This window comes from Populus alba, chromosome 5, assembly GCF_005239225.2.
Source record: "Populus alba chromosome 5, ASM523922v2, whole genome shotgun sequence".
Classification (NCBI taxonomy): domain Eukaryota; kingdom Viridiplantae; phylum Streptophyta; class Magnoliopsida; order Malpighiales; family Salicaceae; genus Populus; species Populus alba.
Genome location: NC_133288.1, coordinates 4,634,437 through 4,765,646, shown reverse-complemented (window position 1 = coordinate 4,765,646; position 131,210 = coordinate 4,634,437). Strand labels below are relative to the sequence as shown.

General features: G+C 33.5%; 14 protein-coding genes, 1 long non-coding RNA gene and 2 pseudogenes across 29 annotated transcripts; 5 read left to right on the top strand and 12 right to left on the bottom strand.

Annotated features, from left to right (window-relative positions):
• The first annotated feature begins 9,044 nt into the window (after positions 1–9,044).
• LOC118030476 (NAC domain-containing protein 104) lies at positions 9,045–10,339 on the top strand. The gene is made up of 3 exons (XM_035034600.2): positions 9,045–9,401; positions 9,632–9,891; positions 9,991–10,339. Exons 1-3 carry the CDS (start codon positions 9,233–9,235, stop codon positions 10,147–10,149), a joined length of 588 nt encoding a protein of 195 aa, XP_034890491.1. The 5' UTR covers positions 9,045–9,232; the 3' UTR covers positions 10,150–10,339.
• Positions 10,340–18,018: 7,679 nt separating this feature from the next.
• On the top strand, positions 18,019–22,090 carry LOC118030449 (2-oxoisovalerate dehydrogenase subunit alpha 2, mitochondrial). Its single transcript, XM_035034576.2, has 9 exons — positions 18,019–18,425; positions 19,214–19,350; positions 19,490–19,667; positions 19,972–20,129; positions 20,204–20,303; positions 20,466–20,577; positions 20,667–20,806; positions 20,906–21,091; positions 21,622–22,090. Exons 1-9 carry the CDS (start codon positions 18,159–18,161, stop codon positions 21,787–21,789), a joined length of 1,446 nt encoding a protein of 481 aa, XP_034890467.1. The 5' UTR covers positions 18,019–18,158; the 3' UTR covers positions 21,790–22,090.
• A 390-nt stretch (positions 22,091–22,480) lies between these two features.
• On the bottom strand, positions 22,481–27,047 carry LOC118030467 (3'(2'),5'-bisphosphate nucleotidase 1). The gene is made up of 8 exons (XM_035034587.2): positions 26,704–27,047; positions 25,054–25,129; positions 24,341–24,414; positions 24,030–24,235; positions 23,568–23,778; positions 23,380–23,478; positions 23,117–23,270; positions 22,481–22,881 (listed from the first exon to the last, which is right to left on the bottom strand). Exons 1-8 carry the CDS (start codon positions 26,905–26,907, stop codon positions 22,718–22,720), a joined length of 1,188 nt encoding a protein of 395 aa, XP_034890478.1. The 5' UTR covers positions 26,908–27,047; the 3' UTR covers positions 22,481–22,717.
• Positions 27,048–28,159: 1,112 nt separating this feature from the next.
• Positions 28,160–29,627, top strand: LOC118031875 (cation/H(+) antiporter 15-like; annotated as a pseudogene).
• On the bottom strand, positions 29,259–35,519 carry LOC118030413 (nuclear intron maturase 4, mitochondrial). 8 transcript variants are annotated; one of them, XM_035034535.2, is made up of 6 exons: positions 35,487–35,518; positions 35,158–35,315; positions 32,161–34,714; positions 31,805–31,904; positions 30,870–30,932; positions 29,259–29,390 (listed from the first exon to the last, which is right to left on the bottom strand). In XM_035034535.2, exons 2-3 carry the CDS (start codon positions 35,264–35,266, stop codon positions 32,412–32,414), a joined length of 2,412 nt encoding a protein of 803 aa, XP_034890426.1. In that variant the 5' UTR covers positions 35,267–35,315; positions 35,487–35,518; the 3' UTR covers positions 29,259–29,390; positions 30,870–30,932; positions 31,805–31,904; positions 32,161–32,411. The 8 variants fall into 8 exon arrangements, with proteins under 8 accessions (XP_034890426.1, XP_034890440.1, XP_073265280.1 ...); XM_073409179.1 differs by having other exon boundaries at positions 29,312–29,450; positions 35,158–35,274; positions 35,487–35,519; XM_035034512.2 differs by having other exon boundaries at positions 29,312–29,450.
• An 8,536-nt stretch (positions 35,520–44,055) lies between these two features.
• LOC118030399 (U-box domain-containing protein 26) lies at positions 44,056–46,094 on the top strand. 3 transcript variants are annotated; one of them, XM_035034504.2, is made up of 2 exons: positions 44,056–44,410; positions 44,798–46,094. In XM_035034504.2, exon 2 carries the CDS (start codon positions 44,816–44,818, stop codon positions 45,806–45,808), a length of 993 nt encoding a protein of 330 aa, XP_034890395.1. In that variant the 5' UTR covers positions 44,056–44,410; positions 44,798–44,815; the 3' UTR covers positions 45,809–46,094. The 3 variants fall into 3 exon arrangements, with proteins under 3 accessions (XP_034890395.1, XP_034890386.1, XP_034890377.1); XM_035034495.2 differs by having other exon boundaries at positions 44,056–44,426; XM_035034486.2 differs by having other exon boundaries at positions 44,056–46,093.
• Positions 46,095–50,019: 3,925 nt separating this feature from the next.
• On the bottom strand, positions 50,020–53,039 carry LOC118030389 (uncharacterized). Its single transcript, XM_035034474.2, has 3 exons — positions 52,643–53,039; positions 50,569–50,707; positions 50,020–50,407 (listed from the first exon to the last, which is right to left on the bottom strand). Exons 1-3 carry the CDS (start codon positions 53,009–53,011, stop codon positions 50,223–50,225), a joined length of 693 nt encoding a protein of 230 aa, XP_034890365.1. The 5' UTR covers positions 53,012–53,039; the 3' UTR covers positions 50,020–50,222.
• A 2,031-nt stretch (positions 53,040–55,070) lies between these two features.
• On the bottom strand, positions 55,071–58,902 carry LOC118030374 (ras-related protein RABC1). The gene is made up of 7 exons (XM_035034464.2): positions 58,746–58,902; positions 58,141–58,356; positions 57,464–57,532; positions 56,937–57,002; positions 56,635–56,756; positions 55,633–55,761; positions 55,071–55,416 (listed from the first exon to the last, which is right to left on the bottom strand). Exons 2-7 carry the CDS (start codon positions 58,274–58,276, stop codon positions 55,309–55,311), a joined length of 630 nt encoding a protein of 209 aa, XP_034890355.1. The 5' UTR covers positions 58,277–58,356; positions 58,746–58,902; the 3' UTR covers positions 55,071–55,308.
• A 5,853-nt stretch (positions 58,903–64,755) lies between these two features.
• LOC118030356 (probable polygalacturonase) lies at positions 64,756–68,937 on the top strand. 2 transcript variants are annotated; one of them, XR_004684311.2, is made up of 6 exons: positions 64,756–65,584; positions 66,285–66,405; positions 66,999–67,173; positions 67,485–67,555; positions 67,679–68,514; positions 68,615–68,937. XR_004684311.2 is itself a non-coding variant. In XM_035034429.2 (5 exons), exons 1-5 carry the CDS (start codon positions 65,126–65,128, stop codon positions 68,311–68,313), a joined length of 1,461 nt encoding a protein of 486 aa, XP_034890320.1. In that variant the 5' UTR covers positions 64,756–65,125; the 3' UTR covers positions 68,314–68,937. The 2 variants fall into 2 exon arrangements, 1 of the variants encoding a protein (XP_034890320.1); XM_035034429.2 differs by having other exon boundaries at positions 67,679–68,937.
• A 571-nt stretch (positions 68,938–69,508) lies between these two features.
• Positions 69,509–70,528, bottom strand: LOC118030366 (photosystem I reaction center subunit N, chloroplastic). Its single transcript, XM_035034445.2, has 3 exons — positions 70,123–70,528; positions 69,895–70,020; positions 69,509–69,803 (listed from the first exon to the last, which is right to left on the bottom strand). The coding sequence occupies exons 1-3, from the start codon at positions 70,423–70,425 to the stop codon at positions 69,714–69,716; spliced, it is 519 nt and encodes a 172-aa protein (XP_034890336.1). The 5' UTR covers positions 70,426–70,528; the 3' UTR covers positions 69,509–69,713.
• A 141-nt stretch (positions 70,529–70,669) lies between these two features.
• On the bottom strand, positions 70,670–73,405 carry LOC118031872 (uncharacterized; annotated as a pseudogene).
• A 4,442-nt stretch (positions 73,406–77,847) lies between these two features.
• Positions 77,848–79,522, bottom strand: LOC118030348 (uncharacterized). Its single transcript, XM_035034417.2, has 2 exons — positions 79,202–79,522; positions 77,848–79,091 (listed from the first exon to the last, which is right to left on the bottom strand). The coding sequence occupies exons 1-2, from the start codon at positions 79,359–79,361 to the stop codon at positions 78,211–78,213; spliced, it is 1,041 nt and encodes a 346-aa protein (XP_034890308.1). The 5' UTR covers positions 79,362–79,522; the 3' UTR covers positions 77,848–78,210.
• Positions 79,523–88,248: 8,726 nt separating this feature from the next.
• Positions 88,249–91,353, bottom strand: LOC118030339 (probable gamma-secretase subunit PEN-2). The gene is made up of 2 exons (XM_035034404.2): positions 91,003–91,353; positions 88,249–89,825 (listed from the first exon to the last, which is right to left on the bottom strand). Exons 1-2 carry the CDS (start codon positions 91,262–91,264, stop codon positions 89,665–89,667), a joined length of 423 nt encoding a protein of 140 aa, XP_034890295.1. The 5' UTR covers positions 91,265–91,353; the 3' UTR covers positions 88,249–89,664.
• Positions 91,354–95,401: 4,048 nt separating this feature from the next.
• LOC118030322 (protein ASPARTIC PROTEASE IN GUARD CELL 2) lies at positions 95,402–97,248 on the bottom strand. The gene has a single exon (XM_035034383.2). It carries the CDS (start codon positions 97,119–97,121, stop codon positions 95,619–95,621), a length of 1,503 nt encoding a protein of 500 aa, XP_034890274.1. The 5' UTR covers positions 97,122–97,248; the 3' UTR covers positions 95,402–95,618.
• Positions 97,249–108,575: 11,327 nt separating this feature from the next.
• On the bottom strand, positions 108,576–116,042 carry LOC118030331 (GDP-mannose transporter GONST1). Of its 2 annotated transcripts, none has more exons than XM_073409612.1 (10): positions 116,023–116,042; positions 114,435–114,593; positions 113,081–113,318; positions 112,781–112,920; positions 110,978–111,107; positions 110,325–110,423; positions 109,888–110,042; positions 109,298–109,414; positions 109,119–109,216; positions 108,576–108,977 (listed from the first exon to the last, which is right to left on the bottom strand). In XM_073409612.1, exons 3-10 carry the CDS (start codon positions 113,297–113,299, stop codon positions 108,925–108,927), a joined length of 1,011 nt encoding a protein of 336 aa, XP_073265713.1. In that variant the 5' UTR covers positions 113,300–113,318; positions 114,435–114,593; positions 116,023–116,042; the 3' UTR covers positions 108,576–108,924. The 2 variants fall into 2 exon arrangements, with proteins under 2 accessions (XP_073265713.1, XP_034890285.1); XM_035034394.2 differs by lacking the exon at positions 116,023–116,042 and adding an exon at positions 115,499–115,961.
• A 1,336-nt stretch (positions 116,043–117,378) lies between these two features.
• LOC118032581 (ABC transporter I family member 10) lies at positions 117,379–121,675 on the bottom strand. 3 transcript variants are annotated; one of them, XR_004684676.2, is made up of 7 exons: positions 121,582–121,675; positions 121,278–121,461; positions 121,086–121,172; positions 119,378–119,503; positions 119,173–119,295; positions 118,742–118,951; positions 117,543–117,681 (listed from the first exon to the last, which is right to left on the bottom strand). XR_004684676.2 is itself a non-coding variant. In XM_035037313.2 (6 exons), the coding sequence occupies exons 1-6, from the start codon at positions 121,653–121,655 to the stop codon at positions 117,472–117,474; spliced, it is 804 nt and encodes a 267-aa protein (XP_034893204.1). In that variant the 5' UTR covers positions 121,656–121,674; the 3' UTR covers positions 117,379–117,471. The 3 variants fall into 3 exon arrangements, 1 of the variants encoding a protein (XP_034893204.1); XR_004684675.2 differs by having other exon boundaries at positions 118,758–118,951; XM_035037313.2 differs by lacking the exon at positions 118,742–118,951 and having other exon boundaries at positions 117,379–117,681; positions 121,582–121,674.
• A 1,242-nt stretch (positions 121,676–122,917) lies between these two features.
• LOC118032548 (uncharacterized) lies at positions 122,918–130,683 on the bottom strand. 2 transcript variants are annotated; one of them, XR_012169795.1, is made up of 4 exons: positions 130,488–130,683; positions 130,278–130,359; positions 129,610–130,148; positions 122,918–123,144 (listed from the first exon to the last, which is right to left on the bottom strand). It is a non-coding gene; the product is annotated as an uncharacterized lncRNA (long non-coding RNA). The 2 variants fall into 2 exon arrangements; XR_012169794.1 differs by lacking the exon at positions 130,278–130,359 and having other exon boundaries at positions 130,488–130,681.
• Between the last annotated feature and the right edge of the window lie 527 nt (positions 130,684–131,210).

Below are 131,210 nucleotides of genomic sequence, written 5' to 3'. Positions count from 1 at the left end.
CTGGATAGACTTTTTTCTCGCTTTGCTGTTTAACTGAATTTTTAAATATTTTTTTAATTTTTATTTTATTTTTTTACTATTTTAATGTTTTTAAATTATATGCGGATATCAAGAATGAATTTTTTAAAAATAAAAAATATTTTTAAAAATAATTTCTACTACACTTCTAAACAAGTTTTTAATAAATCAACACGGCAGAAAAAACATATGTACCCTTAGTTATTATTATTTTTTTGTAATAACATATTGATTAGTTCATGAAAAATGATTATTTTCAACTAAACAGATAGTTACCAATGTTTCAAGTTTAGGTTAGATGGAAAATATATTCGTTTGTTTCAAATGTTGGTGCCTGTCTTGGATTCAAATTAATTTAAAAGGCCTAAAAGAAAGAGAAATGAGAATTATGATGAATACTCTATTAAGAAAAGTTCAATTTAATCCCTTAATTATCTTTTTTATTGCAATTGGTTCTCCATCTAGGAGACAACATGGAATGGTGCACATGCTGTTCTCCTGCTTTTTACTAACTCAGTCTTCCACATGTTTCTATAGTAGTCCGATATGCTTTTCAAAAGTAGTTTTTTGTTTAAAAATATATTATTAATTTTTTAAATTTATTTTTTATTTTTTTATATCAGCATATCAATATCATTAAAAAATACTAAAAAAACATTAATTTGATATTTTTTAAGTAAAATTTATTCATAAAACACACTCAAAAACAGAATTTACTACACTCCGGACACTAGAAGAAAAATACCTAATGTTTCCACTCATTCAGCATGAGAGCACGAACTACTGTAGCAATAGAATATTCCTATGGCTCGGGAGGGCTAGAATTGGTTAGAAAAAGCTTGAATATATAGCAAGTTCACTATTTAACACAATCTCTAATTACAGTAGGAGAAGGACCTAATTAAGGAACGATAGATAGATGGGGGACTCAATCGAGAAACGATACATAAATGAGGACGAATATGAGGTATGCCCAAATAAGAAAAAAAAAGAAAAAAAGTATATATCACCTCAGGAGACCTCTTCAAATGGGTTAAAAAAACTCAGCAAAGTTACCATTTCAGTTGCTCGGAAAGGCCCGCTTTTCAAATCATTCTTGCAAGAACAGGGATAGAAAAACATGAAGAGGCGGGAAAAAAGGGCATCGATTTCACTTGTCAAAGCTTGACACGATAAAAAGAAAACTTGAACAAATGTCACGTTAAAGAACTTTCAGACCTCTAACAAGCGGCTAAATTGCCACTACTTTTCTATCTCCTTGAGAATTCATGGCTGAGAGATGAGCTTCAAGCTCCATCATCGTTAAGCTATGTAGCATATGCCTAACTAGCAACTTCTTGTGCTACTTAATTAGAAGTGACATGCCAACCTTTAGTAAGTTGCAATCATGGGTTTGTGGTAAAGATTTTAAAGCCATTAAATGATGCTCAATTTGTTGAGTGGACAGTAATGTGATTGGAATATATCTTGTCTTTCATTTACATTTGTCTCCATCCATGTTCGGTAAAGATCATAGTCATCAAGCAAGCATGGTTATGAATTTTGAATTCAATTTCCTCACTTTGGGTGTTTGTTTTCGTGAAAAACGTTTTAAAATCTATTTTGATTAACAAGATATTAAATTGATTTTCATATGTTTCTTGATAGTTTTAACATACTGATATTAAAATTAAAAATATATATTATTTTGTTATATTTTCAATCGAAAATCACTGTATTTTTCACCGCGCCGCCAAACATGCTTTATAAATTTATATTAGTACGAAAATGGGCTTCAATGTGCGAGGAATAATTTATGGAAGTAAAAAAATTCGATGGTGGACTTGCTAGCTAATTCGGTTGGTGAACTTTGTTTGGTGTTCAGTTCGAGAAAGAAACATGATAAAGTCATCTTTATACCTAAGACGGGATGGATTAGGAGAGATCGAGAGAAGAATTCTCCATCATCATGCCATCTAAAATCACCTAATATTCTCATGAAAAAGAAGAAAAAAAGCATCCTCCAACACAATCATTAATTAATCTGCCATGAAAATATCTTGAGAAATCAGGAACGGTTGCCCTTTCTTGCCTCGAGGCGACCAGTTAGCCTGAATCTGGGCTTGGATTCCCCTGGTCGTCTAACTCCATTGACTAAACCTAACTTCAGCTGTAAAACATCTAAACAGGCAACCAACCTACCTCATTGTTGCGTTGGAAATACGTTTTCTCAGGAAAGTTATAAAGAAATGCTTTGACCAGCAGTACCTCAATGATTTATTTTCCAAGCCTGATCTACAATTTCTCCAAGTTGCTCAAGGCAATGAAAACCTAGCTAGCTAGGAAGTGAGCCCGTCGTCAAATACCCACCTCAAGAATAAAAAGTTGGCATAGCTGTCGTTTGTTTTCTTGTTGGAGCCATCCCTTCGAAGTCCGTCCCCTTTTTTTAAAAAAAAAAATTAATGTGAAAAAATATATTGAATTGATTATTTTTAAATGTTTATTTACAGTTTAAGAAAATATATAAAAAATATTCACATCTATCATGTTACTGAACACACGCTTACTTTAAGAAATTTATTAAGTGTCTCATATAGATATAAAAACTTTATTCCCTAACACTTTATGAAGATTAAAAATTCTTGCAAGAGAAAATACTTAGATTTATCCGATCGAGGAGATTTTGCTTGGTGGTCTCCGAGTAGGACTCATTAAGAGTGAGACAAACTCACCAGATCTCAACCTTTCTCAATAAATTTGAGAATGCTAGACAAGATAAACTACACTTACCTAAACGCCCATACATCAAACACCTGTCGCAATTTCGAAACTTAAGTCTCATAACTCACACTTCTAAATAGACAACTCGTTATAACAAAAGCTAAATCTTGAATAAAAATGTTATAGATTAAGAAATATTTTATTCTGGATTATAATAGTAATTTTATATATTTTTTATTTTTTTGTAAATAGATAAATATTTCTTTAGCTTTTTCCACAATAATATACATGCTTTTCTAATTTTCAAGTATAAGTAAATAACACTTTTAGCCTTAAAAAAGCAAAAAAAAAAAAAAGCATTAAAATATTAATTTAAAAAAACTCGATGCTTTGGAATCTCAAACATCTTTTCGCTCTCTCTAGTATCTGTTTTTTTTTTATCTTAATATTGTTAATAGACAGCATGTATATATTCACTCCTATACACCCTCGAAGAACCCTCCTATCGTCATTTTGGAACTTTCTAAAATTTGAAGATTGATGTTAAGAAATTAAGACTGTAAGGAGCAAAAGGAAATATATTTAAATTATAATAATTGAAACATTAAATTTTCCATTGAATGATGGTAAGCTAATCAAATGGAGTTGATACTTGGGGCGCCTACTTCACTATTGCTGAGGTCTCTCCTTCTTGCGTAGTAATGATTCTGCGATAGAAAATGATACAAATTAGGAAAAATGATACAAATCTTAAAAACATAGTAGGTTATATATATATATATATATATATTATCTTATGTTGAATCCAAGATTAATTATAAAAACTATTTTAATTTAAAAACTTAAAGAATAAAGGAAATCTCAAGAATCGTTCTATATTAACTTTATAACATGCATTGATCTATGGTAAAAAGTTAATTGATTTGAAACATGTACACAGTTATTTTATGTTGAATTCGATATCAATCATTTTAATTTTAAATTTTCAAGATATTAAATATCTCCAGCACTAAAACATTATTTACAAGTACATTTAATTTGACACTTCAAACTTATTATTTTAATAATCAAGGACACATTATTTCATTCAACAAAATCAAGATAGTTTTGTTGAGATGTGGAGTCACATATGAGTCGCACATCAACACAAACTAGCTTCTCAATGTACAAAAACACTAGTCAGGCCGCATTTTAGCGGGTGGAAAAAAAATTAATGGAAAAAATAAAGGAATAAGTGTTTTTACCGTGTGTTTTGCCATAAAAAATAAATAAATGTATATCTAATTCAATAAAGTGGAAAATCATATGTGAGAATAAATAAAAAATAATTATTAACAACAATTAAAGACTAAGTTAAAAAATTAAAAGATATATTCATATAAAACAGTTAAAAAACATCATTAGACTCTTAAAAAAGCTATCTATCAACTTGAAAAACCTAAATTCCAGTTAAAAAAAAAACCTAAAACAACTTTCTTCTCAACTTTGATCTATTTTTTTTTAGCAGTATAAAAGGGTAAAAAAAATACTTTAATTGAGCTTATTTTATTTTAATTCTCACCAATCATGAGCTTTATAGTTCACCCCACAGGCATGGATTATTGCAAGCATTTTGGATCAACTGGTTGTCCAAATTTTGTATCCAATGCATGTCATCTCACTAAGAGTTCAGTTAACTATAGCAATGCAACTTAACCCCTAACATAAATAGTCCCTCGAGGAAAAAACAAATCGAGCTCTTTCTAAGGGCATAAATTGGCCGCTGAAATCTTAAACTTGCACGAGTTTTGTTAATATATTAATATTAAAAATAAATTATAAAATAAAAAAAAATTAAATAAAAAATACTTTAAAAAACTACTATTACGATAATAAAAGGCATTGTGATATCAATTAGAATTTTGGCTGAGCAGATAAAATCAGCATTTTGTATGAAAACATGATATGTGTGTGTATGGCGATGGGCACTGCTACCATGGTGTGAGGTCATGTCATTCTTGTAAATGGTCATTTTGACAGCTACAATTCTCCACTTCTTTTCGGTGGTGAAAGCTACGCAAGCAGTAGCCATCATGACCATGGCGCAACACTAGCGGTCATCCTCATCCCTAGCTTTTATACGACAGAGATACTGCACTAATCAAACCTAGACTGCTTACCTTAACCATACTCTTCGTCTCTACTAGAACAAGCTTTAGGATGTTTTAAGATGTTTTTGAAAATATAGTGTAAATCGTGTTTTTTTTTTTTTTAATTTTAAAAATTTTTTTTATTTAAAATATATTTTTTTATATTTTTATATTGTTTTGATATGTTAATGTTAAAAATAATTTTAAATAAATAAATTATTTTGATAAATTTCTAAATGAAAAATATTTTGAACCGGCAGTGCTATCACGATATCAAATACAATAGCTTTGTTTAAAAAACTAATATCAAGTAAAAAACAATGGAGTTTTGAAATTAAAATTTGTTATTTAGTAGCCAGTAATTGTAGAGTACTACTATCTTTTGTAAACGTAGTAGATTTCTTATAATCTTGCATTGTCTTCCATTAATGAAAAGAGTGTACATATAGGTTACAGAGAAACTAATTTACACCTAGACTTAAGGAGCCTGTTACTAAATACAAGGACATTTGAATTTGAAATATGAAATGGTGATCTTAATCCTGATATGCCCCCTTAAGATAGGCCACGAGTAGAGAGGCCAATCTTGTTGTGCAAATGCTAGAATTGGGAATGAGATAGAGGCTTTGTAAGAAGGTTTGCAAGTTGGTCTGCATGAGCCACACATAGTTTACCAGTTTGAACTTTTTTACGTAAAAAATGATAGTCAATAGCCACATGTTTCATCCTGGAATGAAAAACTGGATTTAAGCTTAACTGTGTGGCTCCAACATTATCACAGTAGATGACTGGTGTTTGGATCTGATCAATGTAAAGTTCAGACAACAAAGAACGAATCTAGCATAGTTCAGCAGCTGTAGCAGTAACAACTTAATATTCGGCTTTAGTTGAAGAATTAGTGACAATCTTATGTTTCTTAGAACTCCAGGAAATGAGATTATTGTCAAGATAAACAAGGTTGGCACTGGTGGAGGAGTAATCATCTTTGCTCCCTACCTAGTCAGCATCGGAAAAGGCATGAAGTGATATTGGTGAGTTGCTATGAAGAAGAAGACCATTATTGAGGGTGCCACAGAGGTAACACAAGATGCGTTTAACAATTAGCCAATGTTCATCTGTTGGTGCATGCATGAACTGAGACATTTTGTAAACAGTAAAGGACACATCTGAACGTGTGAGAGATAAGTACTGGAGGCTGCCAACGACTGTTCTATATTCAGTAGGATTGGAGAAAGGTGAACTAGAAGACAATGTAAAGGATGAGGAGTTGGTTGACAATGGAGTAAGGACAGGTTTAGCTTGTTCCATATGTGTTCTGGCAAGTAGTTCCTGAATGTATCGCTGTTGGGAAAGAAGGATACCATTGGGATGGGAAACAGCTTCAACACTAAGGAAGTATGAGAGATTGCCCAGATCTTTAAGAGAAAACCTTTGAGCTAGACGAGTAACAAATTGAGACACAAGATCAGCATTGTTTCCAGTTAGTATAATGTCATCAATGTAAACCAAAAGGTAAAGCAATTTGGTGCCAGTTGCCAGAGTAAATAAAGAAGTATCAGAATGAGAGTTTGTGAAACCAACAGCCAATAGAAATGAGCGTAATTTATTTGAGGCCATAGATAGCTATGTGAAGTTTGCATACATGACTAGGATGATTAGAGTCAATGAAGCCAGGTGGTTGAGCCATGAATACCATAGATAGCTATGTGAAGTTTGCATACATGACTAGGATGATTAGAGTCAATGAAGCCAGGTGGTTGAGCCATGAATACTGTCTCTGAAAGACTGCCTTGAAGGAATGCATTATTGATATCTAGCTGGCGAAGGAACCAATGGTTGGCGACAACAAGACTAAGCACCAAGCGAATTGTTGTTGGCTTAATGACTGGACTAAAAGTTTTAAGATAATCTACACCTGGCCATTGATGAAAACCTTTAGCCACAAGGCATGTCTTATACCTGTCAATAGAGCCATTGTAAGGGGAGTGTAGTGATAAATTGTTGAGATCTGCTGTCACGTGGTGAGATGCACCACTTTCAAGGAGCAATGTTGGATCAGTAGAGGCAGTGTTAGTGAAAAAATTAGCTTGTGGCTGCCAAGAAGATGTGGAATGTTGTGATTGGGAATGCTCAGTAACTGAAGACTGAATTGGGATCAATTGGAAGGAGGGATAACGTTTGGCTGTGTGACCTTGAAATTTAACAAAAATCTTGATATGGTTTCGATGGAGGTTGATTTTAGTGATAGGGAGAGTTGTTAATTGATGAATAGGAAGGTCTGAAATTAGGAGAATGCCACTGGTGAGTAGTGGCAGGGGAGGAATAAGAGGGACGGGGATTGTTGAAACGAGGGGCACGCCATGCATGAGTTGTCTTTTGCATGAGGTTGGTTGTAATGGGAAAGGACGTAGCTAAGGTGTCTATTGTTGCATGGGCTTCAAAAGAGATAAGTTTTTTATGAAGCTCATCAAATGAGATGGGTGTGTCACGAGCTTGGATTGCTTGAACTAGTTCCTTGTACTCATCTCCTAGGCCATCAAGAATTTTGTCAGTGAGATCTTCCGGATCGACTGGTGCATCTAGGATAACCAGTTTATCAGCACGTGCTTTAATGGAGTGAAGAAACTCAGTGATGTTCAGAGTTCCTTTGGTTGGGTTTTTAACTCTGTTCTTGACTTGTTGGATGTGACAACGAGAAGGTTTTGCATATGTGTTGGCAAGGATGTTCAATGCTTCCTTAGCAGTACATGCACAGGCAATGGAAGGAATGATGGTAGGCAAGAGAGAGTTGATTATAGCATTAAGCAGTAGTTGATCCTGTTGAATCCAGAGCTTGTAAGAGGGATTTGTGATCGTGTTGTTGTCTGTAGTGATAGTGTTTGGAGGGCAGGGTGTTGAACCATCAATATATCCAATGAGATCATACCCAATGAATAACGTTTCAAATTGAAGTTTCCATGAGATGTAATTTGCAGAAGTTAGTTTAAGAGGTGTTTGAGCAATGGTATTGATGGTAATGAGAGGAACCTCACAGTGAGTATCTAAGGAGTTGGTTGGGGTGGTTATGGTTTCCTTTGGGAAGTAAAAAAAATTTAGTATTGTTGAGACCGTGAATTAGCAGAAGAGAAGAGAGACTAATGAAGGAGAACCTTGGATTGCTCTGATACCATGTAAACGCAACAGATTTTCTTATAATCTTACATTGTCTTTTATTAATGAAAAAAGTGTACATGTAGGTTACAAAGAAACTAATTTACACCTAGACTTAAGGAGTCTGTTACTAAATACAGTGTAATTTGAATTTGAATTTGAAATATGAAATGGTGATCTTAATCCTGATATCTTTAAAAAATAGTCTTAATGTATCTCCCCTAAATTCTCTTACAGTTTTGTTATAAGGAGGGATTTTTATAACATCATAGATGTATTTATAAGAAATCTTAGGTAGTTTTTTTGTTTTTGTTGTAGTAGATTAATTAATTTATTTTTATTTTTTTCTAAGTCTATTCCTTTTTTCTTTTTTCTTTTTTTTGTCATGTCCCTGTATTTTGTTTTGATTATTGATTTTATGGTCTTTTAAATATATTCTCTATGATTATAAAATAAAATGGTTAAACATTAAAAAAAAAAAAACTCTTGATAATGGATTTATTATTGGATCCCACATTTTAATAAATGATCCAATAACTTATGAGCGTTTTTATTGTTATTTTTTAATTTTTCCTGTTATAATTTTTTTTTTTTTTTTTGTAATAGTTTTAGAATGATACGCCTTCAATTTAATAGTTGTATATAGAATTTATACGACCTGTGTTGACTCCAAGTCGTAGAATAGCACATTGATATCTATCGGATAGTGTTGAAATCGTCACTCCACTTCCAAGCTACATGCCTGATCTCTTCAAAAAATAATAAAAATCCAAGCTATTGTAATGGGATGACATCACGTTGTCATCACATCTTGCTAATATTTTTGAATGGCGATAACATATTTTTGGGAGAACAATTAATTAATAAATATCACCGCGAAGGGATCATGTCCAACGTGCAGTGCCTAATCCATTAATCTCATCACTTAATTGCCTGTTTATGATAATGAAAATTACCTGACATACCGAATTGCTTTAATTAATTATCCTAATCAATTTATTTAATGCAAAGGGCTATATTTATCACGCATGATCCATTTGCAGCCGCCTTTTCTCCCTTGACCCATATCTAATTCTTGAGTCATAGTGCAGCAATCAGTACTGTCTTCTCTTCTCACTCATCACCTCTATATATGTCAAGGCCATAGGATAGCCACAAGCAAGCACCATCCCGAGTAACTTAGCAAGAAAACCAAGGTTGCCTCGAGTGTTTTTCTCTGCTTCTGTTGATCAGACATGGGCGATCATGGCTGCAGCGGCAACCTTCCTCCTGGATTTATTTTCAGCCCATCTGATGAAGAGCTCATCCTTCACTTTCTCGATCGCAAGGCCTCTCTCTTACCTTGCCACCCTGACATCATTCCCGATCTTGGTCTTTATCCTCAGGATCCTTGGCAGCTTGAAGGTAATTATTAATTTATCCCTGTACATCTTGATTGTTCTTCTTTTTTTCTCAACCTTTTCCTTCTTTCTCCTTTGATTTTTCTCCCCGTAAGTTATGTATTGCATTCTAGATCAAGCGAGGGTTTGTTTTCATCTTCTTAGACATAAAGAGGAAACAAAAAACAAGAGAGTTGCATATATTGGTTCAAAGAAATAGCTAAGTACTAGTTGCTATCCTTTTGAGTTGGACAGGCAGGGCTCTGTCGAGTGAAAACCAGTGGTACTACTTTAGTCGAGTGATGGAGAACCAAGCAACAGGAAATGGGTTTTGGAAGCCATTAGATACCGAAGAACCTATATTTAGTTCGAGTGCTGGTAAGAAGGTTGGATTAAAGAAATACCTTGTGTACTGCATTGGTCCCGAAGGTGTAGAAACAAATTGGATGATGCAGGAATATCATCTTTGCAGTGGTAAATCGAATGGCAAATCCTACAAGAGAAAGCAAAAATTAGTAAGTAAAATCTTTAAGTTTCTTTTTTATATTCACATACGTACACCATCAGTTATAAATATTCAATCTAATATTATGATTTTTAATTGTCTGGTGCAGGATTGCAGTAAATGGATCCTATGTCGAGTGTATCAGAGGGAAGGAAGCTGTTCCAGGAGTTTAAACCACAGTAGTGATGATGATGGCACCGAGCTTTCATGCCTCGATGAGATGTTCTTATCAATGGATGATCTCGATGATATAAGTTTTCCAAATTAGTTTCTGAGTATTGTTTCGGCTTATATGTTAATGAATCATGTGCAAACACGCACATCTTAATTTATATGTTTAATTTAGATAAAATTAACAGTGTTCTTAGACGTTTTGCTTGTGGGAGACTTGTTCTGCTGTGATGATGTATCGAAATTCATCATTTTTGAGTTTTAAAAATATAATATCAGTTTTCACATACAGAGATTGAGATTCAGTCCTTTGTTGTAAGATCTTCAACGCACTATCTGCAAATCTAACTAGCACACAATATTTTATTTTTTAACACGTTGCCTAGTGCCCTGCTCCCACTATATCTGTGGTCTTGCATGGCTTCCTTTGCCCCCACCATTTTCTGCTTCTAGTTTTGGAAAAACAATTTCTCTTTTAAAAACAATAAAAAGAGTATAATGAGACGTATCCTTCATATTTCTTTATCTCATTTATTTCAAGATAATAATTAAATACTATTTTATTATGTATATTAGACTTTTTTATGTGTATTTTTTAACGTCTTTCGACCCCCATATAAACATACGGTATTATGTCTACTAGAGCTCGACATTGTTGAAGGAAATGGAATGAGTGGTAAATCAAAAGGAAGCTTGCTTACACGCACCAGAACACCACTATATTGGGTAACTTTAAATATGGGCCCAATCCCAGACATAATAAAAAGAAATGGTAAAGCTGATAGATGAAAAAAGAGAGATTTTTTTTTGGTTTTGTTTATTTATGATAGATTTTTTATTTTTTTTTAATAAATATAAAATTAAAAAAAAACACATTTATTAATTGAAAATAAAATATTCTTTATTGGAAATATTTGTTTTTTAGTTCCTTGGTTTTCTAGAACCGAAGAACATCGAATCAAATAAAAATGATAATTTTGTTTGCTTCCTCAAGTATTTTATGGTCAATTCTTTTTATTATTTTTTATTTAAATCAAACAAGAACTTTGTCTTTTGTTTTGAAAAGATATTTTTTAATAAACATGTTTCTAAGTTTTTCTTAAAAAAATATTTTTAAAATTAATAGAAAAATGAAAATAAAAACAAAAAAAACGATTTTTTAAAAGTAAACACGATTATTCACACACCATTTCAAAAGCCTAGATCGCACAAAAGCCTATTGAATTTGAAGCAATATTCATTTAAATTGTGCGACCATTCCACGGCCTTATGCAGAAATTAATAATTTAACAATAAATAGAATAAAAATTTTATGTTTTGAATTTAATTTTGTATTAAATTAGATGATATTTTAATATATAATTTATATTATTCTATAACACATCCCCTTAAATGAAAGTTTTTTGAGTTTAAAACTTTTATATACCCATATTACCTTGTGTTTAATTTTAATCAAATAAATAAGAATAATAAAATTTAAAATAATGAATGCTTGATAATCAAAAGTCTGATATTATTAAATAATTAATTTAACCCAATAGTTTAAATTTTTATATGAAATTCTAAAATATTATTTATATTATTCTTTAAAACACACTATATCAAAAATAATAACAAAATTTTAACAAACAATATCCAACTTACACACTCCTTGAATAATAGGTAGCCAATGAAAAAATAAAATTATAATTTATTAATTTATAATTTATTTTTAAACCAGAGGACTTATGCTCAATTTATAGAGAATTACAATTAAAACAAAATTGAAAGAAATATTTATGGCATATTTTGAAACAAAATAGAAATAAATTCCAATTGGCTATCATTATTGGTACTGGCCAGCCACTTACTTTGAATCCAGGAAAGAGCTAAATTTAAATGTCCAACCACCAAGTCGCCAACCACGTTAATTCTTACATATGTTAATGATTGAACAAATTATAAAGTGTTTGGTTGCTCTGATTATTGATTGGAAATTTATGAAAATTGGGTCTACCACAATAAAAAAATCTTGTTTCTATATGTTTGGATTCAGATAATTATAATTAGGGATGCGTATTTTGCCTGCTTCAAAAGGGGTGAAGACAATGAACATGTTGAAATAAAGTAGAAACAAACAAAAATAATATTCGAAGAAGTTTATGACCAGAGACAAGATGTTTAATGTCCTCATGATATTGCCGGATGAAAATCATCAAGAGAAGAAACAAAGTACTAAATAATTATATAATTTATATTTTAAAATTGATGTGATAATTTAAGATTTTATATAGGACATTTATATTATATGCTATTAGAATTTTGATAATTAAACAATTATAATTTTAAATCTTATAATTTCTATTTTATTTGATAAAAGTTAAAACATAAAAATATATAAGTCTATGTAAGTTTTAAATTTAAAAAGTTTTCACTTAAAGAAATGTATTAGAGAATTATATAAATTATAATATGATATCTTAACTAATAACTTAAACTTTTTAGATTAAGATGTTTATATAAAAATATTTTATTTCAATTACACTACTTACCAAATTAAGATTAAAACCCACAAACAAACAAGTTATAGTTATTAAATACGGTTCAGTTTAACGAGTTTACCTAAAAAATTAGGATCTAGAGGCTTGATTTGTTATGATTTTTAATTGAATTGAATTAGGTATAATCTAAATAACTCGGTCAATCTGGTTAACCTTATCAAACCTAATTAATTCATACATAGCCGGGTTAGTATTAAAGATTTTTTTCTAAAAAGAATATAACAATGTTTTAATAAAAATAATTGATTTAGATTAAGTTGATGATCAGCATGTTAATACAATAATTGAATAACCCATGTCATTTTCCAGGTTAGTCTAGAGATTAGGTTTGATAACCATAAGAAGAACAGGCAGAGCAACATAGTTAATTAGAATATGTGCAACAATGGTAAAGGACCTCATGAATCATGATGAACTAGCTAGCAAGCATATACATTTGTTCTAATTAATAGCCGACGTATCCTTTCTCCGATGCAATCAGGGTTTTTTTCATCTTAAAATCTGACATGTTTAGACCAAAGTATATGTTTATAGACTGGATAAATAAAATGAAACTATGAGAAAAACTAACGTGTCAAACAAATTTTTTAATAAAAACAATCATAATTTTTAATTTAATTGTCAAATTAGACTGGAATTTTATCAAAATGTTCTACGAGTCCTGTTTTCCAAGAGGGTTAGCCCGCTAGCAATAGCTAAGATTGGAAACATGCCCCAAGTTTCAGGCAAAAAATGCTTTTTAAAATTATTAATTTTTGTTTTCCTAGTTATTTTTTAATTTCTTTATTTATTTTTCTAGTTGTTCTTGGATTGTTTTTCCTCTTAACCTAATTCGGTTTAACTTCTATTTAAGCAACTTTCTAAGTTATTTCAGATTTTCATATTATTTATAAAACATAATTTTCTCAAAAACTATTTTCTATTTGAAGTGTAAGCCGGGTCAAAATTCCAGACTTGGAACCGAGGACCACACAGGCATGCTCCCTTCAGGTATGCATGCACTGATATCGATACTGCACTTCTTTAACCCGTTCATTATTGTCTTTAGTTTTTTCTCATCCATATCTATAATTCTGGGACATCTCGATTCTGATAAAAAAAAGAAGCATAAGCGCCCCCTTCAACTCGGCCAAGAACATTATTTCTTCAATTTCTAAAGACTGTTTTCCGGAATCCATAAGGTACTGATTGTTCGGTTTCAACATCAAGCTCGAGAATCACTTTTTTTTTCCGAAACAAACAAGGGCCCTATCCAGTGAAATACACTGTTCTGTAAAACCTTCCAGGATCCGGAATCGTAAGGATCCACCTTCAGGTATAGCGAGAAGTTCACATCGGAAATCATAAATTGAAATTTCAGAATCGAAAAGGTGAGGTAGTTTGCACTCTGTGATTGTTTTCCTGATGTAATAACAGCTTCTCGGTGCTTTTTAATGATCGGTTTCGGAGCAAGTTCACACAACATGATGAGAAGGAGATTTTGCTGTAGATTGCCAGCCATTCTTTGCCTAGCAGAAAATATGATGTTCTGTAGACAATTTCTCTATCTCTCTTGGTTATCGCTTTTTTTTTTTTCCTGCACATGGTGTTCTTCTCTGTTCAGATTCGGCTTTTCGATTCCTCTTTGCCGTTCGGATTTTTAGAGTTCTGATTTCACCTTTTAGTTTTCAATATTGACTTAATCTCTGTGCTTCGAACTAATTTAGAAATCATCATGGATCTCTTTCTCCTCTACATTTAGAGATCCTGCCTGATTAGGCCAGTTTATTAGTCAAAATCGATTGGATGAATTGATATTTTCGATGAGCTTTTTCAGGTTTCCTCAGCTATATATATTCTAATGTTTCAGACTGGCTTCTATAGTTCTTGCATTGAAAATCATAGCTTTCCTTTCCCTTCTCCTTGCATGTTCAATGATATGTTTGATCACAGAGAAAACCAGAGAAAAGCAATGTCATTGAACGTGTCGAAGCCTTTAAACAGGCATCCTTGAACATGGTTTGATTAGTTTTAAGAATTTCCAGACAACATTGTCTTGTTAATTGCTTGATTCTTGGTTTTAGTCACAACATACGTATGTATTCATTCTTTCGAGACCAAAACTGAAATGGTGATTGTGTCATCGGGTTTAACTTGGGGTGGGATGGGTAGTGCAGTGATCAAGTTTAGTGACCGCACCTTTTAATTTACGCACAGGTTTTTTTTCTTGAAATATATATTGTTTATTTTTATTCATTTCTTGAGCTCAGAGTATATGCTTGAACATGTACTTTATTCCTTGTTATTGCTTTTCAGATTACTAACTAAAATCAAGCCTCTTGAAATGAGATTAAAATTCGGCACTGGTTTCGCAGAAGGATTCTGATAATGGAGGTGAATTTTCTGAACAATTTGATTCCAAAACGGTTAAGTAGGCTTATATCAATAACTTCAACGTGCATCTTGTTATCACTGTTTTTTTTTTTTTTTAAAAGATTTTTTTATTTTATTTTTCTATTCACTATTATTAGGCTTTTTTTAGTTTTTTTATTTGAAGAAAATAATTTTTAGATCATTGGTCAGTGCTATGGTGTGGGTTACATTAAATTTTTTTAATGTTAAAAAAAATATTCATGCATTTTTGCTTATGTGTTTTCTAGCACAAAATTTTTTTAAATCGTGTGAAGACTAATTCAATGTGACTCGGTTAACTTTGTGGATCCAAAGACAACCTAGATGACATGCAAAAACATAGTTTGATTTAAAATAAATATTAAATATGAGATTTTTTTCATATAAATATTGAGACCCCAATATATTGAACTAATTTGGTTCATCCAGTGTTAACTTGTCAATCTGCTTGCCAACTCACGAGATCATAATAAACTCATGAAAAACAAATCAAAATAAATTATAAAGCTCAAATTTTAATAAATCAAATATTGAACGATTAAATTTTAAAAAATCAATTAAAAATGGAACAAAAAATGACTTGATTCAACCAGGGTTAACCCGTGACTTGGATTATGAGACCGAAATAACCTATAGTAAGAAAATTAAAATAAATTATGAAGAAAAATTTGTAATCAATTCAATGTTGAAAGATAAAATTAAAAAAAAATCAATTAAAAAAAGAACATAAAAACGACTCAAGTTACCTGCTAAATCATGACTCGAATCATAAGACAAGAATAATCTCATAAAAAGCAAATTGAAACAAATAATAAAGCTTAATTCTCAATCAACCTCAATATTGAAGGATGAAATTAAAAAAAAATATATTATAAAAAATAAAAAAATCGAGTCAATTAAGTTAACTTATCAAATTTGTGATCTAACTCATGAAATTAAGACTACTTCATAAAAAATAAATTGAAAACAGTCGTGATGTCTAATCTCCAATAAATTTAATGTTGAAGGAAGAAATTAAAATTGAAAAAATCAATTAAAAAAGACATAAAAAACAACAACTCAATTTAATCTAAATTAACTAGTCGAACTCGTGAATCGAGTCATAAGATAAGGATAACCTAATAAAAAGCAAATTAAAACAAATTATGAAACTTGATTCCCAGTCAACTCAATGTTGAAGAATAAATTAAAAAAAAACTAATTAGAAAAAAAAAAACTTGAATCAATCAAATTAGATTGTCAGACTTGTAGTCCAGGTCATAAAATTAAGAAAACTTTATAAAAAATAATTTAAAAATAATTATGAAACTTAATCTCTAATAAATTTAATGTTGAATGATGAAATTAAAAAAAAAATTATTTAAGTGAATAATATTTTGTGAGGAGGGGTATGGTAAAATCTATTCTCTTTTTATTTTTTGTTAATATGATTTTTTACTTTTTACTTACATTTACATAAAGGATTGTAATATATTTTAGTAAGGGAGACTTGGAGACTTAAATGAATAAGCACCAAGTATTTAAAGATTCTCCTCGTGATCATGATGCTTTTGTATCTTTTGTTCTCTCCTACTTCAATCGGTATCAAAACATAACGATTTTTTTCCAGTGATGGACACACAAAAATATCATTGATTTTTTGACTGGAAAGCCTGATGCGAAATTTTTTTGAAAAAATAAATAAATATTTTTAATTATTTCTAAAAACTCTTATAGATTTTTTTGTTAAAGAAAATAGTTTTTTTGTCTAAAGAAAATAGTTTTTTTTCATTTTTAATTTTATATCCATTGTTAATAATAGGGTATTCGTAGTAACCTTTTCGGCATATGAAGCTTTAATAAATAAACAACAAATATTTTAATAATCTTCCTATAATTATAACATTCCTGGTGCTCATGTTTAGCACCATGAAGAAAAGTAACCAAAGCATGCCGTGAAGCCTTCTCCTTCAAAGAAGTTTCTTTTCTTTTCTCCGAGCAAACGAGGGGGAATATGCCGGCACAGAGTCATGATTCCGATGCCGGCACCGATGTTTACCCTTGTGAGAGTAGTCTGAATTGAACACGGATTTTCCCTCATGGGCTTCATGTTTAGCGCAGACCTGAACCTGCATATTTTGAGTTATTACAGCTAGTTTTTACAGGATATTTGGGATGAGTTTTTATACAAGCTCAGCTTCAAGGCATAGCAAAGAAAGAAAAAACCATCAAGAAAAATATAACTTGAATTGAATTTTTATGAAAAATTTATTATTAATATTATTATTTTCGTATTAGTTATGGAATAATTAAAAAAAAAATTAAATTTAAATAAAAATTTATAATATTATTTAATAACTATATTAAAAATGAAAATTGAATACAGTTTAAAAATAAAGAAAAAGACAGAAAAATACCAAGTTGAGAGTGGCCTTGCTAGGGGTGAGCAAAAAATCCTAAAAACCGATTAAACCGACAAGATCAAAAAACAAATAGTTGAAAAAACCAAACCATAAAACAAAATCGATTAAAATTTTGAAAAAACCGATTAGTTCGATTCGGTTTTGTTTTTATAAATCTGAAATAAAATAAAAAAACCGAACCGAACCCAAACCGAAAAAACCTAGAAAAAATTGAGTCAAACCAAAAAAAACCGAGCCAAATCAATTTTTGTCCTAAAAACCAAACCAAAACTGGTCGGTTTGAACCGATTTTGGTTTTTTTTAAAATAAATTTTAATTTGATTATTTTTTTAATAAAAACCGAATCAAACAAAAAATAATCAATCTTGTCTTTTTTTTAAAAAAAAAAAAAAACAAGTAAAATTGAGACTATATGTATACTTAGAGGGTGTTTTTGAGGTTTTCTCCCTTTTTTTTTAAAAAAAAAAAGGAAAGAAAATTAAAACCATTAAAGTAAGGTTTAAGGATATACTTGATTGAAATTTCTTAAGACAAAAGGGACCATATTATTTAAAATCACAAAGTAGACAAACCAACATGGATTTATTTAATCACTCACGTAATTGAATGGCTTTGGCTTCCACGTAAGGCAACAAGTGTCATCGACGACCAACCATCTCCCTATCACGTTTCCCTGTTCATTTCTCCTCCCTGTAATTATAACAATACTCCCAAACCTCTCTCTCTCTCTTCTTTCTCTCTCTAACAACAACCGTACATAACTCAGTGGTTTCATGGCAGTGTGTGTGAGACAATCAAGAAACAATATCATCAACCTTGTCAAATCAAAGATGGGTTTGTTGGGTCTCACTAACTTGAGTTCTTCCGTGTCTTCTTTGAACAATGATCACATTACACTATCTACAGCTTCACTTGCTAAAGATTTGAGGAATGAAAGTTCAGTTTTTGAAAACAAACCGACCCTTTATAGGACTCGGCGTTTTGAGTCCACTAAACCTCATCAAAGGTCTGGGGTGCACAGTAATGGGGCCAGCAGTCAGGTATTATAGACCATAAATGTTATGTTATTGTTGTGTTTATTAGTGATGATGGATTTGCAGAAAGAGTAAATTTTTGGGAGATAATTATTGGAATGTATGGATTTGATGCTCAGTTATGTTTTGCTTTTGTTTGTTGTTGAATTACTAGATTTAGCTGGGAGTTGATTTTGAGTGATGATATGTAAGGAAATGTAATGTGATTGATGACATTGTGCAAAATGGCCTCAAATTTGTGAGGGGGGCATTGGTTTTATGAGAAAGGATAGGGTACTCAATTTCTTAGCTAATTCTGATACTATCTTATTGGTTATGATTTTAATTTTTTATGACTGCTGGGTTTTGTAGCACAGCAATTGCTAAGAAAGAAAATAAAGAAATATTAATATTTACATTTAATAAGCAGCAGTAATTAATGATTCATCATCTTTGTTGGAGATCATTTTCATCAAATCTCCACGTGTTTTTGCTATTAAGTTTTCAAAATAATCCTTGTTAGACTACTGCCTCATGGGTGATGATTATTGTTAGATGCCCTGCAGCAGGAGAAAATGAAGTGGCATTTGATTGACGTAAGATGCATCGGTTAAAATTTTATTACTGCAATAACTTTCATATAGAACTCTTAACATGTATTTTAGAACAGACTGAGAACAATAATTATGTAAATTACTTAGAATTAGGAGGTACATGTAGTGCTTTGAATTAGGCTGCTGGTTGGGATGGGTATGATTGTGTGTGTGTGAGCACGAACATGTATATATACTCATCAAAGCTCCCTTTTATTGTAGTTTTTGGATTTCCCAGGGGGACAGGTTGCATTCACCCCTGAAATGAGATTTATATCTGAATCTCGCAAGGAGCGGATTCCCTGCTACCGTGTTCTTGATGATGATGGTCAGCTGATACAGGGCAGCATCGATGTTGGGTAATTCTTTTTATCTCTTACCCTTTTCTTCCTGGTCCTCCCTCCTCTGGCAAAAGGAATGGTGTTTTTGTTTTACCCTTTTCATATCTTATTGACTGGAAGGAAAGAGCCTCACAAGCTATTGTTTAAAATAGGTCAGTAAGGAAATTGCTGTAAAGATGTACAGTGACATGGCTACTCTTCAAACCATGGACACTATCTTCTATGAAGCCCAGAGGCAAGGAAGAATTTCATTCTATCTGACTACAATTGGAGAAGAGGCCATTAATATTGCATCAGCAGCAGCTCTTACCATTGATGATTTTGTTGTTCCACAGGTTACACGTACATACATACATGTTTACTTCCTCACCATCTTCTCCAGCATCACCCCAACCCTCTTTAACTCGCACACACACATAAACGTACTCACTCTAACAATCAAAACATGTGACTGCAAGCATGATATAGAACATGGAAGGTTTCTTTATACTTGTTAGGTTTTACAAATCTAGATTGAATTTGGCTGAGTTCTTTTCCTTCCTTTTCTAATGTGAATGTGAATTCCATCCCCTTATAAGTGCACTAGCAAGCCCAACACATTCTGGTAAAAGAAAATGACTCATTTTCTATACATTGCAGTACAGGGAACCTGGAGTCCTATTATGGCGTGGTTTTACCCTTCAACAATTTGCAAATCAGTGTTTCAGTAACAAAGGTGATGATTGCAGAGGCAGGCAGATGCCTATCCATTATGGATCAAAAAAGCTTAATTACTTTACAGTAGCATCGACAATTGCGTAAGATAATAAAACTTTGGTGCTAGTTGTATGACACTCTTTCTGAGTAATTAATTTTTTCTTATTTCCATCAGTTCACAACTTCCGCATGCCGTCGGTCTTGCATATTCTCTTAAAATGGATGGAAAAGATGCATGTGCGGTGACTTATTTTGGTGATGGTGGCTCAAGTGAGGTTTGTGTCTTTTCATTTTAGGGGTTAGTATGATAGAATGCCACTACAAAAGGGACAACAGAATGATTCTGCTTCACTTGCTTCTAAGAAATTGTGAATCTATTAATCCCAAGGGATTATGCTTTTGTTTGTCATTTTTCCTAACTGATCAAGCATTTTTAGGGAGATTTTCATGCCGCTTTAAATTTTGCGGCAGTCACGGAGGCCCCAGTTTTATTTATCTGTCGCAACAATGGATGGGCTATTAGTACTCCTACTTCAGACCAGTTCCGAAGTACTCTCCTTTTCTCAGAATTTAACTATTCAAAGCATAAACTGTTTCTATGTCTAAATGTTATCTTGTGTCACTCCACATTTTGGCAGGTGATGGTATTGTTGTCAGAGGGGAGGCTTATGGAGTGCGAAGTATACGTGTAGATGGTAATGATACTCTTGCCTTATATAGTACAGTTCGTGCTGCTCGTGAAATGGCTATACGTGAACAAAGACCAATCTTAGTTGAGGTAGAAGGACAACTGCTTTGCCACTTTTGAACCTTTTTTGGGTTTACTTTGAAATTTCTCTTGCAATTTCAGTGTTTCTTTTGATCCTTCTCTCATCAGGCTCTGACATATCGAGTGGGACACCACTCCACATCAGATGATTCCACCAAGTATCGCCCAGTTGATGAAATTGAGCTGTGGAGATCAGCAAGAGACCCTATTACTAGATTCCGAAAATGGATAGAAAGCAATGGTTGGTGGAGTGGTGAAGCTGAGTCAGAGCTTCGAAGCAATGTGAGGAAGCAGGTAAAACTTGTTTGTTTGAACTGAAATAAAGTTGCTGAAACTCTATACCGTACTACCATGTCAAAGTTTGCATTTAATGAACTATCAGCAACTTAGCCGTTCACTTAGTGGCACAACAAAGCAGCATTTATTCTTAACTCAAGAAAAAGGATCACGTGACAGTATTTCCTAGGATCATGGCAGTCCCAGAAGCATTCTTAAAAAGAATCTTGAAACTGGAGCACTTTGCAATTTAAATTCACCAATTTCAATTATCTGGGGAAACTAAGCTGACTCCTTACTCCTACAATTTTCCACAAAATGTGTTAGATATTATATACAGAATATAGAGCACCTAATGGTATGTGATGTATACTTTCTTTCTAAGATTGGCAATAATATTCATGTAAATTAGCTAAACCACATCATTGAGAAAAATTGGATAACTTTTTTTCTTGAAGTCTCTCTTGGAACTTGTGTAATTTTGTTTTGATATGGAAGTTTAAGCATTTCTCGATGATGTTTTCCTACTCTTAACAATCTTGTAACAGCTATTAGATGCAATTCAAGTAGCAGAGAGAACAGAGAAACCTCCACTTGTGGACATTTTCACGGATGTGTATGATGTTCCCCCGTCCAACCTCAGCGAGCAAGAGAAAGGGCTTAGAGAGACCATCAAGATACACCCACAAGATTACCCATCAGACTTTCCTCTGTAAACTTGTTCAATAATGAAAGTTCCCCATCAACTGCGAATTAAACTGATCTTTAATTAGGGTTTGATTCTGCCCTTCAATTGATTAGTTAGAACAGCTATATAGTTATTAGATCTGGTGGTGTGGTCAAATGCAAGATCCACATGTCCGTGAGCTCGTCAATGGAGCATTCAATCCGGTTAATGGTTTGTGGAATTATGTTTTGTTCATAAAGGAACTCAAATCTTATGCTGATTCCATTTCCATTACGCAGGAAACTTGGATTTAAAGCAAGAATATTTGGCCTTTTGGGTTTGCAATAAAATTTTGCTTAACCGTCTAACCACAACTGTAATTAGAATAGCACAATTATCACTAATCTAACAACATTACACGTTGGTTTAAAGAGACTATCATGAGCAGGGTACCAGCTATCTAAGCATTGAGCTACCTCCTACTCGCAGCTGAAAAACATGCATGCACGGGATTTCTTGGTTGAGTGGCGTGGAGATAGATATGAGCAGACCATTTGCACGATGTTCGAAGGAAACTATTGATGAATCGTCTCTGCAGGGAGCTCTATTGGAGGCTGGGATCGATATGAACCAGTTTAAATTCAGGGAAAAGCCTTTCATGTTTTCATAAAGAAACATGGCAGGCATAGCATACACATCAATTCTAAAGAATAGTTATTTTGTCAAGGCCAAAAAATAGCTGACAAATATAAAGGAAGCAAAACGTCAGTAAGCTCTTGGAACCCTAAATTTTTGCAGCTTAGAAGCATCGCATTCATATAATTGCTGAGCATCAGATAATATATTTGGATTTTTAAATAGCAAGAGTTTCGTGCCCAGCAGACATTGGGCAAACATTGGAAGATTCAAAATGTAAAGATGATTCAACTTGCTAACCAACTTAGCAAAGGAAAAGACAATCATTCATCAGGAAAGAATCACAATGATGAAACTTTCTCCTCTATGGATTCTCTAACAGCCTTTAAAAGTGATGGCATCAACTTCTGATTTGTAACAATGATGCCTGTGTCCAGGTCCAGGTATCTTCCTTTTGAAAAATCTAAGGGGTTCCCTGCAGCATCGGTGACCACTCCCCCAGCTTCTGCAGATGTCATTTGACACAACACATAATGTAAACAAGATGTTGATTCAAATTTTATCCAAAATTTCAAGCACTAAAGGCCTATGACAATATGAAATACCAACACAAATTAGGACATATATGTTAGAGGAAAGCAGTTATTCTGAAGCTCTACAAATTATGGCTACTTCTGTCCTTAACCTGACTTCGGTGCGTGTGACCTTAAAAAATAATGGCAAGTGAATATTTTCTATACCTGCGACCACTATGTATCCAGCAGCATGATCCCATATTTTTTCACGGTAACCTTTATGTGGGAATCGCAGATAAATGACCCCATCTCCTCTGGACAGAGCACCATACTTTGCTTGGCTATCAATTCTAACTGGTGGTGCTTTGACACCAAGTTTCTGTCCAGAAATTAAACATTCAGAATTTTAGAACTAAAATCATTTTTTTTTCTTTTTTTGGAAGAGAGTGATAGAAAGAGGGTTGTGGAAGCATGGAGAGTTGTCATACTTTGGCAATAGAACTGGATAGATCATGCATGGAGTGTGCTGCTTCATATGATTCAAAGAATGATGCTTCTTCAGGATTGTCAATTGAGCTGACTTGCACCTGCACGATACCAAGAAGACATTTGATACAAATCACAGACAACCATGGGAATACATGTCATCTGGAAATAATATATCTAGTGCACTGACCTTCACTGCTGAAGAGCTATCCAGTGAATGCATGTAAGTTCCACCACCAACTACAGAGAAGAAAAGGCAACCAACTGCACCAGGCAAAGAATGTTGAGAGCCACCAGCAATGGAAGTTAATGGAAGATTGGGACAAGCCAAGACACCCAACACTACTGTCCCTTCATCTAGCAATGCTAAAGCTATTGCATATTGATCTCCTCTTAAGAACCTATATAAAATTCCATTAGCATGATTCAATTTGCCATAGCGAGTTCATTGAGCAAATAAAAGAGGAAAATGACAGCCTTGCAAAAAAAAAAGGTGTACATTCAATCAAAAGCATGGATGTTGTAGTTAAGAAGCACAACTTCATCCTATTATGGTGTCGTGGATGCCCACTTCTCACATTGAAAAAAATCATGGTAGCATATGCCTTTACAGCACAGTCATTCATTTCAAAAACCAAGTTTCAAAACTCACCCTTTAGTACCATCTATAGGATCCAGAACCCAGTGTCTGCCTCGAGAACCACCTTCAGATTTGCCACAGTCAATGGCCTTGACAACATCATCCGTGGATAAAGTAGAATCACTATATGATCCATCACTAGCTAGAATATCATTAACAAGTTTTGTAATGCGCTCTAGAGTTTCCTGAGCACCATCCTTGCAGAGATCTTCCGAATCCTAGAAATATTCCCCAAAAGTTATGTTAGTGAATTTGATATATAAACAATGAAAGAAAAAAGCTTCTGCATGTCCTAGAAAAATTCTAAAATTCCTGCCATTTACCTCCTCAGCCACTAATGAAAATAGTTCAGAAGGAAGCTCCCTCTGCAGAACATAACTAACTAGTGCTTGAGAGCCTAGAATCAAAGGAAAGTGTCAAAAAGGGTTATTAACTGCAGTTTCTTTTGTACCAACCTTAAAAGCTGAAAGAAATATATTAAGAAAATAAATTATCCACAGCATAAAGATCTAACAAAAGGCTTTGTTCCAAACAATGAAAAATGGAGAAAATTCAACTAAAACCCAATGCGTCGAGACTGTAGAAGCAAGACATTCACATATTCACTAGAAGAGAATCGTTACAATTAAATGTGGTTCTCATTCACAATACAACTTCAAAGCAGATAAGAAGTAGCATATGTCAAGGTGAAAAACCGCTCATAGATAGCACACCACAACCATCCATAGTAATCAAGTGGATTATAACAAATGGATACATCCCAGCTCCTAAAATTGGCACATGAAAATAGAAACTAAACTTAATTATAGCTTGCCACTTGTCTTTTTGAAATTATAGACATAGCTTTAGAAAATATAACATCCTATGGTAAAAAAGAAAAAAGAAAAAAGCCAACAGTATAAATCATCAGGCTATTGACTAAAAAGCATTTTTAAGCATCTGAAAAAAAAAAAAATTAATGGTCTATCAGTGAAAGGAAAAACAAAGGGTAATGCACATAAGCAACATAATTTCATAGGATTGTTTAGCAGCAAACCATAATCAGCAACTGTGACGGGACTTTTATCTGATTTTGATTGGACATCCGATTGCAAAATAGCTTTTTGCACCTTCTGAAGGAAAGCAAAATTATTTGAAATCAGCTATAGATAACAAGAAAAGATATCCCTATACAAGCTATCTACAAAACTCGTTGCCAGGATGCAAAATGACAGATCATCTGCTCTGAAAAGGGATAAAATCATGTTAACAAGATATAGTTTAAAAAATGAAACAATTAATCACAAGGTGACTAACAAATGCCACAAAAATCAAGTTTCATTGGTCCGAAAGGGGAAGAAAATTATACAGAACACGCACAGGAAACAAAAACACAAATAAGCAAATAAAACCTTAGGATGTGATTATTTATCAATTCAAGCCCAACATCAGGGGAATAATCTCAGATAATCGATTAAACAGGGGGAAAAAAATCTTGGTATATTCTTGGAAGATATATGCTTAAAGCACTTAAGGTGTATTTCAGTATGCAAAAGTCAAATTGCACCTCCAGGCAAACATTTTTCCAAATCCTAAATTTAATCTCCACATGCAAAAAAAAAAAGTTTGAGGGTAATACAGGTTCATAATGCATTCAAAATTGCACTAAATGGAAACCAAATGACCGGAATGAAGACAGGCAATGTTCTTAAGTATTTCAATTTTGAGTATATTAGAGTACGACAATTGCACTTGATATATCAAATATCTAGCACACCAAAGCTGTGTAGCATGAGAAATGATAGAGGCCAAGTGGGAAACCTCACTTTGCAGACTGATATATCTTGTCCTTATACAACACTTTTCTAGGTTTCTCCTCATTATTTCCATTGAGAGTGCTATGCACAAAAGGGTCTATCTTCAGTATAATTCAATCACATCACCGACTGACACCATTTACCAACATATCTCATGTCCCTCCTTGTCTGAATCCCATTGTAAATGTAAAAGGAGGCCAAAAAGAAGTCTTCGAGTATCCTTCACCACACTGCATTTGTTAAGATTTCCACTGAAAACCATGTAAATTTTTCTTGAAATCACCAGCAACGGTAGTTTATATATTGGTGAATATTTTTGTCCCACAAAAACACCTCATCTCAATGGAAGATGAGAATCTGTTGCCCGCAAAATGTATAATAAAAAACATCAGAAAAGCTAACTCCCTCTAACTGTAGCATGCTTTCCATTCAACCATCTCCATATCTTCCCTTTTCCCCCCTTTCAGTCATCCATCCAAAATTTCTCTAAACAAAATAAAAATTATCACAAGAAACAAAGTTTTAACCAGAAAATAAAAACCAAATTCACCACAAGAGTAAAAACAAAATCAAGATTTTGGGTCATGCTCCAAGTAAAGAACTTTATACCCCCCAAACCCACCACACAACAACAACAGATATAACCCAAACAGAAAAAAAAAAATACATGGATTTCAAAATTTTCAAAATGAGGGCATCACTCAAACAACAAATTCAGCATCTGGGTCATGCTCAAATAAAGATCTCACACTCCAAAACCAACCAACACAATCTTTCAACAACGAAAAACACAATACAAAAAATCCAAACAGACCCAATCTAAGAACAACGTACCCTCTAGGCGTACACAAACAAAGAAAAACAGGAAGAGGCAAAGAAAGGGACCGTGCCTGGCAGAGTCGGGCAGCGAGAGAGGCAGCTTTCTTGGCAGCAGCAAGTTCTTTATCGTAAGACATCGATGAAAATGCTGTTAGAATAGAGGGTTTCGTTTTGGTTTTGTTAGAGAAAAAGAGGAGAGGAGAGGAAACAAGAAAAGGGTTTGTTGTGAGAGTGATTTTGGGTTTTGCAATAATGCTTAAAAAATTTATGGACATCCCTGGTAGATGGTAGATCCCTGCTCACTCCTTATTTCTTTATCTTGTCTCTGCTCAAGATTAATAAGACAGTAGTTTGGTTGGTGTGCATGAGTGGCAAGTACCACACGACCACTATGGTTGTGTTTTGTATAATTGTAGCATACCTGTAACAGATCATGTCGGATAACTTTGAGTCAAAGATATCATATTTGAGTTACATCCTACTAACAATCAATTTTCTTCTTATTGTCTAAATTAAGTTTTTAAAATATGTTTTATTATTATTAGAAAGTGGGCAGAATTCTTAACATAAAAATGGATTATAAACCGTAAAAATTGTTTTATGATACTTTTAAAAAAAATAGATTCAAGTTTTAAAAGTTGGTATACAAAAATCTATTAAGTTCTTTTAAATATACGAAATCGTTTGAGGAAGAAACTTAGGTAATCCAACGATATTTCTCTTCATCGAACCAAACAAATGGAGTAGAAAAAACATTCCTTTACTTCAATGAAAAAAACATTACGGAGATTTCTTATCTTTTCATTTATTCTTTATATGTTAAGTTATTTTTAAATTAACTTATTCTCGATCACCTTTGTCTCTTCACAAATAAATAAATAAATAAACAACTCAACATTAACTTCTAAGAATATTAAAATCTTTTTATATAATTTATTTGTTATTATCAAATTAATCAGAAAAAAAATAAATTTTTCTTCTTTTTAATTACATAATAAAATGATTAAAATATTTTTAAAAGTAAAAAAAAAACATAAAAAAATATTTTTGTATTTTCATAATTATTAATTTTTTATTTTAATTTAAGCTGAGGGATAATTTTACATTACATCAAATATAAAAATAATAAATAATTAAAATACACGATAAAACTAAAAAAAAAAAAGAGGAAAAAAATTAAACCATAGTCAAAGATCTATCCTTTAATACCAATATAAGGTTACCCAGTTAATAACCCTTTTTTGACACTTTCCTTTAATACCAATATGAGATTACCACCTTCATTTTTTCTACTTGCTAGTTGAAAAACAACCAAGTATTTGTTATCATTCAGTTTCAACCTTCATCAAAGCCAAGAGTTGGAAAAACTTCAACTAGTTGAAATGCCTTGATTTGTCATCTTATTCATAATTCATAATTCAAGAGAAGTATAGGACTTGATATGGAATGCACTTAAAATAGAGTTCTCTTCTACTTGGTTTAGCACCTCGAAAGAGAGCCTCCAAATGGGGCGGGCTGCCATCGAAGATGAACCGTACTACCTTCTTCTTTCTCTTTCCCTCCATCCCATCTTCCACTCTTTCCTCATTTTCACATGCATGACAAAAGCAAAAGGCTTTCTTTCTTTTTTTCACTTGCCTCTTCATCAAATGCAGCAACTTTACTTCTCATCTCAAATCTTATGTTTTGCAAATGTACAAAAGAATTCAGAGATAAAACACAGATGACTTGCAGGTCTTAGATGATGAGTCATCTGCAATGATGGTGATTGTATCTGTGATTATGACTGCAATTATCACGCCCACTGTAACAATCATATACAGGCCCGGGAGGAGGTTCCTGCCTTACAAATGGAGAACAATTCAGAGGTCAAAACCAGATGCAGAGTTTAGGGTATTAGTATGTGTGCACACTCATCTCAACGTCCCAACAATCAAACCTCTTGGAAGCCTCCCATCCAACTAAAAGGTCCCCCATGTGTGTCTATGTTGTCCACCTAGTTGAACTCACTGGCCGCGCCTCAGCAATGCTTATAATCCATAACACAAGAAAATCTGGCCGCCCAGCCCTCAACTGCACCCAAGCTCAATCTGAAAACATCATCAATGCATTCGAGAATTATGAATAGCAAGAAGATTGTGTTTCTGTGTGACTACCATTTCCTCTTATTCCACCATGCATGAAGACATGTAACTTGGCTGAGGAAAAACTGGTTGTTTTAATTATCATCCCTTTTCACAAACAGCAAACAATTTCTGCCAAGAATCTGCCATTGACATGCTGATTTTCTGCCACTAACATGGAGGATGTCTGAGCATCCAGCAATTAAGCTCACTGTGATGAGGTTCATTCCAGGTGAGGATGCAATAGAACCTGATGACTCTGGAATGCTCACTGTGGAAACAGAGAAAAAAAAAAGAGAAGAACCTTGATGAAGAACATGTTAATGAATTCAGGATCCAGACTGCTCATGATGGGTCCATACGTTACAATGAGAAGGTGGTCAACAATGGTGAGGAAAACGTGGCAGCAATGAGGTCAATGGACAATCATCACGACTTGTTCATAGTGGGTAGAGGACATGTGATGATTTCACCAGTTACAGCGGGCCTTGCAGATTGGAGTGAGTGCACAGAGCTTGGTGCAATTGGGGATTTGCTAGCATCATCAGATTTTGCAGCAACAGTTTTGGTTCTGGTGGTACAACAGTGTCCCGGGTTAGAGCCAGAAGGAGGGGAGTTAGGAACACCTCATGCCCCTGCTCAACCAGAGGAACAGTTCAGCAGCAAGCAGATAGTGAATAGGCCAATGGGGCAACCTGTGTTCAACACATGACCCCAAACACCACATGTTTAGTAATGCGTCATATTTTCTAAAGGAAACAGAGTGAGAAAATATAATCTGGATTATAGTTTGCAAACACTGCCAGATATAGTTTGAAAGTTTTTGTACTTAGCTATAACTCCAACATTTAGCAAGATATATATATATATATATATATATATATATATATATTAATTAACTAATTATTTACTCCTTACAATAGGAATTATTCTCTCATTACATTGGAAGTTACAATTGTGATTTTCCAGCCTCATATGAATTGATTTTGAATTAAGTTTAAAGAAATGGTTAAGAGCAAATCATTATACAGATTGCAAAAGCTGGAAAATGAGCCTAAAATGAGTGCAGCACGACAGTAAGGTTTAATAGTGAGATTTATGTGATCACATCCATTGAGTTTTACAGTAATCATGTAGGCACTCATTAAATTATTAGCACATAGTTTGATAAAGACCTTTGCATGAAGTTGTTTGTAGCACAAAATTCTTCAGAGAGTTTGTTAAGGAGAAAAACTCATAATTGCATCTAGTAAGTGTGAAGGCTTGAGGTAGATTGCATCTCAAAATCACAAATTTCTCATAGCTCTAGTAATCTCATCTTTTCTATGTGGATATCATCTTTTACGGAACTGGTATGGACAGAAATTTTTTGGCTATTTTAAATCCTTTGGTAACACTTCAAATAGAATGGATGTGTGAATGTGGCTGTTTAGTTACAAATCCTGACAGTCCAAATCACTTGTTATAGGCTAATATTAATCTAACTTTTAATATCAAGTTGGTTGATCAAACTTTCACAGTAAAATAGCTAGGTTTGGATAATTCAGTCCATCAAAAAAAAATTATCTCTAATGTTAATCTAAGGCTTCTTATATGCCAAGAATTGCTCTTTTGTTGGACTGGAGTATAATCTGTAGCTTCTTTACCACAACAGTACAGTTGTTGCCTTTAGCCAACAATGCTCCATTGTTTTGTATATCTCAGCAGGCACTGAATTGAGGGCAAAGAGGAAATAGAAGATCAAAAGTCAAGCAAATGCGAACTTCAGAAAAAAACAAAGTTTGAATTTTCATAAAAAATATTAGGCACGGGCATGCTTCTTGAAATCTGTGTGCAAACACTTATGTGCAGATGTATTGTGCCCTCACTGGGAGGCAATTTGGTGTTTGCTAGTTATGCTGATGTTAAAAATCCTGTTTCATCATGTTATTGTCTAATGTCTTTATTTTAACCTGTAATCTTTTATTAGTTACTTCATTTTCAAGTCATATTCTTGTGTTGAACTTGGGTTTTTCTCAGTCACTTCAGGTCAGGCCAACTTCCAAGCAACAGCAAATGCAGTGATTAATCATAAGACATGTCAGTTTTAGGAAGCACTAGTTTTGTTCAATTACCTTTAAGCTTCATCATCCTCACAGTTTGATCTTTCAAAGCAGGGACACTGAAAACAGCCACCCCTGCACCAAAAAAGGAAAATCTTTTATTTGTACGTTCAAGAAAGGAATGGAATAAAATATCAACAAACAACATTCAAAAGATGAGCAGATGAAGGAATATGGAAATGCTAGCATTGACAAGATTCTGCAGCCTATAAATATAAGATATTTTCAGATGAGTTAAAACAGATTGCTCCAATTCCAACTATCTTTCAGTTTATAACTCTACCAGCCTTCGACAGCATACCACAATGAGAAGTATGACTGAATGTAGTATAAACATAACTGTTTTTATAAAAATATGCTTAAAATTAGCTCCATGCCAGGGTTCCGTGAAAGCCTGTTGTTAAAAATCCACGCAAACCAAGTAATAGCACAAATAAAAGGGATATGAAATATTACATGGTTCGGCAAAGCCTACTCCACAAAACTTCACTGTCAAATACAGGATTTACAAACAAATATTAACCACACACACACAAACATCTCACTACCAAAGCACGGTTACACCCAAGAAATCACTCCAAGAAAAAAATACCACACGAATTCTTTTTGGCTAAATACTTTGCCTACTGCACTAATTCTTTTGGTTGCCACCACACACCATCAACATCGGAGACACACATAAACTAGCCACTACACATGCTATTTATACTACCAAAAAATATTTTTCATTAGAAAAAGAATCTTTCTTTCATTAGAAAAAAAATACTTCCAAGTCCAACTTCAACAAGAAAAGTCCTTTTCCTAAACACAATGTGTCAACACATTCCATTCTTGTTTAAGACATCACACCATGCAATTACCAATCTAACCTAAACAAACTCACCAATTTAAGCCACAACTCAACATGCATTGGACAGGACAAGAAGATGAAAAGTTGCATGTTCTACCTCAGGTTTCAATTTTTCTTCAGTTTTAGCAGCTTAGGGTGTCCATTCTACTGATATAGAAAGAAAACTTGTGACTTTGAAGGAACAGCCAATCCCGAACCTTCAAGACCATCCAAACAGGTATGATTAGAATTTCATTCTGATGAATGGAGAATATGAACTGCTAAATGCAGAAAACATTGTTAGAATTCCACCCTTAGTACTAGCATAAGATTTTAAAACAGCTGCTAAGCATGTTAACATTTGTCAGCATAGAAAAGCTAATTTTACTACTGACATATAAAGATCCTGCTCTCAGGTACTCTTTAGAGTGCTATGTATGTGCCCACACACACACACCAATATCACAAACTTACAGCTATGTTGATGCTTATCCCTATACCACGCCCTCCTTTGTACAAAGAGTAGGAATCTTCTTTGGCTTCCAGCACTTTCTGCATGTTCAAAACATGATTACATGTGGCTCTTCAAAAAGCATGCCTTAGGAGGTTCTTAATGTTGGGCCTTAAAGCCTTGATGCCAGCTTCGCTGGTTTCTTGAAAATGATAGTTAATGGCCAGACATCTATCATTTTTATACCTTATTCTGTTCATTGCAGTGAACATCTTCATTTCCATGAACTAAAATCAATGGATTGAAGGGATATTTGACCCACATATAAATCCCTTAGATGCTGTTTACACAATCCAATTCGCCTTTTATTCAAGCTGGGATGAATACAAGTTGAAAATCCTGTCTTCCATCCAGGGAACTTCTGTCTTTCCATCACATGAATGGTATAAACACTTGGTGCTGCAGCTGGACACCCCATAACAAAACAGCTGCAAGGCCGTGACTGACTCACCATTCTTGTTAATGACAGTAAACATAAGCCGCTATAAGAAATTCCATACATCAGTGCCTCATCATTATCAAAAGCTAGAGAGGGAGACTTCTCATGTTCCATCTCTTGTTCTTCCTCTTGGGTGGAAGGGATCCTGCTCAGTTCTAAATCAAAACGTTTCTCTATTGCACTTTCATGAACTCGGTACTTTGCTGCTAAAGTCCGAATGCAAGATTTCCTAACTTGATTCCTAATTATGAGCTTTAACTCAGCAAAGTTCTGGTAATCACTAAACCACCTAAGCCAACGACAAACAATACCCGAAAACCAATCAATGATCTGGATGTCATCTTGTAAAACTAGTTGAGTAATGACACGGGAGTGACCTTGGGAAGAGGTCAATCCATATCGTAACAAACGCTTCTTAATGGCATTAACAGGAGCAATGATCTCAGTAATGGTTTCAGAGGAGGAGCTAGATTTTGGCAAAAGAGCAAGAGTCATTGCAGTCTCAGATTTAACATATTCCTCTGCACGCTTCTGAAATTCATAAAAGGATTCTCTTAGTTCTTGTGGAACAGCCAGTTCAGCAACATACTTGGACAAAACAAACTCCTCACTCTCTGCTGCTTTGGTTTTAATGTCTTTCATCCATACTTTAAGTAGGAACTTGTACCAATGATCAGTTTCCATTCCAGCTTTGCGGAAACAGGAAATTTGGTTCAAAAGAGAGCTGCTATCAGCTAAATGTTTGATCTCTGACTCTTTAACCTTTCTCAAACCATGAGCTAACCATTTCTTCCCAATCCTAACTGTCCCAACATCCCAAGCCTCTTGTTTCTGTGAAGCAAACAGCTTGACTTTCTCTTTTAACTTGTGGGCAGCCCTTATAGCTGGACTTTCTTTCACAGTTCTTCTAATCAAAGTGCCCAAAAAGCAAATTGCTTGAGGTCCGGCACTAGGTAATATTTCTGCTTCACTATCAACATCCAAGTGCAAGCAATTGTGCAAGTAATTTACAACATCCGACTTGAAATCAATTGCAACATCTTTGGATCCAGAAACTGCAAAAAATAACTCATCCATGAAGCGACAAGAATGAATTCTTGAACCCTCCTTACTGCTGTTTTTAATATCATTTCCTTTCAGCTGCCTCCTAAACCAGCTGCGCAACTTGGAGTGGAGCTGCTCTCCACCAAAGTGGACATCTGGATTCAAAGCTTCATATTTCATTGAAAGTCTGTGCAATTCATGGTCAAAAACATCAAGGTATATGTTCATTAATATAGGAGACAACACTCCCTCCTGCGGAAGACCATGGCCTTTTAGGTAACCCCCAAATTCCATATTGAGTACCTGGGCATCAAACATGCCTTGGATAATATCAAATAAGCAGGGGTCTTGTATTTTTTCACCCATTATGGAGATGAGTTTATTAAGGATGCAGGCATCAAGCTTTCTGCTTATGATCAGTGTAAACCACCAGTCAGGGTTGGAGATATCTTTGCTGATGTACTTTAATGCTGAATGATGACCCCGTCCACTTCGGCAACCATGGGATATTTTGGAAAAGTAGGGCCTATAAACAACTTCCAAAACTATTCTAATAGCCTCTTGAACAACTTTCAACTTTAACTTTGGAAGGACAAGGATTTCATCTCTTGCACCCTTTGTTGCAATAGAGAAAGTATTTCCACCAACATCAAAACATCCACCGGAGAGCTCTTTTTCCATGCATTCAAAAGATATGTTATCATTATCTAATGCTATATCGACATTCGCATTGATCCGAATACAATTATAAGCATCATGAAGGGTTTCTTGATTTGCAATCACTTTTGTCATTAGATCTATAAATTTTCCATTAAAATATTGCTCCTTCACCCTCTTTTTTATACGAAGTTCAAGAGACCTCTTAAGCTCCATTCGACTCTTCGCTCTTCTCTCATCAGCTTTGGAGGATTCCTCAACAACAAATGCCAAGTCCTTGGCTAATGTCATTTTTCCAGTACCGTTATCAATGTTATCATTAACTTCTGCAAGAGTAGAATAGTCTGCACAAGCTTTGGATCTTTGTAAGGGTCTTCCTGTTTCAATAAATACAACAAATTAACAAACTAAAACTTTATGAGCAACTATGAAGGACACAATAAGACAATAGAAAGCCCGCCAATTTATCTTTCATGTTACATACAACATTCAACAACAATCCCTGTTAATTTTGGCCAATGGAAAATATGTGAAGTGCAACTAAAAATGATACTTTTCATAGCCAACTACATTATTCTTGCTTGAGTATAACGGGACAATGAATATGTGTGTGCGCGCGCGCGTGTGTGTAAGAAAAGAGAAAAACCCCTTTACCTATTATTTTTCTACTATATTTAAATCCAAAATTATCACAACCATTCTAAAAAAAATCTGAGTCTTTAATCAAACAAAATCAACAAGAGCCAGCAAGTGTATTACAAATCATTCAACAAACAATAGCCTTGCACATCAATTAAAAGAGTAGATTTTAAGAGCTTACCCATATAAGAAATGCCAAATAACTTGACCCTAACAGTATTCATGTTTTGCAATATTCTGCTTCTGGACAATCTTCCTTTGCAAATTCTTGGCAACCCAACAAGCCACATTTTTGTAACTATCACTCACAATCACAAAAACTTATCAACTCCTCATGTGCTGCAACAATAAATTTCAACATTCAAGTGAAAATATAAGAAGTAGTTAGTTCAAACTAACTATAAAAGCATACAAAAATATGAACTGATGAGCAGCAAGTGTCAAATTCTTACAGAAACATTTTATCAAACATGTTGCCTACAATGTTAATAACCCGGGAAGAAAAATTACCTAACGAGATTTAAACTAGTACTTTAGCGGCCCAAATGAGAAAAAAGAAAAAGGTCTTTTAGTAGGAGACTGGAAATATATAGGCTTCTGATGGGCTGTATTTACTGGGCTTGAGCCCTTTGTTTTTAGAGATCCAAGTTTTTGCTGGAAAAAGAATCAATGGATAAGTTTTTATTTAAAATTATGGTAGATATTTTTAAAAAAATATCAAAATAATTTTTATTTTATTTTTTAAATTTTATTTTTAACATCAATATATTAAAATAATTAAAATTTTAATTTATTAACGAACACTAAGTAATTTGATTCCATGAATAATTAATTCTCTTAACAAACACTTTCTCATGTAGTGGCATAAGTAATTATAGCTGAAAAACCACAACTCGAGCGATATTGACTGGTTCTTTTCGGGGAAAAAGTTTCTGGTAAAATTCACTATCATGATTGTTTGCTTTTACAATTCAAAATTGATTCTAAGCACAAGAAGATTAGGTCACCCATATGACATCTTGGGTTCTTCGTGGGGTGTGACATGTTAATTTGTAAAATATATAGATGAAAATGTTATAACATAAAACTATTTCTACTATCTTAACCAATATACTAAACTTTAATGTTGATACAGTGCTTAAAGTTCATTTTTTTTAACCTTGCTTTATAAGAAAAAATATCTTTGAATTTTTTTATATAATTGCTTAATTTATTTTTAAGAAAACTATAATTGTAGATCTTTTCAAGTTTATACAAGTGAATTTAATTAATGTTGTATATTAAAAATGCAACTAATAAGTTTTTTTTTCTTCCAAACAAAGAAGTTATGATTGATACTATAGTTTAAAAACTTGTGTTAGCCTAATTTTGAGAGTTGTAGCTCAACTGATCAGATTATAAGTTTGTTTTTCAAGAGGTTCACCAATTTGAGTCTTACAATCTTATGACCATTGGAGGTTTATATGGTCGTTAACTTCAGTACTCATGGGATTAGTCAAGGTGTGCGCAAGCTAACCCAAATACTCACATTAATCTAAAAAAATAAAGTTTGTGCTAACCTAGTGGGTCAACCTATAACTTATTTGGCCCGAGACCAGAACCAAACTGGGTTTATAAAAAAAAAAAAAATGAAAAAACTTGGTGATTGGTAAAAAAATTCCGGGTTGACCGTATCAAAAACCCACTTACAAACCATTAATTATTATTTTTTTATCAAAATCTATATATATATATATATATATTTTTTTTTTTTTTTTTTATTTTTGGGGGGTCATTTTGGGTTGACAGGTCACATAATCTAGATTTTCTCCTGAATTGATGTAGGATCGAGTTTAAAAATTCTGATTTTTTTTAATCCAATTTTTATGTCTTCTTTTGATCTTTGACTAGCCTCTTACTACACTAAACAATAATTTAATTTAGACAACTAGTTGCAGTTGAATTGTTCAAATAGCAGACAAGCTAGCGTTCAAAGGACAAATTTTCTTCAAAAATAATTTTCTAGTTTTAAAGTTTCATTTAACACTTTGTTTTGTCTTATTGGTGTCCGTCTCTTTCTTGCTATAACCGACACAAGTATGCAACTTATACCTTCAAATTTCTCTCACAGATTTGGGTAAGATAATTTTGTTTTCTTTTTTCTTGTTTTTTTTTTTTATTAACTTGAGTATTTGGGTCAACTTGCGCGTACCTCGACTGATCCCATGAGCTTTGAAGTTAACGATCATATAAGTCTTCAGTGACACTGAGGTTTGTAAGACTTGATCTGGTGATTTTTAGAGAGCAAACCTAAAACCTGACTAGTTGAGTTACACCCTTCAAGGTTAATATAATTTTGTTTTCTTAAAAGAGGGAATAATGGGCTTAATAATTAAAACAAGGCAAAGGAAGAGTTGTTGGTAAAATTTGTTTCTAAATTTATCAGTAATATTTAAATTATAATTTATTCTACTATTTTATTTTTTCTCTCTCTCTCCATAAGCTCTTTGCAAAAAATAGTAGAACCCTTATAAATTCGGCCACCCAACACTCAGTCTATCAAGATCTTTGTTTTAATTCAATTTTTTTTAGGATTCCCTATATTAAGTAAGAAAAACTATCCATTTTTTGTTCCAACTCAATTTTAAAATGTTAGTTTTTATTGCATATTCTTATAGTATATGTAATTTGTTTGTGTGTTTACTTATTTTATAGTTTTTTTCCCTTAGAAATTTATCATGTGAATGTATAATTTGTATATTTTAGGGTTCGTTTGAGATTTAAAAAATTATATTTGTTTGTAATTTGATGAAATTTATTTTGAATTTGTAAATTAGGTGTTTTGTGATGAAATAAATTATGGCTTATTTAATGGTTACGTTTTATATTTTGTTAATTTTATTGTTGAGTTGAAAATTTTAGTAAACGTGTAGGAATTTAAATTTATGTAGATAATTAATAATGATTTAATAGTATTATTAAAATAGATTAAGTAAGTTTGAGTTAAACCAATGTTAACTAATTTATTTAGTTTATATAATTAATTAATACATGGTGTCATCAATATTATATCTAAGTTTAATATAATTAATGAATAATCATTCATATGTGTATCGAGATTCACCCGAAAGGTTGCGTCAGATGGATTATTGTAATAGGAATGAGGGTTTTATTAATTACGCAGTATCTAATCCAAGAAATATTAGATGTCTATGTAAGAGGTGTAAAAATAAAAAAGTTTCTTGATCGAGATGTTGTAATGAAGTATCTTCTATAAAAATGGTTTATAAAGAAAACTTGTGTTGGTTTGCACATGTAGAACCATATGTTCCTTACGAGACCATAATAGAAAGAATGGTTAGGTCAACTTTTAATTCTAGCAACATGAACGGAGTTATAGATGACAATATTAATCCTTATACAAATATGATTATGGATGCGATGAGAATGAATCAAGGTTATGTATATGAATGTTGAATCATAGATGAAGAACCATAGGCAAAAGTAGCCAAGTTTTTTGTCTTTTAAAATATTTTGATCAATATGGGATGAGTGCACAAATCACAATAAATCATTGGTTGTTGCATAAATGTTCATTATTAAGTCAAATAAAGGGCAAGTGATGCCGATTAAGATAAAATTTTCAAATAGAACGAGAAGAATTTTACCTCAAATGAATAGCCCAAAAGAGAACTTTTATGTTGTTAAATTTATGATGAAACTCATCGGCCTAAGGTACCATAAAATTAACATGTGTCTAAATTTCTGCATATTGTACTACCTTAAACATAAAGACTTAATCGAGTGTAGAACATAGAATGCTCATTATAAATCTGGAACTAGCAGGGGAAGGACTCTTGGTACGTATAGAAAACTTAGATACTTCTCAATCATTCCTAGACTGCAAAGGTTATTCATGTCTCCAAAGACTGTTGAGCACGTGACATGATATCATTTACATGATGTGATGGATGTAGTTATGAGGCACTCATCCAATGGTGAAGCCTGAAAATATTTTAATATGATGTATCCTCAGTTTCCAATGAAATTAAGAAACACATATCTAGGGTTATGTATAGACAAATTCAATCAAATTGGGTCATTTATTGCTCTTTATTCTTATTGGACAGTGATAATCATGGTTTAGAACTTGCCATCAAGGATGTGTATAAGACTGGAGTTCATGTTTTTCTCTACAACCATACCCGATTCTAATAATCCAGATCAGAATATAAATGTTTATTTTCGACTGTTGATTGATAGTTGAAGCAGTTGTGGTCATCTAGAACTTTGACTTATGATGTTTTGAGGAAATAAATTTTCAAATGAATATAGCTTGGATGTAGATTATTAATGATTTTCACGTGTTTGGAATAGTTTCTAGTTAGAAAATTAGTATGTCCATACTATATGAAAGATGGTAAGGCCTTCACATCAACAAATAGTGATAAATCATTTTTTTTTTTTATTGCCACCGTCGATTCTTGCTAACAAATCATAAGTACAAAAGGAACAAAATTGGCTTATTTGTTGGTAAAGTCATTATCAGGTGAAGAATTATATGGCTTGGTGTTACAGAACGATAATATTGTGTTTAGTTTTCAATCTAGTAAATAGAAGTTTCCTAGTTTTGGTGTGAACCATAATTAGATAAAGTAAAGTATTTTATAGGAGTTTTCTTATTGAAAGATCAATATCTTTTGCCATAATCTTCATGACATGCATATTGAAAAGAACATGTTTGAAAATATTTTTAACATGATTATGGACATGAAAGATAGAATCGATGTACCTTTGTTTTGTTATAGTAAAAATATAAATTTGGTTTATGATGAGTCACGAGTCGTAAAGCCTAGCTTCTCCTTAGACAAGACTGCATAATCATTTGTATACCAATGGTTTAGGAGTCTATGTTTTCTTGATGAACATGTTTCAAACATATCTAGATTGGTGAATTTGGAGAATTGTAGATTGCATGAAATGAAGAGTTATAAGTGTCATATATTTATGCAAACACTCATTTTACTTGCTTGTCAGGATTTATTGTCATAATAGATATGAGATGCATTCACAAAAATCAATCATTTTTTTATAGACATATGCTTTAATAAGTTGCATACACAATGCATTGAGAGGCTTAAAATGGATATTGTCCAAACAATCTGCAAACTTGAGATGATATCCCTTTTATTTTTTGACTCAATAGAGCATCTACTCATACATTTACCGTTTGAGGTAAAAGCTGGAAACCCTGTCCAGTATAGATGGATGCATCAATTCAAAAGGTTAATGATTACGTATGCATCGTAATTAAATTTCTATCGTCTTCTTCTTTTTCTAAAAATTCAAAACGTTCATTTAATTCCACGTCAATACTTGTTCAACATTAAGAGAAAAGTAAAAAAAAAACAAGGTGCATGTTGAGGCTTCAATATATGAGGCTTATATTGTATTATCTCAACATTTATCTCATATTATTTCAAGCCTCACGTGAGAACAAAAATAAACAGCATGCCAAGGTATGGCAACGGTGGAAAATGCCTACGAGTGAGAACTTGTCAATATTTTCTCATTCTAGATATCTTTTAATGAAAAATTAAAATTATGAGGGGAAGATATTTGATAAAAATTGAATTCAGACATGCACATAATTATGTGTTCTTGGTGTTCTTTAATTTATGTTTGATCATTTTTGTTCAAGAATTTTGATTTTTTGTAGTTTTTTGGTGTTTAATCTATTTTTTTACTTTGGTTTTGTTTTGGGTCAAACCATGATTTTTTGTTCAGTTTATAGTCAAACAAAAAATTTCAGGTTAACGTGATCATGTCAAAATCAGGTCAAGGGGTTTAAGACCTTGTTTTGTTTGCCATGTTTTTTTAAAAGGTTTTTTTTTTTTTTAGTTTAGAGGTGTGTTTGAAAAAAAATCCTCTTAGGCCTATTTTGATTGTTTTTATTACGAAGAGAAATGAGTTTTTTTTGTCAAACAAAACCTAAAAAAAATAAAAAATAAATATTTTTAAAGGTGTATATGGCCAAAATTCTAAAATTTTCATATATATATGCATTTTTTTATCATGCTTTGAAAAAAAACAAGAATTAATCAAAGGGTATCAAAACTAGTTTATGATTATCCATTAGAACTTAAACTATATTTCCTAAACACAAAAAAAAAAAAATATTTTGTTTCTTTTAATATACATTATTATGAACTTATATATAGGATGTATTCTTGATATTAAATAAATAATAATAAAAAAAAGACAGTTCATTTTATTTTTTATGTTTTACATTAGAATGATTATGTTTTAATCTAATAAGATAAGAATCTTCTTATTTAGGAGAACTTTTCTTAAACCCTATAAAGACCAATGGTTAGAAAATACAACATTACCTTAGTTTAAATCAGACAAATAAATAATAAATTTTATTTCTGGTAAGGCTTACTAGGGGTGTTAATATATTTCATTTATACAATCAGTCCCCTTACTTAGACTCTAAGATCAATTAGGGTTTCTAGTGACCAAAATATTAGGTGGCAAATCTCATTTTTTATTATTATTATTATTAATAAAGAACAAGAATTTATTGTCCTTTCCACCCATATCTTTCCCAGTAATCTTGATCCGGGAGGATGATTGTTGCAACATCGAACACATGCGACAACTATAGTATAATATTTCTACCACACTTCAAACCCACTTCCTTCAACCTAACCCCATTTAAGTTCCTTCTTTCAAGTTATTCAGTGGTTTTTATGCAATATCATAAGATTTATAGTTCCATTAACAAGCGCACTAGCAGATCCATTTCATTCATTTTCGCATGCGAAGTGAATGATAATATTTTTTTTTATTACATCCATTTTTAAAAAAATTGTTATTTCATATGAATATGTTTAACTAACAACAATTTTCTCTTGCAGATTATGATTCTTGGATGTAAACCAAGACCAATGGAGCTTTTTGTAGAAACTCACATGCAAAATGATGTCCGTTGAAAAGAGGTTTAACAGCTCATAGATAACCTAACTCATAAGTTCGTGATATGTTGGATTTCAACAACTTCTTTTCTACATCTATTATTTTCATATAACTATGACTTTTTTTCAGAAAACATCTAACATCTGGTTACAGGAGAGATACGGGGATAGTCTTTCAACCCATTCGAAACTTGGTCTATAATTGTGGTTAGAGGTAGGATCATCTAATGAATCCATAGAAATCAAGTTTACAGTATCTCAAACTCTACAGCCGAGGACTTGCAGACGGCTTGAAGTGTCTCAACTATTAGATGCTCGCAATCAGTTATGAGCACTCACATTACGGGGTTCGAAGCGATTTTGAATCAACAAGTTGAAACTCAGACGACCTATCTTGTTGTTGAGATAGAATGACTTAGTACTAAGATAGAATAAAGACCTACCTCCTCTTCATTCTCCTTCAACCCCTCTTTTGTAGATGAATTGTATTTAAACTAATAAGTTTTTAAAGCTATAATAAACATTTAATTTGATTTTATTTTATTTTAATTTCTTTTAATTATTTTCTACTCTGTTTATTATATTTAAGAAAGTATTTTAATAAAATTATTGATGATTTTACCGATAAATTAAGTTCGTTGGTATATTTTAGATAGTTGGAAAGGAATTACTGGAAATACCACTAACACTATTTAACTATTTGCGGTTTAGTTTCGTCAGTAATATTTAAAAAAATCACGATAGAATTACAAACAGGTTTTTTTGTCGGTGATGTCATATTCACCAAGGAATTAACGATGGAATAGAGCGGGTATTTTTTTTGTTTGACATGTTTTTTCTATTTATAAATTCATCGATGATTATATTACTGACGAATTCACCGACAAAATATAAACCATCAGCAATAAAATTTTCAATAAATAGTAATTGTCTGCGAAACCTGTTGATAAAAGTCATGCCAATGGGATCAATGTCTAATTACCAATATAATACTTCACCGGTAAATCACAACACTCTGATAGTGAATTTCCTTCAAACTCACATTCATCATCTCATCCCATGATTTTACCCAATGGAAGAAATCTGGATCCCACGAGCTGCTGTAAATTGACAAAACAAAGTGGTAGAATATGAAATGTTGGCAAGTCAAAAAGTCATTGCCAGGAAAACTAAAAATAAATGGATTGATTCTATTTTGCCTGCAAGAATTGGGTCCACCATTGCTTGGTGATATTCACCAATACATATTCTTTTCTTCGTGATATTCACCAACACATATCTTTGTGCCCACCAATTTCCAAGTTAAAAAATCAGATTCCTCAGGACAAATCATCAATTGAATTTGGTTAAAAAAAGCATGTTTGAATGCAAGTTGGCTAGCTTAATTATAAATGTGGCTCACGTTTCAAGAAACCTGCTGCAAGCATTTGGGAAAAAGTTGCATCTTTCAGAATTTGATCAAAAGGGTGCGTTGAAATTATGTTTAAAAAAACTTATGGAATCCTTTTGTAATATCATTTGGGCATGCTTTTTAGTCTTTCACCATCCAGATGGTGTTTGAAATGATTGTAAAATTCTGAGAATCCAGCCATTTTTTTTCTTTTTTTTCAAATGAGTAATGAATGAACTTCGAAGCCCTTTCCTTTATGTTATGATCTTTTAAGTAGTTCAAGGACTAATGCCCCATGCTTTACGGAGGCCCCCATACCTACTGATCTTTCCAACTACGATGAAATGATTTAAAAACAAACTTTGCAGTGATCAAACTAGCTAGTTCTGTTTTTCCATATTGGAGGAAAGCTGATATTATTATTATTACAGCAGCTAGTGCTTTCCCATGTTATTGCCACTCCCGTGAGTCTTGTGACCAGCATTACGTCTCCCGGTCCCTCTCTCTTGTAAAGACCACTTCATTTTCAACTGTTGTAGGGTGGATTCAAACTTCAAAGACATCAACAATTATTAGCTTTTTTCTTCATGTGGGCCAGTTTTGACTGCATTGACAGATCGACATGGAGAGAGAGGAGAGAACAAGGCTTGGGGACCATTCCCTGTATTTAATCTATATTACTGGTTGCTATCTCTTGCACTTTCACTAAGATAAGACCCATACTTTTTGGTCTTCCTTAGTGTTTGTTGCTTGTGCTCTAATCTAACTTCTTCAACTAAGATTGTACTTTTGCTCCTCTCTCGCTCGCTCTCTCTGTCTCTCTCTCTTATCTATAAAGAAAACTTCTCTTCTCCCTCTTGTAAGCCTCTGATGCTGCTTTTGCTAACTTGAGGTGGTAGCGGAGGAGCCTTTTCCTCCCATCTTTCCTTCTTTGCTTGCATTTCTTTTCCTTTTTATTTTCCTCATGCCAATGGTAACTTAGTTTCACTTCACAATCAACTGTCATTTATGCACTTCGGACCTCGGTATCTGTACTGAAAAGAAAAGAGCCCACTTCCACTATGTTTGTTGCGGTTTTTTAATTTGTGAGTGCTCTTTAAGGTTTGTCTTTTTAACACCTAGTTCTTGCATTGTAGATTACTAAGTAATTAGCTTCTTCATTTCAATAATTCCTGTTCGCCAATAACTTTAGCTACCATCCATTTGTTAGATAGTGATAAATGTTTTAGCCAATAGTACGTACCCTCTCTTCACCACCAATAGCATCTCTTGTTTTTGGCTCTAGAAAATCATTTGTTTGTTCTTCCTACATGGAAGAAGCAGAAATGACCATACCCCACTTGTTCATGTGTCCAATTAGTCTAGAATTGATCAAAGATCCAGTAACTCTATGTACGGGCCAAACTTATGACAGATCTAGCATAGAAAAATGGCTTGCTGCTGGTAATCTTACATGCCCTGTCACAATGCAGAAACTTCAGGATCCATCCATGGTTCCTAATCACACTCTTCGCCATTTGATTGATCAGTGGCTGCAAATGGGCACTCAGTTTGATCCTGTTTTGTGTACAATTGATTGCTTAGCCTCGTTGAAGAAAAATCTTGAATCAGATGAAGCTACCTTGGAGAACAAGTGTCAAACACTCCAAAAAATCCAAGCTCTAACAGAGGAATCACAATCTGGAAACTCTTGCTTGCTTCAATTAGGCTTCTTGCCTTTATTATTGGAACTACTTTTTGGAAAAACAGAATCCAAACTGTCTCAAGAATGTGTTAAGTTTGCAGAACAAGCTCTTTCTTGGGTCCTAAGATTGATGTCACCCGGCGAGTACGAGTATTTAAATATGCTAAACGAAGAGTCTAAATTGGAGTCCTTCCAGGTTTTGTTTGACCAAGGAACTGGCAAGATCAAGAGGAGTTTGTGCCAAGTAATAGAGGCAATATCATCATCCATGGAGACAAGAGAACTCTGTGCTAAGCTTGGCAAAAACCGCAAACTCTTGAAAGGGCTGATTCTTCTTGTTCACCCAACATATGAGGCTTCTGACTCCGGAATTAAAGCTATATCTGCACTATGCTGCTTGGAATCAAATAGACAGAATTTGGTTCAAGAAGGTGTGATAAGTAGACTCTTGACCTACATTTTCGATTCTGAAAGACATGAAAGGAATTTGGCACCTAAAGCATTGTCGACAATCGAGCTTCTTCTAGAACTAGAGAGTGCAAAAGCGGCTTTGATCAATAACCCTAATGGTATTAAAGCTCTCATTAAGATGGTCTTTAGGTTTTCAGAGCACGAAGGCAGCGAAAGCGCTGTTCAATCGTTGACGATTATATGCACAGATTCTTTACAGGCACGAGACGAAGCAATTAGTGCAGGAGTTTTGACTCAATTACTTCTGCTTTTGCAGAGCCAGTGTAGTGCTAGGACTAAAACAAAAGCAAGAATGTTACTCAAGCTGCTTAGGTCCAGGTGGGATTAGGAACCTAAACATTTGTAATCCACAAGAGTTTGGGCGTTTTTATCCCTACTTCCTGGTGTATTGGCTTCATGTGATCTTTGTATAGATTAAAGAAGTCTCCATGTTTCTATATATGTTATCAGTCATTAAACATTCATTAATCACTCAAAAAATCCCTTTACCCTGACTGGATTCATGTTATGCCAAATTGCATTATATGGATGAGTGTCCTGTGCCAGATCCCTACCCCCTCTTCACTTGATAATTTATACACATTTCTTGTCCTGGAGATTGATTCGAAATAATGTATTATGTAAATTTGCTCGTTATCAGGTTAACTAGTCAATTATTGTTATTAAAATTACTTTTTTTCTCTTAAATATAAATTATTATTGTCGACTCAGTAAGATTTAGACAGATTAATAAAATTGTTAAAAATCTGGTCAAGTTAATATTTTTTTGATTCAATTTAAAATTCAGTATGAGTCAAGTTCATAGACTTCTCGCGTCAACTTGCCAAATTAGACCAGGTTTAACACTTATACATTTGAGGTCTTGCTTTGTGATGTGTTGTTGAAATATCATTTTCTCTGAAGTACCAAATCAGAAAAAGAAAATTGCCCCCCAATAAACCATCGACCAAGAACTGAAAGCACAACCTATCTGTCAAAAGATAAAGTTCATGCCCGTGATTCACATGGTTCGACCCAAAAACAATCAAAGCAGCATTGATGCCAGAGAAAGCTGGCATTGTCCCAAATACATGATATTATGGTAACTGAAATTGATGGAACTGAAAGTTCTTGTCTATGGATATATATTCCTTTCACTTTCTCTGATTTTTGTGTGAATGGGGGGTAGGATGATTTGCAATTTGCATAGCATGGGTTACAATTAGGTCGCCGAAAGCTGTTGAATTGTCTGCATATTGTTTCGTACAATACTGCTCATTTGGGTTCGGTTTTCTAGCCCATATATATCAAACCTTTCCAGAATTGATTGTTTCAAAAAAAAAACATCAATGAATTTGATTGTAATGGAAGAAATATTGACGTTTTATATTTTATGTCTCTGCGTTCTTCAATTCAATCACATGATTCATAACTGATCAGAGTCGAGCAGATGTTTGTAACCTTTGATTCGCACATCACAAACATCTAAGCGAAGTTGACGGAATGTTGAAACATGTGGTCGAACGCAAAATCAATGACAATGGTGCTTTAACAAAGGCATGGAAGAATTTTCCCTAAATTAATTAATTACTGTTGCAGTGATCTCAGCGGCGCATGGACTGCATCGACAGCCTGGATCATTGCAGTCGCGCCTAGCACGGCCACTCCGATGTATATGGCATGCCAGATGAATTGAAAAGAGTAATCTTCTTGCCTTTGCAGAAGGACTGGCCCACCATAGAAAGACTATTGTAGTCAAGAATCCAAATATTAGTTATTTTCCCCTTTCTTTACTTAATTCTGCAGTAAACACTTTTAATGAGTGATCAAAAAGTTCCAAAGAAATATACCCTTTGGTCTCACTTTTCGGCAAGGAAGTAAGCAAGAAAAAGATGGAGCATTTTCTCTTTACCAAGATTCTAAATGGTGAAAAAGAGTGGAAATTGCACCTCCGCACTGTGTCTATGGCTATGCGCATCACCAGACAACCGTCCAAAATCTTGGCTAGATGTCAAAAAGATGGTGCTTCCAATTTCATGAGGTCCACAACAGCAGCTAGCATCCTGTATATTCAAGCAAACAGCAGATTCCTACTAGAAATAGTCAACCAAGTAATGCAGAACCCATAAAAGGGTGTTGAAAGAATGCCTTAAAAGCTGCAGAAGATCAAGAGTGTTGCTAAGGAGAAGATCAGCTGGGAGATTTCTACTTGAAGACCAAGTCTTTAGGAATAAATTCTGTTTTTATTCTCTTGGTTTGTTATTAGTAACTTTCTATGTAATCAGCAGATTTCATTGTTTTTCTGTTAAACAAAAACTCTAGCTATTTAAGAGAGTCCTGCAATTAATAAAGATATATCTTCTTCCACATAACTTGTCTTTCTTTTCTTTACGTTTTGTTCTGCACAATCTGATTTATAGTTATCAACAAATGACAAGAACAAAGGCAAAGTTTCTTATAAAATGTGGAGGGGATTGTTTCCTTAGTTCAATGGCAGCAGTCTGGTCTTATAACAAAACGGATTGTAGCAACATGAAGCTACAATGACAAGAACATGAAAGATCTCACTTTCTGCGCCATCAACGGCTAATCTAACCAAGAAATATTTGCATCATCTATAAAAGGTTTTCCTCCAAGATTTATCATGACGTGTGGAAGAAATTTACCAGGTTGGTTTAAGTATGCATCAAAGAAAATTCCTAGAACTTGTGAATTTGGTAAACCATGTAGCGTGGCTTAGATTCTTACACCTAACCGATCAGCGCACGATGAAACAAATAAGACAAAAGCAAGAAAGACCTCGCATTCCGTATGAGCACAGTTGAATATTGCCTTTGAATTAGTTTGTTTTCTACACCTCAGAAGGACCACAGCACATGAACTCTTCATGAAGCTATCCAAAGACTTGAGTGTAGATTCAACCAACTCTTAGTCATACTATATGCCATTTTGGAATTCCCTCCATTAGACGCAACCCAGAAACTCCCTCCCTTCGGCTTCCCCAGAACCTGTTCTTTAGAAAACATGACCCCTAGCATGGGTTGCTCAACGCGTTTACAAACCACACTCATTGAAAGGGTCCAGATTTCGGTGCCTTGGGTTCAAAATCAAAGACATTGACTTATCTTTGCTTTGAACGGTCTATTTAAAAATTTAAGATCTGGTTTGATTTGTCTGGCGGTCCAAATTGAACAAATTGTTACTAAATTCTAAAACATCCACTCTGACATTAAGTTAATTAATGACTTCATATTTTAACCAAAGTATAAAATAATTTACATACCAACAGAAGCAGCAAGGAATTTACCTGTCCTTGATTTTTACATGACTGTTTTCTGCAAAGTAGAGAGAAATTAAGGGACACTGGGCACGGCTGTGAGAACTAAAACAGAAGTGAAATAAAAACAGTAAGTAGTGACTGATCATGTACTAATTTCTCAGCAAATCCAAGGGTGGATCATGCATGGATGAAGAGTGGCGTGATGGTGACAATATTATATCATATTTATTGTAGTGTTCTTGTTTATTTTGACCCTTGAAACTCGTTTCATGAACGATATTTATTGATACAAGTATGAATAGTTTTGCTATTAAGCATTGCTTTTGACATGCATTACTTTCGAAAAATGGTTTTGCTCAAGGAAAAAACTTCGCGTCATTAACGAAAAAAGAAAAGAAGAAAGATTAACTTCCAAATTCTAAGATTAGATTTTAGCAATAGAGTTTTAACTTCCAAATTCGGATTAATGTGGTTCACCTACACTTAGAACACCAGAATATCAAACCATGAACTTAGAAACACGTGGGAAAAAAAAAAAAAGCATATTAGCTAGTGATTGTAAAGCTCCAATTCTTGATTGGAGGGGACACCAAATGCCTTTGCCCTTCCATCACTTGGATCGATAAAGGAGGGCAGAGCTTCTTTTTTTCATGTTATCGAAGAGATGAACAATAAGAATGGATGGTGTGTACCTCATCAAATTTATCAGATCATGTAAAAACAAGGTTAGAGTCTACTGATATGTCAGGATATCTCAACTGGATACGTCATTGTACTAATGATAAATGGCTTATCTTGCTCTGAAACTCGACATGATATATGAATTTTAAAACCTTTTTATCCGAGCATTTGTTTAACTCAGTTTTAGAATTAAATCGCTGCTCGAACATAATCTAATTGATTTAATAAATTTAAAAATAATTTAGATAACAGATAAAAAAAATGGTTTGACCTTAAAAAAAAAATTAAAATAACATTATTATTATTATTATTGAGATGATGACTTATTGAATCAACTTAGATTTTTTCAACTTGTATCATAAATTTCATTAGGTTTGATGAATTTACTTTTTAAAAACTTATTTTTACTTAATTACATGATAATAAAAATATATATTCTTGCAAAATTAAGCACAAATTAAATATTAAGATGTTTATTTGAAATCATGATAATTTTGTAAAAATCAAACTTAAATAAATTATGAAGGCTAATTCAAAACAAATCAAATATTAAGAGATAAAATTGAAAAAGAAAAGGCAATTAAAAAAAAAGGCCAAAATGATATAAACCAATTTTGATTACCTTATAGAAAAGCAGACTTACTCGAACTCCATAATTAACATTCATGTTGTTACTAAAACAACTTCGGACAATTCACACTACAGAAAAAATCATCGGAATGGAACGTCCAGGTTCCTCCAATGGCAGGAGGACCCGCACAAGAGCGGGCTAAGAGCTAGTTTGTGTATATAAAACAGGTTACTATGAAAGTGTGATGAACTGCTGCAAAGAACTGACCAGACTTGGAGGCCAATGCTTAGTTTCTTTAACATATGATAGGTCCGTATAGTGAGGATCGAGCATAGTGGCAATGGTGAACTGATTTTCAGCTAGTAATAGGGCATGTTTGTCCGCATACAAGGCTGCTGCAAGAGCTGCATGTATTTCTGTCAAAAAAAAAAAAAAAAACCATCAATTGTTCATTATGAGAGAATGTTACGTATAAAAACTAGGAGTGGAAGCAAAGAACTCTCAAGGGGGGGTTACATTGAAGCTAAAACTCACTACTCTCACAGAGCCAAGGGAATGCAAAATCCTGGGAAAATACCTGGATATCCCTTCAAAGATATTGAAACGTCCTCCATTTCTGCAATTGCTTCTTCTCTGTTCCCAACCTCATAAAGAGACAGTGCTCTCCCCACTCTTCCATAGTCTGAGAATGCGAAATCTTTGTAGTTTTCAACCATCTGTAAGAAAGTGCGTAAATTGTCATTGCAAGTAACAGCGCAATTATATTACTCGTAAATGAAACGAGCATGCATTAATTACATCATGAAGCAGAAAGAATGTAAATGGCCATTGCAAGTAACATCGCAACTGGATTACTCATGAATGGATACAAGTGTGCATTACATCATGAAGGCAACTAGAGTCTTGCAATGGAGCCATTGATATCTTGTACCAGGTAAGCCTAGTGCCTTCTATCTAAATGATGCAATTAAAGGTCTCTCTCTATCATATTCATGCCAAGATTTCACCTTCTGGTAAGCCCTGAGGTAGAGTCATCAATTGATTGATGAGGTTCTGTTAGTCGAACAGATGCTACAGGATCTTGGCTCTTGAAATGCAGAATTATGTCAAAACAGTTCACAGTGATCTTTGCAAAGGAAATGTGCTGTCATGGAAATTTCACACAAATACATAACAAAATTCTAAGTTGAGTTTCATAAAAACCATTAAACAGTATTACTTCCTTTGTTTCTTTTTCGGTTTTTGGCAATGAGAGATGTTTTTTAATGGAATGAGCATAGCATTGCTTAAAAAAATAAAAAGAAACTCAGCCTCCATGTCCTGATGTCCCCATGAGAAGAAGCTCTGAAGAGGAAAAAACATAAATAACCCTCAACCAGCAAACAAACTATTACTTGTTAACCCTGGAGCATATTACCCCTAGAAAATAACAAGCTTTCGATTTTGAAATTGAAGTCTGAAGCTTCAACTGGAAATGGCTTGTTCATTTCATCACATCTCGACACAAGCTTCAGCTGTAATAGGGCTTTCTAAGTTTGAGCCTGAAACTCAATACTTTCCTCTCATTTAATCCCATGTGCTAACCAGTAACCACTTCAGAATGAGAGACACCATTTGCTTTTGGGTAGACACCAACTTATCACTTGATATATGCTAAATACTGGATATTCCCTTGTTTACCTGCTTTACTTTACTTCCTTGCAACCTTACGCATAGGGCTCTATACATCTTCACATTCCAACATTGTTCAGGAAACCAATTGTGACTTTATGTGTCAATTTTAGAGCAATTGGTTTCTTTCTGCCCAAAATCCATGGATACAGACTGCTACTTTGGGGCTTCCTCTAATACTCAACCTTTTACTTAGTCTAAATTCCATGGATACAGTCGATGCTTCAATGGGATTTATGTTTGGAAGCTCAGACCATCCACTTGAACTTTCCTACAACTCCTTGCACACAAATTCTCTCTATATCATCTATAACCTACTGTAAAATTAACACACCAAAATCAGAGCGTCAAGCATGTTAACTCAATCATACAGGTAGACTTCAATCTCTTCATCCATGTTTCGAAGAAAATTGTTTCAGAAGACCACTGACATAATCATCTATCTAGTCAGAGTTTTTCACCAAAAACCTATCCAGCTAAGCAAAAATCCCCCCCGGACATAGTTTTTCGCCAAAAATTATCTTAATGACTTCAAATGGCATGTTAGTTTTGAATTACTATAGTATTCTCCCAACATTTACTCTGAGCAGCAAGTTCTTCATCAGTCACAAGAACCTCTGCTAGCTCTCTTTATCAAAAGCCAAGCACACTACATCACATGCCATTTCTTTTTTTACCATCATACCTAATCAAGTTTGATTTGCTCGTTCAAAACCCACATCTCCTACTTAGCACCACGCTTAAATTTTTTTCAAGCTTAGAGCTCATTCCTCACCCGCAAAGTAAAGGGAAGGGGATAGGTCTCAAGTTCAACTATCACCATTACCTACTTGAGGACCAACAAAATGAACACAAGAAAACAATTTTCTTGACTTCCATATCCTTTGAGAATCACATTTCAATAAACCAATATATGTAAAATCAAAATACAAGGACCGATCAAAAGTAAAGGCTAAAAAACAAGGGAAAGGGTAGCAAACCTGAGTGAAGTAGAGCAGAGCTTCATTGAAGTCACCTTGAGCCTGCAATTCCCTCCCTTTCTCTAACAAATCTACAGCTTCTGACACTCTCCTGGATATGGCAGCACTGGCTTCCTTCTCAGCTTGGCTTACTGGGTCATAGCTCTCTGCTAGAGCCCAACAAGAGTTTAGCTGTATTCTTGAGTTTGCACTTGCTATTTTAGCACCAGTGGTACTAAGAGGAAGATTATTAGTAGTGGTAGCTGTGGTTAATAATGGAAGGGAGAACAGGAGAAGGCGCCTAGTGGTGGCGTTTTGGCTTGGAGTTGGTGGTGAGGGTGGTGGTGAGGGGAGGAGTAGATTGGAAATGGGTGCTTTACATGCACCCATTTGGTGGTTAGTTTTTTTTGGTGGCAAAATTCCTGAGCTTCTAATTATAGTCAGTTTCATTTTATTTTGTTAATTTTGGTCCTTCAAGTTTCAACATGGTTGGTTTTTTATCCCTTGACATTCTGTTTAGCAGATTGGAAATTTTTTGGAGGAGGGGAGGTCTTGTGTCTATCAACGGATGATGTATGATTTTATCACTAAAGCTTCTTTTTTTATATATCAACGGATGATGTATGAACTAGTCATTATTAAATTTATTGGTGATAAATTTATATTTTTTTCACTTGTTAAATTTATTGGTGATAAATTTATCAACGGATGATGTATAAAGAGGCTTGCAGGGGCCAAACAATAGCTTTCGGAGCAGCTTTTGAATCAACTTAGCAGCCCCCATCCTTGGATAATATGTGTAGTGTATAAACCCCTAGTTTGGCAGTGGCAATTTTTTCTTTTCTTCTCTCTTGACCTTGATTTTCACATCAAAATTTTTAAATTTTCAAAACAGCCTTTTAATTTATTTTTTCTTTAAATTTAATTTTTATTTTTTTATTACTATTTGTTTTATTTAAAATGATTGATAAAATTATAAAAAAAAAATAATTTCATCCTCCTTCAATTTTTTTATCTGTTAAATTTGATCGTTATTTTTTTATTGTTATTTGTTTAGTTTTAAATCATTTTCTTAATTGATTTTATTTTTCAATTTCATCCCTCAACATTTAATTTCATTTTACTTTTATGTTAAATTTGATACTTACTCTTTTTACTACTATTTGTTTTACTTTTGTAAATATTTTTAGATTTAAATATTTTTTATTTGAAGCTTCAACATTAAATTGGTTATGAATTAAGCTTCTTCATTTAACCCGATTTAAGATTTCACAAGTTACGGGTTTGAAAAATTAACCTAGATTTAAGAGATTCATCCAAGTTTTCTTTGTTTTTTTTATGCTCATGTTTTGTTTTTTCATCGTTCATCATTTATTTATTTTTTAAATTTCATATTTAATTATTTCATAACTCTTCAATTTGATTCTAGATTTTATCCGGCCCGAGATCAATAAAAACTTAATCAAAGTCCCAAGTGGGAAGAGAATAAGGCACCACCAGATTTATTGTGGTGTGTTCATTACCCGAGTTGTAAATTTCATATGTTAATCTATGTTAGTGTAGTGTGTTTATTGTCATCTTTTCATTGTACTCTTTAATTTTATTTTATTTTACAATTTAATTCTTTTACAGTTTGTTATTTCACATTTAAGCTAGGCTAAGTGGAAGTTAATATAATGATGACATGATTATTTTAAAAAAAAAACAAACGAATGATCATTTAAATAGGGTGACCAGTTCATTTTTGACTTGCTAGGTCGAACAAACCACATCAATTTTTTTTTTGTATTTATTAACATATATGATAATGGATTAATATAATATAATACACCGTACTTGTTTTTTATTATCATTTTAATCATCACATGCATAAAAATAAAGAGATACGCACATTTTTCTTTAATGTAATAATTGACTTTTTATTGCAAGGGTAATTATTGCAATAGTAAAGTAGTGTTTGGTACAAGGTTAAAAAAAAAGGAGTGAATTGTTGCAAGGGTAATTATTATAGTTTTTTAAGGGTGTAATGATTTATGAAAGACAATTAAAAATTAATTTAATTGCCTATTGAATATTATTTTTTTACTCCTTTTGGAGAAAAATCATATTGCTTTTATTTGTGGAAAATTTTCCAGTTTTCCAAAGATTTTATGGAAAACAGAAAATAAAAATAAAAAAAACACATTTTCTAATTGAAAATAAAATTGTTTTCTCAAAAACACATGTTTTCTAATTCTTCACTTTTTTATAAAATTGAAAAACATCAAAATAATTTATTTTTCAAATTCTTCAAAGATCTTTGCTTGATTCACAATGTTGTATTGTCATTCCTTTTATTACTTCAATTTAAGTCAAACAAGACCCGTGTTTTCTTTTTTGAAAAAATTGTATTTAATAAACACGTTTCCTTCATTATATATATATATATTGCATTTAGACAATCACCATGAGAGGATAATAGCATTTTGTTTCCAAACTTCAATTTGTCATCATTCATCAGAAGTTCAATGTATCAAAAAGAGTGAAAATAACAGTATCACAAGACTACTATATTACATGAAAGTTTCGGTTCCTGTAGAGAAAACAAACAAATAGAATAAAAACATTTTCTTCAGAATCAGGTGAGAGATCACCATCACCACTATTGGTTAGATATCTGGAAAAGATGAAAGATAATTGAGAATAAATCAGCAACAACTGCTAGTGGATGCATCAGGTTGCGGCCGCTTCTCACTAAAGATGTTCTTTTTTACACCTTTGGAACCCTCAGCCAATAGGCTGGGTGTATCTAAAATCTGCATATGAGCATCATACCAACATCACACAAGCTATTAGTCACTGCATTGTAGAAACAATTTAACAAGGGACAGCAAAAAGAGCATCATGCCGGCACACGCAATTTTGTTCCCAATATCAAACAAATACAGGAACATACACAGGCACCTACAAGTACAAAGTAAAAATATATAAAGAAACAAGTAAATAGGTACTTATCATCTTCTGCTCTGTACCTTTAGAACAAGCTCTTCAAAACATTGCTGTACATTAACACGGGTTTTAGCGCTGCATTCAATAAAGAGGCATCCATATTCCCTAGCAAAGTTTATGCCCTCCTTTTTTGTCACCGCCCGATCACTTTCCTGAAATAGAGGGGCATCCAAGCACACATGAAACTTCCATAAAACATGTATCATCTCATATTTCCATGCCCGACAAATAAACAAAGATGCACTACCAGTCTATCACCACAGGATGTCTAGTATCATCTAAGCAAATTCCAATAAAGGATATGAGAGAAGAGGGGCCCATCAATCTCAAATACAAAGAAGACTTATGAAACCAAGTAATTAAAGCAAAACACACAATTAGGACAGGTTCTCTAGAAGAATTCAAGGTACACGGATAAGTTATAAGAAGAGGATGCCCAACAAATACATCCTTGCCACGCGAAAAGAGACAGAATGTCCGAATCAACTAACTTGTAAATAGTATAGCAATTCAATTCTATGTCATATGAACATAGCAATAGTAGCCTCTGCATGTTGGCAGTGCTTGTTTTCCAGAACAAAACGAGGACAACAATTTCTTTTCCTCAATGGTAAGAGGTTACTTTTTCCTTAAAAGTTACATTTGGACAAAATTCTGATTCAGCATACAAGCAAACCACAATTTCCAGACACCCTGATTCAACATCTAACATCTAGTCTTGAAATTTTCTGAAAGTATTGTCTTCTGAACTATTCAGAGAAATTTTGAAGCATGAAACAATAACAAATAAATTTTTAAGAAAATAGACTGAATCAGCCTTCTCTACTCCTCAAAGCAATGTTACTAGTATTAAACCCATAAACAAGAACAAACAGTTAAAAATATAACCATTAAAGATATGTAACATTGATAGAGGGAGGGAGGAGAGGTAAACTAAGTATAGAACTATCCCTTTTCAACAACAAAATTAAAGACAAACTTTCACTCTATCTCTCGAGATAAGTTGTAAACCTCCATCAAATCACCTTGTCAACCTTGTTTCCAACAAGCATCTTGATGCAATCTTGATTTGTTGAATATAGATCAATTTCCTTAGCCCATATCTCAGAGAGATTGGTAAATGTGTCTCGTCGAGTTACATCATAGACTGTTGCAATTAAAATCAAGAATATTGAAGTTAAAACTTGACAGCAGCACAGCAGAACTACAACCAACAATCTCACAATTTCATTGTTTTAGGATTGAAGTATCGGAAAATTTCAAAGCCAGATGAAATAGTAAAAATTATCTAAGCAGTTGTAAATATCATAAAAGAAAGGTGAAATACCCATAATGATCCCTTGGGCCCCTCTGTAGTATGAACTTGTCAATGTTCTAAATCTCTCCTGACCAGCTGTGAACAGACATTGGGAATCAGCAGGAGATACTTGGCCAACTAAATCTTTCTCTAAGGAAAGAGAGGTAAGCCAAAACTGTCAAGACTTGGTAAAATCAGGTAACAAAACGGTCAAATTACTGTAACACTATTGCTTGCAACTGCATAAGCAATCCACAAAATTTCATCCAGCTATTTGCTAGCAATGAGACTGGGAACGTTAATGATGATAGAATGCTAAAAAATTCATGAGACATTTAATGCCAACATCTGAAATATAACCAATAAACCACAGAATAATATGATAACACTCATAAAGACTAAATGTTTATAGCATAAGCAATACTTGAAAATAAATTTGAAGTGGATTGCATGAGATGTAACATGAAGTTAAAGAATAAACATAAAGGAGGCAATGATAAAAAATCGAAACCACACTTAGTGACAAGTAAAAGATTTGGGCACATAGTTGAAGTTACCAGTATCCCATATTGCAAGTTTCAGATTTTTCCCTCCAATATTCACAAATTTTACTTTAAAATCAACACCTGTGTAGGGAAGCAAACAGAGAATAAATTAAGATCTCAAAAAACAGGGACTAGCAAAATCATGGCTTCAAACAACTTTGATGGTCAAGAGACCAGTATCCTATAATCTTGCTCCCCCAGTGCAGCCAGCGTCTATTTTTTAGGATTTCATGAACAAAATGGCATAAGAAATTCTTTGAATATCTGATCCATTAAGAAACACATGGATGATTGATTATGAATATTTCAATAAAAGATGAGAAGTGTATAAATCAGAACTCAAAAACCTTCCCAACTGACATTTTAATCAGAAAAAATCAACTTAAGTCACCTACAGAAAGAAAGCAAAAATTTGATTTCTTGCAATAGTTATAGCACAAGCTAACAATTTGAGGTTCTGAATATTAATTTTCCATCCACCAAGCAAAGCCTAAAAGAAACACTGATTTTTAAGAGAATGCTAATCAGCACATAACCATAACTTTGCAGTAAAATCAACGCATGAGAACCTATGTACACCGGCTATATTTTTCAATTCCATTATATTAAAAGCAGATTACAGCAACCTTAAAAACAACAAGCACATAGGCCTGGACGCATGTGTATCAGATTTTGCCTGTGCCACTTACCAATGGTGGGGGAGAGATCTTCAAAGGTGTCAGAAGTGAAACTCAAAAGGAGACTACTTTTCCCAACACCAGAATCACCAATCATCAACAACTTGAACAAGTAATCAAACTCCGGAGCATTCGAACTTGAATCCATTCAGATATTCTCTCACTAAAAACAAACAGTAACCTATAAAATCCCAGTTCCTCCGACACCACAAGGTGCCCTACTTCACCCTATCAAAACACAAAAAAACCAATCACAATTTTAAAGAACACCACAAAAAGAGTTAAATAAATTACAACAGGAAATAGACCCACGTTCTTATACATTAAAGCAAGAAAAACCGAAATTCTAGAAATGAAAATTACGATCAAAGTTTGCCTCTTTTTTCACAATATAACACAAAATCAAAAACAAAAAAAGGGCAGGTACAGAAATTCATAAAAGACCATGATTGATATTAAAAATCGAAATCCCAGTTCAAAATTAAGAATTTCCAAATCATCCGATCAAACAAAAGTGAAAAGTCACAGAGGCATCACTAACCATAAGCACAAATCAAAATCAAAATATATAAGTAGATGCGTTATATGACACAATAGAAAATGAGGTATGAATGCACCTGAAAGGTAATGGATTCTGTAAATATTGGTAAAATTCAGGCGGTGAGTTTGCAGAGAAAAGGATAGAGAGCTCGGAGAATTCTGAAGCAATACGACAAAGAAGGGGAATCAACTGTTAAAATTTATGGAGGACAAAAATGGAATTTTGATATTGTGATTTTTATAAAAGAAAATGAAGGGAATAAAAAAAGGGATTTTTCCAAGCCAAACACGACCTTGAATTTTAAAAGGATTTTTTTTAGTTTTTCGTTCACGCAACGATTGCAAAGGTTGATTATATTTTAATCTCTATAATAATGCTAATAAATTCTCTAATTAATATTTGTACATATTGTGATCACATGTAATTGTGTCCTTAATTATTATGTGAATATTCATATAAATTGTAGTGAATGAACTTCTGAGATGTTAAAAATAATTTATATGATAAAAAAAAGCAATTAAAAAATAAAATAAAATAAACAAATTTTATATAAAAATAAAATCATCAAGCTAATTAGATATGCATGAAAAATATGTTACTTGGATCGAGACAAAGTTATCATCATAAAAAAAAATTAAAAAGTTTAATTATCAAATAAGACAAAACATTAAGGGATTAAATTAAAAAAATAAAATAAATAAAGAAAAAAAAACACGAGGGTGACAATTTTAAAAAAAAATGGAGAACAACCTTTAATTTTGGGGACATATTTTGACAGAGAGACAGAGAAAGAGAAGGAATGGGAAGAAAAAAATCCAACCCCCGTCTAGCCACCACGATAGCCCTTACACGTGGTGCCCCCTTGGATGCGACTCTATGTTCTCCATCGGCAGAGTGGTGGTTGGTCATCTTTTGGCTGCCAAGAGGCACTGCCTGAGATGCTTAAAAAGCGTGGACATCTCCCCCATGTCAACAATTTTTTTTATTTATTTAATTTATCAAAAGATCTAAATGGCTATGTCCCCACGTGATATTAACAAGAAAAAATAATAACAAAAAGACCAAAATCCCCTTGAATCAATCTATAGAATTTTTTTTGCTTCTAAAGTACCACAAAAATCACATTGTGCTAACAAAGATTAAAAACAAAAAATGCACCTAACCAAACAGTTATATATATATATATTTAATTTTTAAGGGTATTTTAGAAATTATATAGTGCAAATAAAATTAAGGTTAAAAAACTCTTTTATCCCTTTTTAATCTTTCAATGATATATATCCCGTGGAAAATATAATTTTATCTTTGAAAACTGATTTTCACTATAAAAGCTAAAATAATAAATTTATTATACAAATCCACGGTAAATTATGAGTGCATGTACAATCAATTTCTAATCTCTCTTAGCTTTTCATTTTAATAAAATAAAAGTTTATCATCTCAAAAATAAAATGAAGGTCTTCTTTCTTCTTTTTTTGTTGCTAAAATCCCAACAGAGACGAGTTGCAACCTATATTCCCTCTCTTTTCTAGTATTTTCTATGGATCAACCCTCTTTTCCAATATTTTCTCTCCTTTTCCTTTGTGTTTTTTAGTCACATATAATTATATGGTTTGTTTTACGACCAAAATAATTAATTGAGATATGATCTATTTCTAATTACTCGTAAGAGAGAAACGTTTTCCAACTTCAAGGATTGAGATGGAAAAATGAAAAAACCTTTTTCTTCTCTTTTCAATCTGTAAAAATACATCTTCTAAACATAAAGTTCATTTTCTATTTTTTTTTTTTTTGAAAAATAGAATAATACTCCTAACAGGCCTATGCATCTTCTCGAACTGGGTGTGGAAGAAAAAGGAAACGCTAGGATTCTAACGTGGGACCTCCCATCGATGAAATTGCTGAAAATAAGCACTCTAGTTATCCTTTGTTTTCCTTTTTCTAATTGAGTCCTAATCCTATGATTGTATTGATTCATGTAATTTCAAGATTTCATTTTTATTTTCTTTTGGATGATTTTTGTTTTTGTTAGTCTGTGCAGGCCTTGCTGAATTAGCAAACTCTTAATTATCCAAACCTCAAGCTTGTGATTGCTGGTGATGTTAGTATAGGTGTTTATATATCCTTTTGAGATTCTGTTGATTTGTTTTTATTCTTGATGTTTTTTGGATTTGGGTTTGGTTTTTGGCATCTAGATTTCCTTTGGGAATTTTGGGGACCTTCTTATTTCTATTTGACATCATATGATCTTTTTTTTTTAGAGACTTTTTAATACTTAAATGCAAATATTTCTTATTTCAGGATTTATGTATAGAATGATTTGATCATATTTATTAACCTAAACAAAACACGTGTTGAGTTCACTATAGCAAAAGATTTAGTTTACTGTGAATTGCCACAGTAAATTTACTTTTGTGCTCCTCGGTTGAAAAGTTTAAAGATTGGGATATGGGGTAATTTTGATCTTTTTACGATGAACAACTGATTATTAAAGGATTCAACATGAGTATTATTTTCTTTACACATTATTCTGTATAATAAAAATATTCTTTTATCCTCAAGATCAATGAAATTTAAACTTGCTAACTAAGAGATTTTTTTACTTTGCACAAACTTTAAAATAAGTTAAATATTTATTTGTCTTTAGATAAGACAAAATAGCTTATATGTATTTAGAGGTGTTTTGGTATTTTTACATTAGTTTTTTTGTTATTTACAGAATTACAAGAGGCTTTTTAGCAATTTAACATTTATTTTTAATGATGACGTCCGCGCTTTTTAAATGGTGCATGTGATGCCACTATTTGTCTAAAAATCGCCTTCCATCGTGTCACTAAAAGCACCATTATGTGCTCTTCTTCTTGGTATGGAGCGTGTCGGTGGTGGTCGCGTGGTTTATCGCTAGTGATCATTTCTTCTTTCTTCTTCCTACTTTTCTCTCTTTTCAGTTAAAGTGTATTATGTTTTTTTTTTAAAATTTTTTTGGCTCTTATGGTTTTTATTGCTTATTTTCATCGTTGACCCTATTTCATCTTTCAATTTTATCAATTTCTACTTTGGTTATTGTTAAAGATTTTTTTTACCATTTATTTATATAAATGATTATTAATTTTTTTTAATGAGATACTTGCATAGGCTTTTCAATTTATACTTTGATTTTTTTATGTTAAAAAATACATTGAACCAACCTACATAGCTGATATTTTTTAATAAAAAATTATGACCCATGGTCAGAGTTTTTAAACCCCACCCAAGGTCTGGATCACTAGTTTTGCCAAGCTCACTGAGTTTTAATCAGGTTATTGGGTCAATTCTATTTTTTTTTATAAATCAAAACGACTTCATTTGGGTTAAAAAAAATTATCAATGAGTTGCAACCAGATTTTTGATCGGGTCTTGCTGGATCACCCCGCTAGTTCATCCAAGTTTTTGATTTTACTTACTTCTTTTAAACCTAGCCCGATTTTAGATCCTAGTCAACTGACCAGACTAGATCTGGTTTTAAAACTATATTCATAGTAAAGCTATAGTAGAGGTGATTGTGCAGAAGTCTCTCTCTTTTTTTTGAAAAAAAAAAACTAGTTTCTTTTATTTTTTTCACTCACGGCATTAGTTTACATCTTTTCTCTTGAAGATTAGAATAGATTAGATGGCGAAGATGACAGTAGCGATGACGATATATAAAAAAGAGTAAAATTGTGTGTGTTTGGAATTTTATAAATTTGAGAAGCAATTTTTTTTTTCGTCCACCAAATATTTAGTCGCTGGACAGTATTTTATTCACGGCCTTTAAAAGAGAGGGAGGGGTTATGCAGTGTCGCTTGTGTGCCATTGGAGGCAGGCACCATTTGTTTGTTGGCTACTGAGGACAAATACGTTGCTGTTCTTATTTATTTATTCTTGTTTGTTTGAAGATTTGCAGGTCAAGAAATGACGGTGCGAATCGGAATATTTGGTGGCGGAGCAGCTGGGAGAAATCACAAATGGCTAATAGACTTGACACATGCGTTCATGAGATTTCTTTCGCGTATGAGATGGGTGGAAGAACAACTGGCTGGTCTGCGTCATGTTGAGAAAAAAAAACAAAAAAACTGATGAGATTGTCGATGAAATAATATTTCTTTTTTCTTGATGTTTATTATATTAGTAATTTTATTTGTACTTTCCAATACCGATATAAAATGAATGATAAAAACTGCTTTTAATGATGAGATATTTTATAGACTAATAAAAAGTCATCGGCCATCAATTTTTCGATGAGGATATTTTATTGATAACTTTTTAATATCAACGAAATATTTCTTAAATGAAGATGAAATATCTCATCGTCATTCTCTAATTTTCTAGTAGTATATAAATGCTGATGAAGCAATTTGTTTCATTAAAAAAAAATTAATTTTTTTAATTGTGAGTGTTTGAATCAGTTCACGCGTATCTTGATTAATTCTCAAAACTCTAAAATTAACAACTAGATAAGCTATTAGTGATAATGAGATATATGACACTTAAACTGATAATTTTTTAAAATATAAAATTAGAATCTGACCTAAGCTACACTCCTCGAAATTAGAAATCCAACTTGTAATATACTAATATAACTCAATTATATTTCATTAACAATCTTGTGCAATTCAATAAATTCCCTTTAAATATTAAATTAAATACTAAGATTACCAAATTAATCTAAAATTTCTTCACATATAATAATAATAATAATAATAAAAAATAGTAATAAAGCAAGCAATCAATAACAAGACTCCCTTTCTTCCCTTGGAGGCATGTTGAGTATCCTTCTATATTTTTGTTAGGTAGAATATTTACATGTTGGATTCTTTGCCGAAGAAACTTGCCTAAAGAACAAGCATAAAGCTTTATCTTTCTTATCATATCATCACAAAAAGTAAACTACCCTTTTGGCCTAAAAGGAACCATCTTCTTATCATATCATCACAACCCACCTTGTGATCTTCATCGATCAGATGGTCCCACATCCGAGATCATCACTCTGCACGTGTCGCCCATGCATGCAACCTCCCATTGCACCTCACGCACGTGACAACAGGAAATAAAAAAGAAAGATCCATCTTAAAAATAATAAAAAATCCCGTGAGTAGAGGGTTCTTGTCGAAAATTACACCACCACCCATCAAAGGAGACGAGAGAAGCCAAAAGGCCGTCCTCGAATTACTCCACACAAATAATCTATCATCCGACTTGTCGATGGAATATTACGTGGCAACATCTTATTGGATGGTTGCTATGTTAATTATGGTGACTGTCTTAATTACCGAACAAACCGGATCTTATTTGCTTCATGGATCCTTGCGACTTAGCTCACTTCTCAATTTCTATAAATTTCCTCTTCCTTGTGGTTACATGTGCGAGGAGGAAAGTTCATGGGATAAGGCCTATAAATTTCTTTGGAAAAATTTAAAGCTATCCAATTTAAGACAATATGAATGAAAAATTAGAGCATTGTTTGACTTTAAAAAAATTTAAAATTATTTTTTTTAATATTAAAATAATTATATATTGAATTTACTTGGATTTTACCATTAAACCCATTAAATTTATAATTCATATTATGAACTTCACTATATTTAAGAATTTTATTTGAACTAATTTTTATTTAATTATATAATAACAAAGACATACACTTATAAAATCAAATATAAACTAAATACTAGGATGCTTGTTTTAGATTGTAATAATTTTATAAAAAAAATTAAAATAATTTATGAAAACAAAGTTAAAATTAAATAAAATTTGAAGGATTGGATAAAAAAATGATAAAAAAATATAAAAAAAGGGGGGAAATAAAAAAGAGATGGAAATGAAAAAAAGAAGCCACCTCGGTGTTAACCCCCTAACTCTTTTAGATATATTCAATAATAACAGCAAATTACTTCCTGTTTCTAAAAAGAGCTCAGTTTGTTTTTTTGATGTAATATGATGATACGTGTTTTGTTAAAAACATAAATTTTAAAATATTTACCAATTTTTTTTTTAAATATTAGTTAAAAAAAATATAGTTTATAACTTTTTTTAAAAAACTTGCCAGTTGCCAAATACAGACTAGAAGACGCCACCTTGGCATCATTCACAACTCTTCTCTCCTGCTTGGATATAGCATAGATTTCCTCTTTCCTCTTCTCCTCAGTTTCCAGTTTCACATTCCTGTCCGCGTCTTCTTTCTTTCTTACAGCTGCCGCTTCTCTAGCACACGGTGTACGAACTCTTTAACTTAAAAGTATTCTATTTGCCAAGAATAAAATTTCTTCTATATTTATAGTTTTATTTATATATATTTATATCCAAGAAACCAACAAGAATTGCCATTAATTTTTTTTTTTATATATATTTTGCTAGCTTCTTGGCACCCCCACAAAGCCTTTGATTCTCGTGTTCATGTTTCTTTGGTGTTTGAATTATTAATTTGCATGCATCTTAAAGAAAATGGATTTTGATGAGAAGCAAAGTTTTGTTCTTGGTGGTAATGCAATGATGGTCAAGTTATCAAAATTTTCTTGGTCACCACTTCTTATCTTGATCACCCTTTTAGCTATTTTATCCTTTCAAATCACATCCAAGACCGTCTACCCGATAAAGATTGCATTTACTTCTTCGACGTCGAAAGACGATATCGTGGCCGATTCAAGAACCTGTGTGGGGTTCTTCGGAGAGTTGCCGGAGAGAAAAGCTGTGATATCGATAAAAGATTTTGGCGGGGTTGGTGATGGGAAAACGTCTAATACCGAAGCGTTTCGGAAGGCGATGAGGTACGTGCAACGTTTCGGGGAGAGAGGTGGGGCCCAGTTGAATGTTCCCGAAGGAAGATGGGTTACAGGGAGTTTTAATTTGACAAGTAATTTCACTTTGTTTCTTGAAGAAGGTGCTGTTATTTTGGGTTCTCAGGTATTTTGATTGTGATAAAGGATGTTTTGTCTTTTTTCGTTTGTTTGTTTTTCCAGGTGTTTTTTATGTGAAAATGCATTTTCTGACCAACTTTTCCTTTTCCAATGGATTTCTAACGTGTCTTAAGCATCCAAACTCCTGAATTAATAAAAAATTTTATTTATGATTTCTAACATGAAGCTTGTGTTAATGGATCTACAGTAATTCGATGGTAGCCCTGGGAAGATGTGAAGAGAAAGAATGCTTTTGTAGTTGATCTTTTTTGGGTTGCAAATGGGAATAAACTTTGGCATGTTTGGATATTTGTTAGGTCACGGTTATATTGCTTGCAGCTAATATTTGTTTAGCCCTTTTCTTACAAAAGAGAAAACATGGTTAGGTTGATGCTGATGATGCTAAGGATCCCATTTGAGCATCCATCAAACTGCATGGCACTTTGTCTAGATTCTCTGATGTGTACTTTTGGTTTCTCTTGCAAGTGCCTTGTTGCTTTTCTTTACTGCAATTCTGCAAAGAAATAGTCAAAGCATGTGTAATACAAAAGTGAGTAGTATGTAATCGAGTCAGCAAGCATTAAATAGTTATTAGCTTTTTCTTTTTTTCTGCTTCATTTTGATCAGTATTATGATGATGTCTTTTGCCAATATCATTTTTTTTTAAATTTCTGTTGCTTCAATTATGTTATGTTTTTGAATGATAGGACCCAAAGGAATGGCCTATCATAGAGCCATTGCCTTCTTATGGAAGAGGGAGGGAGAGATTAGGGGGGAGACATATAAGCCTTATCCATGGAGATGGCCTCACAAATGTCGTCATCACAGGTATTCAGCTCGTTTCTTCTACCAGAGTTCGCTTGTATTGAAACATATAAAAACAATGCTCGTTTCAATTGCATGATTTTTCCGAACTGCTCAATTCATTTCAAGTTGTCTGGAAACTTCATATTTTTTTGTATCAGCAAAGAGTTTAGTTGTTTTCTATATGCTCATATGGTGCTGTAATGTCAGCTTGTTGAAAATTTTTAATCTGCATAAAGCAAGATAATATTGAACTACTACATTTTCACATATCAACAGAAAGTTTTAACCCATCCAACAAGAACAAAGTATTTTGAGTTATGATTCTCTTGCTGATGCTTGTGTTGGGAGGGAAAAAATTCTATTTGAGCAGCTAATGCAGTTCGATAATATTGGGGGGGGGGGATTACTCTTAATCATTGGTTTACTAGTTTTGTATCTCCCTTAGGAAATTCATGGCGCTAAGCAACTAACTTGTAGCTATCTGATTGTCTGCTTATACAAAATATTAAATGACAAGGTGGAAAATCCATAATCCAAAAGCCAGTTTCAGATGATTCCTGTCTTGCTTATCAAACCGCTTGATAAAAAAATGACCAGTTTGATTGGTTTTGCAGGAAACAATGGGACAATTGATGGCCAAGGGAAGATGTGGTGGGAATTATGGTGGAACAGAACATTGGAGCACACCAGAGGCCACCTTGTAGAACTAATGAATTCTCAACACATTCTCATCTCCAACCTTACCTTTTGCAATTCTCCATTTTGGACCATTCATCCAATTTACTGCAGGTTGCTCACTCCCCCTGCTTTTATCTATTGCTTGGTTTCTGCTTCCCTTATGCTGTAAAAGTAAGTGCTTTAGTATGGTAGAGACTTCTTTGCCTATAAAACATGTAATGGTATTAGACTGCATAAATAATATTGCTGATGTAATTTTGCAAATGGGCCATGTTTTCCGTACTTGCTATTGAGGCTTAGGATAGAAGTATAATAACAAGCATAAGTCCAATGTTCGCTGTTTTTTTATCTTGTCATAATTATATTTTCCAACTGGAAATCGTAGTTGGGAACTAATAGTATTAGCTCTGTATTTGTTTCAGCAATCTTGTTGTTAAAGACATGACAATCTTGGCTCCTCTCAATGCCCCAAATACTGATGGTATAGACCCTGGTATGGTTCTCATCTTTCCTTTTATTTTTTACCTCCCTAGTTTTCAATTCACTGAAGCTGAGACCTGAAACAAAAAAGGTAAAATTACATGGTTTTTCTTATGTTTTTCATTTATTTGTGCAGATTCAAGCACAAATGTGTGTATTGAGGACTGTTACATTGAGAGTGGGGATGATCTTGTGGCAGTGAAGAGTGGCTGGGACCAGTACGGTATTAAAATGGCTCGTCCAAGCTCAAACATTATAATTAGGAGAGTATCGGGTACCACCCCTACTTGCTCCGGGGTTGGAATAGGTAGTGAGATGTCTGGAGGGATTTTTAACGTAACTATTGAAGATTTGCATGTCTGGGATTCTGCTGCCGGCGTGAGAATAAAAACTGACAAAGGCAGAGGAGGATATATAGCAAATATCACCATAAGTGATATAACAATGGAGAGAGTAAAGATACCGATAAGGTTCAGTAGTGGCTCTAATGACCACCCTGATGAAAGATGGGATCCTAAAGCAGTTCCGGTTGTGAAGGGCGTTTCTATCACTAATTTGGTTAGTTTTAATTCAACAAAAGCCCCAGTATTGGAGGGAATTGAGGATGCACCTTTTGGTGGTATATGCATGAAGAATATTAGCTTGCTTGGAGTGGTATCATCACCTTCATGGCGCTGTGAATTTGTCTCAGGTTTTGCAAATGACGTGTTTCCACCACCGTGTCCTCAGCTGCAGATTGATAACTCTTCATCTTGGTGTTCATACTCTTAATCTTCTTCGGTCAAACTTTATTGACGTTTTGGAGGTGGTGGTTTGCTCTGATTGTTTTCTAGACGGGTTTGCATTGAGAAAATTACAAATAGAAGACAATATTACGGAAGGGGTTGGATTGATCACTTTAGGGATTGAGCATTCTGTAAGTTATGTCTGGAGTGATGAAGCTCAGAAGATGCTGCGTGGACTGCTTGCAAGGTCTTGAACTTCGATTTTCACATATTTGTGATTGCCTTGTGCAGTTTTTCCTTGCCTAAGTGATTTTCCAACTTTGGATCTCATTGGTCGCCGATGGCAGCATATGAATATACCAAAATGTATATCTGAGGATCCAACTGAGCCCCAACCACAGAGAGAACGAAGGACCAGTCACTTGTACCAAAAGAATACAGGAAAATTTAATAAAAGTGACATTTTCCAGTATTCTAGTATCGATTACTTGTACAAAACAAAAAATACTAGGAAAGTTTTGTAGGAATTTAGTAGATGCTGTATTCTAGCTTAAGCTCCATTCACTTGTACACCATGTTTTGTGCTCCAAACTGTTGTGGAAGAACAGGTCATTTTTGTTCAGATATTATTTCTGACAAGATTTGGAGTCACCACTCCACCTCTCAGCTCCTTGATGGTTTCTGTTCTCGTATTGAAAGAGATAAACGAGTTTCCTCATTGACTTACGTATATCCCTTCACCCGCCCGGCAAACCAAGTTCTCCAACGGGCTATAGCACTGAAAGTTCCTATGATACAGAAATTCTGATTTCTGCATTTATTTTATAATCAGGGTTATATAACTAGAGTATAGCGGCAGACGAAAAGGAGGTATTGGTTAGCAAAAATAATGAAACCACTACTTGATTTGTCTTGTTTACTCAATGAAAAGCTTTGGCGTTGATGAACTTGCAGGCTTTATTCCTACTATAAGTCTCACTGTTTAGGACAAATTTGTTCATCTTAAACTAATTAAGACTAGTACTAGCAAGAATATGGTGTCTGAATTGATGTGCTGGATTGAGCCATCCAAAAAGTTTGCGCTACCTTCGATGCGTTGAACATGGCTGGCTGAATATGGGAACAAACTTTTCCTTTAACCCTCATGTGATACTTATTATTGGGTTAAACATTTCATCATCAAAGGTTTCAAGGTTTAACAATTTCCCACACCCACCCTTAAGGTCCAGAATAGAGCCATGTGATGGGTAGTCCAGTGATAATTAATCATGAAAATTTGGGTACAAACTCCATTTGTTTCTCCATATACTCTCCAGGGTTGAAGCAATATTGAGCAAGAATTGAAAACATAGGAGAGAATCACAGAGAAAAATGGAGTGTAGAGTTTGTTACATGGAAAACTAGATACATCTTGGCAAACGGAGATTTACAGAGTGCTCTCCCTCTTCACCATTTCCAAAAAACATTGGAACCACACTTGTATTTGTCCTTTCCTTCACACTCCAAAGCCAAATCATCAGAGATAAATGGCACTTTCTGCAACAACCAAAGGGAGCCTGTTAAATGACATAATCATACGGCCTAATCAACTTGAGATAACTTACAAAACTGCACGTATGAGTTTCACCTTTTGCTTGGCAAGATCTTGGCAGCCTGTGAAGTTCTCGGGGAACTTGCATGTGCCAAATTGAACTGTGTATGCTCTTGCAAAATTTGCTCCACTAGTGGCCAATCTCTTCTTGTCATTCAATTCCTACAACAATATCCCTTCACAATCAACATCACAACAGAAATAAATGATCTGATGCTTAAGAGAATCAATAAGGTTGTGAGAACCGCAGATTGGTAAACCAACCTTGTTGGCTTTGCTCTTTTCAAGGTAATCTTCAATTACTCCAGCATTAGCAGAAGAAGCAGCAGCAGCTGAGGTGAAAAGGGTAGCTGCAAGATAAACCAGTGCGCCTCTTCTTCCTTCACTGGCTTTCATTTCTTTAGAATCAGCTCTAGCCTGTTGGGCTCTGATTACTGGTAATTTGGGACCAGACACAACTGGGGATGCAACTGCAGGCATGGAAACAATCTTTGCATTAAGCTCAGATGATCCAGTGCCTGAGATGGCATAGTTGCATGCCAAAACACTGGAGTTCATGGCTGCCATTGCTTGCAAAATGTGTTTTTACAAAATTGAGAACCTACTTTCTTCTTTTTTTTTTTTAAAAAAAAAACTTTGATGAGACTAATGGTGATAAGAGGTTTATTGCTTTTTTTTTTTTTTGATAAAGGAGTGATGTGGAAGGAGGGGATGATGAATGTGATCAGGTTGTGGTTGGAGTGTGGATAAGGTGAGATCGCCTAACTCCTATTGGCAAATTTCTCTTCTCATGCTAGTTTTGTGCTTGGATTTTGGGCCCACTTTGAAATCAAAATGTGTGTTCGATATTGTTTCTCTGTTCAGCAAGTTGAGGCTTGAGACACAGGACTTGCCAGCAATCCACCATGAGGAAATTAATCAATTTGGAATACGGGAATTACTGCAATATCTGGATGCTTTAGAGTTTACAGAGTTGTATCTGTTAGATACTATCTAACAGTAACTGCAATCTGTTTCATCACTGTCTCTAATTACCTGGACATATTACTGATATGTAATGGCAGTGTGAAAAAAAGAGGTCTGGCGACCCTGTTGTCTGAAATGGAAACATAAATTCTACCCATTAGTCCATTGAAAATGGTCATCATAGCACAATCCAATGGAAAATTATTTGGAATCACACACCATGGATCTAAACATGGTGGTCTGCTATACCCCTGCAGGTGTTTAAAATTGACATTCCAGGATTATACCGATTTCTGGCTAGTAATAGATGCATGATTAAAAACTTCCGAACTCACAGTAATAGTACGCAATCTTCGTCAATAGTTCTATAGTTAAAAAAACAAGCCAAAATTGGTCAATAGTTCTATAGAATCTGTACAAATTTCCTGCAATGCAACCCTAAACAAATTGATAAATATAAATTCAATGGTGGGTTTTTCACCAATATTTGACAAAAATAAACCTAAGAGGACTCCCTATAATCATAGCTCAAGTGATGAGATAATGAAAGACTGAGAATCCTTCCAGCATTTGAAGGAAACCATGGCAGCTACCTCCTTGAACATGACGAGGAATGAGCAAAAATGTAAGTTTTCTGCCACCAGGCACATGTATATTTCCAATAGGCCGCAAAGATATGCCATGTCTATCATCAAAACAAAACTACAGTGGTGGCTAAAGAGAATACTGATTATGGTTGATTGAATATAGATCAGGATTCAAAAAACCTCCCCTACGGCGAGCTTTAGAGACTTCAGTTAGTATGAACACATTTTCAACCACGATGGGTCAGAAACGTCCATGAAGGAATCTTTTATCTACCTGCTGATGCTACCTCAACCTTGACAACCTTGACACTATCTGCGCTAGATTGCTGTCCTTTTGACTTGAGATCTTGGCAAAGAGGTGATCCTTATCATCAACAGTAAAAGAATCAGGAATTTGTAGAGCCCTGTTCCAGGACGTAGATTCAATATATTTCTCCTTGACATTTTGAAAAGAATCACTTTCATCAGCAAACCTATCTTGAATGCAACTCAGTTGTCAGCTTTATCACTAACCAATCATCTTTGGAGTGCGCCAAGATGTGAATCATCAAATAATTAAGCTTTCAGCTTTACATGAAGCTTCTTGATTTGCCAGGGGCAGAGCTCTCATTGTTGAGAGCCACATTTCTGTCCAAGAAGGAGCAGGCAACAAAATTATGAGAAATAAGAAGTCAGTTCCATTCCACATGACTTAAACAAGCTTGCACAAATCCGATGCATATTCTCTAGCATCTGTAAGGGAGAGAACTAACCAATCTTAGGCACCCAAGAGGCTTTGAAATATTGTATGAATGCAGTCTGATCAACGAAATCGTGAATTAACTCTTCCGAGGCAGATGAAGTATTATCAACTCCGCCCCCAAATGCTGCAAACTATAATTTCTCCCAGAAGTTTGAATATCTCACCCCGAACTTCAACTTCTCAGCCATGATCTAGGAACTCGCCAGAGGGAAGATAATACAGGACAGCCAAATATATCCTTGAAATGCAGACAATGCAAGGAACAATAAGACTACTCAACAGTCTACTTTTTCAGTATAGATGAAGACAAACTGTATAGCAAATTAAAATAACCTGGCTTATGGGATCAGTTTCTACAATAGAAACATCAATCAAGAACCGCAGATCTTCCATCCAGGCTCCATACACTTGATGCTCGACCAGGTAGAGCCTTCATCCACTTGGCGACATCCGGCTTTGCCGAGCGACGTGTGAGGATCCATGTAGCAGGAAGTGCATGTTGTCTCGAATCAAAAAACAAGAAGTGTGCACAACGGATACCATCATTCAAATACATAATGGCGTGGCGTCAACAACCACCTAATAATGTTTTTAAAAGTTCCATAAAAAAGAGTACGCATAGGATACCTTGAGTCCCTTGATGCCAAATGTTGAATTCACAGCAACGAGACTGCGTTGGCCAAAACGGATAATTTGCGGCAACTACCATTCTGTTTGAATTCCCAGAATGAAAGCATCTGATTTTGAAGAATCTTGGTAAAATAATATGCATTTCTTATTGGGTTTCACCCACATCTTGATGCTAGCTTGATCATCTAGATCCAACTCATGGGTAGAACGTTTGATGATCATCCCAAGTTTCTGGACATACTGTGAAGCAAGGCTGTTGACTTTTGCATTTGAGCCGCAGAATCGCTGAATCCCCTCAATGTGTTTCTCCAAAACATTCTCTTCAGGAATTCCAAGATAGATCATAGACATTGTTTACGGTTGAATTTCATTACAAATATATGGAAATGTTTTTAGGCTCCAGGACCAACTGCATCTCTGTCAAGGAATCCATGGCATCCAAAACACGATTTGTTTGCATGACACCTTTCATTATATACATGTCCTGCTCATTCTGCTTTAGCGCGCTATGGTGAGTCCACTACTGAGTGAGAATTTGTAATTAGTGCCAGTGATATAGGCACTTCACTAAAAAGTGGCATGTACAGCCACGCATGGATTGAGGCCTTGCAGCCAGTAGCATAACCAAGATAATTTTCTATGTCGGGTTAAAATTAAGATAATTTTTATGGAGTTTTTGTTTTTTTTTTGGGGGTACTTTAGCACTTAAAAAAAGAGAGAGAATAAAATAGTAATATAAAAAATATTTAGAAAATTAGCATTTTAAAAAGTCATAGATGTCATTTGAGATTTGCGAATCACAAGTATCATTTGCGACTATCTTTAATTCTAAAATTAAGTGGACACAATTTACAATAAAGATAGAGGAGAGAGGAAAGAGAGAAAAACAAGGAAAAAAAAAAAAAGACCCTAGAAACATATCGAAACTCCGATGATGACATCACCGGTACTGTTGGAAAAATATAGACAAAACAAATCTAATGACACCAAGAAAAATCATAAACGGCGATCGGAGTGGGCCACATGAGCCATCTAAATATGTTGGGGCTTATTTGCCTTTGGACAACTCATGTGGCACACTCCAATCATTGTTAGTGACCTTCCTTTATGTCATTGCATTTGTCTTGTCAAGATTATTCCAATAGTATCAGTGATATCATTATCGAAGCTTCGATGTGCCTCTAGATCTTTTTATTTTTCCTCTTTTCTCTCTCCTCGTAATTTTTGAAGAGAGGGGAGAGAGAAAAAAAATAAAATTCTAGAAGCATACCGAAGCTTCGACAATGATACCATCAATGCTATTAGAAAGATCTTGACGAGACAAATCAAGTGACATCAAGGAAGGTTACCGATGGTGACCAGAGTGTGTCACACGAGCTATTCGAAGGAAAATGAGCTCCGACACATTTAAACAACTCATGTGGCTCACTCTGGTCACTGTTCATGACCTTTTTTAGTGTCATTGGATTCGTCACGTCAATATCTTTCCAACAATACCGATATTGTTATTATCAGAGTTTCAGTATCTCTCCGGGGCCTTTTTTTTTTTTTTCCTTATTTTTTTCTCCCTCTCCTCTCTTATATCTTTTTATTATAAATTGTGTTAGTTTATTTTTAGAATTTAAGAGAGTCTTATATGTTATCTTCAATTCTTTAAATTGTGCTACTTTTTCTAAATATTTTTTATACCATGTTATTTTAATAATTTTTTTAAAGTGCTAAAGTACAAAAACACTAATGTTTTAGGGGTCAAACTTTGTTTTTTTGGTCTTAAATGCCACACCTACAAAAATTTAAATTCCTTGCGGGATCTCGAGCCTTACTTACCCCACATAATTTGAGATGATATGAACACCAATACCTTCCAAATGTAAAAGAAAATCAACATGAGAAATTATCTACAAACTTCATACTAGTTTATAGTGTCGTGTTATACTGTGATTGGAATAAAAAAAATTTGAACATAAAATAAATAAATTCATGTCATAAAAAATTATTTGTTATTATTTTTAAATTCATCCTAACAGGTCAACTTTAAAATCTTTTCATTGGACTTCTTGTCTAGCCCGAGTTTAAAATTAAACCATGTAAAAATTGAATCGATTTGACCCAATTGATTTGGTAGGTCTAAAAACAATCTAGACAACTAGTTAAAACATGGTTTGACTTAAATTTTTTTTTTTAAGATGACCATTTATAATTTTTAATATTGAGACATCGACATATTGAATCGAGTTGGGCTTCGCTATTTAAATAGTCAAATTCATGATTTGAATGAAGGACTTCATTAGGTTTAAAAACTTTGCTTTTCTTAAACTATTTTTTCTTAATTATACAATAACAAAAATAGACTTTTATAAAACTAAACACAAACCACATGTTAAGATGTTTTAGGTTGCTATAACCTCATATAAAGTAAATTAAAAAAATTTATGAAGACAAATTTAAAATCAAGTAAATCTTGAAGGATAAAATTTGAAAAAAATAACAAAATGAAAAAAAAGAGGAGGAAATGCAAAAAAAAGAAAAACAAAGAAGAAAAGAAAAGAAAAGAAAAGAAAATCCCATCTCCTCTACTATTTATGTGAATAATAAAGAAAGTGAATTGACAATGTAAGTTTTTAGATGTATTAAATAATATCAATATGAAGCTGCTTAAAATGTTAATGGCATCATCATCATCATAATCATAGACAAATGATGGCAAGACATGAATGGTAAGTAAGTGGAAATTTAAAACGATGTGGTTTTTTCTTGATGCGTTCTTTCATTTTATTGTCTTTAATTTATGCCCATTCAACCTTTTGTTTTGTTCTATATATATTTTTTTCTAATGGATCACTTTTTTTTCTTTTTTGATCATTTTTTCGTACCTTTTTTTATAGCCAATGCAAAACTAATAATATCTCACGAGTTCCAATTAATTTGAAAGTGATGAAGTTCAAAAATTTATCATGCTTAGGAATGAGATTTTTTGGTGTTTGAACAATTAGTAATTACATGTTAATGTTAATATTATATTTTCTAGAGTTTAAGAAGTGGATGATTTGTGGTAGAAGACCTAACAACTATAAAATATTTTTTTTTGCTGGGGGTTTAAAGACACTTAAATGACAAAGTCAATAACTTTTAAGAAAGATATTGAAAAAAAAATTTAGAGGATGAACATTAAATTTTAAAAACAAGAGTGTTTGTTCTTGTTTTAGTACAATAAATGCTATGAGATTTAAAAGTATTAGTATCTAGAGAATAAGATTTGTGAACCCTTTACCTAGGTGGTTCAAAGGGTATTTATAGCCCCTGAACCTTTTCGTTTTGTTGGAGTGGAGGGGCTGGAGAGTCATTTCATCATGATAGCATTAATGATAGATAAATATCTCTTACACAATATTAATGAGATGAAAATTTAATAGAGCTTTAAGAGATTTTTATACACCTATGGGTATGGAGAAATAAGTATCTCTGACATTATCTTTTTATGTTAAAAGTCAAAGAATAAACAAATAGAGCCTTATGACCCAAATTGGATCCTATAATGATCTCCGGACCTTTAGCCCTTCGAGCTTGGTACACCACCAAGCCTACGGTTAATAGGTATAGCAACGAGCCAAAGCTATGCTCGATTGGGCTTGGAACGTAGTCAAGCCCAAGGCCGATGGGTTAAGAGGGTCGCCAAACCTATGCCCAAGGTGGCTTGGCGTGCTGCCAAACCTAAGAGTAATGGGTCTGGCAATTCATTATACCCATACGTAATTGGGCTCAACAAGTATCCAAGCTTAATGGCGTTGGATCTGACAACTCATCAGATTTATACCCATTTAGGCTTAGCACGATGCTAAGACTACAAGTGATAGGATTGACAACTTGCAAGACCCATGTTTGCATGGGCTCAACAATAGTTGAACCTAAGGACGTCTGCTCTGACAACTCACTAGATCCATGTCCACTGAGGCTTGACATGTGGTTGAATCTAAAGACACTGGGTTTGGTAGCTTTTTAGATCCACATCCGCCTAGGCTCAACATGTAGCTGAATTTAAGGATGTTGGATTTGACAATTCACTAAAGTTTTGTTCATATAGGCTCAGCACGTATCTGAACCCAAGGATGCTAGGTTTGACAGTTCTCTAGACCTATGTTTGTTTGGGCTTAATGTGTAACTAAACTCAAAGATATTGAGTCTGATAGTTCGCTAAACTCATGTTCACTTGGGCTCAACACGTAACTGAACCTAAGGATATTGGGTTTGATAGCTCATCAAATCTATGCTCATTTGAGCTAGTAGCCACGCCCAAGAATGTTGGGCTTAAAAGTGAGCTAGACCCATGTTATTTGAGCCTGAAATTCTGCAAAGCCTAAGGATGTTAGGTATGGATGTAAACCATACCCTTCTACAATTGAGTAATCACCCTTTATTTGGATTTTCTAGGCATGAAATTAGACTCAAAATTTTTTTTTTTTTTTAACTATGTTGATACATCAGAAAGATTTCTCTGTTTGTTTTTTCAATCACGCATTCATGCAATATGTTTTGACAATTATATGGAGCTTGCACGACATGCACAAGAAGTATGTATGCAAACCGTGCTTGTGCCATAATATTAAGTTGCATGAGAAATTACTTCACTTTTCGCTGGGAAAAGAAAGAGATGAACTATTATAAAAAACGAGTAAATTTTCACGTAAGTATTCAGTACTATCTAATTTCAAAATCCCTGTAGAAATACACAAGAACATCTACGAGAATAGCTCCAATTGATCGCAACTTTACAAAGGAGACACTGTCAAGTAAATAACTTAGCCATTCATTTATGGAAAAAAAAAAAGGACAAAACAAATATTTAGTTTTCGGATATATATATTTGAAGGATACCTCATATGTCAATCAGCCTGCAGAGTTCTCTTCCAGCATTAATTATATACGAGAATCTCTATCACTGCACAAGGCCTCAAAGGCAATATAATAGTAGAAATTATAGCACGAACAAGAGAATTAAAACACAATTAATTTATCTTCACTCCTAATTTATGGTGGGGTTCAAACTCAGAAGACTATAAGGAGCAGTTACTCAAGAAAGAACAAATTAGACATCCATAAAGCAAGATTCAGGTTTCCATAAATAAATTACTTTCTCTTCTACTACTGCTACTACTACGTACAATATTATCTATGGATGACAGTAGCAAAACAAAGCCCTTACATAGGAAATATCTTTTGCAGATTCTACCTAGTTGAGAATTACAGCTGACACATTGAAAGTCCTGAATGAGGGATGAAAACAAAACGTAGCTGCGACCTCCTGTTGCTTATTCTGAACTCATCAAGCACTCTGACCAATATTGTTTAACTTTGAAAATGAGAAGATGATACCCATGATCATGCTCATCATGATAATCAAAACTCGAGTTTAAATTATATCTTCCATAACTAAGAGATCCCCACACCAAGAAAGTCTATAAAGGCAACATCCTGGTTCTTAACTTGACCTCCATGATCTCCTTGCTCTTGCTGGGAAGCCATTGGCAATTTCCACAATGCAGCTGAGTCATGATGATCACTATCGAGTCTCCCTAGCTGGCTTTCGATAATCTTTTCTTTATTGCCTCCATAACCATCACCATAACTTGTGAATGCAAAATGATTATTAGGGGCAACTTTCTTAGCGTTATGGATCTGTTGTCCAATAACATTTAGGTACTTATTACCACCATCAATGGTAGAACTAGGATGGTAAGTACAGTGAAGAGATTCATTCAAAGCAAGTGGCCCCCCTTTAGGATATATTGAAGAAGAGCTTGAATGAATATAATCCTTTCCTTTTGCATCAAAGACATCAAAACTTAATGAGTCATTTGTGATGGTTGAAGCACTAATGTTAGTCCAAGAAGGGGATGAATTTGTTGAGGACATGGGTATCTTATTACCCGCCGCTCTTTCAATAATATTATTCTGAAACCCTAATTTAGAACCAAAGTCAGGTGAACCTTGTGGCCTAAAGAACCCGAAATTTCTACCAGGATTAGTACTGCTATTTCTATGGTGATGATCACTAGGATATTGGATTTGGAAATTACTTCTCTTACCATGGACAGTTAAGCAGCGTTCACGCTTCCTTCTTGCCATAACAACATGGTAATGATTCTTCACGGCGTTGTCGGTTCTACCAGGGAAGAGCCTAGCTATTGAAGCCCATCTATTTCCTTGAATGTGATGAGCTCTGAGGAGCCTTTCTTCCTCTTCTTCTGTAAAAGGCCTTTTGTTGATGTTTGGATCAAGTTGGTTGTACCATCTCAATCTACAACTTTTCCCTACAAATAAAGCAAAAGAAAAAGAAGCGCATATGAAAATCCCATTTCTTAGAACTTGAGCAAAGATGGGAGAAAGAAAAGGAGAGGCGATTTCTTTAGCTCCATCTTACCTGATCTTCCTTGAAGATGTTCAGCAATGAAATTCCAATTATGAGGACCATATTGATCAACAAGTTGCCGAAGTTTCTCATCTTCAGCTGGCCTCCAGTGCCCTCTATGACAACTAGTCCTCCCACTATCACTGCTTGAGCTACCCCTAAAATCTTCCATCACATGAAGCTTAAACTCACATAAATATTCTAACACAACTGCAAAATTATGGCAGAAATCACCCCACACGAGGAAGATCTTCAATAAATATAAGAAGATGAATAAGCAGAGAGGGATAGAACAGGAGGGAATTGGTTTTAGGGCTACAGATGAGAGGTCACTTTTCTTATATACGCAAGATAAGATATGTATAGATACATAAATATACATGTATAAACACTGGTTTTTTGACCTTAACATCAAGGTTTATTAATATTACCACTGGCCTATCAAAGTATTTACCCTTGTAATTGACTTCCTTAACAGCTCCCACTCCCCCACAGACACTATACACTCACATATATGTATTTTTTAACATGAAAATGAAATTATTCTATTTGGTGGGCATAAGCATTGATTATATATTTAGCAAAGTTAGAAATATTTTGTTGCATGCAGTTTATTAGTGGCTATTTAAGTGGAAAATATTAATTGTTTGTCAGAGGGAAGTTGGTGAAGAACTTGCTGTCAAATTAGTTTGAGATGAGGCTTTCTCTTTTATTTATATGGTAAGTTACTAAGGTCATCTTTGTTTTGTAAGCATATATATATATATATGAATGGAGATCATATTGGCTAGGTTTAACAACTTGCTTTATATTTAATGCTTACATTACAGCACTAGCAAATTACACATGCAGTCACATTCATAACATGAAACCCTCATCAGAGACATCAAAGCTCAATGTAAATTATAGGGAATAAGTAGCAATTAGCTTGCAAATGACCCAAAAACACAAGCCAGCTTTCATCCAAGACAACAACATTGTTAGTTAATGGAATGCCAAAAGATAATTAATCGCAAATATATATATATATATATATTTCCATTTTAATTAGTGTTTTATTATTATTTTTCTTAATTTTTAAGAGATTCTTGAATTAATTCATTCCATGTTTGTTAATTTGTTGTAACAAACTATACTTTGACTTTGAGTAAAGTGTAAGAATAAAAGTTTTGTTAAAAATATTTCATTAATAATGTATAGCTTCCGGAGGGTAAACTTAACTAATTTGTGATATCAAATATTATTTTCACATCTAAAGAATTTTTTTTTTTTTTTACATGTCGTTAGGTTAACTTTCATTTACTAATACTAATTCCATCTTTCTCATTCGATAAAAATAAATTATTTATATAGTCATTATTAAATCTAAAAAAGTTGTACCTTTTATAGTTTAATACAATAACTATCAGATAATTAGAAAATATTGACAAAATATTTTATTGATATATAATGAAAATTTCGCTAGTATTTTTCAATGCCGACGGAATACCTTCATCATAAAATTATTTGTCGGGGTTTTCTATTTTGTCAGTATTGTAAAATGCTGACGGAATTGCCGACAAGATATTCTATTGGCATTGGAAATAATATTCCATTGGCATTTTTGTTGATATTTTTATTTTTCTTGTTTTATTTGTTATGTCCCCAAGTCAACAATTACTTATAATAAACTCCCAACCACAATTAAAAGCATCTTTAAAAATTAAGAAAACCAACAAATATTTAAGATCTATGAGGAACTTTTCATCTAAATAATGCTAAATAAATTACACAAACTTATGAGTTTTCATAATTAAAGGATTTAAGTAGGAAGTTCATATAAATAGCGCATAACAATAAGATATGTGTAATCCTACACATTTTTTTTAAATGAACAATATATTAAAATATACAAGCAAACTAGAAATACTAAAAAATAATTTCAATAAATTAATTTAAAACAAAAATGAGTTACAAAAAAAATAAGTTTACTTGGTGCAGTGAAGCTTGATAAGAAATGAAATTGAGAAAAGGAAGTCAATGCTAATGCTACTAGATAGAGGTTAGTTGGTGCCTAGCAGGTTGAGTGACTAGATTTGTGAGAGGGGCTACCAGAATTGTTTACTTGGTAGAGAAAGAAAGTTGATATGATTGTAAAGTGAAGAAGAAGAAGAAATAGGGGAGAAGGAGATACCGTTAGGTTTTAAATCTTTTTAAAATCATCGATGAGATTTTTATCGATAATTTGACAATTAGCAATGCTAATAATTTTTTAATTTTTTATTTCATTGTTATTTCTATAAAAAATTACTAATGAAAATTTTCCATCATAATTTTTAATAAAAAATATTATTAAATATTTTATTTTGATGTTTCGTTGTTTTTTTTTTTTTTTTTTTTTTAGTAGTGAATGTCCGAGGTTGGATAGCGAAAATATACAGTCCGTTCAACTAACGTGCGAACCCCCTCATGTTTAAGGCTTCTATACAATGTAAACAGTTGCAAGAAATAAGGCCAACGATAATTATATATAAATCACAGGAATATCAACTTATACGAGTATTTTCAAATTAATTACAGGGACGTATATATACGTATAAGAATACGTATCTACCTATTAAGAAGAGTTTTTGACTGAAGACCTAAATTATTTAAGCTCGGATATTGAATATTCACACGGATCATGTATATACCTAAGATTAAGAACTAGTTATTCCATCAAAGATTGATTGCATAAAAGAAAAAATCAGAAAAGAATTTGACTAAAGATCTAAAGGGTGCACAATTGCTTCACACAGTCTACAGACTCTACAATATATAATTCCACCAAGAGATTGATCGCATAAAAGAAAAAAAGAAGAAGAGGGAAGGTAAATTGCTACACCGAACATAACATAGATTTCTACATTAAAGCACATGTGGGAAAATCAAGTTCAAGTTCACTTTTTTCTTGTGGCTGCTAGAAAAAAAAAAAAAAAAAAAAAAAAAAAAGGTGCTTCAACAACCCACAGGAACAAGAGGAGCTGGATGCGCCAACAATTGTTGACAAAACCATAATTACGAGAAATGACTCGGGAAGAGCACGAGTTATTAGATTATTGGATCAATATGCGTGTAACAAAATTTATTCAAGACAATTATTTTATTTTATTATTAAAAAAAAACTTAGAATTGATGACCTGACCTGAGTTCAATGAGGTCTAACCGAGTTAATATAATCACTAAAAATCTGGGCTTAACTATGTAAAAAACTACAAATTATAAATCCTGAAGCTCTGAAGCTTTGCAAGAAAGTACTGTAGAAGAAGAATAATTAAGAAGCTTCAATTTGCTACACATGTGGTCATCTGATTAGTATATTTCTTAGTTTATTCTGTCAAGAACACATGAATACCTTCCGATTTTGAATTTTAATTATCAATTATTTAATCTCTCGGTCTCTCCTATTATCCTCATCTTTGGATATTGTTATATATTATATCGAGTCCTTGACTTGTTGGCATTCTGTGTGTAAATTAATACATTATTTTATCTCTTAAACACTGCTCGTAATATTCATGCTCTTTTCAATGTCTACTTCTCACTTGTTTTTCCATCACCAAGGAGATCATCCCATTAGAGGTCACTCCCATCTCTCTACACCTCGCAAGAAGAAAGAAAGGCATACAGATATAATATTAAGATGTGTAATTCAATTAATTAGATTTTAAATTTATTTTTTAAAGATCATCAATTCAAAGTCCCACAAATTCTCGAGTCACTAAAGTTTACATGGTCATTGACTTCAAAAATCTGTGAGATCAGTCGAGATGCGTGTAAATTAACTCGAATACTCACTTTAATTTTTTTAAAAAAATACACAGATTTAATAGACTATATATAAAGTACTAAAAATAATTTTTCTGACACTTTCTTGACCCTTTAATTTTTAAAACTTTCTTCTCTAAGAAAATCAAGATGTTGGATTTGAAAATCAATTTTATTAATACCCACAATGAAACAAGTCTTGGTTAAATCATTTACCGCAAAAAAAGAAAAGAACAGATGAAGAGTTTGCCATGTAAATAGTTGATGCAATTTGTGGCAATTGTTGATAATGAGGTAAAAAAGGAAGGGGAGAACGCAAGGTAGCATGTCTTAGACGATGATGCTCACATCTATGTAGATGGAAGGTCAAAAGGAGAAAACAAGTCTATGTTCTATTATAAAATGTTGATGGTGCAAGCAAAAAAGATTGATAAAGTGATTTCTTAACTGACCACTAGGGATTTTATAACCCACGAAATCGAACTCTTCTCCTCTTGACTAAATTGTCTTCTCCCTCCCTCCCTCTACTGCCATTGATTTGTCCGCATCGCGCATTACCTTGATATCCCCTTGAGAATTCATTAACATTTGTGATCAAGAGCTGCCTAGCTAGCTAGGTAGCAGTTTTCTTTTACTTTTCCAGTCCATATATATATATATATATCATTGAATTATTGGTCAATCTTGTCCGGTATGGTGGAATTTGGGTGATTCATGAAAACCCTTTTGAACCTAATCCATCAATTATAAGTTAACCTTTTTGTTTGCTACCACGTATGTACCTTTGCATTTCACACACAATTACTGAAAGCTGCTTCATGCTTCTAAAACTCAGTATAATCTTCTTAATTTCCTCTTTTTTTTCATAAATTAATAAATCATGTTATTAGTAACTTGAAAGGAACCTAATCCAGATCATATAGCTGCTTTTCATGGTTCTTTGAGTTTGATTTCTCACACAGTTTTAGCCTTAGTGGGATCATTAAAGTATACCTGGTTTTCACTTGGGACCTTGAGAATTTGCTACATTCTGCATCTTATTCTCCTTTTCTTCTTGCTATAATTAGCAGCCTTTCCAAGGCCCCATGTGTTCAATTTGTAAACAGCATTTAATTCTTAGGAATTGTTACTTGAATTAATGAGCATTTTTCAATGCCCATAATGATTAAACAATTTGAATCAGATTCATGAGCTGTGCAACAATTAATAATATTCTTTGGATTTCAAATAAAAGATTCATTCATAGTTGATAAATTACTGCCCTTAAAAAGGGATTTGTGGTCTAAATTTTCTACAAGAGAGTCCATTAATTTAAAACTAGATTTAATTTCAATATATAAAAATTGGCATCAAAATACCTTGAGCACCAAAATTCTAATTATATATTAGAAACATATTTATACATGTACAAAATAGTAGCACTTAATTCTCGGTGTTAAATTAATCTGCTCTTAAGATATAATCCAGAATATCATTTATTTATTTTATTTTTTGGCAACACCTAGCTAGAGTTGGGAATTGAAAAAAAAAAAAAACGAAGAAGGAAAACAAGTGGTCACAAGTTTAAGCAAGCACGACATTGATTGGTAACCAGTATAAAATAATAGTTTCAAAAAATTGACACGAAATTGAGTATTGAATTATAGTCTAGCGAGTAATCATATAAGTGTGTATGCATGCATTTATACACAAACAAAATCAAAATCATGAGTAGAAAAATTAATAATTGATCATTTATGTTTATGAAACTAAGAAAACAAAATTCATATTGTGAAATTAGCCATCAGCCATCACATCTCGGTGATCTCTTGATATTATTGAGTTTGAAAAAAATACAGAAGTTACGCAGAGCCAAAGATAAAAAAAACATGCCTTGATATTACTTGAAAAGGAAGTTTTTATTATTGTTTTTCTGCCTGATACATGAAATGCTTAATTACAATGAAGAAATATTGTTGCTGATTGTTTGCTTAATTTCCACACGCATATACATTAGCTAATTAAATGGTATATGGAAATTAAGCAACGGAATGATCTTCAGCTAATAATAGTTGATTAATTTCTTCATTGAATTTGAATATTCCCTTCCATATGTTTTGCTTCCTACACAAGTAATCATACCATTTGACTCCATACTCCAAATGATATATCATTTATCAAACTCATGCTAGTGACATGTATCTATTAATAATACACCGTATTTGTTCTTAGTGCTAAAAATACTTGCATAACTAGAAGAAAAAAAAGTTATATTTGTTTGTACATAATCAAAGAGGAAGGAAGAAAAAAAAAAGAAAAAGAAAAGCTTTATATCAAACTGAAAAACCGAAAGTATATGGTATTTATATATAATGATTTGTATTATTAACTTAGTTTTAAAATAGAAAAACAGCGTACATACAAAAAAAAAAAAAAAAACCAAAATGGGTATTTAATTTGAAATATAACTTAATTTTTTTTTGAAGTGCTCTTGGATCCCAGTGAAAAATAGGTCACCTTACAAAAGTGGGATTGTATGTAACATTAACATTAATCTCATTAATTAATGGGGCCCAATAGAAAAAACAGATACAAGAGAGTGTTGTGCATGATTTAAATTCTTCATCCTCTTCATGAAGCTGATGACACAAACAGGCCACATTTGTCTTCTCCTTTCATGAAAGGCACAAATTACCTTAGCCTAGCTACCACACCAAATTAAAAGTGCCCGATTAAGCAACATATCTTTCCCATTTCTCTTACTGTTCTTCAGCTTCTCAAGCTAACCCATCTTTTCCCAACCACGCTGTTTGTGACATCCACAAGAAATTGAATCCACCACCAAAAAAAAACCATTAATTTTGACCAAAATGTTCATCACTGATTTCCCTCCAACAAAACCCTATTATTACACCTTTTGTGGCAGGCCCCTTCCTCAAGCTTCCATGGCAGCTTATAATTTATGTATTCTACATGCTTGGAAGTTGGCTTTATTCGAACATGTATAATTTCCTCCAAGCAAGCTAGTATTTATGTCAGCCACAGATCATACGTACCACCTACATATGGTCCCATCAAATTAGGGTTCTAGCTCTTGGAATTTGGAGGATGTCTTTTTTTTTACTTCTTCCTTTTTGTTCACATTTCCAGGCTTAGGTTTAGACATTGAATATTTTCGTATCTTTCTCAACCGCTCCTTCCCATTTCAGATTTGTACATGACATTTTGTTTTTCCATTTTAACAGCTAAGTATCTTTTCTTCCTAATAGATACAGATACTGACGCGTTGAGAAGAATGAGGAAGGGGATGCTGCTTGTATATTTTTTGTATAGGAGGAAAAAACAGAATAAAAGGAGGGATTGTCCGTCGTAACTTATTTATATATCTCAACGAAAATATTTCATTGGTGATTCATGACATGTAAGATTATTGATATAGTTGCTGATGAATTTTTAATCAATTTTGTTTTTATATTTTGCTCCTTTTGTGATTTGATCGGTAATTATCAGCGAAACGGAGTCCATCATTATTTCACTTAGAAATTACCAACAAAAATTCTTAATCATCAATTTCTTTGAAAATCAAATCAACCAACGAATTAAATCCCTCTTAAATTGAATCGTAGCTAAGTCAAGAAACATTTCTCCCTTTGTAGTGATATTATTAGTGTCAAATCACTTTCTCTAAAAATATTTTTATCATCAAAGAGAACCGCATATTTGTCGTTAAATCCTTATTTTTCTTATTCGAGTGTCTCGTCTTTAAAAACTATCTAGCTAGGTTACTAATCTTTTATTTTTTTTCACCTGTTAATTAATTCATTTCATTAAGTATTGATGTGCCTGTTAACTCATGATACGAGTATTCATAAAAAGAAAAAAGAAACTCTGGTCATATGAGACAAAACATGGATAAATGTTTTTTCACTTGTTTTTGAATCTATTGATGTATTTTTTATTTGACTGTTTAACCTTCAATTTATCTATTTAAATTACTATTTTTTTTCTTTTACATATCTATTTGAGTGTCTGCTCTAAACTCACTCTTTGAGGTTCTGGCTTGCCATCTTGGGCATGCAACAAAATGCGGGCTCTAATGAAAAAGATGTGAAAAATCAGAAAAATAGAAATTGAAAATAAAAAAAATAAATAATAAAAAAACAAATGGAAACAAAAAACTACAAATTGAAATTCAATTTCTAGGCATCAAATGCTTGCATCTTGAAAATCAAATCAAATTCAAATCACTATCATCCATATCTAATGTCAAAATCCACTATTGCAACAACCACCACAAGACCATTGCTAGCTATTTCAAATGAATGGTCTCAGACGGTCCCCATTGTGGACTTTCCGTTCATAATTTTGGTTGTTCCAAACCGAAAGGCAATAATTTGAATAGAGCCCAGAAGATAATCCTGGTAGATTTTCAAAGTTCATTCCAAAGTCGGTCTTCTAGATTCCATGTTCTTCATTAGTACGAGTCAAGGCATTAATTTACCGCGGAAATAAAATTCTTATAAATGGGTCCTTAAAAACACTTGAAGTCACAAACAGAATGTTGCAAGATATATGTATAAAATACTCCAAATTTGTTGAAAAAAAAAAAAAAAAACAATCATCTAGATGAACCAGCCATCACCCGTACAACCCCACCGTGAGAATATCTGAGAACCCAGCTGCCAGCCGGTGATGTATCAACCTGATGTTGCTTAAATTTTTCAGTTGCCACACACCACTAGCCCCGTAGTGCTATGGTTAGAAGAATACAAGCTTTATGAAGTGGGGTCCCAACAGAAGATCATGATAAAAAACCAACGCTAGGAAAATTGGTTTGATGTCAATTTCTCTCAGTCCCTACATGCCTACAAGCTAAAACTAACCCCATTTAATCCCTGCTAAAAGCCTAAAATACTACGTAAGAAAGTGACATCAAAGTTAACAGTTGGTAGGTCTTTTAGGGTTGTCTCTTTCAATTTGTTTATTCACATTTGGTAACAAACTACACCATTGTTTCATTGTGCCTCAAGTAATCAAGACGCGTGCTTTGGCTCTAAATAGAAAATGACAGCAGAGCCACCACACTATTTCATAACTGATGTTCAAAATTAGTTATTCATGTTGTACAACTTTTGTTTTCATGTCCAAGAAGCTTCACTTAACACTGATTTCTCATCATTCATTTTGGGCGAACTGCATTTTCAATCCAATGTAGAAAACTAGAAAAGTTGAAGGACTAAAGGGAAATTATTCTTTTCAAAATACACTCTTTTTTTTTTTTTTTAAAAAAAAAGAGTTTTAAATATGAAACTTGACCGGACAGTACAAGACTAGATCACAAGCTATCTAACCCATGGTAAGCTGGAATCGAGACCAAAAGGAGAGCCCTACAAGCAACGGAACAGCTAGGCCTTGAGAGGTAATGACAGCAAATGAAAAAAAAAAAAAAAACAATGAGGAAGAAGTCATAGAAAATCTTTTCACTACTTTCTACTGAGTTAACTCGCAGTCATACTGTTCTTCAACCATAATTCAATTCAAGATGGTGTTTCGTAAAATGACAAGGGAAAACTGTGGCAGGCTAGTAAAGCAAGGCACCATATTCGGGATTATGCTTTGCTGATCCCCTTGGACTGAGTTAAAGTGGCCTAGTATTGATTCCATGTTGAAGAATAAGTTAAGGAATCTGTTCATTGCGTATGGTGGTGGTGCTTTGATGCTTAACAAGGTTGGTGATGATAGGTGCTGCTTCCTCCTTCGAGGTTTTGCCAGCATCTGGATGACAGGGTTAGGTGACTAACCACCCTTCCCTTTACATGCAAACTGCTAAGTTTAGTGCTTCATAACATAGAAGAACATGTGTGAAAATCATTCACCGTGCTGAAGGGAGACTTCACCATACATGGGTATTTCCCAATTCACATGTCTCTATGGCATATGCCAACTTGGTAACATGAATCCCATTGAGTAATGATACCCTAAATCCATTATCTTCGAAGTCATCTTGAAATTTTAACTGTCCAAAGACCTCCATGCCATTCTAATTTTAAAATTTCACAAAAGTTTTACTCTATGAGATGAAGGGGCTTAACACTAGTGTTTGTTTTCAATTTGGGATTCTTAGGCTGGAAGAGCCGGATAGGCTACAAACAGTAGCCCAAGAGAGATAGAAAGGCTAAGTTGAGAGGGAGCGAGACAAGAAGCCCGGAAAAGCCAGAGAGACTACAAACAAGATTTCAGGAGAGAAGAAAGACTATGAGAAGATGATTGGCAAAGGCTTATAAAGAGCTTAACATTGGTGTTTGTTTTCAATGGGGTATTCTAACAAGACCAGTCAACCACCGCAAACAGGAAAAGTAATGATAATTGAAGTTACTGCCATTGCAGTTTAAAAGTTTGGGACTTTCAAATTGGAGATATAAATAGTCCACATATTGTTTAAGGAAAAAATCAAAATATAAAATAAGAACAGTCGAAACTAGACACATACCTTTTCTTTATTTAAAAAAAGAATATAGGCTAGCAGCCTCACCATAAACTTTCCTACATTTACTCGGGGGAATAAATGCTTCAACATAAACTGTATAGTTATGTAGCAATTTAAATTGTTCCAATAACATAATATAAAGGAATGTGTTCAAAACCAGACAACAATGCTTGTAAATTCATTACAGATAAATGGTGACATAACAATTTCAAAGAGCAGATGACTAAATCCAACCAGTCAAACCTAATCTGTCAGCAACATTATACATCACTAGTTTATCCCATACAGGACCGAAGAGTTGCTCTCCTCCAATGGCGAATGTCAAGGCCCATGAACAAAGAACAGTTGTGAATACAGTGAACCCAACTGCTGATCTAATAACATCTACAAAGTGCGAAAGAGAATCTTTAATAAAGCCACTAATGTGCAAGAAAGATTACAGAACCACATCGATATTAAGAACACACACAAAAAAAACCCCCTTTGAGATTCAAAATGCAAGCATGCTGTAATACATAAAAAAAAAAAAAAAAAAAAAACCAGTTTCCAGAAGCACATGATATATAATCAACCAAGCACCGAACCAGTTAAGCAAGAGCCACCTATTGCACTCAAACCTACACTTAATTGTTCAATATTCATCCATTTATAAAGTTGCTTCTGAAACAAACAACAACAAACCATAAAACGCTCATTCATATCCACATCGAATAAATGGATACAGCTGCAGTGAACAACATAATCAACAACCAAAACAGAACTCCACAGAAAGAACTTTAGTTCATGCTTCACTGGCAAGTTCACAAAAGCATACACCACATTGATGCCAATGCTCCTTCTGTCCTTCACAGATGAGTTTGATGGCATTCTTACTGCCAATATTTCAGTCAACACAACAGGCTCCTAACCTCAACCAGCTCAAACAACATAACACAATTTTTTTTTTCCCAATAAAAACTAGATACCTTGCTCGTCCAAAAACAAACTACCAGTTATTGGCAAGGCAGAAAATCTTTACACTTAGCCAGCTTTACCTAAAAACACAGCAACTATTAGTTAAATTTAACAGCAAAACCGAAACCCACAAAGAACCAGGGTGATTAAACAAATTCAACCTACACATCCTTGTCTTCGAGTGTCTGACAACAATTACACGCCTAGCTTATCACTCATTAGATTAAAACGGCCCCAACCTCAATCACCTGCTCTGCACTGTACTGTACTCCTTAAAAATCAAAGCACATTCTACTAAACACCGCTAAATTAGAGGGAGTTACATTTCGCAATCTATTCATGAATCAACATTCTACTAAATCAGGTCAAATTCAACGAGTTTCAAGCCAACTGCATCAATATCAATACATATTCCACACAAAAAAAAGTAGCAATCTCTCTATTTTCTTAAACTAATTCAACAAGAAAAAAATTCGCCAATCAGTCCGTCCGAGCGTACAAATAATATCACCTCACACGCGCGTGGCCGAAACTATAAAGACATTTCCAGTCCAATAAAAAGGAACTAACAATGAATATTGTGTAAATTAGGAATTTTTTTACTTACAAGGGCGAATGCGAGGGAATGAGCGAGAATTGAAGAGAACAGGCCAGAAGTAGAAGCAATTGACAGCCCAAAGCCAAGGCAAGAGTGCGAATCCGAATTTGTAAAATCTGCGAGCGTAGGTTAACGATTCGTCTTCTGTTAGACCTAGTGGACCATCGATTGTCGGCCACACTGGAGTGGATGATAGTATAGAGTTGGTGTTGTTAGGGATAGGGTTTGGATTCGCGGTGTCCGTGGTGGTGTTCGATTGTGATTCTTCCATTGAAAATCAGAAGCAGAAACGACGGTCGTGAAGGTTTAAACGACAGTGCGGTTTTTCGCGCTCTGCCAGTTGATATGTAACGAGAATAGAAAGGACTAGATATTAGATAGCCGATAAAAAATGCGACGTCGTAATAGAAAGGACTGGATATTAGATAGCCGAGAGAAAATACGATGTCGTATCAAACGCATTTTCATGTATTATAATTATAATCTACAATATACCATAAGAAATTAATTAATAAGTAGCTAATATTGTAAAAAATAATTGAATTTTTATACAAACAATGTAATATGTGATAAAATATAAATATTATACGTATAAGAATTTTGTCTGATAAAGAGTAATTATATTGGGATTAAATGAAAAAGGTTTTAATTTTAATTAAGGAACAAAAATCATTTTTAAAACCATCATGAGGATAAAAAAACACAAACGAATTTTAAAAATAAAATACCAATTTAACAAGAAGAGTTGTTTAATAAGTGACTACATGATTAAAAGTATATGATATAGAACCTGATTGCAAAAGGTTTTAATTTTTAAGAAATACATATATTTTAAAAATAATGCGAGGACCAATAAATTATAAAATGAATTTTTATAATTTATAATCGTGGACCAAGCTTGTAAGACAGTAAGAGGATAGTTAATGCAATGTGAAGCATTCAAGGGATCAAGCTTAAAGCTTCGTTTGGCATTAAAGTTTAATCACGTATTTCAAAATTCTTGAATTTATTTTTTAAGAAAAACCTTTAAATTAACATATATTTTTATATTTTTTTTTTTTAAATATATTTATATTAAAAATAAAAAATATTTTAATATATATTTTAAAAATGTAGTATATGTTCTCACATAGTCACATGAATGAACTACACATGCTAAACTTTTCATGAGCCCGATCTTGGCCAAAGGTATACATTTAATAAAGGTACATTTTTCACTTCAAATATTTCAAGGAGAATGTGAAAGAGATACTCACAATTTCAATCCTTTAATTTATAAAAATTTATAGTTTAACTCCTTTACTTTTTTTTTTTTTCATTTTTTTAATAATAATTAATCAAGCACAGTTCTTGTCCCTAAATTACCCTTTTATGTAATATTATCAATATCATATCATTAATCAAGAAAGATATTTTCAAAGTAAAAAACATTGGTTGATTAATTTTTAAAATGACTAGAATTAAAGTAGAAAAAACTAGTTAAGGGATTAGGAATTTTTTTTTTTTTTTGCTTTTACCTTGACTTTTTTTTTTTTCTAAAAGGTATAACCAATAACTCAGTGTTTATAGGCTTAGTCAAGTACTAATCCTAAATATATATAGGCTGACGAGATGCCAAACCTATTATTTTTGGGTTTAGCCAAGCGCTGAGCTCAGATATTTATGAATTTGACGAGTTTTCAAACACATTATATTTAGGCTCAGTTAAACCCATGTTTTTTTTAGTTCCAAAATAATTTTAGGCTATATAATTATTCTAATAAGTCAGAGATATTTTATTATGTGATGAGTCAGAGATATTTAATATACACTACAACCTCTTTCTCTTCAAAAAAAATAAAAAAGAAGTTTCATGGGCTATAAAAGAGGCGAAGTTTTCTCTTAAATAAGGAGTTGAATCTCTATTTTCCATGATATATTTATTTTTAAGATGGTTTTCTAAAATAAAACAGTTTTTTCTTTAAAAAACTACTTACTTAAATATAGTAGAGTTTTTCAAATTCACCAAATGAAATATTTTATACATATTAAATACCAGTCACCAACTACCTTAACTATAAAATATAAATTAAATTGTTATATATACTAAGAGATTAACTAATTATTCAAGAGATAAACTTCCAAATTACTTGAATTTACTATGACAACGTCACTAGCCAGTATGTTTTTTTTGTTTTTATTTACCAAGATAATGGTTAGTTTGAAGGTAATTGGATCAAGTCGATACATGGAGGGTAGCTTGACTTGATCATAATCATGGCCGCCAGCCATGTCCACTCAGTCAGGTTAGATTTTCTACCTCAAACATTTGTAGATATTTTAGTTTACTTCAAGGAAGATGGAGGAGAAAGCTGGTTGTCAAAGTTAGTACAGTAATATTTATCAGCTGAGTAGACGACTCGGAATATTTTCAGCTTTGCAATATCGGTCCCCATGGAAATGACACAAAAGCTAGCTGGCTGAAAACTGCAGCAAAGCCCTAATATTACCCTTTACTTTGATGAAAGCTGAAAATGTAATATACCCAAGCAAACAAATTTTTATCTCACTGAACTTCACCATCTGTGTACTGTACATCCTTTTTCTGTCTTTATTTTCCTTTCAGCTTTATTATTCATAGAAAACCCATCACATGCAAACAGTAACCATCTGCTTACTTTATTGTTTTTTTTTTTTTTTAAGTATTTTCCGTAGTAATTACATCTTCTTCTCCATCACATCATCAACCTGTCATTCTCTTTCGTTGTCATTCACAGTCGTATCCTCTCTCCCCCCATCACATTGCTTGCAGATATTAGCGGGTACTTAATTGAATTTATGGTCAGTTTATACGTGTAAGGAAACATAACACTTGGTACACAAATGAAAGAAAGGGAGAACAGAGTAGCAAGCAACGGTGGCTCCAGCCTGCCCACCGAACCCCTCGGAGGGACATGGTAATGATCATATCATAAAAGAAAACGATAGTCAACAAAGGAAAATCTAAGAAAAAAGAGAACAGAAGAAGAAATAATGATTGATTGTCGCAGTTAAATATAACATAGCTATAAGAACTGTCCCGAGAGTTGGCTCGGTGAAAATTCAAGGCATGGGTTAGATGGGTTGATATGGATCAATCCATGTTTTGATTTAAAGAAAATACTTGAAACCATGTCAAGTTAAAAAAAAAAAACTTGGTTTTTTAACTGATTTGATCTAGGTGAAGCCACAAATCAACGGGTTATCATCCGTTTGTAGTATAACTAGAAAAAACAGTACTTACAGAAGAATGAGCTGTTTTTTCTTGGATCCTTTCTTAGCCTTGCCTTCTTGTTTCTTGATTCTCTGGGCTGTCTAGCTGTTCGGTGCAATAATTTAAAGAGAAATTCACATTGGTTAGGACACGTTCACATTGACATTTGCCTGAACATTAAATCTAGTTTGTTGAGTCGTGGCCCCAAACGGTGCGCCGAATTCCCACAACCATTGGATTTGTGGGTTCCAGAATCCAATGGTGGTGGAGTTTGGAGAAATTTTAGCACTGCTCTTAACATCGACCGTTAATATTAGCAAGAAAAAGTCAAAAAGATGGTTGCAAGTTGGACCCCATACTACCAGAATTTCAGGGATTTTGAGGACAGTACAGATACATTGAAGGAAAAATGCTCTTGAGGGGAAAGTTCTTAGTTGAGACAAGCACTGACAAGGCGAGCCACTCTTGTCAAGCAATGTTCTGGCGATGGGGTGAAAATATTGCCAAAAGTCCAGAAAGAAATTTGGAAGTATATCCTACAAGATGCTAGCTAGTTTCTGAGTAAATCTTGGATTACTTTCATTGATTCCCTCCTGCTTTCACCCATTTCACCGCAACAAATCATCACTTCGGTGGGCCTCTAAAGCGCTTGCAAAGCACTCGGAGGAGGGATCGAGGAGACAAAGCAATAGAATTTACCACTCGAAAACGCCATCTCCCATCTGCTGGTTAGATGAGAAATGCGAATGCGGTGTAGCAGTCATATTGAGCTTTTCCATATCTATCAAAAGAAGGAAAAAGGTAACACCTTTGTAAAAGACTAAAAAAGTCATTGCTTGAACGCACTCCGCCTTAGGGTACACCAGGCAGGCCAAAGCCCCCCTAGTGATGCCTTCACATGCCCACCTTGGCGGTGGCTCCCTCCCTTCCCTCATGATTTCAACACTATAGACCTGTGAACGAGAAAGGGAGAGGAATCTATGTGTGTGTGAAGATGGGAGATAAAGGTGTTGGGCAATGAACACATATCAGTACTGTTAGGGCCATTCCCACCCCCTTTTGGACAGTGATGAATCATGTCTACTGGATCCTACCATGGGTGGCCTCACACACACCCTTGTAGATCATCTTTTCTGGTGATGATGCTCTTGACCGCTGGCAGATTTCAGATGGGAATGTCTGACTATTAAACACTCTTTTGCTTAATCTTTATTGAATCATGTACACGCACGCTTGACAGGGAGAAAAGCACAGCGAATGCCATAATACTGCTCTACTAATAGGACAAATATCACAGGATATTAATACATATATCCAGATGTGTGTACTAATTAACACTACGAACATATAACAAATATTTTTGTAACTAGTTAAAGACTAGCAAAATTCCTACTTAGCAAACATTGGGGCCAAAACCTACGAACTCATTAGCTCCATCGACGGAGATTTGAATCCCTTCTTGTTGAATGTTTCCGAGGATGGAAAGTGCTGAAGGGGAAGGAGCAAATGCAAAACAAAAGGTCCCTGCATCGTCTACTGGGATTAAAAAGTTATTTGCTGGAAGGGTTAGAATTGGCCCACCTGAGAAGTAGAAGGAGACGGTTGGTACCCGGACAGACAAAAACCCGAATAAGTTATAGCAAGTATCAAATATGGATACTCCAGAAGCCCGGGGGAGGTTTCCGGTTTGGTCTATGAAAGCATCACGAAAGGCCTCGTAAGCCACCGTAGGAAACCGAGTCACAGCCGTCCCGGTGTCCATAACAACACCTCCATTTCCCAGCTCGGTTAATTTGAACATGTCTTCAGATATAGGCACCTTCATGTCTCCAACACCAAGACCCGAAAGCCCGATATAGTAATAGCTCGGTGAGTGTGGGTTTCGGATCAAAGGAATCCAGGCAGCTCCCACGGGCATTGCTTCAGACCCGAATTCCAAAAATCCATTCGAATTAGTCACCCTGCTCACTAAACAGTAACTAAATGCATTCCCCCTTTCCCTACTCAATTGACCCACAAATGACATGGATCCTCCTCCAAGACCCAATAACCCGGCAGCACCAACAAACATGCCCTGGTTCATATGCCCGCATCCGATAGCCACATTTTGAACCACGGTTCTTCCCAATGTAAGTGTTTCGAGGGCAAGAGTCCCTTTTGTGGACGACCCATCACCATATGACACCTCGTAGCGACACCGACCCGAATTACAACCCGCATTCTCAACCTGGTCACAAACCGCAGAGCTGCAAGACACCCCCATAAAAGAAGCTGAGTCCGCCGGGTCAAACAGCGGGTCAGTTTGATGATAACATTGGGTGCAAGGTTTACATTGAACCCATACAATATCACTACCTGAATCAATGACCATGTATTGACTTCTTGGTGGACTTCCAACTCCTATTCTAACAAAATATTCCCCACTACCTTGGTCCATGCCTGACACCACCTCCGACCCAAAATCGTCCACCCCATAGCCGGTGGCACTGCCACTTGAAACGCGGCGGATAAGGCTAACCACCCTCTTCACGTCTCTTTGCATGCGTGCATGAAAAACGTGGCTATGATTGTGAAACTTGTTGTTGAAGGATACCTTGTCTCTGTGGACAAGTTTCAGTTTCTGCTTTCCCTCACTTCCACTATCGTTTGGACTATTCATGGATAGTTCTTGATACTGGGATGCTTTTAGAGGCCTAATCTTTGTTTCTGTTATTGCTTGTTTCACGTTCAATAATTGAAAATCAGGGTACGAACTGGTTTTGGTTTTGGTTTTGGTGATGGTGTTATGAAGAGTGGTGGCGGTCGATGTGGTGGTGGTGGTGGTACATGTTACAAGATGTAGTAGCATCGCCACCACCAAGAGAAGTAGTGCTCGAGAGGCTGACATGTTTTTCATGTTTGGTGTCTTGTGGACCTTTGGGTCAGAGGCTAATAGCTAGCAAGCACTTCTTGCTTTGGGGAACGAGAGGGAGGGGACGGATTTATTTGGTTTGGGTCATGGAAAGGTGTAGAGAGAGAAAGTATGTGTGTGGGGTTTGAAATAATTGGAGTGATGGGTTACTGTATGTTTCTTTTGGAGTTATGTTTTAAGATTGATTTTGTGGAGAGTTGTTTTGTTTTGTTTTTTAGAAGGAATTAGTATTTGTTTGTCATTGTCATAAATTTTTTGTTACGTTTTAAAAATTCTAATTTTAAAAAACTTATAAATTATAGATTTTCTATCAAAATTTCAAGAAAATTCTTCAATACAAAACTATGATATATATATATATATATTAAAAATTTATAATTTATAATTGTGGTGAAATAAAAACAACACTGCATTACATAATAGAAATAAAATAGCCTTAATGGCCTTGAATATCTTTTCTACTTTTAGGAAAAGGTGATATATGATGTATGGTGACCATAGAGTGCATCAAATCATGAACACAACCAGCTGGCTAGGGCAACACTTTTGTATAGAAATTAAAGTTAATTTTCTTGATTAATTATCTTTTAGAACTTTTTCCCTTCACCCCATGATCATCCTTACAATTCCACTACCATACTCATGGCAAAGGTAACTCACGTGTGTATGATTGCAAAGTTTCATTTATATGTGATAAACTAATCCTTGGTTTATAAGCTGTAAAAAGGCTTTATTTAATTAGTTTTATATGCATAATTTTACTCTTATTTATAAACATATTTTTAACGGACCTAAAAAACCCTTATAACCCTCTTTTTTTGGACACGTCCAATGGAAGGAGCATGCCCCAAGTGGGGGCTTGACAATTTGACAAGCCCGGGGCACATTGAGTCTGACGCTAGTTAGATCCATACGCGATTGAGCTTGACAGTGTGCCAAGTCCCTGCACTCTAGGTCTGGTGCCAGTCAAACCCAAAACGCTATTGGGCTTAGCAGTGTGCCGCCCCTTTGGCACCCCCATGAGAATGTGTATCCTCTCTTGGAACGTCTAAGAGAATGAGGTAATGTAGGTCTAGCAAACATACGAAACCTAAGGCATTTGTACTTGGCATTTCGCTAAGTCCAAGTCATTTAAACTTGGTAGTCAGTCAAGTCCACAATAACATGAGTGAATGAAAAATACCAAACCCAAGTTATTTGGACTTGACAATTAGTTAAGTTCAAAGTAACGCATGTCTGACAAGAAAATCAAACCCAAAATACTTGAACTTTACATTTAGCCAAGTCCAAAGTAACAATCATCCTCCCTTAGGCATACCCAAGGAAATGACCATCCTCCTTGGGGAATGCTCAAGGGAATGAGGTGATGTGGGTCTGACAAACATGCCAGACTCAAAGCACTTAAACTTGGCAATTAGTTAAGTCCAAGACAACAAGAATCTGACAATCATGTCAAACTCAAGGAACTTAGACTTTGCAGTCAGCCAAGTCTAAGATAACACGTGTTTGGCAAACATGTTAAACCTAAGATACTTGGACTTGATAGTTAACCAAGCCTAAGGTACTTGGACTTGACAGTTAGTCAAGCCTAAGGGAATGACCGTCCTCTTTTTAGTATGCCCAAGGAAATGGTCGTCCTCTCTTAGGTCTAACATCGTGAAATAACTCAACCTCAATGAATTTAGCTACTTTTGACGTCTTATATCTTAATCTCCTTACACCTTTTAGGTGTATAAAAATTCTCCAAGAACCCACCACATTCTCATCAAATATTAATATAGATGTAAATGATATTTATCCCTAATTAAATGCTATTAGGGTAAGATTACATCTTTTAGATGTATAAAAGTCCTCCAAAGACCCATTATATTGCTATCAAATATTAATATAGATGTAAAAAATATTTATCTCTCATTAAATGCTTTTAGGATAAAATTACACTTCAAACCTTCTTCTTTACAAAATGATAAGACTCATGGGTTATAAATACACCATGAGACTTTTAGAATAATTTTTGACAATCTTTATTTTTTACTGCATATATATTTTAGAGCATCTCTATGTAGAATATTTTTGTATTTTCTCTTTCTAAAAATATATTTATTTAAGCATTGGAGAGTCCCACCTCTATTAAGAAATCTTTTGCAAGTATCAGTTACAAGCCACCTTAACCTATCAAGCACCAAGTATAAGCTATCACCTACCTTGATTAGGAAGATTGAACGAGATTGCTAGGACCAATTGATTAGCCGATTATTCAACCCGGGAGCTATATTTCTAGGCTAGTTGGATTTTTGGACTTTACTTAATCACTTATAGACCTAACTGAGGACAGCTGTGGCCATCTTTATGTGATCTTCACTCTGGATGTTATTATTTAGTAATGGAACTTGTGGTGGCAGTAGTGGAGCTTGCATAATTTCATCCTGAGAGATTGCAAGAAACCTATAAGGGTTAACATAAGTGGTAGAGTAATTCTCCCAAGTCATCAGACGTGGGGATTTTTTTCTGAAAAAAACAAGAATTTTTGTATCGAGCAAAGCACTGGTGTGATTTGGCGCACCAAATTACATTTATACAACATAGAATGGATTAACTACTAAAATTCAAAGACTTTTCTCTAAATCATGATGCTTAATCAATTAAAGCTTTGTTATTATTCCTCTTGATTGATCAGAAAAACAAGGTCTAATCATGTTTCCAAGGAAAAGCAGGTTGCCCAGCAATACTCTACGTTAGCACCACATATTAGTATGATCTTTCCTACAGAGGAAACTGGGTAAAAAAATAAAAACAAAAACACTTTTAGCCCATCATGCATTTAAATCTTCAACATATCAAAATGTAGAAGATTTTTACTTAGTAGAGGAAAGTTAATATATGCATAAGGATCTTGTCGACTCCCTTCTTTTTTTGTGAATGAGCTGTCCAATTATCCCAGCCTTGAAAACGTTATTCTCTTCTGTGCTTTTCCTTGTCAGTTAATCTAAAAAGTATGGGAATTCCATGCCTCCATGGGCATTGTATCAGGTTCAGTACATACATGATAATCCTAGTATATGTACACAAACTTTGTGAGTCTTTTTTGGGATTTTAATGATGCTAAAATTAAATTTTTTTAAAAAAATATTTTTAATATAATTTTAAATAAAAAATATTTTAAAAAACAAACACCACAGTTTATAAATTGAAGACAAAGCCAGCTGCAGGCATTCTTTAATTTTATTGTTAGAATGGAAAAAAGATAAGAAACCCAGGAAAGGAAGTATAACAAAAAAAACAAATATAAGTGATTAAACTAACAAAAGTATGATTAAACACTGCAATTAGTGATGTTTCAACTGAGGTTAGCAAAAGGTAATCTCTTTTGCCTTTATTTCTTTTCATATAAATCCAAATCAACCAACCATGTCTTTAAGAATAACCTTCATAGGCATAGCCTTTTCACAAAGTGAATACCACCTTGTTTATTCAAATTCAGGATGCTACAATCAGCATGTGTGCATACATATGCCTTTGTTTTGTAACCAATGACGATTTTTTTGTTGGAGATTACATCTTTCCATGGCTTTATGCTAATAATCCAAGAGGCTCTGTTAGGTGAAAGGGTAGAGATATGGGATGTTTGAAGATAACGGTATGATTATAGTTGTTTTTCAATTGAAAATATATTAAAATTATATTTTTTTTTAATTTTTTTTTAAAATTAGTATTAATATATTAAAATGATATAAAAATATAAAAATATATTAATTATTTTTTTAAAAAAAATAAAAAACAATCTGGTGCTTCGAAAACCATCCTACAACTATTATCAAGGAAAAGCAAGAGGTTAGGAACTCAAATCAGTTTTGATGTGTGAATGTTCAAGGTGTTACCCGATCTTACTTTATTTTTTTGCTTACATGTAAACCAAAACTAATCCTTTCCTTTAATGATTTAAAAAATGCACCCCATGAGAGAGGCCGTCTTATAGCTAGGGGTGCCAATTGTCAACCCTCAATTGGGAAAATTATTAAAAAATAAGATTTTTGAAGATTATATATCAAAATGCCCTGTTGAAAATATAATAAAATTAATGAGGGTGTTGTGTTTTGTTTTCTTATATAATAAAAATAAAAAAGAAAAACAAATAAAGGAGGGGAAGAAAAGGGTTGTATGCCATATTATAATCTAAATATTATCAATAGATTCATTGACGAACATATTTCATAGGTACTTTTATCTATAACAATAACACGTTAAAATTGTTTTTTCACTTATTGATTTCTAACTGTAATTTATTCTGTAATATTTCATTGATGTATACAAAAACAAATAGCAAGGTAATATTCTGTTGGTAAATATATTATTGTAATCTTTTGATGGTATTATTTTTATTGATATTTTTGTTTATGTTTAATAATTTTCTGGCAGTGATTAAATTGTTTGGGTTCTATTTATTAGTTTTGTCTAGAAAATTAATTAAGTACTACTAAATGAGCATTAAATTGGTTTTTTTTCTTTCTCCCTATTTCAAGCATTTTGTTTTTTATAGGAAACACAAATCCATCACTTGACAAGGGTTACAGAAACAATAAGATCATGATCGAAATAAAATATCAGCAAGCCTTGCAAATACAAAAAAATAATTATATCTTTTAGCAACTACTTTACAACATCATGTTTTAATTGAATATATCAATTTTTTATCATTAGAAGATTTATTTTTAGTAATGACTATTGCTACTTGGCAATTACAATACATAAATATAAAAGATATTAATTTTTTTTCTAATGGAATTTCAGTTAAAAACTTTCTCAAGCCAATTAACTTTATTTCTTGTTGATTTCAAAGCTATAAATTTTGATTTCATGATGGATTGATCGATTAGTAGGGGATGTATAGGGGTTGCTAGGTGTGTTTATTTTATTTTTATTTATGATTTTCTTGATTTCTGAGAAAGTTGTGGGGATAAACATTGATTGTTTTTGTTTTAATTATTTTTGAAAACATGACTATTTTTATAAAGAGTGATCATCTTGCAATCATTGGATTGAGCTGAATCTATTTTGTTGTTAATACTACAAAATTATAAATATATATATATATATATGGATATATATTATATTGTTATAAAAATATATTACTTGAATCTATTTGACATTAAATAAAGAAAATTAGTCTATAAAATATATAAAAACAACAATAGACTATATTATTATTATTATTATTATTAACATGGGTATCCAGGTGAATTTGCGCATATTTCAACTAATCCTATAAATCCTAAAGTTAATGACCATGTAAGTTTTTATTGGTCATCATATGAGCAATTATAGGGTTCGAATCTGAGACCAGAAAGAGAGCAAACCTCCAATAAACTATATTTATTAATATTATTAGAGTTGGTATAATACAAGAACCTATAATAGTGTTAAGATAAAAAATTATAAAAGATGAATTCAAGATACCAAATACTCTCTAAACCATATATAAAATATATTTTTGAAAAAAAAAATCCCAATTGACTTGATTGCAAAAAAACATTCAAATCTTTGTTGAAAAAAACCCTGCTATTTACATCAAACAAAGTTATATGATTTTCTAACATATATTAACTCGAACAAAACGTTTTACGTAGAAATTACACCTGCATAATCACGATTTTACAACTAATTCATAGTCTATTTAAACATTATGTTTGTGTTAATTACATGGGTTTAATTTATACACACATTACTATGAATTATTATTATAAATTGGTTTATAATTGGTATCTTGACATTTTAGCTCCATCATATATTATAAACAAGGATCCCTAAATGATCATGCTCAAAAACATTCTGGCAAAACCATTGACGCACCCCATGATGATCCACTGTCGTGAATTCTAAATGCTCTGTCACCGCCAGAAACTCTCTTTGTCCAAACTAATATCGGCACTTGACATTAAATGCCCAACACATTGTTATGACTTGAATGAACTCTCAGACCATGTTTGGGCAAAAGTGTTGTGGACCCGGACCAAACATTATCATTATGTCCCACTGGTTTCATTCTATGCTCCTGTGGGGATGGTTTGTGTATTTTAAAATTATTATTTTAGATTGTTTTGATGTTTTAATATTAAAAATATATTTAAAAAAATAAAAAAAATTATTTAGATATATTTTAAAACAAAAAACAATTACTATCGCAGGGGTGGAGCTAGGATCATTTGTTAGGAGGGGCCAAAATTAATATAATAAAATATAATATTTATTTTAATTTATTATCTATGAGTTGTAAAAAAACCCTGTATAATTTAGTTTTATTTCAAATAACTTACTACAAACATATAATAACTTTTGTATAAAGTAAAAGGTTCGAAACAATATCAAATTAAGTCAAAGCAACGAAGTTAATTTCATCTTCATAATATATTCATCACTTTAATGTCATTGGTCTTTATACCTATCAAATATAAACATACAAAGTATATAAGAAATATTAGTTAAAGCGAAGCGTTATTTATGTTCGATAAACTTTAAAATAAAGCAAAAAATAATAAAGAATGATTCTCACTAATCAACGCGGGTTCTTTGTAAACTGAAACGCATTGGAGTTGCTCAACCATAACTTTAACATTACACATTAGAGTTGGTTCATTAGGCTGCAAGTTATCAATATTTTTTTTTTCAAAAAAAAAAAAATCAAATTCTTCTGATTTTGTTCACGGATCAACCTAAAATCAAAACATATATCGCGAGAAAAAATTGATAATTTTGGTAGCTCTGTTAAAAACAAAACATTAAAAAAATCCAAGAGTAATCAAAATAAACCAATAAAATATATCTAATTAATTAGAAGAAAAAAAAACACTATAACAAGAATTCAAAAAACAATTGGTAAAACTAGCAGATCTGAGGAAAAAAATTAAGCAAAAATGATAGAATTATATATATAAAAAACCTCATTAAATTATTAACAAACATCTCAAAACAAAACAAAAATAGATTTTAAATTTAAGTTACCTTATTTTGTTTGATGAAAAATAAATTAATTGGTGGCTCTGCTTCAATCTTTTCGTTAAAAATTTTACTTGTGATTTATATTTATATTTTAATTTTTGACCGGTTGCAGGATTTATTGTGCAAAATAATGATTTTATATTTACAGGATTTATATTAGGGCTGCGTAAAATAATTCAAAGAAAATTAAATTGAAAAATCACACTTAATTATTGTAATAAAACTCACCTTTTTAGAATAAAAAACCTTCTGCACACTTAATTACCAATAAAATATATATATATATATATATATATATATCTTGTAGAAGCAGTAGCCGGTAAGTGCAGGCTTGTTGGTTTTAAAAAACTCTAAATAACCACTCTTGAATTATTATTTAATTAGAGGTTTTTAACAATAATAAGTGGTTCTTCTTGTGATTTAATATGGATTCTTACCTTTTCTTTTGATATATATATATATATATATATATATATATATATATATATATATATATATATATATATATCTTTTTAGGGGGGGACCGGCCCCTGCTTATCCCCCTTCCTTCAGCGCCTGACTATCGCAATATCAACCTAGCACTAAATCAATACATGTAGGATGATACCAAGACCAATCATGAATCCACCATTAGTATAGTTATCAAATCCAACTTGAAGATTGAACCAATTAAGAAATCGGATCCCAAATTACATTAAAAAAATATAATTTTTTTTTTGTGAAAAAAAAAGGGTTTCAAATCATAACTAAGTTGAAGTATTTAAACCAAAAAGATTTTTTATTCCACATTAAAAAAACATAATTTATTTTTTTTGTGAACATAGAGTATATCTATTAAAAGGCTTCAAATCTTACATTGAAAAAATAAAATATTTTTCTAGTATTTATATAATGAATTTTGAAGAGGGTTAGTAACCAATTAAAAAAATATTAAAAAAATAATTTCTAGTTCGAGAAAAAACCACATTTAAAAAAAATATATATTTACCAGATTTTACCAGGTTTTACTTAATCTAGTTTTTTATCTTATTCGAATTGGTCTGGCCATCAAATTAATTGGGTCCTAGATTGATGCATCTCATCGGTCTCATCGGTCTGGCTTCAATAATTATGAGCACGAGTTGATGATATGATCATGAGTCTTGACCTCAAAATCATGGAAGGAAGCAATTTCCCCAGTTGGGGTCACGCGTACTGGTGGAGGCAGGCAGGGCATGCATGATATGAAGGAAGTTGCGATGCCCCAGAGCATAAGAGATGAACAATAATTGCACATCATGATGGAGTCCCTGTTGCTTTTAGATCGCACAATCATGTGCATTCTCGAGTCAAGATGATCAGAGCAAGGGCTCGAAACAGTTATTTTTCAAAAGCAAATCCAATTCTGATTAATATTCAAAGTTATTTTTCAAAAATACCCTCATCTTTCTTCCCTTCTACAAGATCCACATCAAGAAAGCTGCAACAACTATTACAAGATAGACAAATGGTTAACTTTGGAAGATGGAAGAAATGTTCGAGTTAGTTTTTATTATTTGATGTTGTGAGATTGCCTCTGCATCAGGCAAATTTGATTAATTTTTTTATGTCTTATATTCACGATAATATTATTTTTTATTATTAAAAAGATTATTTTATATATTTTTATATCTAGGATCAGACTTGTATCAACGATACTAGTAAAAAGAGAAATATTATGGCAAGGAAACAATTAATTCAGCGGGAGAAAAAGAGGCAAAAATTAAAATAAAAATATTATTTAATTCATCGATCCTCAAAAAACAAAATAAGTAAAGTTCCGTCATTGAGAGATAAATGAGAAATTCATGGAATCAAAAGTATTTTGATATTTTTATTTTTAAAACCTGATTGTATTTATATTTCAAAAGTATTTTTATATATTTATATTACTTTAGTATATTGATATTAAAAATAATTTTTTTAAATAAAAAATATATATTTTTAAATAAAAAATAATTATTATCATACTTTTAAATAAAAAACACAATTAAAAACACACCCATATCTATAGTAAACACGGAGTTTTAATTACATATTGTATTTATAAAACTCAAAATATAAAAAGCTAAAAGAAGTCTTCGAGAAAGACAAAAGGGAGGAAACTATTAACTTAAAAGGACAAAATAAGGCCTCTGCTTTTAATATTTATCGTCTTGCGGGTTATGTACATGGTTACAATTACAACTCATCACGCCATTTTCCACCCTCTCTCTCTGTCTCTCTGACACACACTCACACACACACACACACACACACACACACACACACACACACACACACACACACACACACACACACACACACACACACACACACACACACACACACACACACACACAGAGAGAGAGAGAGAGAGAGAGAGAGAGATTGCCAGCACTAGATCCTTTCTCCATTGTCAAAACATCACGCACAGCCTCTCTTTCTCTATCTCTCATGTGTTTGAATATAAATAGTCTACATATTGTTTACGAAAAATCAAAATATAAAATAAGAAGAAAATTTCAAAGGAGACACATACCTTTTATTTATTTATAAAATAAAGCGTACAGCCTCCCCATAAACCATCCTTCAGCTACGTAACCCATCTATACAAGTACCCATCACACCAATGGTTTATGTACATAGAAAAGAAGTAAAAATACTGAATTATCTTTGATCATAGTAATTAATTATAATGAACTATAAGGGCAAACATATTTTACCCCAATAACAAGTTTATCAATTTTTTATTTAAAGGATAAAATAGTAATTATATTATCATGGTGAATAATAATATATATTTAGATGCACATTAACATCAACTTTTTCTCATAATGGGTGGAAGTTTAGTTCAAAAGAAAAGATTGTTCATAATCCGGTGTCTTATCTACTCTGTAATGGCGGCTGACCTCATTCTTTTTGGCAGAATTCTACCACACAAAATCATGTAAGATTTGCATCCAAGTGATTATCAAGGCTTATAAGGGATACAAATTCCTTCAAATCATATATTTACAAGCTATACAGCATGCTTTAGGTGTTCTAACAGCTATTTGCTCCTAGCAACTTCAAATTTCAACTCATCAAGATTTGGTGATCCTCCTTTGAAGCACTTTCAAGCTTTATTAAGATTACGATTTTCATCAATTTTAAAAGATATAACTCAACTGATCAGGTTATAAATTTACTTTTAAAAAACCATCAATTCTAATCTTACAAATCTCAAGGTCACTAGAGGCTAACATGATCATTAACTTCAGAACATATGAGATTAGTTGAAGTATATAAAAGCTAACACAATACCAATATAAATAATAATAATAAAGGGATTAAGATTCCCATCACATGCATGGTTACATCAGTACTCCACGGGTTTATTATTTTCAAGTAGAACGGTATTCATCATTTTATACACAGGCGTGCTTAGGGCTTTTCATAAATATATAAAGGAAAAACTTAAATGAAAAACTTGAAGGCATAATTGGGTCTTAGCTGCTGAGATTTTCAGGCCTGGTTCAGTGACATACCCTGTTTTAAACAGCTCTCAATCTGTGTACATGCTGCTCAATGGTACGAGGAGAAGACAGCCTCAGGCCATGCCCAAAGGATATCACTAAATGATCTTTAATTTACACTGAAAACTAATCTATCAACAGCAACATTTCAAACTTAAATATGATTTGAAAATCTTGAACATGCCTCTCCACCTTGCTTGTTGTCCCTTGAAAATGCGTTCATGGACAATGAAAGGGTGATTATATAAATGGAAATCAAGAATAATATAGTGGAGGGCATCCCAAAGAGATAAATCAAGATACGGGGGATATTCATTTGTGTTAAAGAATATATAGCCACGACAAGGTCAACAAAAAATGATAGCATTGAAAATTAAGAAAAAAGACCTAGGGTTGGTGTGTCACAAACACAATAAAAAAATGGAGTTGGGGAGTAAAGAAATGTATGCATCTTCACAATAATTTAGCCATTATTACTACCTAAAAGTTGCCATTATTTTTAATTCTATCACTAAAGTTTTATTATTAATTCTTTTTTGTCTGCTTCTTAGCACACCCCAATAATCACACCAGAAATTGGACCTTGACACACGCATGGATATATTAACACATTTATTATTCTGCCATATATCTCCTTGAACACTGTGAGGCCATGCTTAATTATATCACTTTATTGTACGTTGTTTTCTTACATAATTATTTTGCTGATCAACGATAATTATCCTGTGAATCATGAATGTGATACAAGGCTCTTTACTTGTTTTGATACAAGGCTTTTAAGAGCATCATGTTGATACAAGGCTTTTGTTAAATTTTTTTCAGTGGTTGAGTAATTGCTAGATGGGTAAAATGTACATCAGTGACATTCTTCACAAATATATTTTCCAAATTTTATATGAAACTTGAATTTAAAAAGAACAAGAAAAAAACCTGGAAAATATACCATGCCATTTCATATCCAATAAAAGAATCTATAAGAACAACAAAGCAAATACAGGGACAAAACGAGGCCCTATAAATTATACATGATGGTTTCTGCAATACAAGAGAACCAGATGCTCAATGCATCGCAACAAAATCCTGTGATCCTGGTCAAAATGGAAGTTCAACATGAAACAGCACACCAGAAAGAAAAAGATGTGCTGCCATGTTTTCCTCATCAAGGGAGCTGCGCAACCCATTCCCAGGTCTATGGTGTATGCAACTGGTCAGATGCAATTCACTCGATTGCAGGTCTCAATCATGTTTACAACAAATACAACAAGTCGGGAAAGTCAGCTCTAAGATCTCTCTCGCATTTTGGCTCTAGCAAAAATCACTCCTGCCAGAAGACCTACAAAAGTAATTATTTTTGTTAGCTCCAAGATGTTCAAGAGTGCCTGCAGATGTACACCTTCTACAGGTGTGTTGCGCGTGCATGCTATAGTGCTTATGCATTTCTTACTCTTAAGCAGGCTAAACGAAGAAATGTTACCGAATAAAATGCTTGCTGAGTTTTGCAAACTGGTGGGCACGTGAAACAGGAGGATGCCGGCGACAGACAGAGGAATCTTGTTCAGTGAACCCACAAGACTGCAGATTAAGAATCATGGATTAGAAGTGCCTCTACTACATCTTTCTGTAATTGACTATTGTTTATTTTTTAATCCTTACCTATATGTGGTAGCCCCTGTTTGATGAAGAAACCACATAGAAGTGAAGCTAATTGCCAGACCCAAAAAACCACTTAACGTCACAACCAACCAAAAGGTAGGTAACCTCAAAAGTGGTCTGCGAAAGGATTATGACATTTAATTAGAAACTTTTAATAATCCATTAAAAGAATACACAAATTCAACTGAAAAAATAAATCAATTTAACCAAGTTTGAGACCAAATTTTTTCTCTCTTTATTCAATATCGAAGATAATTAAAGAAAAATGATACATGTATTCTTCAAGTTGACAAGAAGTTAAATGCAAGTTCTCAGAAAGAAATCTAATCTAGAAAATTTGAGAAGACCAGAAGAGGGCAAAAACAAAATAAAAAACAATAAATTTAGCAACAAGTATGAGTTCTAGGTACACAGGGAAGAAGGTGGTCAAATGATGATTCAAAGCTGAAATGGCTAATTAGGCCCTATGAACATCCCGATCATGGACAGACCAAAACACTCATATTCATTGTCAGAATATAAAGTACACTTTCACAAGCATAAAACCAGCAGTAAAGTATGTGAAATGGAAACGGATAAGAGAAACTCACGTTCTGGAGAGATAGTCCACTTCATTGAAAACAAAAATAAGAATAAGCCCCAGTGGCAAAGAAAGGGTATTATTTAGCATAACCATTGAAAACTCATTCAAGTTTCCAGATTTTGTGACTTGCTTGGCTGTATCCATAACCCTGCGTAGAGTCAGCTGTGGCAACAAAATCAAAGAAACAGAAAATCTATCAGCTGCAGTTTAGAATTAAAATGAAACATGGCATGTTAACTGAGACAGCTGATAAAGGATAAGCGTATCAAATGCATAAACCAACTTTATTCTACGCATCAATATGAAATAAGTGTGTAAAATGAAATATGAGTATTTAAATCCTGATAATATATAACAAAATGATATAATATTTTAACAAATTAAGCTAAAAAATGAAGGGAAACCAAAGTACAGAAAGCAAAACCTCTAAGTTATGTACTTTACCGAATAAGATGCTGTTAGGAAACAGTTAAGGATCTGCCATGCATAGCCAACAGCATGGAAAGAGAGATCAGTAATTCCTCCAGAAATGGCTGATATAATCTGCACAAGGAAAACAGAAAAAATGAGACCAAGTGAAAAGGGCCAAGTTGGAGAAAAACAAGAACGATTACATGCATAACATGAAAAAATATACCCCCTTCATTCTATGTCAATGCATTAAAATTTTCATTACTAAATATAATTTGACCCAAATAATTCAACGAGTCACATATCCTCAATGCCAGAGTTAAAACATCCATTCATTTCCCCCTCTTATCGTATTCACAATTTTATCCACGCATCCCCAAATAAAAATACACACACACATACACAATGCATTCAAAGTCTCTCTCTATACATATATATTCCAGATATTCTTTTGTTGGACTCAATATTTTAAATCTTTTTAAGTAAGCATTCCACCATCAGTCCAAATGGCATAGCTTGTACCCATATGGCTGGTATACAAGAATAGATAGAATAGATAGGAGAATAATACAGGGAGATGCTATTGATGAGATCAACTACCAAGCTAACTGTATCATTCTAGGTAAAGTACTAATTCTTAAACCAACTAAATCCGAAAACCATCTTTGTAACAAAAAAAAACATACCATTAAAAACAGAGCAGCCCATACTCTACTGTCATGGTCCTTTTGGAATAGATACATTTCACCAAGAGCAGTTATGACATTAGTAACATTCTTCAGGACTGTGACCATGGCAACATTGATGTATTTCAAACTGCAGAAAGCACAGAATAGCAGGAATCAATGTAATCAGTAATATAAACATAGCCCCTAATTTATAATTCAACATCCAAACACAAGCAAACCAAAAATTGAGATCTCATAATTGGGAATGTAAATAACTATGCAAAACTATGACTTCTAGGTTTCTAGAAGGTTGCATCACATGTATGTGACTGCAAGTTTGTATCCAGGTTATAACAAGTGCCATTCAAGAAGTCAGACACTTTACTGAAGATGAAATGTGATTAAGGAGATTTTTTCCTCACATGCAACCTTATGTTAATGGACATAACTTTCGATATGATAGTTGGATCGGGCTGAAATTTTACTTGGATATTCTAGAAACCTTGTTTTCTATATAGTTGAAATTTCATACATCAAAGGTTGGAAAGGCCTTCAAATAATAAGGTCCAGAAGTTATTGTTTAGGATTTGCTATGTTGATTTTGAGTTCTTTTTCCTATTTAATTTAGATTTCTTTTATTATTTTTCCAGCTTTGTTTAAGATTTTTATTGCTTTTCCTTTATTTTCAGGTTTCCTAATTTGTTTAGATTAGATTTTAGGTTTATTTAAAGAGTTGTAATTCTCTTAGAGAGGTAGACTACATATAAAATATTCAACAATAAAATTTTGAATTAGGTTTCTGAGTGATCGTTTTTTCAACATAATTTTGTGTTCTTGTGCTTGCTTTTCGTATTTCTTTCTTGTGTTGTTTCCATCTGTGACTAAATGCAAATAGAAAATGATTAGGCATCCTCTCACCTATATATCATATTTAGTAATGAGCAAGCAACACAAGGAAACACTAATTTCAAATTCAGAATAAGATAGCACTTCAGGAATTCCAGATTCTAGAAACAGAAGTCATCTTGGAAAAAGTTCAGCTTCTAAACTAATAGGACTTCAGCAAAATATGTTAATTAATCTCCAATAGTCAATGAGAATGGGTATTTGTTATGAGAAAAAAAGAAGAAGAAGAAGAAGACAAGCTGTAGTTTGGTATTCCTGAACAAACCCATGTGAAAATCTCAGCCTAAAGTTTGAAAGATACCGCTGGAGTTTTAAGCATATGATATCCATGGGGACCGGCGTATGTTTCTTTCTTCATTCAAGTTAACAAATGCGAGAACATAAATGAGAGCCTCTTTACTCTTCATGTTCTTCAGAGTAACATGTTTTACTTCAGTACTTTCTTCTTGGAGATTTGCATAACAAAAATATTACATTCATCCACTCAAAATAGAAAGGTTTCCTAGTCATGTTGAGTGTTGTAACATGCAAAACCTTGAAAGAATGGCCTGTCAGTTTACAAACTGCAGGGTATAAGAAATATAAGACAGCAAACCAAAAGGTCAATTTATAAAAATGAAGATTCTCTCTAGTTTTATGCAAAATAATCAGTTTGTATCACTTAGCTCGATACTGAATCTAGTTCTAGGTAAATCGTACTTCAAGTCTTGCTATATATATATATATATATATATATATATACATTTCAAGTGTGATAGGATGCTGATAGCATATATGACATAAGCTGGTGAGTCATCCAGACAAAAAAAAGTCCAAATACCATTTAGAAATCCAAATGTCCAAACATTCTTTTTATTAAAATGAATGCACAAAATGGCTATACAGAAAGATCATAAAGCAGAAAAGATGTCATACCTAAACATGCTTGTGATAAGCATCCCGACAAATATAAAGTTTACAGGCAACCAGACCTTAATCAATCTCCAAGTTAGTGGTTCTGTTGATATTACACCCAGAAATCTCAACACTGACACAATAATAACTGAGATGAAATTCTGCAGCAGAGAAAACAAAGTTTCATGAGCTTTTAGAACTTATAGATATTGGAGTCTGTTTTCGATTCCTTGAGTTGAATGTGAGCAGGTAAAAACCCAAAAAATCAGTTTCAGAAACAAAAAATGACAAGTTGAATAATACACGAGTATGAAAAATTACCTGGTAAAGCATCAATGAAATCCCAGCATTAAAATCATAACTGGAAAGCACATATTTGTTAACCAGTATCATGCTGCAGGAGGAAATGCAATAAGCAATGCCAGAAAATAAGGCCTGATTCTGTATTCTAATTACACCTTTACTACGTGTTGGCTTATCTTTATCTTTTACCAACTTGCCGCCTTCCAAGTCAATTTCATCATTCTCATGAGATTTCATTGAAAAAGAATAAGATAGCCTGTATGAAAATAAAAGAAGATAAGGTATTGAACAACTACTGCAACTCTGATATAGCATTGTTGGTTGCATATCAACTAAACAGAGATGAGGGAGTAGAAGGAAAGGAAAAGAAAGAAGTAAAAGCCAGTTCAAGTATGAAAGATAAGGGATCCTAAAAAACTCTCACACCACAGAAAGTCAAAAGGACTCTGAAAAAAGCAGACATGGACAAATTTATGGCATTTGAGCATTCACAATATCATCAATGAACTATGTTTCAGTGCAACTGTCATATTCTTTTCTCATTTCAAATATTAAGAGGACCTCAGTTCAAGATATGCAGTGTCATAAAGGCTCCACTATCACATAATGGCTAACGAGAATGCACCCTAAACCTCTCCTGCTATTTATAAGCCTCAGTCCAAATGATACAGCAAGAATTGTTAAACATTATCATTATTGACAACTATAACGATTTATTGAGAACATTTCACTAATGTCTGGCAGACCTACTCCATTTCCATTGTAGTGCGCAAATTAGAACCTTCACTAAAAAACTTTCACTCTAAGTTTCTTACAATTGATTTTCATCTAATCATGAGGGCGTCATCATTATTTATAAAGCTCCAGGAACACACCCAACACCCAGAGTTTCCATGTCAGTATTGACAATGTTTTCAGTTCCTTGCCTCACAACACTGAAAAGGGAGAGAGAGAAAAAAGGAAAAGAAAACCCCACCCCAATGAAAGGTAGGGATAAAAAAAATGCTGATAACCATGTGTCATGCATTCAAAGCACATTTTGAATAATTATTTGAAAAAACTTCAAGCTTCAGAGTGCACTCTCAGCAAAGGCACCCTCTAGTACTGAACTATGTGTTCAGTCTGCATCTATGTACTCAACAATTCAAGAACATCTTTTCCTGATTTTCTAACAGATTTAATTAAACCCAGTCCACTCAATGATGTCTGGCTAACAAAAAATACATACACAGAAGGAGAAAGAGAGGAATGATTGAGGAAGAAAAGTAGCTTGAGCTCTCATTGTCCAAAGTACACAATCTCGACTGATCACTGACATGCAATATCAAGCAATAAATTGAGCAGATAAACTAAAATAATGATGGAAGCATACCTGTTAATTACTTCTCTTTTTAATGGACTCGAGGTCTGTTCCACCACCCCGTTTGACTCGTGAAGTTTCAGGATTCTTTCCTCATTTCGGTTAACCTTATCTGAATCATCTATGAGATTCCTTTCATAAAGAGAATCGGGAGAATCCAAAGAAATAGACCTTCAATATAGAACACAACATTACTTCCATTTCCCCGAAGTTGGAAACCATAGGTTCATCCAATGAAAAAAAAGTTGGAAACCATAGATTACAAAATGAATAGTACATGATATGCATAGTAAAAAGGGAACGAAACATATCATCTCAACAACAATCATTAAGTAACTATATTAGCATTGTCTATTGAGAATTTCAAAAATTCTAGCGTGGAAAGTTCAGTTCTTTATACTATCAGGCTCAACTACTCAAGAGCATTTAGAAGGAATAAAAAAATATAACAAAGACCAACTAGCCCTCCCATTCCTTTAGCTAAAATGTAATTTCTAGTCCTCAAAAAAGGGGAAAGCTAAAGGATATGAATTGTCTCCGTTGTGCACAACGCACCAGTCTATACAAGGCTAACAAATAAAATCAAGTGACCAACTTCAAAACTGCATTTTATTCCCACTTTGTAAGGAAAAGGCCTCGCAACAAAAAGCTTTGAAGCATTTGAGTTTCTGCTGCATGCACGTATCACTATCAACATTAACAGCATAACCCTTAAAAGAACGGCATGATCAGCTAATGTACAACAGGATCAAGGATACATGTAAAAAGAAGAAGAAGCCAAGTTGACACTTCTGCTTTCAATTCGAGATCATTGAGAGCCAATATAGGTGTACCCATCAATAGATTCTAACATCTTTCATTTCCCATAGGTTTCTGGGCAACCAAACTGTAACTTAAAAGCAAAAACTATAACTTCAAGTACCATTGTCAAATACATAAAAATATATAAAGAAACTAACTCTTTTTACAAATTAAAACAACCATCAACAAAATAGTTCCCATTTCATATCCAATAGAGAGCAATCAGAACAAACAGCAAAAGTAAACCAAAGAAGAAGGGAAAATGGAGGGATCACCTTGTACCCATTAAAGCTAAAAGTTTGGCAGCTCCATAAAACCCAGAAAAGGCCAAACTTTTAAATTAGAAGACACCAATTAAAGCCCTTTATGAGAAATATCAATTAAGCAAGAGGTCTTGTCCAAAAGAAGGAGAATTTGTGAAATTGAGAAGCAAATTTGAACCCTGTAGAGATTAGAACTAGAAAAAGCGAGGAAACCCAAGTTGGGTTCTTCAAACTTCAGAAAGAATTTGGAAAGCTGAATATGCATATAAGAGTTGTTCAGAGATGGATGAGAGTAAACTCAAAAAAGAAAGCTCCTTTTAATACATTAGATTTCAAGATGGATATTTTTTTAGTGGTTTCTTGGTCAAATGTCATGAAAGTGAGAATTTTGGAAATTAAAAAGGAAAATAGATAAGGGGAATTAGGAGAGAAAGATGCAGGTAATAAAGGGTTCTAAAGCAATAATTTGTAACACAAGATAATTTTGGTAGGGAAAAATATGGAAGAATTATAGTACTATGATCTAGAAAACTTACCTATTGAATAACTGGTTTTTTTTTTTTTTTTTTTTTCTAATGAGGTAGACACTTCTGATGAAATGGTTTCATCTGGTAAGTAACGTTGCAAATTTACTATTTTTAATCATGGCTATGTTTTAATTTCAGACATGGATGCTCGATCAATGGCCACAAGGGGATCCTTAATGCAAGTATTCTTCTAGTCTATTTGGATAATGAAATTGTTGTTTATCCGACTGTCAAGAGGCTGTTTGTAATTATGTTGTAATCTGTTTGCTAAAAACTATTATTATAATTATTTTTTAAAATTTTTTGAATGTATTAATATTAAAAATAATTTTTTAAAAAATAAAAAATATTATTTTAATATATTTTAAAATATAAATTATTTTAAAAAAACAACTCCTACAGAACAATAAAACATTTTAAAATTGCAAGTTGGTTTGTATGGTTTTAACTATGTTTTTTTAAAAAAAAAAGGGCTTTTGAGGCTTTGACCAGTCTTTCATACCAAGTATTGAGAATTCAAAGAAAGAAACTTTGAAAGTCAACTTTGGAGGATGCCCGCTCTTGTAATTCATGCAATTGTAGACCTTTGTTGATGATTTTTGGCGAGCCAGGTTCCTACCAAATCACTGCATGTGAAGTGTTTGCCAACCAAGTTGCTCAGCCTCTGACTCAGTAAGAAAGAGAAGGGAAGATCCACTAGCCATGGTGGCAGGGAAAGAAAAAAATTATTCAATGATGTCCTGCTTGTGGTAGCTCAACCAACTACTTCAGTTAGATACATTTCCATCTTCAACTTTGCAGTGGACGGGCCGATGTCCAAGACTACTGTAGGACTCTTCACTCTTGGCGGCCATCACTGTTACGTGAATGGGTTCAGTGCTTCTGTTTTGCCGACGCACCCAAGATCCACTAGCTCAATTGGGAATCATTGAAAACATATCAGGTTAGTGAATCAAGAAAGTATCAAAATGTGCTTGGCTTTTAGCTTATTCAGATGATTTGGACTGCACAGAACAAAATTTCAAGGAATTTGGCTATGGTGCAGGAATAATCTTCGCCACTGGTGGAGGCATTGCCTGACTAAGTGGACATCTCTCTGTTAAACGTTGTATTTAATGTTATAATTTAATGTTTCAAGGACTCTACTGCAGTTCAGTGCATTCTGAAACACTAAAGCCGAGGGGCAACCAGTTCCTATGGCAGTCCAGCGAGACAAACAACAATGCAATAGGGTTATCTCCAATCACGCCTCAACGACTCTTACAAGGGAATGAACGTAGGCATGCGAGATTGATGGTTGGAACATGTTTCAGGATTGCTTATTACCATGCCTGGTGTTCCATAAAAAAAACAGGACAAGAGAACTGGGGGAATCGGTATATTTGTAGATAACTAGGATCTGAGATCATAAACATGAGAATTGTTAGGAACCAAAGAAAGGAATTTAAAAGAATATCCTCAAGAATTAATTCGGTTGATGTAAGAGGATTGTCTGGCTTCGATGAAATTCATTATGCTTGATCCATCACCCTGCTTGACAACCTTCCCATTTTCCATGTATAAAGCACCGTCTGCATATTCAAGTTCTTCCAATCGATGGGTCACCCATAGAGCCGTAACATCATCAGATGCATTCAAGGAGTTCTTAACGGCTTTGATCACACCAACCTAGAAATCAATGTTTCAATAAGCACTATTTCTTGTTTAAAATGTATAATAATTTTCACAAAAAAAATAAAAAATGAAAAATAAAAAAAATCAGAGCTTGCTGCCGAACATAAATGAAGTTCCAGCATTAAGGTGATTTAGCTGTTTTTTTTTTTATATGCATCTCTCCAGACAAGTCATGTACTTGAAGAAGCGAAAGCAAAATATTTGATGTCAAGCTAATAGCGTGCCCATGGCATCAAGCTTTCAGCAACTAGGCTTAAACATCGCACATAGATATATAGCGGTTTGTAGAAGCAGGTTCTTTCAAAGTAGAGCTGGTGAAGTATCTTGTAATGCTGCATTAGGAAATTGGTGCAGTTGAGAGAGGTGTAAGAAGAGAAGCAGGAAGTCTTAACAGATGAGAATGTTGTAGCAGGTGAGAACTTGGTACTAGAAATAGGTGAAGCGACTAAATATACCCAATGATTAGGAAAGATGTTGACTACTAACCTAAGGGGGTGTTTCCTAGTAAAATTTGTGGAGCACAACAGCACAGAGGAATAATTAGCCAAAAAAGGTAATGTAGAGAGAGAAAGTGTGAGATTGGAGAGAGCTCTCAAGTAAAGGAATAGTCAGAACAAACTAGACGGATTATTTATAGTGGTAAGGATGATACCCGACTGTAGAGGTCAAGCCAGGTGTGTCAATGGTAGGATAGGCAACATGCGTCCTTACATTATCAAGCACATTCAATAAAGGTTCATGTCAACTCGAGCAACTTTAAGAGGTTCCTCTCTAAGCCCACCAAATTAAGTCTCCCTAAGCATCCTGTTAGCCTAAAGATTAGGAAATATTCCTATGGTTGAGCTAACAAGTCAAACACTTGCCCAACCCTGGCACAAAGAGACTTGACTTGGTGACCTCAAAGCAGGTCTAATAAGGTTGGCCCAAGGTGACATTCATTAACTTTTCTTGAAGGAGCTTGAGAATGTAGCGATGATAATTCTAGATGCATGACACCTATCTTACCACAGGCATGCTAGAGGCTTAGCAAGATCTGAATGACGAAGTATCTTACCACTGCCATTCATTACCTCATTTAAGGATCCTTCTGGATTCCTTGAGAGCTTCACTCTAAAACCTCACATGCTATGTTGTTGTACTCCCCAAATATTCCTAAGACACCCCCCATTTAAGTAGTAGTAGTAGTAGTAGAACGCATCAGTCCTCATCACTGGAAATGTTCAGTCAAATCCTCCATTACTACTAGTACTAATAAGGTCCTCACCTACAACATCATTCACATTTGTCAAGATTGTCCACTACACTCTCTGTTGCACCAATCCTTGAGGTGGTGATGCTAATAGACAACACTGCCTCACCTACCCTACCCTGAAAGAACCTACATCTACAATGTTAAATGCCAATTCCTACCTGACTGCTTCATCTCTGTTATAATCTGACATCATCAATCGTCGAAACAGCTAAATTGCACAGCAACTAATATACCTGATCAGTTTCATCTAAGAATGTTGTTAGCTCATCCAATAAGAGCACTTTACATGCTTCAGCTAGAGCACCAGCAATCGCAACCCTTTGTTTCTGACCGCCGCTGAGAGTTTGAACTGGCCTCTGATGAGGGCAGAAGAAGGTGATTATGCAAGAAACATGAAGTTAAGATATGTCTTGAAAGTTATATGGTTCATGACCCTACTTGCATGTAGGCAGACATTCCCACAGCATCCAAAGCTTTTGACACCGTGCACTTAACTTCATCCTCAGTCAGGTTCAACTTCCCAAGGCCAAATGATACATCAGCTTCGACTGTAGGCATCACAACCTGCACTTAAAAAGGATGTTGCCTTTATCAAATTTTGTAAGTACCAGATCTCATTTTTTATAATTTTGTAGTTACACATTAACTTTAAAGGCAGAATTGCAAGGGTACAATAAAAAAATATGTAAAAGAACAAAATCAGAAATGCAAATATTGGCACAAAGTTTTGTTATTGTCTGCTGGAAAGCAGGTCATAGAGATGATATAAAATCCAGCAATAAAGTAACTACATTTTTATGGAAGGATATTCAAGAGATGGCAATGTAAAGCATATTTGACACTATTAAATCATGTAGCTCATGAAATTGCATAACTTTTCATATTAAACTGAGTTATCTTTAAGTGGAAAGTGGAAACCAATAAAAATGAATTCTTGCAGTACTTTGCAGTGAACCAACACTAACAGAAGCTGATAGGAAAAGTGCCCTTGATAAAATTACTAGAAAAAGAGCTATAATGAGTAAACGAATTTGAGAAGAAATTTCATTCTACTTCCAGATTGAATTTTTTTAGTCACTTCTCGATAAATGTTTTGATGCTATGCATCCTGCAGAAGAAAAACTCCTTTGATTAATGACCATAGGGAGAATATCTCTTTATCTCTTCTCATTCCTTCCGTTTGATGTACAAAAGAAAGAACCTGGCAAATATGTCAGAAAGGGTGCTTATGAACCTTCTCAAAAGATGTCAAAATTTAAGATAGATTATTATGGATGCGTGAAGAATTTGACAGCAGATTTTTATGGATGGGTGAAAATTTTGAGAACGAGACAAGGACTGTTCATTTCTAAATTTCTGTCCTCCAATGATCTTTCATGGAGACAAACAGAAGAAGAATATTCAAATTTTCTTCTAGCATTTATTTTTCTTCTATCTTCCTTGCTAGCCAGAAAAGGAGGGCAAGATAGTGACAAAGAAAGTTTATTTTCACTAAAAATATGCCGCATAACATGAGAAACAAAACCACATATTATAAAGGGAGCAGGCATGCCAAACCAGTCAAAATTAAAACAAAAATATAACTAGGATTGGCGCAAATTATAAACAATGTGGTCCTTGTGTTGTGGCTTGCAGACATATTGTAACCCAGCATATCAACAAAAAATGAGTGGCAGATAGTAGCTCTAGTTTAACATTTATATTTCTCTAAACAAGAAACTAATGTTAACCTCCACACAGGATCTTTTGGGGAATTATTTTTAGAAAGAAAAACTTTTAAAATGTTTTCCCTTGGTGGATTAATAACAAAAAAGGCAATTGTCGAAATAAGAGGTAGGATACACAATTAGAGGCTCTATGAAGTAGTAAGAAATGGGATTGACTAGAACAGTAATAGAGCATCATTAGATAATCATTTTCTATAGAAACAATGTTGCAGAGCTAATCCAGCTTTGTCACCAAATAAAATGGTCTAAATACCTCAGAAATCAAGAAATGAAAGGGAAAAAAATATATTTGAAGCAAACATCAATGACAGGTATTACACAAGTTCTTCCATGTAAAATAACAGAACGTCTCTTCTAAAGCGCTCAGAGAAAAGAACAAAATCAGCATGTACACAAGTTTAAAGGAGGAAAAATCTAACCTGATGGTCTGGATTCTGAAAAACAAAGCTCTTAGGCCTTTTCAGATACAAGGTTCCACTAGTTGGGTTCAAAAGACCAGCCAGAATCTGTCTAATTCACAATATAGAAAACCCATCATCTCTTTCCTTCTTCAGCATCTTAAAACCCAAAATTGAACCTTTTTGAATGAACGAAGTAAAAGTTGAAGTTACCTTCAAAAGAGTAGATTTTCCACACCCATTAGGTCCAAGAAGCATCCAAAGCTGGCCAGATGGAATGCTAAGAGAACAGTCCTTAAGAATGGGAACTAAATCCCCTTTCCTTGTTTTGATTGAGAAGTTTAGATTCCTACCTTCAATGGCAATATTATTGTCTTTCTCAATAATGTAATTACTCCTGCAAAAAATACAAGAATCAACAACGTAATATAAAATAAGCAGAGAAAAACAAAAAAATCAGCAAGCCCGCAATCTGTTTGGAGAATTGCTAGAGAGAGAGACAGTGTGTAGTTCGTACCTTGGGGATGGAGCGGAGAGAAGAGGGGGGATGTTGGGAGGAGCAGCAGCACGAAACAGAGCGGGGAGATCCATAGGTAAAACCACTTGGTCTGAGATTATAAAGCATTCTATTGGGCTAACAAGATAAATTTGAATGGGCTGAGTGTTTAACATTTAATGGGCTATGATTATTTAAAGAAGTAATTGTGTTTTGGTTGATTTTTTTAATTAAAATTGTTAGATTTGTTTGGTTAAAAATACATGAGATTTTGCAAAAGGTTTTTTTACGAAATTGGAGTGTTTTGACATTTTAAAAACTTATAGGGACTATTTGATACTCTAATGTTTTAGAAAAATAAGATTAGAAAAGGGAAAAACTAAAACTTTATATTTAAATACAATATTTTTCAACGAAAAAAAAAAACTAGTTTTTTTGAGTTTTATGTTTTTTTTATTGTATCCCAAAGACATGTTTAAGAGGTTATCTGGAATGTATAATATAATATTTTTTTTTATATACAAGTAATTTTTATCAATGTAAATTATTAAAATTATTTTCTTTTTATATTTTCATATTTAGTTATTGTCATAAATTTATTTATTTATTTATTTATTTATAATATAATATAAAATATTTTAAAAATTATATCATGAAGTATGTATGCTTTGTTAAATTATTTTAGTTCTCAATGTTATAATTATTAATTCTTTAAATAAGATTTGAAACTATTTTCAAATCTCATTTCACCTCGGTCAAAGTTTTCACAATCAATACTATTTGACAATAGATATAACATTTTTTTCTAATTTATTTAGGGTGATGAATCATTTCTTGATTACTTAAATACCTTCTTATAGTTTATGTTATACATAATATCTACCCATTTTTTATCCTTGATTATGATAACTTGTGGTTAATCAAATCATAACACTCTTCATATAAGATAACTTAATGATCTCAAGTTTAAGGATCACTTATACAAATTTCATGTGAGCCTTTTCATAAAAATAAGTGATCTCTCCATATAGAATTCTATGAGAGTCAATTCAATAAATATATTATCTGACAAGCACTTGCATATTAGTTCAAGGTATCCTCATACCGTAGTTTATCAAAGCAGTTGCTTCATTTCATAAAGAAAAGAACATAATATGCACTAGTATCAACAATTTTAATTAATATTCAATCTTAATAGAACATTGATCAAGAATATTTAAGAATAACGTTTTAATGCAATAGAAATCTCATAAAAATAATAACTTTATATTTTTTTATGCAAAACTTTTTTGTTCAACAAGCTTTATTTTTACTTTAGATTCATTAATCAAACATTAGATTCATTAATCAAATAGAATTGAATATTAAAGATAAATAAAGCCTTTATTAATGATAAATATGTTTTAAGGGAATAAATTTAGTACTACGTGTAACCAACTAATTGGTTACATGAAATATTCAATATCATCAACCTTTCTAATACATGAATCAATTTCAACCAAGTTACAAAAATTGCTTGAGGATAATGGTTTTAGCTCCTTCATAATGTAATCAACAATTTCCTGGACTAGTTCAGACTCTTTCCTGGGAACATGTATAACAAATAAACATAGTAAGTGGAAACAATCACATAAAACTCAAAGGTATTTTACAAAGTTTTGTACACACAAAAATCTATATACTAAAATACATTAAATTAATGGTGAAACAATTATAATAATGAATTTGATTACAAATAAAAGGTGAAAACTCCTTTGAGATGCTTTTTACGTGCACGAATCTATTGATTAATAGTCATATATGAATCTTACTTAGATGGAAAGATACTTACGCAAGCCTAAAAGCTTTAACTGTATGAGATTTTAACTTGATTTTATTTAATAAAGATGAAGAATATTCACACAAACCTAAAAGGTTTAACCGTGTGAGATTTTAACTTAATTTTATTTGATGAACATGGAGAATATCCACATAAGCTTGAAATATTTAACCATGTGAGATCATAATTTGATTCTATTTGATGAAGACAGAGTATTCAAACAAGCAAGCTTCAATAGTGTGAGATTTTAAATTTGGCTTGATTTAATGAAGATAAATAGTATTAACATGAGTCCATAAGCTTTAATCATATGATATCTTAACTTAATTTTATTTGATGAAGGAAATGATTTTGATCCCTTACTTGATTTGATTTGAATGAGGGAAAGGATTTTGATCCTTTGCTTTCTTAGTGAACTTGAATTTCTTTGAGAGAACTATTGCTACCCATTTTTTAAGTATTTTTGAAAAAAAAAATAGCAAAAAACAATGAAAACTCAAAAAAGTATATTCTTGATATATTTGCATCATTTTCAACATTTTCAACATCGCCTTAAAAGGATTCAAATTTCAAATGTCTTTTTAATACATTGGGCTTTTAATGTGTTATTTTTAAAATCATTGATTTTTCTTATTGAGTCAATGTTAATATTGCTCTTTTTCAAAAAAATCAAAATACAAATGTTGGACCAAACAATTGGGGAAAAAGGAAAAAAATTTCACCTATAAATAGGTGTTAATATACACAAAAGAATGGGGGAGCCATAAAAAAAAACCCTAGATCTATTCCCTCTACATAGACTCGTTACCACCTACACAAAAAAGCCTCAACCATCCTCCACCCTCACCTTAATTGCCTAACCAAACCAGCCCCCTCCCTTTTGCTACGTCCCTCCATCTTCTTTAATAAAAAAACAACTAAACCATAAAAAAAAAAAAAAAAAAAACACATAACAAATCCACCATCTTTCCCTATTATCGGTTATCCCACCAATCACCTTCCATCACCAATGCCCCTACCTCCACACCATAGCCCACAAGCTTTAGTTTTGGTTGCATAACCAGCAACCTTCCCTCCTCGCCAACTAAAGCCTCCCACCAAATCCTTGCAAACCATTCAACCCATACCGACCTCTAAATACTAGCATAAAAACCACCACCACTAAACCATCAGCCATGATTACCCTTCTCACTCAATATACAACAAAGACCATACATAGACATTCATGTAAGTAGATCCATACTCACTAGCCACTATAACTTCTCCACTCCGGCCTATATATGGCAACACCCACAGATCCAATAACCTTCACCCACCACAATATCCATGACAAAGCCACCATCCATAATCGTGTTTTCCCCTATTTTTTTATTCCAATTGTGGTCATTAACACAACAACCCATCATTGCCACTAACTAAAGCAGAAACCCAGTCACACCAACAACCTTTTAGTCTTGAAATAAAGAAGAAATAGTGTTGATCTTCACCGCTTGCCTAGGGAGAAAGAAAGGAAAAGAGGGACCAGAGCTTTGGGAGGCCAGATCTCCCTCATTGAAGAACTTGAGGGAACACCTCCATTGGAGTGAAGAGGAGAGAGAGGAGTTTCAGACCTAGAAGCCAGCCATCCTCCAGTAGTGGCGGCGCGTGAATCCACGTGGCAACAGTAATGCCAGTAATTCATGTATACACTAAATGCCTTAAAAGGTCGATTTATGAACTCAAACCATTCTTGGACACATTGCTAAAATATTATGAATTTTGGAACTAAATGTTTTTTTTTATATAATATTTGGACTTTTTTGGACTGTTAATTTGGTTTGATTTGTGTTTGGTTTCAAAATAATTTGATTTACTGTGTTGAATTATGAATTTATTTTCTAGGTTGTGATTGCTATGTGAACGTTAATATTAATCTATGAGTTTGTTTTGATGTCGGTATTTGGTTTATTTGGATTAACATGAAATTTGAATGAAGCATGTGACATTAATAAAATCGGTATGAATGCTTGGTGAAATTTTAGTGTACGTGAAAAAATTGCTTAAAATAACATCAATGTTTTGTCTGTCATAATTTTTAGGTTATTCCCTAAATTGTTTACCTTTTTTCTTTTCAAAATAAAAATATAAAAATAAAATAGTAATAGCAAGAAGACTAATATTTTGACAAAAGCAAGCTAAGAGGATTTCAAATGTAGAAAAATCAAGTTGTAATTTTGGAAGGAATTGGGAGCATAATTATACCCCATTTTATCCAAAACTAAAGAGACAAGGTAGATTTAAGGTCAAGTTACATGATTTAATTATGGGCCAATTTGATTTAATTATGGGCCAAATTAAAGTGTAATTATATTTAAGAATTAATTTGAGTCCAATTGAAGGATTTAATTAGGTGCAAGGACTTAATTATACTTTAAATGAGTTAAATTAATTTTATTAGGGGCTTAATTAGTGAATAATTAAGTATAGGGACCCAATTTGTGCTTGATTGAGAAGATTGAAATTTTAAGAGATTAAATTTATTTTTTTACCAAGTCAATTGGTTTAAATCATTGGTAAAATTGTAAGAAATCAAAGTTTTGATGTGAATTAAGGGTTAAATTGCAGAAATTCACAACCAATGAGCATTTTGTAAAAAAGCATCAAACTATGAGGACTCAATTAATTGAAATCAAGGGAGAAATTGAAGAAAATTAAAAGTTTAATGGTCAATTGAGAGTCAAATTGCATAAATCTAGGACCAATGATTAAAGTGAAAAAAAGTTGAAATTCGAGATTGACAATGAAGTTCAACAAGGAAAACATTGCATAAAATCAGAAGTTTATGGTCAATTAGGAGTGCAATTGAAAGAAATTAAAAGATAGAGGGGCAAATTAAACTTTGGCCAAAACCCTAAAATGTCCAAAACGGTGTCGTTTTGAATAGTAAAAAAGGACCAAACGACATGTCATTTTGTGATTGTTCATCTTCTTTTCCATTTAAGTCAGAAAAAGTTGCTTCAATGGCCTTTTTCTCAAGGCATTTTATGTCTTATCTCTCCACCAAATTTGACAAAACTTGCACGCAAACTATCACTTGACATCTAACTACACCCCAATATAGTCCTTTCTGGTTTATTAAAGCCACAATAGTTGTGGCACCGCCTCAAAATGGCTAACCCGACCATCCCTTTTTACAGTAACTCGTCCAGGCCATGATAACACCCTTGAGCCAACGGTTGAGATCCTTCCAAGTCGAATCAATAGCTAAAATTTAGCACTATTAAAGACAGAATAAAGATGGATTCCATGGCCTAGAGGAGGAGAAATCAGAAGCCAAAGTCTGGAAAAAAAAAATCAGTCATTTCCCAATTTCCATTTTTCTTCTCCCCGACACCTCTTATTCCTCTTCTTTCGCCGCACCTTTGCTGCTAACACCACCACTAACCACTACTCGGTCTTTCTTGTAACATTAGAAATGCAACCAGCAACATTCCTTCTTCGACGAGGCAAGTTTTCCTTTCTTTTTCTCCTCTTAAAACCCCCATGGCTCTTACATTCTATATGCAATGGCCATGATAATTACCCAATGGTCACTAGGCTAGGCAAGTGACCATGTGAGTTTGGGCTGGATCTAACCCAAATGGCTAGGCCGTGTTTAGCTTAATAAAAAAGAAGGCGCAGTCTGTTTCGCTACCAGTTGCTCCAACCTAACCCGGCTGGGTCCGACCTTGTTGGTTGGGTCGGGCCCAACCCAATATAATAATAATAATTGTTGCTACCCAATTTTTGACCCATGTTTTTGATATATTTTCAAAAAATACAAAAATAAAACAATGAAAATTCAAAAAAATATGTTTTTTTAATATATTTTCATCATTTTAGCATTTTCAACGTCGTCTAAAAAAAAAAAAAGAATTTAAATTTTCAAAAGACTTTCGAACGCGTTCGACTTTTCACGCGTTATTTTTAAAATCATTGAGTTTCCGCATTTGAGTCGACGTTGATATTGCTCGTTTTTCAAAAAATACAAAAAAATAAGAAAAATCAAAATTTACAAAAAAAGAAAGAAGTTGAGGGACCAAGTTGAAAAACCTAGCAACAGTTTCCTCAACACATACAAAAAAAATAACCTAAACCTATCTCTACCAAGCCTGCCGCCCCCCTTCCCCCCTGGTTTGAATTTTTTTTTCCTCCATAGCCAAACAGCCACTTCCCTCAGCCATACACTGTCCCTTTCCCAATTGACAGCCGGCCTATCTTCTTCCCCCCCTACGGTCTCTAGCTCTTCCACCACACCGCAGTGTCATCTTCCCTTTCGGCCTGCACACAGAGCCGCCGCTCACTTTTCCTCCAACACCGGACGAGCTTGCCTCCGTCAGCCGCAGCGACGCCCACAGCGTCATTCCTTCCCTCTCAGCCATCGTCTCAACTCCATCACCAGGAGTATCCAGCGTCTCTTCCTCCGATCTGCCTCTCAACGTCGTGCTGCCGCAGCACACCAGTAACGACCCAGCAGCGGTCACAAGGTCACCGAATAGACCCGACGGTCACAGATCCACAACCACCAGCAGCTTCCCAGTCACTGGCGGCCACCTGAAGCAGAGGAGAAGAAGAACACAACAGACCCATTTGCCGATCCGAAGCGGAGAAGAAGACCTGAGAACAGATCCGGGAAGGAGCAAGAAAAATTAAAATCTACTGTTGTTGCGTGTTCTTGACTTTGCAGGTGGCTTTACTTCACACCGCCGGCGACGAAAGGATGATGGGAAGAAGTCGATCCAGCCCCCCCTGTTGCAGTGTTTTTCTTGCGGCGGCGCGTGAACCCACGCACCGCCAGTGATGGGGGCGCGTGGGAAGACGGCCGCCACTGTTTTTCTCCCCCAGAAGCCTTCCCAGCACTATTCCCGTGCACTGTTCCTGAAGCCTTAGGATGTTTTAGGGTTTATTTTGTAATTTTGATGATAAAATTGCAAGAATTTAATATTTGATCGGATCACGGTTAAGAATTATTAACTTATACGTAAGTGATATTTCTAATTTCCGATGAAAAGACAATTATTAAAACTTCTTTTAACACATCAAATTAGCAGCTTACCTCAGGTAGGGTGCGTTAGGGGTGCTAATACCTTCCCTAACCACAACCAGTCTCTTACCCGCAGATCTCTGACAAGACCAGTACATCAGGTTTCCTAGTAGCCCTCAATGAATTACTAGGTGGCGACTCTCACGAACAAATGCAAGCAAACGCAACAACGATAAAAATCGCCAGCCGATGTCACGCGCCTAGATTGGATTTTTTGGGGTGCGACAATAATAATAATAATAAACAAAAAAAGTTTCAAACGATTCCAAGGGCCATTTCAAAATATTTGTAATTTTCACGCGTGTTTTTCTACCAATTTTACATAATATCAAGTTGTATATTTACACTGTAAGATATAGATTCGGTATTAAAATACCCGGTTTTCTCTAAAAAAATTTCAAAAAAAATTGAAAATTAAAAAAAATCTAAATTTTTTTTAAATCAATTTCCTTTTTCTAAAAAAACAATAAAGAAACAAAAAAATATTTTATTTTCATGCATACGGCCAAATCCTAAAAATTTTCCAAGTATATTTTTATATATATAAAAAAAAAGAGCATCTTTCTCATGTTTTAAAATGCAAAATGGGTATCATAACTAGTTTACGATTAGGATTTGGCCAAAAAGCCCTTCATCAATCATTTTATTCACTTTATATTTAAAGTGTTAAGGTTTAGTTGTACATTTTAATACTTGAGAGTGTAAAACTACACAGTAAAGTATATAATTAGATATTAAAGATAAAAAACAAAAATTATAAATAAATAAATACGATGCTAAAATTTAGACTTTAGAACGGTTAGGATTTAACCCAATAAGATAAAGATTTTCTCATGAAGAGAGATCTGCCTTATACCTTATAAAAAGACCAAAGAAACTTAACATAAAAAACAATACAGCAACAATATAGTTTATCTCAAGTAAAGTATATTAGGAAATGATGTGTCTTTCTCTTACACAATCAACCTCTTATCACAAACCACTAAAGTAAACTTTATTAATAATTTTATAATTAAATCAAAAACCTTTTCTTTTCTTTATCCCTAGGAGGGAGAAAAACACGTCATTGTCATTCGAAAATCACCAGTGACATTGTCAAATAAATGATGCTTATACTGATATCAAACAAGGAGTTAAAATAAAGAAAAAAGAAAAGGTAATAACTTACTTAGTGTCATTAAAATGCCAGCCTTCTAGATCAGCTATTTCGATCAAAACACGTGTCCAATTGTCCACCTTGTCTGAACTGAATTTTTTCTGATGCGCGGCAAGTGCATTTCCATAACTGTTACTCAGCTCCCGGACATGGGTTGGATCAACATGGTAAAATACTGGTATAACAATTTGCTGTAACGTTTTCCTGCATTCGAGGATCTTCTCCAGTTCTTCCAAACACCAAGGAGAATCTGCATAGTTTTTGGAGAAAATGACGATTGAAACATTTGATTGTTCGATTTTTTCCAAGAGGATCCGTGAGATCTCTTCTCCAGCACCAAGTTTGTAGTCGATAAATGTTTCGATTTCATTTTGATCTAGAGCATCATCAAGATGTCTAAGGAAATTATGGCGGACGTCAGCACCTCTAAAACTAAGGAACACATCATACTTCCACAGAGGAGCAACGGCGGAAGAGCTTGACGCCATAATACAAAAGTTGACGGAGGTGAGCGTACGTGGAGATTGTTGGTGAAGATCAAGATGAATATCCTGAAACAATAAGCACACAATTTTAGATACTAAAAACCTGAATTAAAAAAGGACATGAATATCCGAGTGTAAAAATTTACACAGAATTCCAACTTCAAAAAGTAGTATAGAATTATAAAAGGATAATACATTTTCAACATGCAACAGTGCGCTTTTGAAATCTGATATGAATGTTTTACATCAAATTCCTCCACTATTCATTAACAGCCCGCTGCGCCAAGAAAAAAAAAAATCTTCATGGAAAGATTATCAAGACTCCAGAACAACATAAACGACTGCAAAGAACAAACAAATAGATTTTAAAGATAAAAGAGAGAGTGACATAGGAAATAACTCTACCAGTTAACCAAAGGGCCTAATGATCTTCACCATGTATTCGCCAGGACGCTAGCTATTGTATAGAGAGAATCATTCTTTCGCTTCAAAGAGATCAACTGAAGAGAAGTTGAGTTAAATTTCCAAGGAAGAAACGTTTTTAAAGTTAACCTCCTCCTGTTTACGTGTATGAACTAAAGCAACTTAGACGCGCGTGGTTAAGAAACAAAGACTGAACATTTTCTCTTAATTATTCTGTTAATCATGATTTGACGAACCCATTAACCAAGGACCTAAGATATCAAAAGGCATTAACTAGATGTTATAGCTAGGCAACCCCACCACCATGTTGCGGCTCAAATTGATGCACTGCTTGGAAAAGGATATATTGTCTAGCTGATAGCAGCCAACCAGGAACCATGCGGTGGGCCGACCAGTTTCTTAACTACTGATTTGATATATGTAGTTATTCAGAGTTAATATTTCCTCCTCGCCTGTTTTGGCCCACATCGCAGTTTTGATAGAAAATAAATTTCAAGAGGACCTAACAGATTGAGAGTGACCATATAATGAGGTACAGAGCAAGTGGGCAAGCAAGTTGATGAGACATGTCACAGCCAGATATTATGGTGATCAATTAAAAATTATCTTGATATGATAAAAAATATATATATATATTTAATATCTTATTTTTTTAGAAGAAAATATCATGTTTAAGGAGTTGTTATCTAATATTATTGTCACTAG

Excerpts from the sequence above, each read along its gene's own strand:
- LOC118030476 (XM_035034600.2), top strand. The coding sequence starts at position 9,233 with ATGGGCGATCATGGCTGCAGCGGCAACCTTCCTCCTGGATTTATTTTC. Across the intron at positions 9,402-9,631 it reads GGATCCTTGGCAGCTTGAAG|GCAGGGCTCTGTCGAGTGAA; the intron begins GTAATTATTAAT and ends TGAGTTGGACAG. Across the intron at positions 9,892-9,990 it reads ACAAGAGAAAGCAAAAATTA|GATTGCAGTAAATGGATCCT; the intron begins GTAAGTAAAATC and ends TGTCTGGTGCAG.
- LOC118030449 (XM_035034576.2), top strand. The coding sequence starts at position 18,159 with ATGGCAGTGTGTGTGAGACAATCAAGAAACAATATCATCAACCTTGTC. Across the intron at positions 19,351-19,489 it reads CAGGGCAGCATCGATGTTGG|TAAGGAAATTGCTGTAAAGA; the intron begins GTAATTCTTTTT and ends AAAATAGGTCAG. Across the intron at positions 21,092-21,621 it reads GAAGCAATGTGAGGAAGCAG|CTATTAGATGCAATTCAAGT; the intron begins GTAAAACTTGTT and ends ATCTTGTAACAG.
- LOC118030467 (XM_035034587.2), bottom strand. The coding sequence starts at position 26,907 with ATGTCCATAAATTTTTTAAGCATTATTGCAAAACCCAAAATCACTCTC. Across the intron at positions 23,479-23,567 it reads ATAGCTCTTCAGCAGTGAAG|GTGCAAGTCAGCTCAATTGA; the intron begins GTCAGTGCACTA and ends GGTATCGTGCAG. Across the intron at positions 23,271-23,379 it reads TATCCAGTTCTATTGCCAAA|AAACTTGGTGTCAAAGCACC; the intron begins GTATGACAACTC and ends ATTTCTGGACAG.
- LOC118030413 (XM_073409179.1), bottom strand. The coding sequence starts at position 35,266 with ATGTGGCTTGTTGGGTTGCCAAGAATTTGCAAAGGAAGATTGTCCAGA. Across the intron at positions 34,715-35,157 it reads ATTTGGCATTTCTTATATGG|GAAGACCCTTACAAAGATCC; the intron begins GTAAGCTCTTAA and ends TTATTGAAACAG.
- LOC118030399 (XM_035034486.2), top strand. The coding sequence starts at position 44,636 with ATGGAAGAAGCAGAAATGACCATACCCCACTTGTTCATGTGTCCAATT.
- LOC118030389 (XM_035034474.2), bottom strand. The coding sequence starts at position 53,011 with ATGGGTGCATGTAAAGCACCCATTTCCAATCTACTCCTCCCCTCACCA. Across the intron at positions 50,708-52,642 it reads CTCTGCTCTACTTCACTCAG|ATGGTTGAAAACTACAAAGA; the intron begins GTTTGCTACCCT and ends ACTTTCTTACAG. Across the intron at positions 50,408-50,568 it reads ATCTTTGAAGGGATATCCAG|AAATACATGCAGCTCTTGCA; the intron begins GTATTTTCCCAG and ends TTTTTTTGACAG.
- LOC118030374 (XM_035034464.2), bottom strand. The coding sequence starts at position 58,276 with ATGGATTCAAGTTCGAATGCTCCGGAGTTTGATTACTTGTTCAAGTTG. Across the intron at positions 56,757-56,936 it reads GGCCCAAGGGATCATTATGG|TCTATGATGTAACTCGACGA; the intron begins GTATTTCACCTT and ends TAATTGCAACAG. Across the intron at positions 55,417-55,632 it reads TTGAAGAGCTTGTTCTAAAG|ATTTTAGATACACCCAGCCT; the intron begins GTACAGAGCAGA and ends GCTCATATGCAG.
- LOC118030356 (XM_035034429.2), top strand. The coding sequence starts at position 65,126 with ATGGATTTTGATGAGAAGCAAAGTTTTGTTCTTGGTGGTAATGCAATG. Across the intron at positions 66,406-66,998 it reads CACAAATGTCGTCATCACAG|GAAACAATGGGACAATTGAT; the intron begins GTATTCAGCTCG and ends TTGGTTTTGCAG. Across the intron at positions 67,174-67,484 it reads ATTCATCCAATTTACTGCAG|CAATCTTGTTGTTAAAGACA; the intron begins GTTGCTCACTCC and ends TATTTGTTTCAG.
- LOC118030366 (XM_035034445.2), bottom strand. The coding sequence starts at position 70,425 with ATGGCAGCCATGAACTCCAGTGTTTTGGCATGCAACTATGCCATCTCA. Across the intron at positions 70,021-70,122 it reads AAAAGAGCAAAGCCAACAAG|GAATTGAATGACAAGAAGAG; the intron begins GTTGGTTTACCA and ends ATATTGTTGTAG. Across the intron at positions 69,804-69,894 it reads AAGATCTTGCCAAGCAAAAG|AAAGTGCCATTTATCTCTGA; the intron begins GTGAAACTCATA and ends TGGTTGTTGCAG.
- LOC118030348 (XM_035034417.2), bottom strand. The coding sequence starts at position 79,361 with ATGGAAGATTTTAGGGGTAGCTCAAGCAGTGATAGTGGGAGGACTAGT. Across the intron at positions 79,092-79,201 it reads ACATCTTCAAGGAAGATCAG|GGAAAAGTTGTAGATTGAGA; the intron begins GTAAGATGGAGC and ends CTTTATTTGTAG.
- LOC118030339 (XM_035034404.2), bottom strand. The coding sequence starts at position 91,264 with ATGGAAGAATCACAATCGAACACCACCACGGACACCGCGAATCCAAAC. Across the intron at positions 89,826-91,002 it reads ATTCCCTCGCATTCGCCCTT|ATGTTATTAGATCAGCAGTT; the intron begins GTAAGTAAAAAA and ends CGCACTTTGTAG.
- LOC118030322 (XM_035034383.2), bottom strand. The coding sequence starts at position 97,121 with ATGAAAAACATGTCAGCCTCTCGAGCACTACTTCTCTTGGTGGTGGCG.
- LOC118030331 (XM_035034394.2), bottom strand. Across the intron at positions 112,921-113,080 it reads TTTCATTGATGCTTTACCAG|AATTTCATCTCAGTTATTAT; the intron begins GTAATTTTTCAT and ends TCTCTGCTGCAG. Across the intron at positions 110,043-110,324 it reads TCCTAACAGCATCTTATTCG|CTGACTCTACGCAGGGTTAT; the intron begins GTAAAGTACATA and ends TTGTTGCCACAG.
- LOC118032581 (XM_035037313.2), bottom strand. The coding sequence starts at position 121,655 with ATGGATCTCCCCGCTCTGTTTCGTGCTGCTGCTCCTCCCAACATCCCC. Across the intron at positions 121,462-121,581 it reads CTCTCCGCTCCATCCCCAAG|GAGTAATTACATTATTGAGA; the intron begins GTACGAACTACA and ends TATTTTTTGCAG. Across the intron at positions 119,296-119,377 it reads GAATGTCTGCCTACATGCAA|AGGCCAGTTCAAACTCTCAG; the intron begins GTAGGGTCATGA and ends TGCCCTCATCAG.